Source organism: Chamaea fasciata, unplaced genomic scaffold, assembly GCF_029207755.1.
Source record: "Chamaea fasciata isolate MVZ Bird 193981 ecotype frontalis unplaced genomic scaffold, bChaFas1.0.hap1 SCAF_1, whole genome shotgun sequence".
Taxonomy (NCBI): domain Eukaryota; kingdom Metazoa; phylum Chordata; class Aves; order Passeriformes; family Sylviidae; genus Chamaea; species Chamaea fasciata.
In genome coordinates, this window is record NW_027094086.1 from 91,199,212 (window position 1) to 91,331,473 (window position 132,262).

At 41.4% G+C, this 132,262-nt stretch overlaps 1 long non-coding RNA gene across 1 annotated transcript; it reads left to right on the forward strand.

Annotated features, from left to right (window-relative positions):
* The first annotated feature begins 50,649 nt into the window (after positions 1 to 50,649).
* Positions 50,650 to 116,348, forward strand: LOC136293302 (uncharacterized). Its single transcript, XR_010722163.1, has 3 exons — positions 50,650 to 50,677; positions 110,972 to 111,040; positions 115,703 to 116,348. It is a non-coding gene; the product is annotated as an uncharacterized lncRNA (long non-coding RNA).
* The last annotated feature ends 15,914 nt before the right edge of the window (positions 116,349 to 132,262 follow it).

Below are 132,262 nucleotides of genomic sequence, written 5' to 3' on the forward strand. Positions count from 1 at the left end.
TTATTACATAATTCATTTTCTTATTAACTCAGTCAGTGAGTAATATATTCCTTGTTCCATTTTTTTCTGACACTCGGTTTCAGTTTATTTTATGCTACCATCAGATTTCCAGAATGCCCCAGATTTTGGCACTGACAGGACTTAAATAAACTGAAACAGTTGTCCTGGGAAAGTTGGAGGTTTTGACAGCTGCATGAGGGATCATGGGACTTCAGCCCATAAAATATCAGTGTAAGGGGAATTACAATGTTTTAAAAACCACTATCACTTGATAAGATTGTAAATAGCAACAGGAGCTGTATTTGAACAAATTCAGGCGAAACCCAAGTACCTTTGAATGTAAAAATGAAATTTTGATGGAATTTCTTAATCACCAGATTTACATGAATGAGGTGTGGATTGGTTTTTTTTTTTTTGTTATGAAATTTTTCATAACCTGTGTCCTATATACTGTCTGCCTAGCAGCGAATTTAATCTAAACTGTTTGTTCTGGATTCACTGATCAGAGAAGTAACCTGAAAAGATTCTGCCAGACTCACGCCCTTAAGATTCATCAGTCAGGTTGTAAATTTTATTGCATTTTTGAGGTTAAAAAGGCGGTAATTTTTTTCTAAACTGCATTCACCAAAGGTGTGTGCAAAAAGTTGATACTGTCAGGTCTCTTACATTTATTGAGCAAGGTGATTTTGCCCCCCACTAGACACACTTGGGGCCACATCATCTGTCTTTGCCCAGCAATTAATTTTACCTTGAACTACACAAAGAATACTGTTTCCTGCAATTTAGGCATCACTGAGCCATTCTCTCGGTATTTCTGCTCTTGTGTTAATTTTGTCGTTGCTTCCAAATTCCTGCTGAAATCCTGTGATTTCAGTGAAATCTGAAAATATAGGGAACTGATGGCACCATAAATTGGTTTCAATTAAAGAATGTGTGCCTGCTGAGCTGGGGTCCCTTGGAACAAATATCCCTCCTAAAATGGATAGATAGCAACACCTGTGATCCAGCTTTCAAATGAGGAAATCTTGTAAAAAAACCAGAGCAAATACTTTAATTTAACAACAAAAATATTAAACATCATCAACAACAATAGTAATAATAATAGTAATAATAATATCATGTCACTCCAGACACGAGAGGGTTTGAAAGGATAGCCATTAGGTCTAAATCTATGGTGGCAATTCAGATTCAAATAAGAATTAAATATCTGTTGAGGCCATAAAGCTTGAAACTTGTCACAGAAGAGGCATCTAAACTCTCTGAAAAGAAAGCAATCTCTATTTGAGAGCACACAGGCATTTCTAACGAGTAGGGTCTGATGAGTCAGCATTTCAGTTACTGAGTTAATGCAGCATTTGGCAGCTAAGCTAGAAAAAAAGAGTATAAAAAAGCCCTTTGGCATGAACTTTGCTTCTGAGATATATGCAGTGAGTGTATCTCTGAGGAGTGGGAAGGTTTTTGAAGTTATAACAGAGGCTGTTTTAATTTGGGGCAGGCTCATTAAGGAACATGGTTTAAAAACATAGATTTTGTTCCCTCTGGCTGTACACTGTGCTTCAGACTAAACTTGGCAAAGACAAAATACAATCCAAGAGAAGGTATCTGTATTGTAAGATAAAATGCTTCAAAGACTGCCTGCTTTGTGGCTGGCTCAGATCAGATAAGGGCTGCATCTGTCATACCCTCCTCGTGGTGTAAACCAGAGCTAGAGGTATTAAGGGGTATGCTAAGATGACGTGTCAAAATTTAATTTAAATCCTACTGCAGTCAAAAAGGCCAAATCTTTCAAAACATTAGATGTTTAGCAGCAGTTGGTGCCAATGGAGTTTTGTTGCCTGAAAGGGAAATGGTGAAAAATGACATAAAGTAGCAGTTAGCAGCTCTGTGTGTTGGTCCCACCTATTGTCACAGCTTCACTCAGGCAGGGACCCACCTTGGTCTCTGTAAAGGCTGAGCTGTATTTCTGCTTGCTCTTCTCACAGTTTCCACATGGAATGTTAAGGTTGGCTTTCAATATGCAACTTATGGAGGAAGGGCAATGTCTGCTTTTCAACTGAGACTGAAATGTTAGACTAAAACTTGGACTTCAGATCAGCAAGAATTAATACACGAGAGAGCAGCAAGTAACTGATGACACACTTATAGGAAATGGATTTAAAAAAAGGTAAATTGTTCTTTCCCTTAAGAGGATGCCAAACTTTCAGAGTAAAGTATTGACCAGCTATCCATTACAAATGATACACAGGTATTTCAGACAAAGGATTTTATTGTTACAATTAATCATTATTTATGTCATGACTGACCCTCTGAAGACCTACTGAAACCGGATCACTGATGAACCAGACCCAACAAATACTAAGAATTCATAGCTTAAATGCATAAGAGAGCCATGAGAAAGAGCTGTCTTATAAAAGCAGCACAGTGAGCTGCTGTGGAGAGAGCACCCAGCCTGAAAGCTGCAGCCGAGTCCTTGTGGCTGCCTCTGCCTGAGCAGTGTGATTGCTGCCCTGAGCTAAGACTTGATGAGGCTGCAGGACCCAGGTTAAGTTCTCAGCCCAGGACTGGGCTGGAAAACATGGTTGAGTGGCTTGGAAGTGGCACAGCAGCCTTTAGCATGGTGCTGTGTGTGTTTGTGCACCAGTAGCACATCCACTACTGCAGCCAGCCGGCCATGCAGGGCATCCCTCCTTCCCCTGGACTGTGTTTGCCTTCCCGTGTGCACGTGCAAAGAGCACCAACGGAGGAAAATCAAACTAATGAACAAACACTCAGAGTTGACCCTGAATGTTTGTGGTTGGTAGATTAAAACAAAGCTTATTGCAGGAGAGTTGCTCAGGATGACCCTTGGAATTTCACTTTTAAAGGTCAGATGGTGAAAATCACTGCTTTGCTGCTTGTAGGAAGGAGAGTTTAGCTGTAAGGTCACTTTGTTTTCACACTCTCGGAAATGTTACCTCCACCCTTCACAGGGAATGTAAATCAAGTAAAAAACCACCCAGCAGGGTTATCAGGGTAACACTAAATCAACACCAGCTGCAGCTGCTAGGGGTGAATGTAAAATTTACAGTGAGGCATATGTCTATTGCTACTGAGTGATTAGCAGTATTTTCAATTAAAACACGCAAAGACCGAGATGATTTTTATTTCAGTGGTCTAAATAAAAGCAAACTTTTAGGCCAAACTAATCCAGGTTTTTAATTCAGTGTTCATGGTGTCTCTAAATCAGGACCATATTGCAAGTTGGAAGAGAATAGGGAGGGGAGGAGGGCAAACTTTCCTTTCAGCAGTTTTAAAAAACTGCTGACTAAAATCTGCATCTATCACCTTGTTATTGAAAAGTATAAGTAAAAGGTGAGAGAAAATTGTGTCTGATATGGGATGTTTAGTTGACAGACAGCTCATTGTAACAGATGTGGCTCCTTTTAAATAGCACAGTAAATGAGATCCCAGAAAGACAAGGACAAAGGCTAGGAGAGAGCACTTAGTCTAATTAGACAGAGAAATCCATTTCCATTTTAACTGAATGCTTCTCTGAATGTGCAGAGATTTCCAAGTTATGAAGCACAAGCAAAGGATGGAGGCTACAGCTATCAGTTCATAATCTGCAAGGCATGGAATAATAATGGTCCTCATTTTTCAAGCACTGATCTTCAGTAGTTTGTTAGACCTGCACATCAACTCCTCACTAAAGCACCTGCAGATTAATGGCATGCTAGAAAGCTTTTCATCTGGTGTGTACACGGGGAGAAATTTTAAAGAAAACAAAGAACGGCTTTAAAATTTGTTCCATTATTAAAAAAAAAAAAAAACAAAAACCAAAAAAACCCCCAAAAAACCACAAAGGAAAGGACTGGTAGTCCAGATTTTTACTTATGCCAAACTTGAAGGAGAAACAAAAATTAAGACACAGAGAAAAAGACGCAGAATTGGTACTACGGTTTCTATAGCAATCAGCACTCCAGACTTGCCATGCCTTTCTGTGTGTGCTTTATGCTCGCCACAAGATATTTAAGGCAGAACCCCTTTCCTCTGACTTCAACTCTTTCATTGTGAGTTGTTCATGTATTACTACCCTTATAAATGTACATGAACCAGAGTTTTGCAGGATCCTCCTACAGTTAACTTGGGGGAGAGAGAGAGAAAGAGAGAGAGAGAGAGAGGCATCTCCAAAGTTTATTTTATCTTGTTCAGGGCATGTATCTGAGCCCGGCACCTCTGGAGGGTTAATCTATCTGAGGGTTAAACCTATTGCCCTGTACTGGCTGTAGAGGACAAATGCTTCAGGTTAGCAGATGTGCTTCCAGACAGAGTGTTAGGTTGCGATTTTATGAGATGTGATTTTGCACTTGTCTCCAGAAAACGCTGAAAAATTTTCAACAGAGGTCTGTGCACTTACTTATTTTTGATCTTTCTCTGTTCTACCTAAAAAGAACAGGGAGGAATCCAGAAAGGGAAGCTCAAGAAAATGGAGAACATGACTAACTTTGGTTGACTGTTTTTGAGTGAGCAGACAGCCAAAATGTAGAGCCTTGGACATTATGTGGAATAACCAGGTATCCAGTCGAGTAGTTTTGATGCAACATTTGTGTTTTTCTAAATAAGTAATTCAGCTTTCTTGGAACCTGGGGAATCAAATGAATGGAAAATGTTTCTCAGCCCTCACCTCTATACCTCTCCTGCCAGCATTTCCCTGACTTCCTTGAGAGCCTTTATTTGCAGTCCTGCTACAGTGCTTATGCAAATCTTGTTTTTGGTGGTGGTTTTGGATATCTTTTTCTGCACCCTACCAATAAGTAGCGTGTGCTAACAGGGCAATAGCAGTGAAGACAGTGCAATGTGATTTTCAGAGAGCCATGGGAACCCAAAGTCTATGGGTCATCTTCAGTCTGGCTGCTGTCATACTGAAGCCTGAGCTGCAGTGCATTTTCACTGCTCTTGTCCATACCAGCTGCATTGACCAGGAGGGATATGCTATCATTAGTGAAAGACTAACTAAAAAGTCTGGCAAGAGAGTGAAGTGAGGAGAAATAGCAAGTGATTGTTTTCTCCAAGGGAAAAAACCTGAATCTCCTTTTCCAGATTCAGCACCTCTTTAAAAGTGTAGGAGTAGGAGCATGGAATGATGAGCACTGCTCCTTCCCACGTCTCCAAATATAGGAACAATGTCTAGGATAGAAACATAATTTTAGGAAGGATTTGATACTTCTGAACTGTGCTCCTTGCCTGTAAAGGAAAGTTTCATTAATTTAAAAGGAAAAGCAAAACCTCTTGTCAGTATGACAACAGCAGCTTTCTAGATGGGCTGAGGAATAGTGCAGTGTCTTAGTAACGTATGAGCCAAACAAATACTGTTTCTTTGAGCCTGGGATCTGCCAGACTCTTGCCAGTGGTGTTTAACAGGCAAATTGCTTAACAATTACAGGATGGGTTCTGCAACTGGGATCTGTGCAGGTGCAGGCTCCTGGTTATAGGCCAGGCAGATTTTGCAATGCCACAGGCTAAAATTATTTCAAAAGGAAAACATGATGAAACTGTGTTTGCTTCCATGTGTGTGTGTGTACCCATAAGTTTATAAACGCACACACCTTTATGTGTGTGTGGGCATGTGTGAACACAGATACATGTGTGTTTGAACTCTTCATTGGCAGTATGTGGAGCTGCATAAAAATCTTCCCAGCATTGCTGGTGATGAATGAACCCCAGTGGACTGAGTTTAGTTTCATGACTCTGAAATGAAAAAAAGTCATCCTCAGCTCTGAAGATTAGCAGCACATAAAATTATGAAATAATGGATGTTAGAAACTCAGCAATTTTATTTAATTTTTTTTTTTTTGTGTTTTCAAATGGCATGGGGTAATGTGGGCACAATAGTGCCTTGCAAGAACAAGCTGGGCCAAGATACCAATCTCAGCTGGATTTCTTAGTGAGTGGGGCCAGGTAGTTAAGCACATAGGGCAGTGTTTTCCAGACTTAGGAGCTTGTGGACTTCATTTGTTTACAAAGCCACAGAATAGGAAATGTACAGAGTTATTTATCTATGATTTTGATCAGAGACAGCCTTAAGTGAGATACTAAGAGAATTAGCTGTGGAATAGATTAGAATTAGCTGTGGAATAGATTTTGGTGACAGATGTCCTGTGCTCTGCTGTTATGTAAAAAGTTACCTTACCTTCTCTGTCAGCTGCGATATCTGGCTATAATTAGAAGAAGTAATATCTGTCAAATAATTGGTTATGCACATTTTGATTAATTTCCTGAGACAACTCCACTCCTGTGCCACTTCTCAATCTCCCTGTGATTTTTAATTTTCTCATTTGGGGAGAACTTTCAGTTAATTAGATTCCAAAATCTTGCGAACAGCTCTGTAAATATACGTGGTAAGATTTATTTCTTTATATTGGTGAGATCCTGGTATATGTGTTGTATGACTATATAATATATATATATATAATATATAAGCAATGCATGGTAATCTTAAGAAATGTCCTCTAAGTTATACAGCACATTTCTATGGAAAATGGAAAAGAAAAACTATGGTAGAAATTTTTCCATTAAAGTTTAGTTATGCTATGAAGAGGGACTATAAGAGTCTAGGAGTGCTGTAAGCCTGCTTTGCTGGTTGGTCATGCTTCAACCAGTTAAGATTGTGAAAGATGTTTTTGGTGAGATGAAATGTTTTGAAATGTGAGGCTTGTTCATCCCATAGTGGATTTGTTTAATGCCTTTAATTTTTTTTAGAAAAGGAGTTATCCTGAAGATTTCCTAGAATCTTGAATTCGGTATATCTGTCAGACAGCAATGATTAACTTCTTCAAAATGCAAAATCATAACGAGCAAGAGGAGAACACATGCTTTAAGAAAAAGTGTTGTCCCAGGCACGGGACCAGCTGAAAGACGGGGAAAAGTTGTGGAGAAAACCAAGGAGATCAGTTCCCAGTCTTCCGCAGGGGTACTGCTTCGATAGCATCTGTGTGCTGCATTGGCAGGCGAGCTGCCCGAGGGGCTGCAGTCATCTCCAGCGGATCCACAGGTGCTGGAGCGCGGGGCTGGCTGCGGATTCATGCCAGGCGCCCCGTGCCGTGCTGGCTGCGCTGCCCCGGGCTCCGCTCGGGCAGGGGAGCGGGTGGCAGCAGCCACAGCGCCAGCCCCGGCCCTCCCACCAGCGACAGGCACCGGCACGCTGCGATGGCGCTAGCCCGAGGAGCCTCCAGGCTCAGGGCAGGGCTTGGGATGGAGAGGTGCTTTTCCGTGGCTTTGTATAGATAAGAAAGCATTAAACATCCAGTACTTGTCTGGAATAAGGGTAACTGGAGAAAGAGCGGGTTTTTATCTTCTTCTTCTTTCAGCACTCGGTTTTCGGCACACAGTAGTAACTGCAGCCCACCCCAAATGTGCTGTTATATTGAAGCAATAGTGCAATATCTTTATGGAGCATATACTGCTGATTATCTCTCCTTATAAAATTTTTGAATGAGATCCACCTGCATTTTGGCAAAGATGCAGGTCAAACATCTTAAGCTCATGATGAATTCCTGGGCCTTTTAAAACACTTTGGAGACTTTTACTGATTTGAAAGGTGCTAAGATTTTTCCATAATATGGTGTAAAAAGACTTGACTTTGATACCGCCTTTTGATATTAAGCTTCTTCTCAATCCAATCTCTACTTATTTTCTATGTGAGTTCACCCTCCTCTATGGAGAAGGCAGAGTTTTTACTCCAGAGCTGACCTGGGGATGGAGTCACTGTGACCAAATCTTGCTGGGTATAGGGATTTCCCTCCTGACCTGCAAGTTGCTCAGGAGATGGAGTCTCCAGAGGAACCCTGGGACTCATAGGGCAAGGCAGGGGAGGCTAAGCGTCCTTTGTTCTTCCTGGGGTGATGAGCAGGATGCACACCTGTGCACAGGAGGGAACTGCACTGGGATGCTCCCTCCTTGCTGGAAGATGTGGCAGGCATTGCACTCAGCCGTCCTCTTCCTAGCTCCATCTTGCTTTGAGGAGCATAGATCTGTGGTGTCGCTGTTTTTAGTCACTTTACAGTACCCGAGGCAGAGCACCAAGGGTGAGATACATCCCACCTTACTCCTCTAGACCTTTTGGCAAGGCCACTCCAATTGAGTGTGAAGAAAGTGGACTGGACAGTGCCTCCTGCTGTGCTGTGACAGATAGTGCCATGAAGTGGATGTGATGTGGTTGTTAGGCTGTAATTCAGGTCATACTGAGCAGTATTGATTGGTGTTGGTTCAGCGCTTGCCATGTATTTTATCAATTTACCTTTGTGACTGTATTCCTGCTCTGCTTCTTTTACTTCTAATTCTCTTTGCCTCCAGTTTTTGTAACTCCTAATCTTCCTGTGTTTGATTTCTAGTAGTATTTCTTTAGTCCTCTGTTACAGGAAAGCTTTTTTAGTGAAGCTATACTTTCCTTCCTTTGCTTCCTTTCCCTTTGTTTGCTTTTTAAAATCTTTTTTTTCAAGAAATCCACCTGCTCTTCTTGATACATCAATTCCATTAAGAGATTCAGCTTCTAAAATATTTTGCCCTCAGCAGAAGAAACAAGTATAAATGCAGGTGTTTTGCAATAAAGCTCAGGGGTGCAGAAACTGGTTTTATAGCAGATCTTGTCAAATAGGATTTACAGAACCCGATAACATAATACAGTTCGATAACATAATGCCTTCGGGAACAGTTCTCCTGGCCATCTGTGGAACTGCACGGTTACACCAGCTGAAGATCTGGTAGCCTGTTTTCAAGATGTTGTTTGTAAATATGCACTGAAAACCTGAAAGAATAATTGTAGCTAAGTGTATTTAGCTGGGTGCAATTCACTGCGGGTATTAATTTTGGACTTTCACTGAAAGCAAGGAAGACAATGTTGACTGCTGGGTTGTTTCAGCACTGGCTGGTACTAAAATAAGGTAGGGAGCTAAAATATCTTCCTAGAAATTTGCAGCTGCCTATATAGCAAAATCAGGGTTGAAACTAAAGAGTTCCTGACTCACAGCAGTGCTCAGAACAAGGAATGTGCTACCTGTGTGTCACATACCTTTAACACACAGATCTGCCACATCAAGGTTGTAAGAAATGCAACACAGGAAAAAAAGAGCAAGTTTGTGCCAGTCAAAAAAGTAAAAGATAAATAATACACAGTTAAGCCACAATGTGCACAAAATTTACCTTCAGTGAGGGGATGCAGAGCATCAGAAAGAAGGCTATAGGATTTTTAAACCATTTTTTTAGTTGCAAGAGATATAAAATGTCCAGTAGTAATTGTGAATCCCCACAGATAACAATTAGAATAATTTAAAGATCTCAGATTTATATTCCTGGCTGAAGTTCAGAGTTATCAATTAGAAAATGCTTTCTAGGATCTTATTACAGCCTTTGTGTAGGAGGAAATTTGAAACTCACAGCCCAGAAGAGTGGTGGTTGATAGCAAAAGGGGGAAAGGAATGTCAAAATATGTATTATGGAACTGTGATAAAGTACCATCTTTTTGGAAATCTCTCCTTGTGAATAGTGCACAAGTGCCTGTTCTCCATCCTCTTTCATCCAATGTTCTCTTTAATGACCTGGGTCATGGAACACTTAGCAAGCCCAAAGCTAAAACAAATCTGAGAAAGACTGCAAGCAAACAGGAAAAGAGTTAGAATTAAAAGCAATTCTGAAAAACTGAAGTTTTTTCCTAAATATAAGATGAAATTCCACAGTGCCTGGGGGGCAACAAAAAAGTTATTAATAAATAAAGGGTGAGAAACTGTTGGTTTCTTCCAGGAAAGAACTCAGAGAGATGTTGGACCACAAGCCAAACAGATGTGAACAATGTCAGCCTGCTGTGAAGAGGAGAAAGTCCACCCTGTGACATGTAAACAACCAATACATGAAATGATGCTTCCACTGCTAAAGTTATTTCATGTCCAGTGTCTGGCACTGTGCCTCACAAAAGCCATTGATCACTTGGAGAGGATGAAGTGAAGATTAAGTTATTTAAAAACATGATCTAAATACATAGCCTGAGAGGAAAAAAAGGCAAAGATTTGGGTTACTGACTCTAAGGGAGAGCAGATTGGTGGAGGAAATGGGACAGGATAACAGTTTTCAGGTGGAAAGAGAGGGGAATGATCCGTTCTCTACATCTGTAGCAGCAAAGCAAGAAGCATTGGTCAGAAGCTGCAGAGAGAAGGACCTGGGAGAGAAAGCAAGAGAAAATATGAGGATAGCAAGGAACTGGACAAGAACATCTGTGGAGATAGGGATCTGTCCTCCTTGGTGAGGTGTTTTTCAGAGCAGGGGAGACAAGCAACCACTAGGAATGGCCTTGAGATACAGCTTATCCTACCCTGGGACACCTCAAGGTGTTTTCCAGCTCTGTCTCCTGTGATTCCACAATGTCTGTTTTGGTGAAAGGTGCAGGAATGATGCCACTTTTGCAGAAAGTGTGGGACAGTGAGAGGATAAACTTGTCACGCACCACCATATCTGTGTTGATGCTCGTGAGTGTTTATCCACTGACAGCCAGCAAATACATCACCCCCACACTTACCTTAGAACTGTAGAACTGCACTTTAGTGTTGTGCTTTGTGGTGATTGAAAAAAAAATTATGGCATCACAAGGATGCCCTCAAGCCCGTTAGCAACTCCCACAGCTTTCTTGCACACACATTAGTCTTGCATTCTTCTGAGGAGCCTTTGTTGTAGTGCTGCTTTTCCCCTCAGTCTCTCTGAGTAGGTAAGAATATTTGTTCTGCACATCATCCAGGCTCCCTGTCACTGGTCTTTTGGTAGATGTTGTGGTGCCAGCAGAAAGAAGTGCTTTAGATAATGGGGTATGTACTGGGAAACAAGCATTGCTGATGACACTCCTATGGAAAGAGGCAGCTTGAACGCATTTTGAAAAGCTATGGGAATTCAATTTCATGGACACAGGCTGTTCTCTGCCAGGGTATCTTACTCCTCCAGGATGGTCCTGGTCATCTTTCTTTTGCGAATATGGATGGAACCTCACTTGTCAGGAAATTCCCCTAAAGCAGCAGCTGCTGTTGAAGAGAATCACTGCCATGAGAGCAGTGATTCTCCAAGCTCAATCCAACAGTCAACATGACTTCACTTAAAGAAAGGTAGCCCTGAAGAGATTCTCTAGCTCCAAGACCAATACACAGTGATACTAATGCATTACCCAAGCTACCCCAGTTTCAACAGATCGACAGCAACTTTCCAGCCTGTATGGCTGTTCCCAGACTATCTGACCCAGATGAAGCCAAAAACTAACAGACAAAAGAAGATGAAGCCCCTTTGGTCTAAGCTCTGAATGCAGTGTGTCTGGTGTTCATCTCAACATGGCACAGGGGGGATTCAAAGTGCCTTTTCAAGTGTGTCTCTCCATCTTGTACTAATACTAGAAGGAAAAAAACCACATGCATTTTAGAAATTGCCTCTCACTCAATATGGCAGTATTTGACTGTGTTTGTGAAACCACTTCAGAATTATACTTAAACAAAAGGATAAAAAAATTCCTCCTTCAATAGTGCCTGAACAGATTGGTCTGTCTGATATTGTTCCAGTATGAGGGCAGTGAGAGAAGTATTTTCACGAAAAATCACTTACCAGGAAAGATGGTCCACTTTCTTAAAACTGTCATAATTCATATATTTTATATATATTCTTTTTATTATTTCCCAGTGCATTAGAAACAAACTAGCCATTGCCATTAACATCTTTGAGATTTTAAAGTTATGGTCACCCTAGGGGTTTCTTCTAACTTTTTTTAAAGTTTGTTTTAATACACTTCATTTATTGAAAAAATTTTCTCACTTGTGTTATCTTGTAGTGTCACATAACTTCAGATGTTTGACCAGTTTTGGAGTCCAACCCGAATGTTTTTTTCAGTTTAGATCTTTGTGTGTCTCAATGATATAAAAATTAAAGTTGGAAATATGGTGAAGACTTAGGGTGACTTATAGCAAAGCTGATGTTATTAAATATAAAGAATGATATGAAGAATGATGTTGAATGTATGTACCTTGGTGTTCCTTTGGGATCCTCTGCCTCCCAAATTTTGCAGCTCAGCTTTTTTACTACCCCAGAAGCTTCAGGGCCTCCCTGAGGAGGCCAGAAAGATGCAACCAGTTTCAATACATCCTGTAAGAGCCACAAAGTCTGGAGAGTCTCTGGAGGTGCAGGATAGCTGAAGAGGGTCTGGCCAGGGAGACTGATCTCTGAGAGAGTATCTTTTAAGACTGTTGAGCGGCAGACAGAGAAAATCTGTCAGATGATATTGAGAAAGAAATTTGTATGCACCAGGGAGATAAAACAGCTCCTAAGAGGGAAGAAAGAATGAAAGATGCAGGAAAAGTGTTTTCCAGAGCAAGGAGGAAAAGAGGATGTTGGGGTAAGAGAAGAGAAAAATAACCTCAGTGGTTTTATTTCTGGGGCAGTAATCTTGGAGCTGGAGTCTCACGATATTTTAAGTAAATTGTTTTGAAATTGTTTATTGTTGCAAAATTGCTTCTATTCAGCTTGAAAATCAGGGATGGTGGATAGCCAAAGACCATTTCTATCAACTATCATGTTTGATCACTGGCCACCCACGTAGTGAAAAGTAAATGAGGGAAATTCTACACCTTTTTACTTTTTAGATTTTTTTTTTTTTTCCCAAGAGCCACAAATGGCAGAAGAGTACATGCCTTCAGTCTTAAAAACTGAGGGAAAGTTCCCAAGGGCAAACCATGGAGTGACTCCAGGAATGACCACACTGCTGGATGAGGAGACAAAGCGGCCTGTAATGGTACAGTCCAGCAGAGCTGTGCTCCATTCTTTGAGCCCCCCACACCACCTCCCCACACCAGCAGCTGATAACCTCGAGTGGTCATGCAACAAGGATTGGGGTTTGCCCATTTTTTCATTCATATTAATTTTTTTTTTAAATGAACCTTTCCAGCATTGATAAATTTTATTCAGTCTTCTACAATGTGAACAGAGTGTGAAATTCTACATTGCTGCACAGTGGAAGGGGAATAGCACTGTCTTGTAATGTACTTATTTGTCTCCATGAGGGATTGCTGCCAAGCTTCTGTGAATACACTTTTTTTGGCTGCCCTTAAATGAGCAAGAATGCTGAAAATTTATTCCCACAATACCCAAAACCTTTTTTCTAATATTTTCTGACATTAAAACACACACAGAAAAACATGTATACACATGTGCAAAACTTTACCAGAATTAAAAACAGGGTTTATTTTTTTTTTTTTTTTGTGATCACAGCATCTCCTTTCCTAAAGCCTCAGAAAAATGCATGGAGATAGTTAAATTATAAGTTTACTCATATGTTTGGGATTTTTTATATCTCTGTAATGCTAAAATTGTTGTCCTTCTGACAGACAAAAATCAAACAGGAGCAATATGATGCATACCCTCTGCAGCTTTATCAAGACTGTTTCTGAGATGGAGGAAAAAAGAAGGGAGAATGGTTAAGTCCAGCATTTAAGAAGTAGGCTAAAGTTCACATTCCATAACTGCAGTAGTTTTTTATTAAAAGAAAAGCAAATAAAAATGACTGATTAAATGTTCCTTGCATCTTTATAAATCTGCTGCTCTCCAAAGAAGGCCAGGCACTTGCTTGGAGTGTGTACACATGAGTAAGTGAGTGTGTGCATGTTATATCTATTTCTATGAGCAGGACATATTTCTAGCAGTGGCAGGTAGTAGAAATGATGAGTACAAGATGGGAAAAGGCTTTGGTGATAAATGATCAAATTTTCAGAAACATCTCACCTCATTTGATTTGTTCATAAAATCCATTACAAGAATAAATAGTATTTTCCTACCTCAGGCATTCTGCGGTTTTTGGTCACAGGATGATGGTTTTCTGCTGTATCTGAAGTTGGAGATTTGATGATTTTTTGTTAAATAGTATGTCATCAGAAAAAAATACCTGCATTTTTTTTGAAAAAACATTGTGGCATTGGGAAGGTGACAGCATCATCAAACAGTCAGCAGCAGTGTATAGGTAAGGAATTTTTGTGAAGAACTTTCTAGCTAGAGCAATCTATTTAATAGCCAGGACTGGGAGAACAAGGGTGAAAGAGCCAAAGGAGTGATTGTGGTGATATAAACGTTTCTGCTGTCATTTTTCTTCCTCAGAAAATGAGAGCTTCTTAAATAGCCAGCACTGTCCATTTCCATCAGCTTTGGTGGGGTGGTGGTGGAGGACTCACAAGGAAAAATCTCTGAGGCTTGCAGAGTCAGAATCAATGTGCAGTTTCCTGCAAATATTGCTTTACAATTTAATCCCAGAAAGTATTATCTGCTGCTACTACTGTTTTTGGCTACTCTTTTTTTTTCAGTAGCATTCAACCCTTGTGAAGCAATAAAGAAAACATGTTTTTATTCTTTTTGCTGGCCTCCAATGGAAGGTGCTTTTGAGAGTCCACCTTTCTGCGTGGGCTTGTGGGGAATTTGGTGAGGATTTCTGTCCTTACATATAGCATATTATCGAATATAGCAGCACTTCTGGGTTCCTGAGCCTGAGGACAGGTTTTCTTAGGATGAAACTAGTGCACATTAGTCTCTGCAAGGAAAACCCAGGCCCAGTGAGAGCAGAGTACACCATGATCCCTTAGAAACCCCAGACTTTGTGGCAGATAGCTAAGCAGGTAATGTAGGTGCAACCATAGTGAATGACATTTGCATTAATTGCAAATGTTAATGATTAGGCTACAGAGACTCAAAAATAATTTGGCTTGTTAATGTATGTAAGGCTTTTCATAGCTGGGAGCCTTTATCAGAGGCTAATATACAGTTTTTATGATATTGCTGTAGGGCAGTTTTTGTGGGTCTTGCATCACTCAGGTGCTATGGCTTTTCCTTCTCAGTCTTAGTAAAATCAGAAATTAGCAACCTTTCCAGAGCTCTGACACGAGAATTTTCATACAGCACAACTGGTGCAAAGGTTCCTGCAAAATCTTCAGACAGTTGTGCTTGTGTGCTTCTCCCCCTCCCAGGGCCAACAGGGAAAGGGGGATTCTCAGCTGTGCTCCATCCATGGATTCTCAGAGAGGCTCTCTGCCATGCTGTGGCTCAGAGGGTCTCCCTGCAGATGGTGCAGCATTCTGTATGACAATGTGCCCCTTGAAGTCATGTTGGTGTTCAGACTAGTCTCTCCCACCTGAGACTGCACCAGGGGCAATAGGCAGGGGCCAGACTCTACCTCCCTCCCACAAGAATTCTGTGCAAACCTGGCCTCTGCAAAGACACCATGTCCTGTGACCTGTGCCTGCTGCTAGAAACCATGCTGTGGTTGCAAAACTTCCTCCCCATCTGGCTACTTATGGTGTCATGTCCTTGAAATGGTGAGAACTGCCTAGCATGCTGCACCCCTGTCTCAGCTCTGAACTCTGTATTTCTGCACCCCATTAGGTACATTGAATATTTTGCAGTGCTTACATTCCTGGAGGATTGTGCATGCTGGTCGAAAATGTGCAAATTTCTTTGCCTGGCAAACTCTTGTTGTGGCACCAAGAGATTTTTCCCCCAGCAGGCTCTGACTGGATGTTTTGCTGCTGGTACTGATCACCCTCTTCTCCCCTGGCAATCATAGGTTAGCCCTCCCAATATTTTCTGATCAACTCCTCTACCTTACATTAAAAATTCTTCTACAATTTCACAGTGTCTTCATATTCTCGTGTACTTTAAAACAAAATTATCTTCTGATTGTTTTCCAATTTGCAATGAAGCATTGTTCTAAACCTTTTCCACTTACAGGTTTCCAGAGAGTTTAATCTCTATTGCAGGTTTTACTGCTTCATTATGCTCGTAGATTCTTGTTTAATTCTTCTGATGACTAAAACCATATGCTATGTGATTGTCACTGAGATGGGGAGTCTGAGAGAGGTTAAAAGTGCACTTTAAAATTACAATTTTTCACAGGTTGCATTGGGAAAAAACACTATTGATCTTCTGTCAGCCATTTGGGTCTTTTATGTGTAGTTCTGTTTAAAATGCCTTCAAGGAAGTCCTTTGAGAATGAAATTTTAGGTCATGAAAAATGGAAAGGCTGAGAACTCAAAAAATTAAAATCCTTTGTTTCTTAAGAGTGCAGCAGGTCTCTTGCACCAGGCTGGTAGCAATGTAGATTTCCTTCTGCCCTCCCACTGAGGTACTGAACTGGACGGAACTGTGCACTGCTCTGGGGACATCATGCCAAAGGTGGGTCAAGCCCTGTCCTCTGTGGTGAGCCTACAAGAAGGAGTAGTGAGGACTGGTCAGGCACAACTGGGCTGCAGGGTCAAGCTGTTCAGTAGCCTGTACTACCCAGGTTATTTGGAGGAGGCAGCAGCAAAGTCCTCAAACAAGTCCTGCCTTTGAAGTTTCTCAAGCTTGGCCCAGGGTAGGTATTCTGGCTGTTCCCACATATCCCTTATGGGTGACAGGCAAAAGTACAGTCCTGGAAGCCTGAACTCTGCTGCTGCGGCTGTTTGGGCATTGTGCTATTGTCTAGATTAAAAATAATCAGCTGCAGTCTCAGCTGTCTGAGTTAAATACTTCAAATTTTTTGCAAGTGAGTTGACTTGAAGTATTTGGACACCATGGTCTCCATACTGAAAAGCTGAACTTCCCTCTTCTCCTTTCTTAACTTACTTTTTTGGCAGTAGATTGCAGAAAACACATCTGCTACCCTTGGCAACTAAAGACACCTTCGTTTTCAGATAGATTCTGTGTAAAGACCAAACAAAACATATATTAAAGATGCTTGGCTTAGATCTAGTAGAAAATTTGCTTTCTAAGCTTCTTTCTTCTCCTCTGGTTTGTGCAGGTGTAAGGGCACTTCTGCAGCTATGTACAACTTTCCATTGACATAGTATTTTCCTATCTAATTGGGGTCTAGTGGCCACTGTCCAGCTGACCCTCCTTCTGAGGGCACATAGACTGAAAAAAGACAATCTGAGGGACCACTGCTGCTGTGGCTGCTCTTTGCCACAGAAACAGAAGGGAATGAAACCCCATTCCACCTCAACCTCCATGGAGCTGTCAGGCTTTGTGTGCACTTCCTCATTTCACCAAATGTGATAGCCACACTGAGCAAATAATTGCCATGAGTTGATTGCTTCATAAATTTTGTCCATCCTCCCCCTTCAGGTTTTGATCTTCTTGTAAGTAAGCTGGGATTTTGTCAGCTGTCCCTAGTACCCCTTGAAGGATTCTTTGTCTGCAGAGCTCCTGGGCGCCTGTCAGGCTGGTGGAGACAGAGGTTGTATGGTATGTTTCTGTCCTGCTGGTGGACTTTTACAATCCTTTTTCTGGGATAAATATTTGGGTTTGCAGTTTTGAAAATGGCGTACCACAAATATTTGCCTAAAATTTGCCAGTGCAGGGAATGTTTCTTCAGCAAACACATTTACCAGCATGCTTTCAGTAAGTAAACACCACTGAGGTGTGAACACAGTGAAAGGGAATTAATTTTTAATGCAAATCATTATTAATATAAAATAATTTGGAGAAGGCCAGAATCAACTTTTTTTCTTGTTTTGGGGAACACTCATCAGTCCAGATGCAGACACACCCTGTGCAAGCCTGTACATTTTGGGGGTGGGGCTGAAAAGAGGAGTGTGCTTTTGGAGCCCAAGATGCAGTGACATGTGCCCCCCATTTGAAGAGCTGAATGGGGTACCTGTGTGTGCTGTGGACCAGCCCACTGAACTTGTCCAGGCCTGAATGATGAATCATGGCACCGAGAAGGTCCTTGCAGCACTCCTGGTGACCAGCCTTTTTTGTGGGGTGAAGGTAAGGTGTGAAATGGATGCTCTTGCTGCACTGAGCTTCAGTAGAGATGGTGCTTGTAGAAGAAGAGAATACAGGTGACCTCACCCCTGATAAGTAACAGCGATGGCTAAGCCATAAGCGGAATAAACCAGGACCCTTTTCATGCTGTGGTAAACAAGAAGTCTGTGCATTGGCTCATTTTTATCCTCTAATAAGAGTGCTTCTGCAACAGGCGCTCAGTGGAGTTGGGAACCAAAGAGCTGGTGGGACTCAGCCTATGGTGATATAGCTCAGGAAAAGCAGGCAAGCTGAAGAAAGAGATGCCTGGTCTTCTTTCTGCTGAGGTGGCAACTTCTGTCCAGGCTAGTAAGTGAAACCACTTGTGTTTTGAGCTGCCTTTTTGGTGTACCTCCCTGTTGAAGTTCTCTCCAATTTGGTGGTAGGACACCTTATCCTGTGATCAGTTTTCCATTATAGGTTCTCATGCCCTCTTTGGTGCAGAAGTGCTGCCCTGGAGTTGGTTCTCTGAGATGTGGCAAGTTTGGAAGGAGAAAACAGGCTGTGGTGACATCTGCTCTCTGCCTTTGTCCCCCTAGCTGGGCTCAGCCTGTGGTGGAACACACTGACTTTCTGTGCCCTCACCATGCCTGGGACTGGTGGAAGGAGACTTTGCCTGAAGGACTGGTGTTGGCAGTCTGTAGCAAGTCCATGGCTTGAAAATTATGGATTCCCACTCCAGTAGTAGAGCAAATTTTCAAGCTGTAGAGAAGTGATGGCTTGGAAGAGGGGAGATGTCATTGTTCTTATTAGCACCAGTAGTTTTAGACCAAAACCCCTGTTCTCACTCTCTATGAGAGTCTTCAGATTTTCAGTCAAGAAATGTGTGACTCAAGTTTGGGTAAAACATTTATCGTTAGGCTGAGCAAGACCCTTTCATGGCCTGGGACACAAGCAAGAAATCTTATTTTCATTCTAGGGCTCTCAGAAGGCTGTCAGGGCTTCTGAATATAATCAAACCCCTGTCTTATTAAAGGTTCTTTTCTTCATCAGTACTCTGTCCACTAGCAAGGTGTGAGGCTCAATCACGGATGCCAGAGCAGACTGAAGGATTCTTGTAGAGAAGCTAATTATGTTTTGCTTTTTTTTTTTTTTTTCTTTCTTCTTTCACTGCAGAAAGACAGAATAGTTGTGAATAATTTGGGAAATGGGAGGGGTGAGGAGAACCCAGAATTCATTAATATTCATTCTTAGCAACAAGTACACAGGAAAGATGACAAGGAGCTAGCTGCCCAGAAACCTATGCACCTTGGTGCTAGATAGAAAATTGAATTTAATTATAGTTACCTTTAGTTCAGCACCTAATGAGCATGTTTGAAATAATGGAGGGTTGCTGTATAATAGATCCAGGACTCAAACAGAAAATGCAAACCTTCCCTCCTTCTTCCCTGTTCTGTTGAATTTAAAATAATTCTGCCAAGACCCAAGAGACAAAGTAGATTTCTATTCTTGTTTTTTAAGTGATTACCACAGAAAATCATCCAGAAAAAAAAAAATCAAATAATATGGTCAGTAGGGGGGAACAAGCACATTTTAATGGGGAGTAAAAGAATGGAGACTTATTCCATTCTCACTTTGCCTAGTGAGCACTGCTAGGGTCTTGAGGTCTTTGTTTTTTCTTTTTTTCCTCTCATATCATGCTGTTTTATCTATTCTCTGATAGCTCTTAGGGTTTTTTTTTTTTTATCCTCTATCTTATTTTCTGGGAGACTACTATCCGTGGAGTTTACTACCTTGTTGCTAGGGGAGAAAGAAGCTGAGGAGATTTCTTTCACACACATTTCCTAGGGTTGCTTCAGAATGTTGGTTCTCACAAGCAACTTTAAAACCACAGACCCAAATCCTTCTCTGTATCACACAGACACAGGCGGTGATAGAAGCTAGTGGAGATCCTCCACACAAATTTATGTGAGTTTAGAGGAAAGCAGAATGTGGTCTGTACTTGGCTAATGCTTTGCCTTGCTGAAATGAGAGTTGAACAAAGCATTGGAAGGTGCTTTTAGCCTTACAGCAAGGACCGGATGTTTGTAGCACAAGCCCAGCTGAAATTACTTTCATTTTGGTGGCCAAGGTAGGAAAGTGTCATGAATTATCCCTTATATTTTTAATGCAGGCTGAAATTCAGCTTTTCACAGTCCAGTCATGAGCTGTAGTTAATGACCTAGCAAAAGAGCATTTATCTTTAATGCAAAACTACATCCAATGTGACCAAACCTTAAAAGGTTCACCTGGAGGTGAAACCATGCAAGCTAGCAGGATGGAGGATAGCTGGCATGGGTACCAAGCTATGAAATGATGGTCACAACCTGGCCCTGAATCTCTCAAGTTTAGCCCAGGTCTCAGCTACTATTTTTTTTTATTGAGAAAGGGCCATGTTTTTTCTGTCCCAGCTCTGTTCCAAGATGAATTTGGTAAATCTTGGGTGAAACAGAAAATCACACGATTTCCCATTTGGTCTCTCTCCTCTTTGGCTCTTTGTTTGGAGAGACTGTGCTAATGGTTCATGTCGCTTAAATATCCCTACGCTCCTAGCAGACAGATGACATTGGTGCTTGAGAGATTCTTGAGATAAATCTCATATGGACACATGGTATTTTCTACACCACACATTTTCTCCTTCCTGCTTCTTTAGCATGCTTTTGGTGATTTGTTTGTTTGCATGAATTACTCTCAGCTTCAGAACACATTAGTATCTTTTATTTCATATTTCCTTAATTGGGGATTTTTTTTTCTGCTCCTGCTCTTTTTGGATTCATATTGCTTTATTAGCAACATTACAGTCTATTTTGGGTGATTTAGAACAGAACAGATAGAAATGCATAGATATTATTCCCTGGCAAATAAGCAAGCCTAGATATGCCTCAAACACATTTTGAAACATTTTAAACCCTTATTAACAAGCAATTTGAGAAGCTGACTACTGGGCAAACATAAATCCCTAAATCCTTCTTTTCCTTTATTTTGATCAGCATTGCTTTGTCTTTCCCCTGCTTTTCTTGTCAGCTTATTTCTAAGGGGCGGTAGGTGCTTCCATGCTTTAAAAAATCCTGTTATTTTGCTTGTTTAGACACCTGCATACCACAGCAAATTTTTACCTCAGTTGCCACTTATTTTTTGACTGAAAACAGTCTTTAATTATGATCAAGACAGAAACCTTCTATGTGCATCTGTCTTTCAAGGCACAATAGATGCCTTGGCTGGATGCTGCTGCTACTGTGCTATCTTCTGTTTATTAGAGTCCAGCTCCTCACTAAGCTGTCAGCTGAGCAGAGGAGATGCAGAGTGACAGGCATTTCTGAGTACACTTCATGGATGTGCCAGAGCCCCAAAATGAGTCATGAGGTGTGACGGGCATCCACAATTTTTCACCTATATGTGGAGCTTGAAAAGCTGCAAGATGGTTTTCTTTAGGCAAAATAGCTGCTAGCCCCAGAGCTGTGGTCCAGGCACTGCAGGTCCTGTCTTTTCAGTGCTGCAGGGAAGGAGATGCTGTTGTGCAGGCTGGAAATGGCACAACCCAGTCAGGAGATAGTTACAGGAAAATTTCCTTTGGCTTCCTGGTCTCTCGTGTAACTGTCATGGCCACTGTGATACCTTGCGATGTGTAGTGGGCATCACTGCATTTTGCCTGGGGAATGAGAAGGGATGTCCTTTGCCTGCTCTCTGGATTGGCAGCAAACATGGTCTGAGCAAGTGTCGGGAAAGGGAAAAATACAAAGTCTGTGCAAATATGAGTGGATTTTTTTTTTTCTATACTCCCTTTGCATAGACTCCCTTGGGGAAAAGGGAGTCAATGAACTAGCACGTCTCCTGAGGGACTGCAGCCATATTTCCAGTAAAAAAAATTTTGATTTCCAATGAAATGCATGTCAGAAATATTTTGCTTTCAGTGGAGTGTGTTGCAAAAATATTTTTTATTTTTTTTTTTTTCCCAGTGAAGGTACAGCAATTTTGTGGGGGAATAAATAGGCTTAGCTCTATTAGTAATACTATTTTCTGTCAAGGAGCTAATTCATCTTAATGGAAAAATTATAATCAAGCGTGGGAAAAGAAGCACTTTTCTAGGCAGCGATCCTGTCACCTGTAGAGAAGAGATTTGGGATCTGGAGTGGTTTGCTTCTATTTTGAGCTTTAATGCTAATATTTTCAGGCTCCTCAAGTCAGCCTCATGCTGTGCGGGCATGCACAGCTGGAGCATTATGAAAAATAAATAAAAAGATATTTCTAATAGAATAGCCAGAGTTGGTAGAAGTGACTTCACCTGCTCTGCTGAGAGGTTTTTGAAGCGAGGCTCCCCTGTGGCAACAGACATGCACCCATCCTTGCCATCATCTGTATGACTTCGTACATTTCCTTTGAAATACAATTCCTTTGTGTCAGCTCTATCTTTATCAATCAGGGTGGCATGATAAAGTGCGAGCATTTTGAGATGATAAAGAATTTAGATTGCGGCTACCACTGATACCCGCTGGCTGATCCTGAACTGCTGTGTAGGAGCCTGTGGGAGGATGCAGGGAGATGTCCCTGCAACAGCATAGATGGAGTATCAGATTGCACCAAGCATGAGAATAACTGTATGTACAGAATGTATCCAACCCTCAGGCACATATCCATATGTTTGGATGCTGGTGGGTGTTTTTTAAAGTTACTGTTTTAAAGATATCCACACAGGTGGCTAGCAAGCATTTGTTAGATGGCACAGCATGAATGTTGAAGCAATCTGACTGCTCGTGGGTGAGGAATAAAAGGAGAAGCAGTGCTGGGTGTCCAGGATTTTCTGGATAATGGTTATTTGCCTTAAGAAAGAAAGGACTAATTTTTTTTCCAGTTAGTTTTGGGAGAATGCAGAGGGTTGTGCAGAGGCTGACAGCAGCCTTGTTTCAGAGAAAACAAAAACCCATCAGGTAGAGGCACTTTAGAAAAACAAACCCTGTTTTGGTGATGTGATTTTTTTTTTAAATGATATCTCATGCCTGTGTGCAAAGTAGGGGTTTTTTTTAGTCCTTCAAGGGAAATAATAATAATAAAAAGAGCTCCAGGTGTGTGTGGGGGAAGGCAGGGTTTCAGTTTTGAGGTGGGTTTGTTTTATTTTTTTTGATGATGGAGGGATATGCTGAGGCCAGAACGTGCCATTGTAGAACAACTCTGTGATGAGCCACAGGCTCACCAGAGGCAGAGTTCTGTACCACTTCCTGATAGGATGATAAGAGATTTCACCTATGCTGAGCCAGCTTCTCTGGGTTCGCGTTCTTCCCTTCATATCACACTCATGGGAGCATCCTCTCCAGGAAGACTGGCTTGTTGTATGGGCAGTCACTTAGAGGACAGCAGCTGTTGCTGGGCATGTTCAAAAGCAGCTGAAAGGATATTGAAGCCACTTTCAATCCACAACTGTCTCTAGGCCTAAGTTTGCCCAATGCAGAGACAGCAATAAGCACCGAGGGAAGCTGGGTCACTAGCTGTAAAGGAGGTTTCCCAAGGACATATTGTTTTGAGGAACCTTTTCTTCTAAAGCAGTAAAAGCAGCTACTGAACTGAAGGAAACACATCCTTAACTTCTGAGCAGTTGCTGAGAATAAAAGGGCTGTCAGAAAAAAACCCAGCCTAATTCATTTTCCACCTCTTATCCAGAAGCTCCTGAAGCCATGTAGGAAACAGAATTGCTTCAGACCATCCCATGACTTCTCCAACATGTCTCCAATGTGAACGCTCTCATCACAACTTTTTGTGGCATCTACGGGATTTGTGCCAGTGCTCACTGAGGAAAAAAATCCCAAAGTAGATTTGCTGCCTCATTAGCTGTGAGTCTGTAAGGACATGAGTGACGTATGAGAGAAGTTAATTAAAAGAGCTATTGTTGCGAGATTGGAATGAATGCTCGTGGTCGTACAGGGTGGGAGTACGACTCAGGTAATATTCATATTGAACTATAACAGGAATATATAGCTGTCTGTGCCAAGTAGCAGCAGAACCACCCGTATGCTGATGAAGCTGGAAAAACAGAACAGGATCAAGACTTTGACTCAAAATGCCAACATGGATCCCTCACCAATCTGGCCTGCACCAAGCATAGATGTGTATTGTGAAGGGAGAGCTGTAGAGACCCTAATATTTAAACCTGAAGCTCTTGGTAAGTCAGTGTGGTCAGCACTTGTCTGTGGAGACAGCAATTGTCTATCACAATTTGCTTCAAATATAATTGAAAGTCAATGAAAATTAGAGCAGCCACACTGATATTATCTGACTGAAAAACTGACTAACTGACTGCAAAAGAGGTTAAAATACTGCAAAAAGTCATCACAAACACCTGGCTTTCTGTTGAAAAGCTGTGGCACTCCATGGGAAATCTTGGAAATGACTGAGTGATGCTCCTGGTCCTTTGTCTGTCAACTCTTCATGGCTGCTGTCTGCGTCCCATGTGGACTGTGCAAGCCAAAGATGGTGGCCCTTGAAGCAACTATTTCCAAACTTACAACCTCAGGCTGTTGAACTGTAGTGTATGTGGTTGGTCTTTAAAAATCCTTACTGAAACCACCCCTTATGCAAACACACACACACACACACACACACACACACACACACACACACACACACACACACACACACATTCACCTGCGCGCATCATGGACTGTGTGCACCATTTTTCCATCCTACGTTTTTGGCCATTTTGGGAATACCTTCCCTTGTGGGCTCTAGCTCATTCTATCCTTTTGCCATCTCTGAGCAGTGCTTACACTGTATTGTGCTGAGAAGCCCCTTAAATCTTCCCATGCCCCCTCATGTGCGCATGCAGGCAGTCCGGCATTATCCAGCTCTGTGGTGAGGATGTTCACATCTCTTCTCATTAGTGCTGTGCAATGTAAAAGGCTTGCCTTGAGTTTCTTGAAGACGGCAGTAACGAAGCTCTGAAGAAATAGTCAGGGGAACGGAGCTAATTAAAATGCAGCAGGGTGTAGAAGTAAAGGTAGCAGCAGCTCGCTATGCCATGTCTCTGGCAATCAGCAGTCCCTAGTTTACCCACACTAATTGACAGGAGACGCAGTGCTACTGAGTGTGCACACAGCCAGCGTTAATGGAGTCAGCACACGCTGCTCTTCCTGCCTGACTTGTCTCATTATCGACCTTGAACTGGCAAAGGTCAGTTGATGGTGCTGCTTTCATCAAGATGACAGGTGTCTGAAGATCTTCCCTTTGTAGTATAATAATTTGGCAGTTGTCTTATCCTGTACGTGAATTAGTGATCTGATCCCGAAGAGATGACAGATAAAAAAAGACTGGTTTGCCATGGTGTGGAGCTGGGCTGTTGTGTGTTTAAAAAAAACAGCAAAAAAACAGGTACCAAAAGTCCTGGAGGAAGGAAACAAAAGTATATTGCATAATTCCCCCTGGAGAAGATAGTGCCTGAAGAAGCAAATAGGCAAATTTTCACAAGTGGAAATGCAGTCAGTCCACTGTTAAAAATCAGCAGCTTATTTGAGCTGATGATGAGCACCAGGTGCACCGCTGGCACTTGGCAAATATCTAATAATAATAATAACAATAGCTGGAGCACCTGACACCTGCAGTAAGCCGTGAGTGACAGTGTTCTTGGGGAGATGTCTCATCTGAAGGCAACATTGTCTCCAGGAGATGCGTCATTATAACATGCTGCACCCCGGCTGCATCTCACACGCCCTCCTTTCTTTATTCTATTAAAGATGGTCTCGGCAAAGACACTGAAGACCAATAGAAATGCTTCTGCCATCTTCCCCTTCAAATCTACAAAACCAGCATTTTTGAGCATTTTAAATGAAAACCAGTGCTTTGGTTTTCTGAGAGATGATCTGCAGTCTCCTGTTTCTGTAGCTTCTCTGGTTAGTAGGTTGCTGAAGCCTGAGCTTGCATCTCCTTTCCTTTCCCACCACCAGTTGTGCAAGATGTGTGTAAAATACTGTGTGCTGCCATAACATTTGGCAACTTTCTTGTGGGTACAAATGGGGTAAATCAGGGCCTAGACCTGGGAGGAGTCTATATTCCCCAGCAGAGCAGATAGAAAAGTTCTCCTTGCTGAAGAGCTGAGGGAAAAATCTTTGTGGCAGCTGACTTATTGACAGCACTGGACTGCGTTTTTCTTGGCTGAGGCAGGGAGGATGAAAGTGAGTGTGAGCCCAGACATGCAAAGCAACACCTGCAATGGGACCCGTTCAAAGAGATTCCTGCTCCCTCATCCCAGCGTTGCGGCTTTAGCCCTACTTGCTGATTCATGGGAAGCTCTCTTGTCTTGCTCTGGCCTCACTAAGGGCAGGAGGAGGTGCTGGTCCCCAACCTGCTGCACATTTCTTGAGGAAGATCACAGAATCATAGAAAGGCCAGGGACAGGTCCACCTTACACTAGACCAAGTCACTCAAATCTCCATTCAGCCTGTCCTTGAATGTGGATGGGGCATCCACAGCTTTTCTGGTTCCCCTGTGCTAGTGCCTCATCATCCTCACAGTAAAAAATTTCTTCCTAATATCTAATCTAAACCTCCTGTCTTCCTGTTTGAAGCCATTCCCCCTTTTCCTATCACTACATACCTTTGTAAATAGACTCACCTTCTTTCTTGCAGGCTCCCTTAAGGCACCGGAAGATCACGATTACTTCACCCTGAAGCCTTCTCTTTTCCAGGCTGAATAAACCCAATTCTCTGAGCCTTTCCTCCTGGGAAAGGTGTTGCATCCATCTGATCATCTTGGTGGCCTCTTCTGGACTTGCTCCTACTTGTCCACATCCTTCCTATGCTGGGGGCCCCAGAGCTGGATGCAGCCCTGCATGTGCTGCAGGAGTAGAGGAGCAGAATCCCGTCCCTTGCCCTAATGGTCATGCTTCTTTGAATGCACCCCAGGCTATGATTGGCTTGTGGGGTTATTGCAACCCTCACCAGAGCTGGGGAGTGGAGAGCAAACCAAGGAGTGCTTTTTTTTCCTTACCTGCAGTTTCCCAGGATATTTTTAAAATATCCTTCTCTGAAACTGAATGCTCTTTGCTAGTATAATTACCAGAATACTTCATTTATCTGTGATTATAAGAAACTGAAGTATTATCTAGGGAAGAAAATACTCCGTAACTTGAAAACAATTTATAGCAGCTCTCTTTTTAAAGATGTATGAAAATAAAATGCTGGGTGATGTGATGTCTGTATGGCTGAAGTTCAGCTGTAAAAGTAGAAGACCAGGAGATTTTTAGCAGGGCAAGCCCGAGGGCACCAATGAAATCATTCTTTAAATAGAAGAATATTTTTGCTATTGAGCCTTCCCAGCCTGACAGGTTTTTTCAGCTGCCACTGTGGTGACTGTCAGGGGATGATGCTGCTCTCTGTCTTCCCAGTACCTGGTGCTGCAAGAGCCTCAGTCCCATCCCCCTCCCCCTCCCCCCCCCTCCCCTGGCATTCAGAGGGACTGTTTGCACTACCCTCAGCACTGCACTCACTCTACCATGTCAGATTGCACTTTCCTTTGGGGGCATGAGAGCAAATCTCCACCTTTGTGCCAGGTTGTGAAAGCAATTGTAAAATAAATGTTAAATGAAAAAAAAAAAAAAAAAGAAAAAAGAAGGAAGTGTTGCCTAAGTGCATACTGAGATCAATAAAATATGCAAGAATGGACTCCTGCTGTTCAGGGCTGCAGCAGTCTCTAACCTAGAGCAGGGAGTCCTGGAGGAGCACGTCAGGGCTGCTCTAAGTGACAGCTGATAGGAATCCTACATTAATGCAACAGGTAGGGCTCATATGTTTGCACCCAGAGGTCTCATGTTCAGGTGCCAGCTATGAGGGTACTCTCAGGAGGCTTCTGTCTGAAAAGCCAGTGATTAAAAAAAGAAACAGTAATAAAGAAAATTCTAGCAAATATGGTTTTATGTCTGGGTTAAATTCTTCCAGCAATGGGTCATTTCTTGTTTTGCAGAAGAGGTTCTATCCCCTTTTCTTCCCAACAAGGAGATAATCAATTACAGACCTGGTGAAAAATGAAGGCAGTGACCATTTTTCTTCTGCTGGGAACAGAGAGATGCTTCCATACAAATCAAAGACAAATGAGATGAATTTATGAATCATTTCTTTCTATAAAGAAAACCTCAGCTTATACTGCTGAAACCAATAACAACATGGTGGGTTTTTATAATTTCTCTCTTCTACCAATAAAAAGGGAGCACTAATATGCATGTGAGTAATATATTATGAAAACTATGACAAATATATTGTGTTTACCTGTTAGATCAACCTCTGTTCCTGCTATCTCCCTGGTTCTCTCTTTCATTACAGAAAATAAGAAAGAAAAAAAAAAAAAAAAAGTACAGGAATAATCATCACACTATTATAGCTGCTTCCTTGTCATCTTTGTTGGGAAGGATCGCCTAGGTCCCAAACCTTGATACTCTGTGAATGGCATGTTCCAGAATTAAGACACCACTAGAAATTTCTAAGGATGAAAGTATTTGATTTAAAGCAAAGGAATATAGGAATATTTGTGGCTCACAGGAGTCTTTGTGTTAAAAACATTTGTGTCAGTGATTTGAAATCTGAAGTGTTTTGTCCTTGTCCTTCCTCTGTATGTTTATATGCTGGAAGGGAAACCAGGACTGAAAAGCAAAGTGGCCTCTGATATGACAGCTTTCCTAAAGGGTGTCAGGAGAGGTGTTCTGAGAGATCTGGTGCCAGTTTGTCTTGTTTGAGGAGGAAGGAACAGGACCTACAAACATTAAAACAATTTGTGCAAAAGGAACCAGAGATTTTGGGAGACAGAAATGCAGCAGCTCTCCCACTGAGGTCAAATACTTTGAGGATGCAGTTTGGATGGTGGTCCCACTTTCACCAGCAGTTAAGGCTTTTTGTTTTACAGCTTTTTGTTTTAGCACCAGCTTGCACAACTTCAATGAAGTGCTTTACTGTGAAAGCCTGTCACCTCTATCTCACAGGTACTGTAATGTGGCCAGGTGTGATCTGCCACTACCATGTTATTAATGGCATTATTAACTGGTTACATCCAGGAAATTATGTTTGTCCCAGTGCACTGCCTTGGGAAGTGAATCAATCTCTATCTTTAGACCCCTTCAGAAAGCCAGTTATCCCGGCTCCAGAAGTATGATTCTTTTTTCAGCTCTTTCCGATACTCTTCCCAAGAAGATCTGGAGTGCCTACTTTATTTTGCACTCATTTGGAGCAGCATGGAAGCCTGTCTGAATTTTCACACTGTCCTTCAAAGGAAGCGGCTGTGTCTTCACACTCTCCTGTTAGGAAAAAAAAAATTCTCTTGCCTTTAAGTCACAGCTTGAAAATTCTTGTATCTTCAGAGATATCATCAATATTTCTCAATAATTTGATTCATATAATTTTTGATTCCAGAACTGGAAATGCCTAAGTCTTGAAAAACAATTCCTTTTCTGATCTGGAAACATCTTAGAAGAAAATATGCTGAGAGAAGGACAATGAGTACCATTCTTTTATCTTGTTTGTTTCGTGTCAAGTCTTCTATTAATCGTCATCAATACAGTATAGCAGAAATATTTACTACAGCAGAAGACTATGAATTTAGTGGAAAATGTCTTTCTAAAATTTTATGCCTCACTTTACTCTGCGATTTTTCTCCGATATGCACATTCTCTATCACATTGCTACGTCATAGGAAGGCCAAGGAATGCGTAAGGAAAAGAAAAGAAATAAAAAGAGAGAGATGAAGCAACCTGCAATGCTCTTCAGTGGTGTTTGTGCTGTTTGGATCTGTGCATAGGCCCAGGAACATTGGCACTGGTAGCCTGGTGAGTGAGTGCTCAACAGTTACAGGGGAAATTTACAGCACAGCCATGATGAAGACCAGGCTGCAGCAGAGGGTTTGGTGAGGAAACACCACTGGTGTTTTCCCTAAGTGTGTTGTTTTTTGGTAATCCCTCACACTTCACGAGAGAGAGGGGAATGTTGATGTTAGAAGAGAATGGATTTGCCTGACCCAGTGCAAACCTGAATTCACTAGATGCCGACACAACTTTGCAAATCGGAATACTTCAGGTATTCTTATCTTCAGATAAGAGTTAGAAGGAGACTTTCTTTTTTTTATTTGTCCACTGCTGCCTAAAACCTAATACCAAGAAAGTAATTTCAGCAATTGATTTTTTTATAATTCCTACACAAGCGTTTTTTTGTGGTCTGGATTTTCTTCTGCATTTCCCATTTTCGTGGGTCTTGGTCTGTTATATAATGGCAAAATCAAGCTAAGGAAAAAGGCAATGTTTCTGTGTTCTGCATTTGAATAAAATTAAGGTCATGGCAGAAAAGCAGATGAGACTTAGGGAACACATAGATCATCTGAAAATATTGAGAGAAGTCATCACTGCAAATGTTTGAAGCATGAAAAGTCATAGAATATTTTTATATGGGTGGCTTATTTGTCTTCCAGATTCCAGATTTCTGGTTCTTGTGTCTAGCCTTTTTGCTTATGACAAAATCTTTTTTGCTTTGGATATGTATAGTGATCCATCTGGCTGAACCAAAGCCAAATGAAGTCAACAGGACTATGTATTTCCATTAATTTCAATCTGTAAAAGGCTATATTTATATCATATTCAAAAGTTTGGAATCTGATCTTCTGTATTAGCAATGCAAAAAAAAAAAGTGCTTCTGTGCCTATATTCCACTTATTCTTCAAGAAACTCTTTTAGTTGTATTATTATTCAGGAAAAAAAAAGGAGATCTCTGCTCTTTGGTGTAAGATGCTTTTTATGAGATCACTGCTACGCCTGGGTGTCAAGAAAACTGCAGGCATATTTTCTGTTATAGAAGCTTAAAGAAATAGAAATAAGCATTAAAAAATGATCTGACTGGATTAGTTAATTACAAGGAATGTCAATAATTTTCTCCAACATACAGCTTGATGTAATCTCTCAGATCCAAAGAGGATCATGGAGTTTCAGAATAAGATAGTTTTTGGGTTTGCCCCATTCTTCCCATGCTTGCTGGTAGAACTAAATGCAGAAGGATAGAAAGAGTGGGAGGGGGAAAGTCACCTCTGGGAAGCACTTTTTGGCAAAGTGTGAAGTGCCAGGAAAATGTACTTGTAAGATTAAATCCTGAAGGATTTGCACCCCTAATCTATCTAAATTACAGAGGAACGTTCAGACTGTGAGGGAGCTAATTGTGTCTCAGCCTATGAATTTCTCATGTTCCCACTGCTACCAGTAATCACATATGCAGACAGTAGTTTTATTATGACTACAGTTGATCCTCTGTTCATATCTGGGCTTTGTCATTCATTTGCAAAATAGCAGCCTGAGGCATCCTCCATGCTTTACTGTAAAATGCTTGAAATGAGTACCCTTTTTTCCATTCAAGAAGGAAAACAGGCAAAGAGGAGGAGAAGAAATGGAACGAGATGTTCAGTTTCTCTCCATTACCATTTGTAGTTAGAAGTTTGGCTCTTCCCCTATTTAGCAAAAGGAGAGCTACCATGAAGGGAAAGAAGAGATACTTGTTCAGTCTGGTCTATGTCCTATGAAAATATGTGACTGGATTAACTCTTCCTGATTATAGTCTATGCAGAGATACAGCTACTTGCCTTTCTAACCAGTCAGACTGGCCACAGTTCCTACAGAAATACATCTTCTGCCCTGTCATAATTATGGGAAATTAGTCACTAAACACTAAAAATATTACAGCTTAGAAACCCCTTATTAAAAAGGCTACCTATTCCAAAATGGCAATTTCTTTGTCATTGTGACAGACACCACATGGCTGCTTCCTCTAACAAAACTAACACCATGACTTGACCTTTTGGACCACGCTGACTTAGCAAAGCTAGGTACCCCCTCACTAGCTATGGTGTGATGTTACCTCTGTGGATTTTAGCATGTGCCTGCTTAGATTTTCATTTCTTTGTGTCCATCAGGGCTTCTCTTACAGCAACCCAGTGGAAAACAAGTCGTGTCACAAGAGTTTATTTCCTGAAGGTCTTCGTGAAATCAGTGAGAACTGAAGGTAAACTTGTGCCTTCAATATCCAGTCATAAGGAGCTGCTATTTAGCACCCAGTTCTGCCATCCTGATCCCTGTGTTATCTTCCTTTGCTAAGCCTTCTCATTAATTCCTGAGAGCCTAGTCTAATATGCACTCAGTGCAAGTAATGATGGCAGAGCTAACTTAAGACAGAAGATGACTGCAAATGAAGGAGTAAGAGAGACTGAGATAGAAAAATAGAGAAGAAATTGAGTTTTGCTGTGGGCATTGGTGCAGTCACTCTATTGCAGTAAAGAAAACCCCGGGGTCTCACCACTGTGCTTAAGCAAGACCCCAGAGATGAGAATTAACTATTTAGTGGGGGTGGCTGTGAGCAGCAAACCCCATCCCATTTGATCTTTATTGTCTGTATGGGATATTTCAGGCAGAGAAGCCAAAGAGAGCAGGTTCTGCTGGTGGTGCTTCAGTGCCCAGGTGAAGGGTAACCCAGATATTCCAGGCAGATTGGATGTGTGTGGGGCTGAACTTTGAGCTCTTGGTCTCCTGCTTGCCCGAACTCCCTGGGCTGCTGAAGGCTTATTGTCTCTGATCTGTCAGGATCCTTGCTGAAAGCTGTTTCTCCTTCTGCTGCTGAAGCACTGCCACACAGAGGGATCATCAAGACATGTCCTGAGGCGAGTGAGATATTGCTGGGGAAGGCCTTGGATTTCAATCTCATTCCTGTGTTATGAATGCAACTTATTTTCTGCAGAAGATTTTGGAAAGTAGATCAGGCTGTTCTTTAAAAAGAGCTATTACAAGGCTAAAATAATTCCAGCAAAGAAGATTGTAACATCACTCAGTGAAAAGGGATCCTTACCAGACTCTCAATTGCAACCTGCAGCTTCACTAAAAGCAATGGAGCAGTGTAGGCATAAGAAATGAACAGTGCTGTCCATTTAACTTCTGAGGCTGGCAGGAGCTGAGGCAAAGATTTACAGTTGTTGATATAAAGTGTCAAAGATTTGGATTAGACCCCTTGCTTTTTTTTTTCCACTGGGATGCTTCGGAAGCTGGTCGTGACTTTTCTATGCTCAGTGATACTTTACCCAAAAAAGACCAAAGATCCAGCCAATGTCAGAGCAGCTGTGAGCTGCATGGAGCCAGACAGAAATTCTCCCCCTTTATCTTAACCTTTATCCATTTGGGGACTTTCCTCTTTGAAGAGGAATATCTTGCTATTCCACTTGCTATATGCTGATAAAGCTATGAATTGACTCGTTTGCTCTGAATTTTCAACAGTTCTGTTCTTTTAAAGATCATCTTTCTTCTTTCCCTTCTGCTCCTGCTTCCCCCAAAGTCCCCTAGCCATGATGAAATAGCATTGGGCATGACCCAGGGAGAGAGGAGCGGTGTTGAAGTGTCTGTGCTTTGTGGCTTTCCTGTTCTTTCATTTGGCATTGAACTATCCATGCAAGAAGGGAATTAAAATTATGTGAACTTCTTTTTCCTCCTCAAAGTTTCCCTTCCTGAACTCCTCAGAACAACTTTAGGTCTTTGCTCGAATAATCTCCCTCAGGACAAAGCCTATGGGTTGTGTAAGACCGAGCATTGCAGAACTGCAGCATGCGTTGAAAATCATCCTAGCACACACTTGGGGGCAGTTGTGTTTTTCTGTGATTCAGTCAAGCAGCTCTCTAAATTACAAATCCTTATCTTTGATTCTAATGGCTAGCAGGATGGCTAACGTGACAATTTGGGTGATAGTTACCAATTGTGTCCCTCTGTGGAAGCTGGATAGTTACCATCCCTGTGTACCTGCAAGAGCAATTGCCTTTGCTTTTTTCCCTGCAATGTTCATGAACTGCTGTCAGATACAGGGAAACACGCTCATTGTAAAAGCCAAACGTGCAAACAGTTTGAGTGTAGTAAAAGTGCTTATGATTTTGTACAAGCCGAAAACAAAATCAGCCTGTGACTTAGAACGAATTTTAATACAAAGCATACATGTTTGCTAATAGCATAAACTGAAAGCCATCAAAGAAAAAAAAAATAAACAAAGGACTAAAAGAAACTCAGAAGAGGCAAAGAGAACAAAATTTGTCTCCTTGTACTCCACAAGCCTCACTCTTGCTGCCGATAACCTTGCTGCCTTGGCAGGACGATGCTGGGAGCTGCTGTCTGACGGGGTACCCCTGGCTGCCCCCTCTTCCTGGGCATGGTGGCAACCTGCTGGGTGCTGTGTTCTGCCCTCCTCAGTGGTGGCAACGGAAGGAAACTTTACAGAGAGAGGCTGGCTTTAGTCAAGAGCTGATCCTGTCTGCCTGCTCGCCTGCCACCATATCAGCTGGTGCTTTGTGTGGAGAAGAACTACCCCGGGTGTGGTAGGAAATATCCTGCAGGCTGTTTCTATGTTGCATCACACCTCCTCCTACTTTTTTGAATTCAGCAGAGGGGCAGGGGTTATAAACTGGCAAAAAGCATTGGCCCCTTGTGTCTGTGCCTAGTCTGCTCAAGTTAATTCATTTTTTGGCTCATTACATTTTCTGCCCCATTGCTAATTGCCTCTTGGGCTCTACTCATTGCCAGGGTTTTCTGACCATCAAAACATTACTAAACAAATGAACTAAATAAAATAAGCCTTCTTTAAGAGCCTTCCACCAGCCCTCCCCTTGTGTTAATATTCCAACGGCGCCCAACAGGTAGGCGTCTGCACTCATGTTATCTGTATTAATTAGACTGTAATACCCTTGGCACAAGACAAGGACAGGGAGGCAAGAGAGTCTCTCCTGCAGCTCTCTGATAATTTATACCAACTGAAAGCTTGCTGCAATGTCTTTCTCTAGTGCCACATGTACCAATAGTGATGCATAAATAAGATTAATTTCTATTAGGCGTTTTCCCTTCCTTCCAACTAATTAGCCCCTTCTCCATAATATCTGAGCTCTTCACAATGTTTAATGAGCATTTTGCAGCAAATTCCTGAGGCAGAAGTACTTTTATCCCCAGACAGATCGGCTGGGTCACTCATGGCTGTAGAAGTTTCTGAAACATGAACTTCAACTTTCTCAAGGTCTAGATTAGTACTCAAACCACTGAACTCTCCTGCCTAGCAACTATGTCTAGTAGTTGTTTACTGCTAAGTGACTTTTCAGCTGTCAGGTTTTATACCTGAAGGATTTGGGCATGTTCAGCGTAAGATACAAGTATGCAATCTGTCCTTTGTATTGGGTTTCCCATCATTGCCGCATCAGCATTTCTTGAAATCAGAGGGAACAGGAGGGTAAACACGGCTGACTCGAGGGATAAGCTTGCCATGTCTTTCATTATGGCTGATTATTAATATAATCAGTTTAGTAGCAAAAGTACTACAGCGAATTACTTAACCTTGGGCCTTGCTTGACCAGGCTCTGAAGGATCTTCATTCCATGTTCATGTTGCTGTAACAGCAGGGCAGGTTTCACCATGCAGCCAGTAATACTGTGGTAACAAAAGAAGCACCAAAAGTGGGTTTGCTCATTACTGCCTGAATCCATGTTGTCAGCCAAGGGCTGCATCCTACACTGATAAGCATCTTCTCTTAGCAAGATAGCTTAGCAACAGGAGTTGTCCCTGCTGCTCACCTCACTCCCCTCCTCACAGTCACCCTGGTGGCCTGTCTCCTGCAGCCCCTGCAGAGCCGTATCCCTCTTCCTCAGCAGCAGGAGCAGCTGGTAGCTTCAGGCATGCCTTTGGCAACACCCATCTTATGCCTCTTGTGGTGCCAGGAAGAATGTGGCACCTACAGCCTGCATCACACTTTTTGAAGCACCTGCAGCTGCGCATCCAGAGTGGGAGTGAGGGATGGTGCTGGGGCCCTGTCCCAAGAGCTGAGGATGGGTGGGCAGGCTTCAGGGGGAGGGCAGCTCACCAGAGCTGAGGTGCACTGGAGCCTTGAGGCTCTGCACAGGAGGCCCAAGGTTCAGCCTTGGATGTGGGTTTCTTCAGAGTAGGGCTTTGTGTCCCTGCTGTACTGTTAGCATTGTGTTTTGAGCCACTTTGGGAACTTGCACACTTGCCAAGGTCTTTGCTTTACCACATTCTTTTGGTTAATAGAAATATTTAGCTGAAGCATGAAGGCATTGTATTTCCAAAAGGAAAACACACAGAAAAAGGTCCGATCGTTTTTTTTTTTTTCTTTGGGCCTGATTGTCTCTGCTTGTTTATGGCTGCCACTAATTTGCTCGTTTGCTTGCTGGAAAATAGCTAATTAAAACCCACTTCAGCTAACAAGCTGACTGGGACCATGCAAATGTCACTCTCTGCTGTCTGCTATTTTCGTTTATACTTTACATTATTAGTGTTGTTTTTCCTCCCTCCATAGTAATAAACGCGAGGATAGATTTAGTACCCTCTTCACAGGTGTGTGCTTGTACATCAGCACATCATCCCGAGAAAAGTGCTGCTGTTTTACTGCACTTCAGTACTTTGAGTGTTATTACCCCTGACAGTTAATGGTTTCAGACTACACTGCTTGTTAGCACTAGATTCTGAACAGCTTCATCTATCTTTTTGTTTTTACACTGACTGGTCACATTAAGTATATGTGTCTGAGCTATTAGTCCCGTCTGTTCATTGCATGCATTTCATTTGCTGCGTTTTTTCGCTAAAATTAGTATGTATTGTCATCCATATACTTCAACACATCGACTTTTGTTATAATTATGCTGTCATCATTTTGCTTCCACACACTTGCTAATTTATTGTAGCTAAATTAGACCTAATATTAGCAATTTTGCAGCTGTTCCCATAGACCACGCTCAGCCATATATTTGTACATTGTTTGGTAATTGGATTTGAGGGCTCAGGAACGGACGATGGCACTCTTTAGAAACAAGGGAAAGATTTGAGGAAATGGGAGAAAAATATAAAGCACAAGCCCCAGAAGAGGCTTCAGGGGTAAATTTCCAGAGCCTAGCTTAAAAGGTTTTCACAAGGCCAAACAAATCAGAGAGTTAGTGTACCAGATCACAAAGTGTCCAAATGGCTTGTCGCATTCAGGCAGGGGATTAGTTATTCCCCCCAAACATGCTTTCTATTTGAACCAAGACTGGACCAAGAAAAATCCCTGGGGACTTATGCAGGGTCTTGGGAAAAAAATGGTTTTTACTGTAGTATGTTAGAAATCTCCAGGAAAGGTTCTCTGCATCAGGGTAGGCTTCTCTCAGAAGATTTCTTTTAATTCAACCATTAAAAGGCAAAAAAGGAGAAAGAAAAATGGTTTTGTTTAGAATGTGAGCTCTCCATCCCTGAGTTTTGACACAGCCACCTCTTGTTGTTATCCAGGCTCATTTCAGATATCAGTGCAAGCAGACAATAAAAGGGAAAATTGAAAAAAACCCCACCACCAACAAAAAAGAGTGCAAATGAAGAAAGCAGAATAGAGCTGTACAGCTCTTACTTATCCTTTCTGGGCATGAGTTCTTTTATTGCCAAGGGGGATGCAACTCTGGCAAAAGAAATTATGAGTGCCCAGCATTGAATCTTACATGGTCCTTTTGTATAAAACTATCTGACATGATAGGAAACAAAACTGTGAGGGAGACTGTTCAGACTGACGCTATAGAATCAGTTGAATTCCCAATCCGGCAGAAGATGTAGATGAAACTTAATCACTGAAGAGCATACCCTTAACCAAAATGGAGCTAAATCCTGTCTGCTCAGGATTCATCCACCTGCTTAATAAGAATATTATAACAAGATGCAGTGCTGCTGGCAGATGCACATGCAAGTTTAAAAATAAGACAGTGAAATTAACAACAAAAAAGAGAAGGGTATTTGATCAGCTCTCATCTATAACACAGAGTTCTTTCCAACTCACTACAAGCTGTTGCAGCAGGCTGCATTCTGCTCTGCTTCTCCCTTGGCCAGGGCTTAATTTCTGTTTGGAGAAGAATAGAGCAAAGTGACCTGCCAAAAAGTAAGACAGAATAGGCCAAGTCATGTATGAATCCAGGCCCTACAAATGTCTTGTGTAGGAAAGGAAATTGAAGGCAAAAAGCCAGGCCATTTAACACATTTTTAAATGATTTAAACTCATACAAAATATTTAAAATAACCAACCCAATTTAAAACAACTCACTCCCCCCAAAAGCCCACTCATTAATAACCAAATGATTGCCAGATTATGTTCTCTTGTACTGACAAAGCCTTCATTATGCTTTCTTTCTTCCAAAATGTCAGGAAAATATATAGATAAGTCTTGCAGAAGCCTGCACAGTTACTGGACGCAGTGATGGAGAAGTTGGTCTCTCGTCAGTTGTTTCCAGTCGATGCTGTGACCATGATCAGCATATCCTGTCGGGAACAGGGAAGTATCTGTTTTGCTCATTTGCTCTGCTTTGGGTTTTCCTGGGGTTAAATTTTTTTTATTTTTTCATTTCATGGTAAACTTTCCTCTAGCCAGTCGCCTCTTAGACTCCTTGACGTAGACACCCAACTAGGTCAACTTGTTGTTTGTGTTTGTTGTCAGCACATGTTGCAGGTCTCTCGTTTTGGTGTTGTTTCTCACTGTCTTTTTATTTTCACTCAGTGTGAGGTTGTCTCTCAAGTGGAGGTAGACAGTTGCAGTGATTCTCAGTTTTGATGAATATTGCTGAGCAGAGTAGAAATATGCATGCAAAGAGTGCTTGCAGCAGCAAATGGATATGATATATTGTATCATATCATACATTTCAAGGTGAGCTTAAAAAGAGGGGGCTTGCACATACACTTTTTTTTTTTTTTTTTTTTTTTTTTTTACTACTTTACTGTACCATGTATTCTATCAAGCTGCTAAAGACCTACTAAAAGGGTACAAAATGAAGCCATTAGCAGAAACTTGTTTAAGATCTCCACACACATATGTGCTCTTCAGGTAGCTGGCTGGGCAGTGCTGCGAGGCTCTTACTTGGACGTTGGAGCAATAAATGTCATGTCAGGGGCCAACTGTCTGTAATCACAGTTAGCAGGTTGAACAGACTTGTGAAAATATTTTCTTTATGTGAAGGGAGACACTGCACACTTTGCCACAGCAGAAGTTGCTAAATCTAATGCAATATGACAAGTCCTTTGGCAGCAAAAGCCACATTTAATAGACATGCTGCCTGTGAAATGGGAAAGAAACAAAAGCAGTTTTTCTGCAGAAATGTCACCTCTTGTTTTTTGTAGTATCTCACCTTGTCCTGCTACCACACCCCTTTTTTTTTTTTTTTTTTTTTTTTTTCCCTGGGTGACATTGCCATGCATCATGGTCTCCTTCCACACCACCCAGCCATCTTCTCCTTCAGGTGCCCCGGACCTGGCCTTTCCCATTCACATCCCTGCTAGCAATGTCCACTTTACATTTAGAAATCCAGCTCATGAGGGGAATCTTGCTCTGCTGGGAGGAACCCTGGGGGGGGGAGGGGGGGTCCTGGAGGAGGATCTGGAACACCCCACAAGCTCCTCAGGGCTGCAGCAGAAAGGAATCCCTGTCACCTCACAAAGCACCACGAGCAGGGTACATGACCCACAAGCAACTGTCAGTGATAGACTCACGCTGCAAAGTGTCTGCAGCACCTTATGGAGCTGGTGTTGAGATTTGAGAAGGTGAACCAATGCTGCTTGTATTGTGCAAACCGGAGTGGTGTGCATATGCACCCTCTGATGCTTTCCAGACTCACCCTCCACCACCCTGCCCACTGGAATGCCGCCAGACTTGGACCTCTCGGTGTACAGAAGTGTGAGAGTGTTTTGCACTCACTTTGCACTGATGTAAATGTTTACATGAGGTGTGAGGCAGTAGAGAAACAGGCTTCTGAGGGCTTCCTACAAGATGGCAAATAATTAATGATAGTGTGCAATACAAATGCAATATCAGGAACAGTGAAATCAAGGCTTTTGCTTGCCAGGCATTTGTCTGTCACTTGAGTAATAATCTGCCAGCATAAAAAGGATATTCCCATGCAAAAGCTTCCAGCATCACCCAGGGTAATTTTGCATTGGCCTTCCACAGAATCCAAAGTCAATCTTTTCAGCCAGCACATCTTCAGTACTGAGACATGTGCAAGGAAAGGATGAAAGGAGCCGATTAAGGAATGGGGTTCTGAGATTTCCCCTTCCTAAGAATTATTGCCAAGCTTGATGAAAACTGGCAGCAATACTTGAGGGCCTACAGGGAAGTACAGTGATAGTCCACTTGCCATCCACTTTGGTTTTTTTCCTCTGCAGGACTTCTCTTCCCCTGACCAAGATGCTTTTGGGTAGATACAGTGGTTCTCAGTAATTTTCTGATCTTTTTCCATTGAATGACTGAGGTTGAGATCTTCAAGAAAACCAACCAAAAGCCATGAATAAGTGGAACATTTTAAAGTTACTGCTCCCTTTCACAGTCCTTTTCAGCACTTTGGCTTCTTAGTAACATGATGCCATTAGGAGAATAGGAACAAAGCATGTGTGAGGGCCTATATAAAGAGTGGGAAGTCAAGAAATACCCTGCATCGGGATGCCAGGCCCACATTTCTTATTCTTGACTCATTCCCTAGCACATACACACAAAAGGATGCAGTGGTAGTGATTGGAAAAGCAAGCCTAGCACCCCCTGAGCTGTAGATCGTTTCCAAGTTGCCCTGAATGTGACTGATAGACAAGCTGATTTAGTGGTGAGGGTGTATATGCTGCATTTCTTTAAAGCTGCAGCAGGGAAAAGCAAGGAACCAGTTAGAAGAGACTCCAGACACAAGCATTATAGATAAGAAAATGAACAGATTTATAGTTGAGGTAACGGTGTTTTACTTAAGAGAGTGATTTAAGCATACTAAGGAATAAAATTGCAAGAGATGTACATGCATCCCTCAAGTTTTACCAGAGGTCAGCCTTTGCTGTCTCTTTTAAAATCAGTCTACCTTTCTGGCTTCTGCTTTTCTCTCCAAGAGTTCATCAGACTTTCAGGTTCATTTGATGTAGGATCTCAGCACACTGGTCCCCCACAGCCCTGCAACTATGCCAACATCTTTGGAGTTCAGTTGAAGGCTAGAGATCTACTGAGCCTGAGACTGACACAAGGCAAGGTGGGTGTCAAGGTCTTCCTAGTGCAAGTTGAATCCAGGAAATGCTGGAAGAAGTGAGTTTGAGGTGATTCATATTTAAATCCCATGAGCCTGCCTCATAGCATTATTTTCACCACCATGGCCTCTTACAGCAGCATTTAAGCCTATCCTCTTAGCTGGAGCTGCATGTTAGAAATGCCATTTTCCAAGTCGCTTTGAATGTACATATAGGTTTACAGCCTGTGCTGCAGAGGAAGTATTTTTTTGCTGACCCTGCTTTGCTTCTTAAACCTTAAGTGGACCCTGAAAATATTTCATGTGCTGCACTGGCTAAACCAGTAGCACTAATGTTGCCATCCTATATTTTAAAGAGCTGCAACCATACTGTTTTACCACAGAACTGACATTTGGTTTTGGATATAAACTCAGTACATAAATGTATAACAAATAGTTTAGTGATATTAGGGCAGTAACTTTTCTTTTTTCTGAACAAACTACCCAAATGACTGAACCAGTGTAGTTAATTAGAATCGATCTCACTTTTTAGCACCAGGAAGTGCATAATGGAAGATAAGATTGATTGTAACATTGGATCACTTCATTTAAAGACTGCTAATAGGCTAAAATGACAGAACCAATCTAAAATTATAATTTCAGAATCAATATAATTTTTATAACGTTGTCAAATCTAAAAAATTAATCTAAATTTATGCTGTGAAAGTAGCAAATCCTTCCTAGCTATTATAATGAAATGAACCAACATTTTATTATATTACTTCTTTAAATAGAAAAAAGGCTTCTTTCTTGGCATAGCACTGCAGCAAGCTAGATAACCAGGCTTTCACTTTGGGAGGTATATGCTCATTTCCTGCTTAGGGCAAGAGTAGAAATAGATTTTAACCTTACCTCTTCCCATCGTGGACCCATTTTCCCACATTATTAAACCGCCACAAAAATGTGAAAGCAGGCTTCTTTTCAGAGGAAAAGATCAGAATGGGGAGGAGAGTAGCGTTTCATGAGGGAAATTCAAGTTTTCTACAAAGCTGTGGGGAAGCATGTGCCTATCAGTTCGCTGTTGCTCGCCCTGCACTCTCAGAAGAAATGCAGACTCAACTTCTCCAGAAGAAAGAAAGGAACTGTGGGGGTGGCTTGAAGAAAAAGATTTTCCTTTCCATACAAACTTATTCTGTGTGTAAGGCCTGATGGAAAGCACCATGCCAGTCTAGATGATACCAAGGATTTTGGTGTGTTCTGCCCCTGCTGAAGCCAGAAAATGCTGCTACATGGCTTCAGAGCACACTGATGTTTCTTTGGATGTCAAGTGTTCAGGTTGATATCTCTTTTTTTTTTTTTTCTCCCAGTAATAGGTTTTCTGCAGAACTTGCAATGACTCATTTAGTGTAGGTTCATAACTACTCTTGTGTTCTGAGCCATAATGACGTTGAGTGGGCAGAAGTGGTCCCCAGGTGCTTCTAGGGGCAGAGCTCACCCACGGCTGTGGATCATTCCATTCACTTGACTTCCTCTGCAGCAGCAGATGTCTCAGGAGCTTTAGCAGCTACATGATAAAGCAGCCCTGTCCACCACAGATGAGGGCTATTTGTACCTTTGAGCCCCTCCTGGAGCTCCTTATATTCCTGCTATGGGGAGCAGGAAGTACTTCTTGGGAATACGGGAGCCACTGCTCTTCAATAACCTGTGACTGATGAGTCTAATCACACTCAGGGTAGTGCCTCACTATGTTTTATTTCTGTTTGCTTTTTGACTGATGTTGATGTGGTTGGCAATAGCCTTATATTCAGCTCTTTTTGCTGTGCTGTCCTAGGATGAGGCTGTTCTTTACAGCAGTGATATCCCTATAGAACCTTCCTCCTGCTCAGAGTGAAGGCCAAGCTAAGGACAGTGTTTCCTTCTGAAAGCACAAATGCTGTTGAACTTCTCCCAGCACTGGCTATCATCCCTTGAATCCACAGGTGTGAGGGCCATGGTCTCAATGAAATCCAGGGAGCCTTGGCATAGATGCCAGTCAGGCCAGGCCTGTGACTTGACAGCTCTGCCTTTAGCAGAGGGAAGGAAGATGTTCTGGAGAACTTGGTTGGAATACCACCATCCCTATTTCTCCAAAGAAGCTGAAGAAACCCCTTTTTGCAAAAAGGGACTGAGTCTGGAAAAGTAGGGCAGGGCGTCCTTGCAGACAAGACATTTCCCTTGTTTCTGGGCACAAAAGCAGAGGCGATGTGCAAACCCCATCCTGAATTCATTTTGCAGCGACAGGAGGTAAGGCTGTGTGTTGGAGGGACAACCTGCACACAGGAGCTGACCCTGGGGTGGCAGCAATAATTGCAAGAAAGAGCAAGAGAACACATGTATGGAGACCCCAAAGAGCACTTTGGAGAGCTTTGTGTTTCTTTGAGGTTTAATGTATTATAATTTGATTCAGCACAAGCCAGTCTGGGAATAAAAGAGAAATGCAGAAAGACTAATGATTTGAGGTGCAGGGGGAAGTGGAAAGAAAACAGCACTTTTAAGTGCATTTTTTCCCTTTTATGCAAGATCTGACTGAGGCCAGGCAGAGAGAGCAAAAAGCTTCTGTGAGTTAACACAAAAGTAGAACAGTACTTGAAAGAGACTTTATTTGCTCCTTAGAGTCTTCTTTTGATTTTTAATATCTCTGAGACTTGTCAGGGAGAAAACAGAAAAAGACATTAGATTCTGGGTCTTGAGCAAAGCTCAGGGACTTGAGACTTCCACAAAATGAAAGAAATTGCATCCTGGAAAAGTTAATGACCTTACCCTAAGTGCTGCGCTACGTCAAACAGAAGCAAACTGGTCCATCCGCTGTGGAATTCTCTTGTACGGGCTGGAGAAGTGCTTTAGGCTGATCTCATCATACCCCCAAATTTCCAGATGAACAGTTTTGGCTGGATTGAGAAGGATAGGGAGTTGGGGAGAAGCCTGGCACCATACCAGAGCTGCTGCCTCCATTAACTCCGGCAGGCAGGAGCTGTCCCAGTGGTAAGAACACACAGATTACATTGGCTTTCCCAAACCTGCTTTCATACTGCCTGCTTGGGGCCACACTCTGCATTCGCCAGTCTTTGTGTCCAGACTCTGTTAGGGAAAGACGAAAGTCCCGAAGCTGCTTAAGCTTGTGAGCCAAGAAACCATGCTTGGTTTTCACTCAAAGTCAATTTGATTCTGTTATTTGAGACGGTTTTAGCAACACAAAAGAAATAACTTCAGTTTCGTTGGGTATCTGTCTGCTTTCTGAGAGTTTCATACATTTGTGTCATTTGCCTGCCTGCCTATCATTTCAACCAGAAGAAAATAATGCTAACAGTAAAGATGCCATAAAAAATAGAGCCTGAGGTAAATTTTGCCAAAAGCCAATTAGAGATTTGAAAAACAGTTGCCTTTTTCAGGCCAACTCAAAGCTTATAAAATTGAGCTTCTGGTGGTTCCAAAAGAGTGTGGAGATGGAAGTGACTATGAAACATCCAGCAGATGCAGCCAGAGAGATGGCAACTAGCTGGGACAGTCTCCTGGGAGAGCATCAAGGTCTGCAGGAAGCTCAGAAAGCTCAGTGGCTGCTAGGGACATAAAATGTCTGTCTCTTTGTGAAGTGGGTCCCTGACATGGTCAGTCTGTCAGTCTTGGTCAGCACCACACGTTTGTTTGAAAGCAGCCAGTGACCACTGCAGAGTATTTAAAGGATGTCTGTTTTCCAAACGAAGTGGAGTTTCACAGTGATGGCTTCACAAAGACTAAGTTGCACTGCTCCAGCCTAGGGACTGCAAAAATGTTGGCACAGGCCTTGATTTGACTCAAGCATGGGAAAGCTTGGGTTTTCATAATCATGCATGGAATTCACTTGTGATAAAACATAAAAGCAGCTTGCATTTCTAGGTCAAAAGTGACTAGAGCAAGTTGTGAATTCGCCCATATTTATTGCCCGATTTAGGATAAGGAAGTGACTGCCATGAAAGGAATGCACAGGGAATAACTTGGGAGGGTTAGATATTTTTAAGCCGATGGTTTCTGCTGAGTGTAAGGCCTATGGCCATTACTTAATCCACAGGAGTGCCACCATTTGTCCCAGCAAGGACTCCCACACATATCCTGTTTTCCACATTTCTGCAAGAACATCTGTTTGCAGTTCCTCTAACAGATTTTGAAAATACTTTTAAAAGTCACTCATGGTGGGACTTTCCATCATGACCTAAAACCTGGGATTGCCCATTCCAGGAGAAGACTAAGTGGCTTTGACCATTCAGAGAACTTTGATATATCCGCTTAAACTTGCCTTTCTGAAGGTGGAAACTGATGTAGAGATGAGGGAGAAATGGCCCGTTGATAATAGTGGAGGAAAAGTAAGGACTTTTGAGATATTGGGAAAAATAGAACATCTTCTACAGCAGTTCTACCAGAGGGAGAAAACATGAAAGATGATGGTCTTCTCCAGCCCACCCAAACTGCTGCTGGTGGGATTTGGACTTCTCATCCCCTGCTGCTCACTCACAGATGTGTATTTTAAGAATACCAAGAAATCAGGTAAAAGTTTAAACCACTCGTTGTGATTATATTTTTTTCCTGAACAAATGTCCATGTTTTCCTTTAAAATATGAGTATATATGCACTGGAAGAAGAAAGCAGGTTTGTCAACTGTTGACAGAAGACAGCAGCAGTCTTCCTCCTTCTTTGTGCCAATGCACCAACTCTAGCTAGGAATGATCCAGGGTTAAAAAGCATCATGCTCCCAAAGCTGTTATAGTGTACAGATGATGCAACCAGCACTTCTCTGTTGCATCTGTGGAAGAAAAGGGTTTGCTCTCTAGACTGCTCACTTCAGAGAAAAAGGCCCACACACTTCAAGTTCCTGCATTCAGTGAGGAGTCCTCAAGCACTGGTCCCTCCAGTCTGACTGCCAGGCTGAACAATAGTGGCAAGGTAAGAGCTGGCCCTCTGCCCATGCCTCTGAATCAGAGGTTCTTAACATCTGCTTTACAGTTGGCCTCTGATGCAAGAGAAATGGTTTCAGGATTCTATGAAGCCCCTAAACAAGAGTGCTCATGGCCAGAAGTCTGCTCTTACATAGTATTTAATTTGTGGGAAAAAAATACTTTTGAAAACTCAAAACTTCTGCATGTGTGTATGTTTTATTTTCCACTTCTTATCCAAACTAGAAAAAGAGCTTCTTTCACCCTGAATAGCAGCTTGGGGTGTTCACTAGAGCTAGCAACGTAAGTCTCACTCTTACAAGCTGGAAATGTGTGTCTGAAACACCAAGTGTCTGGTTATTCTCAAGCAGATATTCCCCCTTCTTTTCTGTGTATCCTTGAAAACAGTTCTGCAGTTCTGAATATTTTGAAATGGTAGGAGAGTGTCTAGTTGTCACGCATGAAAACTTTTACAAGGTGCAGGTTCTGCTGCAGAAGAATCCCATCTTCTTTTTGGATGCATATTTTTTTTTTTTAAAACTCCACATGGTTTTTTGGGGATGGCTAAGCTGTTCTCCCACAGCTCTTGTTTTGATAGTTTGAAATCTATTTGTAATCTTCAAAGAGATAACATGTTTCCCGAGGGCCTTCATTAACCGTAAGAACACAAAAAGTGGCTGGGCATGAAGGTCAAGTGCATTCCCTCTGAAAGAGAGACATATTTTTAATAGTACCAGTGACTAGTAGAGACCTTCACTGGTACAGATGACTTTCCTAAATCTTGAAATTGTCTGTCACAGTCTAAGTACCTAGCAGGAAGATATACTGTAGTCAATCTGATGTGAGCATAATAATGCAAAAACTCTTTGTTCTGTTACACCCAGAAGATGTGATCAGAGACCTCTGCAGCCCCCAGCCTTGCCCTTGGGGAGGCGGCATCTGTCTGCATGCACACCTGGCAGGAAAAGCTAGGGGTGCTCTGCTGATGCCCTGCAATGATGATCCATGGACGTGGGGTGTACCTGAGGCTGTGGGGCCACGTCTGCATGGCCTCCCGTGCATCAGCTGGGCTCTGTGCTGGTGTGCACACTGAGGAGCAGCACAGCAGCTGTACTCTATAGCACTAGATGATCAAACACACACCTTAAAACTTACACAGCGATGCAAATACATGGTATGTACTTCACAGGTAGATCTTGAACTATTATTTTTTCTCTCTGTGTTTTCTCCTCTGAATGATACCCCAAAGAGCTTTTTTATCTGGATCATAAGGAAGTGGAAGGGGAGGATAAAACTAGAAGGATATTCCTGGGCTGGTAAGGTGATAGCTTTTTCCTCTCATCACATTCATAAACATGTCCAGGAAAGAGTTAAGCTATCCTGAAAATACTGCCAGGGAGAGGGACTAGAGGAATCTAAATGCTGTTTAAGAAGGCAGGGGGTAATTAGGGCAGTTGGGTTTTAATTATAACTGAAGTCAGTCCTTGCAAGGCCCCCCCACCATAGCCAGGTTAATGGTCAGCACTGTATGCTGAGTCAGCAAAATGCTTGTGCTGGCTTTCACTAGGGGCTCCTGTCGGCTGAGGGCAGCTCCTTTTGCTGGATGTGCCCAACTTCCCTCTGAAGCCAGAATGATTAAAAGAGAAAAGCAATCTGCAGCTTTAATCAAGCTTGCAGGAACACACCTTCCGGATTTTGTGAGACGAGGTATTTGTTACCTCCTGTCCTCTGGCATGGTAGCAGTTTAATGAAAGGCTGCATATTTTTCTGTTAGCAGCTCAACCACTTAATTCTTAAGTTCCTTCAGAGCTCTCAGATGTATGCCATCTGGTCATGGTGACTTGTTGCTCTTTAATTTGTGAATTTGTTCCAGCACTTCCAGTTTTGACACCTCAATCTCTGACAGAGTCTCATCTTCATTACTTGAAAAGAATAGCTCAGAGGGCTGTCTCTCTCTCCCTCTCTCTCTCTCACATGCATCGTCTTGTAGCTCCAATTTCATTAATACAATTTCAGCTTACAGCAGAATTTATAGCTTTCCCAAACAGGCCATCTCTCCACCTCCTACCCATACTGCAGTATTTTACTGTGCTATATTCTTATTAAACAAAAGCAGCTCTGAAAAGTACATGGAACCCATGCACTCAGGTAACCAGTACCTTTGCTGTCTTTTAAAAAGGCCTGAAAGTGGGCTCAAAGAAATATCTGTCCTATCCACCAAAGAAATGTTATTAGCTCCCAGAAAACAGGGAATCAAACAGCCTTTTAAAACACATCTAGGATGCATCTTCATGGCCCAATGGTATTTATTTATGTATCATAAATAATATCTATTATTTACGGTCTATTTGCATTTCAGGTTTTCAGGGAAGTTGAGTCCCCACTGTAAGAGGCACTCAACAAGCACATGGTTAGAGGCAGTTCCTCTTCTGGGGAATTTACGAATAGGGAAGACAAATGGCTAAGAACAGACAGCATGCAAAGAAGCTGTCAAAGATGGATGTCTTTGTATTTACATATTTAATGAATTTTCCTTTCATACATGGTGTCCTTCACCTTCCCTCCCCAGTGTTTCTCCAGGCACATACCCTCACCTAGAATCACCAGGACTTCCTAATATATTTTGTTTCCATCCTTTCCCTACTGCAGGAGGATATGACAGTAAAAACCGTGGTAATGTAGCAAGGCAGCTTTACCATGCCAGCCATTTTTTCCTCTTCCTGGTAGACTGAAGTGGTTTTCCAGAGGTGTCTGAGCTTGTGGGGTTCAGGGCAGGAGAACCACCTGGCTTGCCACCTCCGTTTTCACAAAACACAGGTGGCATAGCACCTGCATTGTCCTAGCAGCAGAGGCCACTCCTGGAAAAACTCCTTTGCTTTCAAAGCACAGAGCAGCCCTGGCTTCTCCACCACACCCCCTCCATACTTTCAAAATACAGGAAACTTTTCAGCAGTGCCATCTGCAATCTTTGGAAATGGGCTGTCTGGAAGAAGGGATTATGGATGGGCACGGAAAGAGCAGAAACTCAAAACCTCTCTTCACCACTTCATTAGATCCAGGAGATGACAGAAAGCACGTTCCCCTTCTGACAAAGCTGGAGGGTCTCTAGTGACATTTATGTCACTGGAAAGGCATATAATACGTACACAGTGGTTTAATTTTATCTTAATGAAACAATATACGTATAAAACTATCCATTAAATATAAAACAGTGAAGTAATTTGCAAATTTTCCTACAGCATAATAAATTAAGCATGGAGAGCACTAAGGAATGCAATTTGCAGTCATTTATAATGCAGTGTTTTATGTTAATAATTCAAAATCACATGCTATTTGGAGACACTTCTAATTAATGTATTTATGAAATTGTGAACTGTGACTGTTTTGGTTCCATTTAGCTAAACATTTCAACAGAATGCACTTGCTGTTGTTTTGTGTTTGCTTAATGGCACCAGCAAGCATCAAATGTACAACTGGGGAAAGTTGGGGGTGGCATCTGATGCGGCTTTTTTTATGGGTATGTGTTTTTGTCTGTGCACTGTATACATGCATGTGATTACACTCCTGATCTCACTGAGGAGACGAAAGTTCTGCAGTAATTTGAGGAGGAAATAAGGAAAGTTTTATGGATGAATAATTAATCGCAAGGAAAGTTCAGTACCTTCCTGAAGAATTGCTAAAATATTCAATACTTTTCACATAGCAGATCTTTATACATTGCTGTTTCTCCTGACTGATTAATTATGACTAATACAGCTTGTAAATTTGTATTCACATTTTTATTTTGATGTCCTTCAAGTTTTTTTTCATCATACTAAGCATTTATCAGGCTGATTCTATATTGCAACACTATGAGAAATGATTCCCCAGAAGGTTTGTCTCCTGAGAGGAGCCTTGCAGGGAGTTGGGAGTATTTTGAAATTTCAAGTACATTGTAAAAAAAAAAACTCCATCCATATCAGATTTTTAGGGAATTATCACATGTCAAGGCCCTGATTCTGAAAGTGGCTTGAAATGAATGTGCTTCTAGGCATATGCAGAACCAGATGCTAATAGCACTCTGTTGTAGCTCTGCACAGGAAAGTGAAGGGAAAGCTCTTGAAATAATTTTCTATGAACTATCTGTTTCTCACAAGCAAAACAGGGGGGGAAAAAAGGAAGAAAGAGACCTGAAACTCCTCAAACCCAGTGTAAGGACGTCCAAGGTACTATATGTGGTCCCTTCCACCTTCTAAAATGATGATGAAAATTCAGTGGGATGCTGAATCAAAATCTTCATGTTTCCTGGTAATTTCAAAGCTCACTTGCAGAGCAGTAACTCCCTGTTGAATGTTTTATTTCACAATTGTGCTTTTTGTATGGTTTCTGCACTTTTTCTTTCTTTCTTTCTTCTGTTCTTTCATATGTTTTTTTTGTTTGTTTGGGTTTTTTTTTTTTTTTTTTTTAATTCTCAGGACAGTATGTATATGGCTGGGAAAATATTTAAAAAGTTCTCATGGCCTTTAGCTGTGGTCTTGGAAATCGACCAATGTAATCATTAGACTGAGAATTAAAGCTGTATTTGACCACTTTGTGTGATTTATATTTTAAACAATGTAGGAACTGCTATGATTAAGGAGGCAATATGGGAGTCTAGGACCTAGCACCCTATTACTTGTCATCATCCAAGTTGCTTTATTGAGTCTCTTTATTTCCTTGGTATCAAGTAACAAATATTGGCAACACATTATATTAGCTGAATAATAGTCTTTAATAAACTCCTTTTTTCCTAAAATGAAAAATATCACTATATCCATTTCATATTGTCCTTTTTGTCCAGTTTGAATGCGTTCTGTAAAAGTTCATGTATTTAAATATTTGTCTACTTCTGTTTTTAGTCCCAGACTAAATGGAATTGTCAGGAACTCGTCAACATAAAGACTGGGATTTGGGTCATATTTTAGGTGAGTCACTGTATTTAAATGTCCTTTCTTGCTGGATTTTTAAGTAGAACTTGTTTTTCACTAATTGAAATGGATTTGTAGGAGATTCCATAAATGAGGGGCAAACCTTTTAATGAAAATTTTTATCCCAACTATATACTTGTTAAAAAAAAAAATTATACCTGTCACAGGGTCCTAAGATATTAGACCTGTGATGCATCAACACAAGATATAAGATGATGTAGTGTATCGGGAAATATACTGTGAGATAGGGGACTTTTTTAACTAACAAATTATTACCTTTTTGACAGCAGTGGTGGGGGTCTGGATACATCACCCAGCTCCATTTTGAGCCATATGATCCCAGGTTTACATCTGAATCTGAGTTTTATGGTTTGTGCCCATCTCTAAAATTAATTTACAGAATCAGAGAAGGAGATTTCCTTTCCTATTTGTTTTTTTTTTTTCTTCTGATTTGAATGGAAAATTTCACATTATTTTGAGGCATGGTGAGTGCTTACTGCCCTGTATTTGAACATTCAAAACATTATGGAGGGCTTGTTTTAAAAATCTTTTCTCCAGTGGTGGGAAAATGAAAAAACTTGGGAACATGTGCATTTTTCTTTTTTTCTTTTAATTATTTTGGCATGGTTTACAAGACTAGATCTACAGCTGCCTGTGGTTACATGCTGTTCATTAAAGGTGTTGTAAAACAGAGCAAACCCAAAATACAGATTCTACCTGCTCTGCTCAAAGCAATATTGCAATTTTTGATGGCAAGTTTGTCTGAAAGCTATGGTTTTCTTTTTCAACCTATAGAGGCATAAATCCAGAGTAACTATATCAAAATCCATTCAGTAACCAAGTCTGGGTGTGATTAGTTTCACAATTTATAAATATCATGATGCTTTCTCTCATGTCTTATTATCAGAGGGTAGAAATCTTTGGAGTGCCTGAAGGCACTTCAGGTACTTCAGCACATATCAAACAAGAGTCAAATTCACCACCATGTTCTGAAAAGAATAACAAACACAAGCACGTTTGACTTGGACGTCTTATGGAACGCCACCACCGTAGCATGTGAAGATTATCTTTCCTATGAACATTGGTGACCTTAAATGTAATTATTAAATTCAGCAGATGAGCTGCCATCCCTTGGCATTCTAATTATCTTAAAGGATTTTTATTTGGTGATTTATGTAGAATTCATCAATCAGAGTTATTTCTGTAGAAACAGTGCTCTATTTCTGGTGAGCCTCCTTCTCAGTTTGACGTGATTTTTCAAAACAGAAGACTGTTTCTAAAAAGGTCTTCAAAGATGTCAAACTAATGGGTTTTGAAGAGAAGCAAAGAAAGACAGGAAAACAAAGACTGGCAGAGCTTTTTATAAAGGAAGAAATAGCATATTTCTACTTCTTTTTAAGCTATGTCTACTAACCTGATGTCCTGGGGATAACTGTACCTATTTATCAAACTGAAAATGGATCCTGGCTAAGGTATATACACCATTTATTTTTTCATATAAAACTTTACCTGTAAAGTCCTTGTCTGTCCTCTTTCCCCTTGGGCTGTAAGAGGACATGCCTGTCCTTACTTGCAGTTCTACCCAGAGCTATGGTTTGGATAGGCAAGATAGTTGTTAGGAAGGATAAACATACTCTGAGGATGGAGAATGCAAAAAAAGAGTGAGAAATACCACAAATCTCCTTGATTGGCACAGAGAACTCTTTGGTGCAGGACAACTCCTGTGGAGGCTGAAGCTTTGGCGTTCTGAAATGGTTAGAGACTCTAGAAGGAGCTGAAGGTCTTGGTCTCTTTGGTTGCAGAAGCTCGTTAAAACCCTACATATAGGAAGAAATGTAGGACTTTTTGGTACATTGCAATCACAAAAGGATGAATTATCCAATTAGCAAACGGAAATTCAGCACCTGCTGCAGTGGCAGCATGGTAAGAGGTAAAGGATTTTGCCACACAGCTTAGTCCAGCTCCCACTGAGGTCCTTGGGAACTGAATTCAGCCTTTCCAAGTTAAAGCAAAGGAACTTTTCTAAGCTGTTAAGAATACTTTTATTTCCATGAACAAAGCTACTGGGTAAGATGTAACCACACAAAAAACCCCAAAAATCACACATACAGTCATTACCAGCAGTGCATGGAGTTGTCTAGCAGCAGTAAACAAGAAAAAATCCACACGTCCTCTGCTGAAAGGGTAAGCATTTGTCTCAGCCATGTTTGTGTCCCCGTTGCATCTGCCTGCCACATACATTGTGTGAAGGCTCTTGACTAGACCAAATGTTTTGGGAAAACAGATTTCAAGAGTCACATTTCTAATATTCTTGGGCAGAGATGCCGAGAAATCTGAGAAGGAGTTTTAGGGGCCAAATTTCTGAAGTGTAACTCCAGATAAGCCACACCAAACATGCTGATACCTGGCCTGCAGTTACTCCTACCAAAGAGCACAGGAGGAACTTAAGAAGATCCATGTTATGGAGGCCACACCACTTGGAGAGGAAATTTCAAGTCAAATAACATTTTCCATATACTATATAACCACCACTGCAGAAAACAGCAGCTTTGGAACCATTAAGAAAACTGAAAAATGGGGGGAAGTCTCCCCCCATAGATGACCTGCTCTGGGTGATGTCTCCAGCTCTTTCCCCTTTGCTTGGTTAAAGAGAACTTGGAATGCCTGTTTTTAAAAGCACCTGTGTCCCACTCTCCTACTTGTGATTTCATGGTGTTTGAGTCAAACTTAGGTGAGATATGCCAGGAATTAACAGCAGTGTTCCCCAACACTTCTGCTACCTGAATTCAAGGGGCAGGGGAAAAGGTTTCTGGTGTTGGCACTTAGGCAATGTAGAGGTTTAACAGCCACTGGAGACCCAAGTGAGATAATGGAGTAATCTTGGGCAATCCTAAAGTACTGGGAGGAAACAGGCTGGACAGAAAAGAGAAAAAACCAAACCCCAAACGACCGACTTTCCTCTCTCTAACACATTTACACTGCCAGGTCCTCCTCTGATGCAAGGGTGTTGTGAAATATAGCTCACTTGCTAAACGATGTTTTGATGTGTTGTTTGGGACACAGGGAAAGAGAAATGGACTGCATTCAATCTCTATTAAAGCAGAGGGATGTCTTCTGCAGAATTTATTTTCAGGAGCTTTGCACTAACTTCATTTTCTTATTAGCTGAAATTGCTAGTGAGACAGTTTTAGCAAAGATGCTAAATGCCTTTGTGGAAAAGATGAGTCTGTGCTCAATGAATTGACTGCTGTTGTGTCAGCTTGTACAGAACAGATCTTTACTATGGGATTTGGGGATCTGGGATTAGGTCCTAGTGATAATTCACGTGGGAAAAATGTTATATTTAATTACAGAAAGGCAATTAGATAGGAAGATTTTAAGAAAATGTTACAGGTAGTTAGACTTGCAGGAAAAAAACCAGGAATTTATAACCCACCAAAAAAAAAAATCTGATATTAGTGTTAGTGATTGTTGAAAATCGAGGAAAAATAAAAAAGGTGGGGGCAGGGGGAAGAAATTGAGCATTTTTTTTAAATTAAAAGTCCAAAAGAATATTCTCTGAAAAGTACTTTTGTGGCATTTTTTATAATATCAAGAAACCATGAAACAGGCTGAGAGATAAATTAAACAGAACCAAACCACACTTGGTCCCCAGAACCACATGTTTTCTGACCATGGTATGGTGAAGCTGAAGATGGGGAACATTATGCTCCCACTTTTCCTATAAGGGACTAGTTTCCCATTTGAGCTAAAATTCCCACAGTGTTGAAGGGCATCCCTGGAGGCATGGGTTCTTGGGAGGCAATGTGCCACTAAAAGGCAGTTTGGTTTAAGCTGGAAGTGCTGCACAATGAAAGGCACAGGTCCTGTTTTATCCTAAGTGTTACCAAGCCACCATATTGATACTCTTCAGGATGTTCAGCCATAATTTTAAGGAACTTGGTAGCGCAGTTTTAACTCTCGTGGAGAAATCTTTTCTCCCCACTCACTGTTGTACATGTGTAATGTATTGCACAGCCTAAGCAAAACTATCTTTAGAGGATCACTTATTTGAAAGACTTGAGGACTCTGTGTAGAGAGCCTGGAAATCCAACAGACTACACTGTTTGTGCTGAAGAAAGTCCAGAGTTAAATCCTATCTTATTCAGCAGCCTGATCTCTAACCCCTCCTCCTCCTCAGAGGTGAAGCATGAACTGTGACTAGAACAGGGGGGCAAATCATTACTGGCAGAAACTGCAAATTTCAGGTCAGCACCACTTCAGATTGCCCTCAATCCATTTGGGGAGTCTGGGATGAGGTTAATTTGGAGGGTGGAGAAACTAGCCTCCTGGAGAAAAACTTGCCATGTCCTGTGCTCCCTTTCCTAGGGTGAGCTAGAAAGACAAGAACTGCACAGGATGCTGAGATGTGTCTAAAGGAAATGTTGGCATTGATCAAGCTGTCACACCAAAGTGTGTGGAAAGCTGGACTTGGGGCTGCCCAACTGAATTTGTTAAACCAAGAGAGTAACTTTCAACAGCTCCACAAAAACACAGGGTTCATGTGTGTTTGTACATACATACACACACAGAATCTATGAGATCATGTTCCATCTGTTTACCTGTCTGTGCATCCCTCCAATAACTTTTGCTCATTTCAAATGAATTTGACATGGGAGTAAGAGTTCCTAGGTATTTTTGATTTTTGCCAGTTTATTTGTTAGATGTGCATCAAACATGGAGCTACACAGAACATGATAGCTGGACATGTTGTGATGGCTCATTTGCAAGATTGTGCTGCTGCTGTTCACTCATGTTACCCTCACTTTCCCATTTCTTACTGCTTTTAAAAGCAGCATGAAGAGCCGGAGCAGCTGCTGCCAGGAAAGGAAGCTGCAGGAGCCGGAGGGACACATGTGAGGGAGTGCAAAAACACAGGCTTTCACTGCTGATGACCTTGACTTCTAGCACATCCCATGATTAGAGTAACTGCTTCTAGAGCTGGAAGACATGGGCGCTGAAACTATGCATCCTATTTAGGACTCAGGGAAAGGAAAAAAATCTGTCCAGCTTAATAAACTTAGTGAAAAAAATCACTGAATTTCCACTTACAGTTACTGCAACCTTATGAGGGCAAATTGCTTTTAGAAATTATTTTATTCCTTAACAAAAAGAGCTCCATAGTTATTACAGGGAAACAGATCAGTATTTGTTCAGTCTTCCATTCTCCTCTCTGCTGTTTCACACACTCTTGAAAGTGTCATTACTGACAGAGCATTGCACTGGAAGTGCAGTCTTTTGTCTTATAAGTCATCATAGAAACATCATATTACGGTTAGAGTTGGAAAGGACCTTAAAGATCCAAGCCCCCTGCCATGGGATGCCCCCCACGAGATCAGGTTGCTCAGGGTGCAATAACAGAATGGTTTACCTTGGTGGTTTCCTCTCCAACAACCTCCTAGTCAACCTCCTAGATTTCTTTAGGTGACTGGGGCTGTTTCCATTAGCTATTCAGTAGCATTAGCAGCTGTGCATAAAACTTTTTGACTTCTTAGGAAATCTTACTCAGGTGGTGAAAGATATTGCCAAAAAATGGAGAATTAAAGTAAATAAAATTAGGTCCTCAAAAGGTCCTGTCTACCCTTCTGCAGTAGTGTCCTTCACAGAAGCTTTGTTGTTTGAGGCAGCTGTATACAAACTGAGTTGGAAAACTACTAAATAAAAAAGGCAGGTATTGACTCTTCCACTTACCACGTTATCAGGTGACTGTGGTAGCAGGGAACTGGAGAAGAATTGTACCCGAGGAATGATCTTGGGACTTGCTTGTCTCTGAGGCCAGCATGTAAAATTCCACATGTCATTTCACAGGATGCTCCCCTGTTGTCACAATTTTTCCTTCTCTCCTCGTCTACCTTCTATCTGTTCATGCCACCTTTTCATTTATTTTCTCTGTTTTTCTCCAGCCTATTTTTTTGTTCCCATTTTCACCACTGGGATGAGAATCTGATACCTGCCTATTTGAAAATTTGCTCCATGATATTTGAATGCACTAGGAATTAAAAAAAGCAAGTATTTCCATTTCTTGGTGCTTTCAATTTGGCTTCTTTCTTCACTTCCCCAAGGACAATGAATGCTAAATGCAGTATAGCCAAACTTAGATATTTAGGTTCGCTAAAAAACAATCAGAAATTGCCTATATAGCTTCTTCCTAATGGAAATATCTCTGAGGGAAGGATATCGGGGAATGATGGTTTTTAATGTGGTAGATATGTAACATGTACAAAACAAAGTACTGATTCTATTTGTCTTCTTGATTTCAGAAAAGTACAATACCTGCATGCTATTTTACAGCGTTCTGTGAATATCCATGAATACTGATTTTTTTTTTTCCGGAGGAAATATGTAAAATCATGAAAGTGACCATCAGCTAGCGTCTGCTCCAAGCTGAATTGTGCAGTTTAGGAAACAAGGGGAAAAGAAATTTATTTCCAACTAGAATTTGATTGTGAAATAAATAGGAAGCTACTTCCTAGCATGTCTGTGAACTAAAAGGAAGAGGAAAAACTTAACATGCATCAAGAAACATGTATCTATTTTTAAAGCCCTTAATAACATTTTCAAAACTTAGACTCTGTTGCCATTTCCCAGAGCTGTATAGAATCACACTGATCACAATTGGGTACTGGGGGTGTTTTTGTTTCAGTGAAAAAATTACGGCAAGGTATTTTCCTTTGGCATTCCTGGTTTTTTTTCCTAATCGCTCTGTACTGACTCATCAGTATGAATTTTTATGCACTGTGTTTTTAGGCTTTAACCAGCTGCAAAACTTTAGATAGTAACTGTGGTATAGAGGAGCTACATCTCTCCTTCAGGTGCATGTGCTCTGTCTGCAGTGCTTGCAGGGATGCTCTGGGGCATTGTGCTGCTCAGCCTCCATTCTTTCACCCTGCTTTCCTTTGGAAGGAAGTTTTGGGGCATAACCAGAGAAAGAACTGTGATACCCTCCAAAATGCTGGTGACCACTTCTGGGAAATGTGGTGGGTCATACCTGTCCCACAGCAGAGATGCAGCTATTTAAGTGGAGTATGTTCAGAGATAGTGCACTGACACCAGCTGATCCCAGTTAAGGATGCTGAAATGCCTATAGCTTTTTGCTGCTAAAACGCTGAACTAGGAGGAGACAAGAACAAGGCATTCTCCTAGATAGAATTCCTGCTGTCTCATCCATAATTCTCTCTGAAGGAAAAAGTGAAAAAGTCCCCACTAAAAATTATAAAAAAACAGCTTTTGCAAAATGACATATAGCTTGGACCATGAGGAGGGTAACTGAATGAGAGATTGAACTGTGTTCATTATCCACAGCGTAAAACAAGCCTGGTGTCTTTTGCTTTGCTTTAGTGAGGAAAGGTTAGAGCTCAGTCTCGTGGCACACTGTACTCTTTTCAACTGCCTCCAGCTGAGCAGAGTATTATGAATAGAGACTCTTATCCTGTGAGCAATTATATATGGGTTGAAAGTAGGTGTTAGGCTCTAATGGTCTTACAAAAAACTTTTCTCAGTGTTCTATGTTTATAACAGCTATTTTATAATAAGAATATTCTATATGAGGACAAGGTATAACCCCTTTTTGATACACACAAAACTGTTTTCAAGAATTCATTTAAAATAATGCATAGGCTTTTTCAGAATAAAAGCTTTGGCTTCTACCTGACTATACCTATTTTTGAAAGGGATAGGGGCTTTTTTTTCTCCCTACTGTTCTTTTCCTTTGGCTTTTATTTAGTTTGCTTTATTCAGACCCTAGGTCAAAGAATTTTTACATTTAATATATGTATCCTGATGGGGGCTCTGAGCACATTTTTGAATCTGGGAATTTAGAAGGGCACATCTATTTGATTTGTGGAGATGTACGCCTGCAAAGTCTCAGCCTGGATCTTTCAAACCTGCGGGCCTTACGCTTGTGATCACACACATTTGCTAATTTGTGCATGTACCTATTGTTCCCTTTGATTTCAGAAGCTGAGGGAATTTAATGTCTGAATGCAGAGCTCGGGACTGAACTGGAGGAACCCAGGCTTTGTGAATGCTGCTCTTGGTTCACACAAAATTATCAAATGGCAAAATGCAAGTGCCCCATTTTTTTATTCCCTGATGCAGGTGTCACAGTAACACAGTGATATCCTTCCCTTTTTTTGCAGCAGCATCCCTACCATGCCTTTGAAAGAGATGAAGTCTTTCAGATCTGTGAGTTGTGTCTTTATAATGCCCAGGGAGCAATTGCTCCTGTTCTTCAACCGAAAGCAAAACAAATTCCCCCATGTAATTAAGGCTGAACACACAGCCATTGTTGCCACCCCTTCTGTGTTATAATATTATAATGCAAGATGTCACTGTGTGCTTAATAGTGTTTCTCAAGCACAAACAGTAGGGTGGCCCAGCTCGTCCTCCTCTCAGCACAGAAAGGCGAGGTTGTAGGCACCTCTCACTGGCTATAACTGCGTTATGCCATGTGGTGTAAAACAGCTTCTGCCAGCAATGCTGCTTTGTCTCACAGAGAAGCTATTTTTTAAGAGATTTGATAAATTGTCTTGTCACACTTGGATTAAACTATTGATTTACCAACACCCTTTGTATGTTGACCCAGGAAAACACAGTGGATGCTATTTAGAATATTACAAACCCTCTGCCATATGCATGTTGTCTAGCCTACACTTCAACCCTATCACCTTTCAGCAGATTGCTTCAGACAAGAGATCTCACGGGCAGGGAATCTGCAATGCATATAAGCTTACTTGCTCATTTAATACAAGAGAGTCCTAGACACTGACCTTGTCTATAGCTTCCAGCTTGGCAGGGCTGTAACACCACAAAGACCTGCAAATCCCTTTTTAACAAGGCTACCTGAACCAAATGGCCCAGGTCCAACTAGATAAAAACATGAAGATGTCCAGCAGATCTGTTGCCTACATTGCTCACTGGAAAATTGTCTGAAGCTGCTGTACTGGTGTCTGCTTATGTGGTTCAGTATCAAATCCTGCCATAATGGCATGTCTGCTGTCCGTTCCTAAACGTTTCAACACATTTTCTAGGGGAGAGTTTCTACCCTAAGAAGATGTGTGTCTTCCTGTATTCCCCTCAGGTTGTTTCTGCATCACTTTCCATGAGTCTAGCAAAGAACAGAGGGAACCTAGATATGGAAGCACACATGGTGAGGATTGTCAGCACCTGGGTGCTGTGTGGCATGCTGATGTCCTGCAGGAATTCGGTGCCTCATAACAGAGATCTTCACTTAGCCAAGATCAATATTTCTAGTGTAAGAAGAGCTCATCCCATTGTTGGTAATATTTCTAGGCTCTTTCATTGTTTCCATAACGGTTGTATGAGCTGTTTCATAAAAGTGCTATTGTATGTCTAGTGCCAGAAAGGAATATTAAATTGGGAAAAAAAAAAAAAAGAAGACTTGTTTTGGCCCCAGTAGAAAACACATAATGATAAAGCTTAAACCACAGTTCAGCAAAACTGTGTCAATTAGGTGTTACCAAAGACCATCCCCACTTCTGGATTACCCAGATCAGAAACTTTAAAGGTAGTGTCAGAAATAATTTCATGAACAAGAAGGTTTTCTCTTTTTCCTGCCTAGGAATAGCTTGTGTGTCACAAATTATATCAGGTTTTCTCTCACCTGTGATAAAGGAGGAATGACATGGTGAACTATAGAGTTGGTTTTAAAGCAGTAGGTGAGTAGCAATTGGCAAAACTGCCAGCCTATTGTCTATCATATACTTATTTTAATACTTATGGGACCAGTGACTCCTGCACTGGCTAGAATATCCCATATAATTCTTTTGTGCTGGCTCATGGATAATGCCACTCAGCTTCTATGAGGTTAGGTCAAATTATGTCATACAGTATGATGTGACCTGCCCTGGTACACTGTGCAATGTAACAACCTTTCAGCTTCTAAATAGAAACTCTTGAACCTGGATATATTGTGGCATTCTTATTCAAAGACTTGGAGTATCTGTTGACAGAGCAGTTAGTTGATTATGAACAGTTCACATAAAAATTATAAAGTGCAAAAACTCATCATGCACAATGGCCACAGTTAAAACTGTCCCCCTTTTGTTTGCTTTACCTTCTGATAAAATAAAAACCAAACAACTGAAGTCCCTGCAGAATCATGGAACTCTAAGCCATATAAACTCCTCTTAAACCGCCCTCTGAAGCTCACAGAAGATGTGCATCAATAGGCATATCAAAGGGAGAGTTTGATCCAGACAAAAGTCCTTGCCTGTCTGAGCCTGATAGCTCCAGGGACTGACAGCAAGAGCTACTCAGCTGCACTTATCTCGAAGGCTGGAGGGGGCAGGTGGCAGGTGTAAAGACAAAGGTGGTGTCCTTCCTACGGCAGACTGAAAAATTCAGGGTTATCACTGACATCTTGAGCAGTGATGAGCAAGGGACAGAAAGTGAGGGTGAGAGTGGGAAATATGACACCTGTGTTCACAGGAAGCCCCTGGCAGGCAGGAACGGTGGAGTATACAGTTGCTGTAATCACTTCTGCTGCCGACAAAAAAACCAAAACAAAACAACACAACAACAACAAAAAAACCCCCAACACTGTGTGCATCCCAACAAAAGCATCGAGATACAAAGTAGAAGAGGAGAGGTTTCATTTGCAAATCCTGTTTCTCAGTTATTTTGTAATTTACCACATGACCAGATTGTGGCCTTTAGGCACAAGAAATGAAACTCAAGGGTGAAAATCACCAACCTGTGACCATGTGATATTAGAAACAGTGCCCAGAACTTACATCAAACATTACCAAAAGAGAAATAAAATCAGTCAATCAAACTGTGACTGAGCAACAAGAAGATAGGTCTCACACTATAGAAGGGACTTACACGTCTCCTTTGTCCACAATTGTCTCCAAGCAGGCTCTTCTCTGGCTTCAGCCTTGCAAATTCTTTTCCTGCACAGATATCCTATTCACAAGGACAGATGGGGAGAGTACCAGTAATACAAAACACTATCTGCTAAGTTTTCTGGAAGCTAATGCAGAAGGATAGTCAGAAGAGAAGTCTAATTAAAAGAGCTGCTTGCTGGCATGTAGATTTTGAGGTCCTTGCTGATCCCTATTTAGGCAAAAAATAAGATTTTTCCAATTGTAAGGAGACAAACTGTATCTCATGGAGAAGCCTGCTTTTTGTCTGGATTTCATTCTCTGCTGTAAAGAATAGGGCAGGGTGAATGATTTGATCTCTGCAGGCTGACAGCCAAATAAGAAAAACTCCACCAAATTTTGAATATCCAGGTTATAATTCCCAGAAATATTTGTGAAGTTTTCTGGTAGTGATAATCTCTGTCTCTGACTGAATAGATCACATAAATATTCTTTGCAACGGAGAATGCTATCTGGAGAAACAGGATTCCTTATCTCAAAATATTCTTTAGTCAGGCATTGAAAATATTTTCTGAAAGATCATAAACCCTTTCTTCAAGCTCATCTCAAGTGTACTTTTCCACCAACCCTGTTCTTTTCTGGTTTAAAAGTTCCAATAGGTAATATTGGTTGCTCATGAACCTTTCCCTCCCTAAACAGTTTACAGATTCTAATTAGTATAAGTTCTTTTTTCTTCTTTTCCTTCTATATAATTTCTAGTGTTATTCAAAATAATTGCTTCTTACCATTGATACCCTTTGTCTCCTCATGTCAAGCTTTTGTTACTGATTACGACTGAGCATTGGTTATGAGTCTTGGTGCATGCATTTTGCACCTGTATTCTCTTTCACAATCTTATAGAACTTGATGTGAAAATAAAGACCAGATAGCTTCATAGTGTTTTACCTCTTGTCACTCTGTGTGAGTGATGGGATCAACATCTACTATTCAAGTGGCATCAACATTATTCTGACAAATGTTATTGACAAATGGACTCTGCCACAAAGCCATTCCGGGTCATGCTCACACACAAGTTGTGACTGGTTTTGAACTCAAGCCTTTGTTATTTGAGTGATTCAACAGCAGTAAAATTGTCACTAAAAAAATAAAGGGAGGGGATGACTTGGGGGGGAGGGAGAGAGAGAAAGAGGGAGAGGTGCTATTTGTTCATGATCATTATAAAAATCTAAATTTTACCAGTTCTCTTAAGGATGATTTGGCTCAGGCAGATGTAAACACCCCAAAGAAGTTATGTGAAGATCCCACACTCCAGGCCTGCTGCTGCTGCATTTATTCTGTCACCCACCACTACAGTAATCAGATCTTGAGGTACAGGTTAATGAGATAATTAGCCAAACACAATCAAACTTGTACGCTGCATGGAAATGGATGGCTGCTGTCTCGCAGACACTTGTTGTACAGCACCAGGGCAAGCTGCCTTTCTTTTCAATGGGCAATAAAGCAGGAAATCAAGTAGATGTGGGTTGTTCTGCCTGCTCAGGGTGGTGAGGGCAGCTTCACTGGTACTGGATTTTAAAGAGCAAATAATATCAATTAGCAATTGTGTCTGGAAGAGTGTTGGCAGGGAGGTCTTCCGCTCATCGCTCTCCTGAGGCAGGCCAAGCACTCAAGTCTCAACAGCTTCCATTTGAGGACTTTCCTAGGGAACACTGTTGCCAAGAGAAGGACTGCCTACTAAATTGTCCTCTTACTGAGGACCCTGAAGACTCTTCATTTTTGGTAATTTTATGATAGAACTGAAATAGGAAATTTCAACAGCCCATGGAGCTTGCTCATAGACTTCCTTCATAGCTCATGGCTTAAATGGATCTGACCCATGACTTGTCTCCTGAGATTAAGAGGGTACAGGCATATGTTCAGACCTAAACAATTTCAGGAATCTTTTCAGAAGAAAAGACTTTAGCTTTTAATTTGGATTTTTAGGACTGTTATAAATGCTTTTCATTCAGGGATCTTTTTCTAGATCAGGCTTTAATGATACAACTGAACTAATATTCTTATAAAAGTGTTGGCAGAAGCTTGGTTCACCCAACATTGATTGATGAGGAAGCCCACAGAGCAATTTTTAACTAATGCCAGAAACATATTTTGTGGTAGATTTAGGAATGCCATCCCAGTCTTCAGCCTTTTATTACTCACTCAAGAGGCCATCTTCTGCAAAGTCAGTGATTCATGCAGAGTGATTTGAAAGGAATGTGTTTGAATGAGCTTCCTGTGTATTTGTCACAGTTTATGACTTTTTAATAACAAATCATTATTACTCTGAATTTTTTAAGCCCAAAGTCCTCCATAAATCTTTTCAAACGCATCTCTATTTATAATCTAGGGAGGAACCTGTTCACTGTTTTTGTTCATTCCACTGTTGTTGATTCATGGACTATTATTAGACAGGTTACAAAAGAGTTAAGATGGTGTAGGAGAGCGGATTTTGTCCACAAACTGGTGACTTTTATTTCTTTTTCAGTTACAGCAGAGGGTCTACTCTGTTTATACCATAGGCTTCATGACTGAGCAGAGAGACCTACTCTGGAGAGTGCAGACTTCCATCCAGGAGAACCAAGTCTGACATGCAGCAGATATTGCAGGGCATTCACCTGTAAATCAAGTGGAAGAGAGTACACTCACTGACAACAGGCTCTGCAGAGTTACTGCAATCCATTTTTTCCTATTGTTTCCCTATTATTTACCTGCATTTAGAAAGAGTAGTAGTCAATTAAGATAGAAATAATGTAAAGGGCATGCAGGTAAACACCTTGAAGTGTCACAAGTCATTTTGAGCTCACAACATATATTTGGACTTTTCTTTCTTGTAAAATTTCCAGAGCATTCAGTTTCAAGCTCAGTAATATCATGAATATGTGAGGGTATATAGACAGAAGGGATGAAGCAAATTCTTTTTTAAATTGCTGGGAAACTTATAAAAATATTTAAAAATAATGATTGTGTTTACTTCTTGTAATAGACTGTGATTTCTATTCGGTGGGCACATTGGAGACTTGGGGCTGAAAGCTGTTTTTTTCTTAACTGGTTCAGCCCTTCCTAAATGTGACCAGCATGGATCCTGAACGTACAAGATACTGATGAATCTACAGGAGGCAAAGACATTTATCATCTCATAGAAAGTGCTCATTGTCTAGTAGCATGAGGCCATGATGTTTGTACAGTCTTCTAAATTGGTGAAAGCATTAATTACACTGAATAATGGTAACCCTGGTAATCTTGGCAGGCATCTGAAACCTTGGATAATTATAGCTTCTGCTAGACAAATTTTAGTTCTCTGAATTTGATTTTAGGGGACAGAAACAATTTTTAGATAATCCAGCGCCTGAGAAATCAGGATGTGAAGAACTGGAATTTTACCTGTGTGGAAATGACTGATAGACAAGTAAAAGACTATAACCACCTCTAATGAGATCATAAATTTCTCCTAACTCAGAGGAGATGGAAAGCATTGAAAAATCAGTGCAAAAGCCAACCAAACAGACTCACAAAACATACTTTTAGCAATGGAAGACAAGATAATGGACATGGAATTAAAAGAAAAAAACAGAATCAGTCTTGATGGAGATTGGAAAATCTACATGTCAGCAAAAATAAACTTGTTACTTAATAAGGTTAATAATAGATAAAGTCCCCTAAAGATAAATTGTTATCACATTTGACGACCATTTTATTAAAATGTTAATGGCCTCAGGCAAAAGCAAACTGTTTCCTTAATCTGCCAGAAGAACTGCTTTCTCAGGAATTATATACACCAGAGAACTTGGGATCTGAGCTAACTGTAACAAGCATGTTTGAAAATTGGAGCATCCAGAGCTTGTGAAATTGTGGCTAAAAGGGAATGGATCTCACATGTCTCAAAACGGCTGTGCCCTTTTCTGCCAAACACAACTTTCACTCACATTTTCAAATGCAAAATCCGTTGGACTCAACTGCTGCAGTCAAAACAGCTGAGATGTCAGTGACTGAAGGGAGGATTTTTTTATTTCTCGTATTCCATACTAACTGTGAAAAAGGTGTAGCTTAATAAGTGCAACGGCTGTAATAGCAACAGCCAGAAAATTTGTTTTCATCAGCACCTCTATGCACGGCAAAACTGTGAAGGAGCCTGGCAAGTATGCTAAGCATTCAGTGAATTGTGATAGATTGCAGTATGGTTTGTCTGGGATGAGAATATCAACAAAAAATCATTCACAAGATTTGACGAAAACTCAGCCCGTACAGAGAGACTTCTTGCTACAAGCACAGTATCAGCTCGCAACAAAATGGAGCTGATGAAATTGAGTTCACATCCTATCTTTCCTTGTGTCATATGAAATGCATTTCCCTCAAAGCCCATGGACTTCCTTGGACATCTGAGCAAAGAGAAAGAAAAGGTAAAGCAGAAAACATCTGTGATGCTGAATGCTGCATTTCTTTTCAATGTATCCCAATGGCAAAGATACAAAGACATTAATGAAAGCTACACTATAAATGCATGCCTTATGCCCAAATCTCCTCTGCCAAAGTTTGCTTGAAATAAAACGGAATGAGTAAGACTAAACCAAGTTAGCACAGTCAAAGCTTTTTCCACCTTGGAGGAGGGAGGTATATCCTAGTTCCAGCAAGGGGGATGCAGCTCCACCACTGAAGCTGGATTGTCTGTGTGTGCAGCAGGCACTCAGACATGACAGCTTCTGGTTTGGGGAAAGATATTACCAAACCTTATTTCCTTCTTCTCTCTTTTACCTGAGGGCCCTGGCAATGATGGCTTAAGTTTTGCTGAAAACTTCTGGGGCTGGGGGCAAGTGTGCTGGGAACAGTCCTGTACTGGGCCACAGCCAAGAGGGACTCTGGGAAGAGAAATAAAAGGCTTCACCCTCACCGAGATGGGATGGCCTGTGGGTGAGGTGTTTATACATCATCTGTGTTCCCCAGCAAGATTAGACAAGGGGTTATACCCTCTTATTTTCAGGCTTTTAACCAATCTTTGTATGTATAACCTCTATGCAGGTTTTAACATGGGTTCTCTAGTTCTACTCAAAGTTCAACTCTTTAAAGTGAACCTTTTTTCTGTCCCTTGCCTCTACAATAGAAAAGGCAAGGGTTTCATGGATGTGGATCTGATCATTGGTCTTTTGGGGAGGTACTTATTGTGCTTTTCATGGAATTTCCTTGCCAGTTGGATCAGAGTGGGGGCACGGATATTTTGGTGCAGATATAGAAGAAGGTCTCTAAGTCTATTTTTCTCTTTTTCACCTGTATGCAAACAATTATTCTCCTTTAGTTCCTGTTTTCTAGGCCAGCTATTAACCTTCCTCTAGAGAAACTACAATTTTCCTGGCCCAATTTATTTAGCTACCTTCTTACACCAGCAGTTCATTTAGTAATTTCCTTCCACAATAGACACCAGTCTACCTCAAAAACTAGGAGATGGTTGAGTATTAATCACTAGTTATTCCCCCACATTCTGTCATTCAGCCTTGGTATATCACAAATGCGTGCAGCAGTCTCACCTGTGAGATTACTTTTCCTTGATACAAAAATTACCACCTCATTAGTGTAGTTAAGAAACCAACAGGGCAAAAAAAGGTAGTGTGTGCAAGTATTTCTGCATAGTGATATGAGCTGCAGAGCACGTTTCCACCTGCAATGATGGCACTTAATGCACCTGAGGTTTGTGCTGTGCTTGGGAGAAGTGAAGTTCAGGATATCTACCCATGGACTAAGCTGTGGTATGCTCAGCTGTGCCTGGCTTGGCCATGATGCACCAAGGTTTTTTGGTCTATGCTAAAGCCCTGCTCATGCTCTCTCCCACTTGGAGATGCACTTGAGTCCATCTCTGAGCTTCAGAAAGTACCGAGCTTTGGCAACAGGCCCACTGTGTGCTGTGGTGATGGGGCAAAAATCTGTGCATTTGCTTTCTTTCACCACTGTTCCCTCTGTTTTTTTCCCTCAGAGCAGCCATGAATGCACATTGCCTGTTGGGCATGTTCCCCTTGCAGAAATGCATGGCAGGCTGCCCTGTACATGGGAGATTCGGGGACAGCAGGTGAGTGGTAGCATTGTCTTAGACAGAAACCACATAAGTTTCCACTTTTTCAGACCCCTGTAGACATAGCCATTTGCTCTGAAGTAAGAAACAAAGGCCATGACACCAAAGGAAGCAAGCATTGCACAGATTTTAACAGATAGTGCCACATTTCTAGTGGGGGAAAAGTCTTTCATCACCTTTTCCTTCTTTTAACCTGGTACGTAATGTTGCAAGAAATTCAGACGTGGCACAGTTTGGTGCTAAGCAGAGAAGAGGGAATAGATAAACTACTCTGTGATCTCATCAGACTGGAGCACTTCTGCATTGTACTTTGGAGGAATGTAGTGCAGTGACACAGTCCCCAGGTTGGCGCTTCTTTCTCTGTCTGCTGGGCAGACATAAAATGCGCACACGGGATCTGTTTGCTTTTGCAAGAGCTGTAATCGTTCAAAAGCAAGATCTGCAAAGGGTGTGGGGTGGCAGATGCCTGGGGACCTCCCCACCTACTCTGCACTGGGGCTGATGTGTGTTGGGCTGGCCTGCCTGGGAAGCAGGGATGCAGCGAGGCAGGTGTGCTCTCCAGGTTGGAGTCAGCAGTCTCCCATGGCTGTCAGAGGGGTGGCAGAGCGCTATCCATGTGGCAGGGCTGGCCTGCCAGCTCTCCCCAAAGATGACAATCTCTTGCCTGGGAGTGCCAATTGCAGGCTGACACAGCCAGATCCCTTGTTGAGCTTGGGAAGAGCACAGTGTCTGTGCAGCCACACAGCTGTCAGACCTGAGCGTGCTCAGGCACGGCCAGATGAAGTTCCAGTGAGCGACCGCTCTGCGCCCAGCCCGCAGTGTCCAGAAAGGCTTCGTGATGGAAATTAACAGCTTCCATTATGGCACTCTAACGACCCCATGTAGACGAGCCCTCAGAGGCCATATTAACCTGAGTTTAGGCCATAAATTGAACTCTCTGGCAAAGGTACTCCCTAACTAAATGCTGAAAATCTCTGTGACAAGCAGTAACAGTGCATATAAAATAAAATAACAGCAGGACTGGGGAATAGCAATGGCACATCTTTCCTTCCAAATTGAATTGTTCACTTCACTGTGAGAAGAAATAATTATCATGTTTATTGCATTTGGCTCAATTAGGCTGGAATCTTAGGCCAGGAACCTTTCTTTTTACATTTCTGTAAATGTTGTCCATGTATGGCTGTGTCAGCATTGATTTTGCTGTCATAAAGGTACCATTGCCTGAATTGGAACATGCAAACCTGAACTAATTCTTAAAGTGTCTATTTTTCTAGTTTTAATCAGCCAAAATTTCTAGTAAACTGAAAGAGGACCAAGCAAGCTTCCTGTATTATTTCTGTAGAGTTTTGCTCTTGAGTGTGGTAGAGACAGAAGGATGGTTTGAAACTGTTTCCTTTTACACGTGGTATATATTTAACTCATGGAACTTATTGCAGCAAGATGGATTAGGCCCACATGCACTGAAAGGTTACAAAATGTGCACATCAAGTTACACATATCAGCATAAGACTGGAATATAGCATAACAAGACCAGAGGAGAAGACAGTGAAGCTTTTAGTAGACTCCAGCATGATAAACTGAAGATAAATACCTGACACGGAGGGCACAGGCACAGTTTAGTCAGCAGTGAGTCTTCTTGGGACTGTGTGCAGCAGCCTCCTACTACTTTGCATAGCAGGAATGCATGCATGAGCTGTACATTTATACCCTAGTCTAGAAACTGATTTACATCCACTTCCTTTGATTATATGCAATTTCCCTTTTCTATATGAAGAGACAGAGGAGCACAGAGATCATAGAGACAGAGAAGCATAGAGTTTATACATGTTTTAACAATACGAGGTGAAAAGTGAAGGGACAACACGTATCTTTAGCAGTAGAAAAAAATCTGGTAAAAGGCAAACTACCTGAGTTAAGAGAGATCAGCTCTTTGATAGAGAAGTTTGTCATGGCTAGATTAAGGATAAAATCATAGGTGCTGCTTTTCAAAATTTTCATTAGGATGCTTGATATCAGGAAATGTTTCATATCTCATCAAGGATTGGAACAAAATCACAGCTCAAAATGTATGTAGTACAAGTTTTGGAATGGAAAAATAGTCTAGAGAGAGATGGGTTTGTCTGACTAGTGAATGCATGAAGGAAAGACACATAAATAAAAGTTTGATATGCCACTCTGAGAAATTGAGGTGAGCCAGAATGCATGACAGAGGAAGGGCATGTAAGGAAAACTATTATGTTTCAAATTCATCAGAGCTGTGGAATAAAATGACCATGATGCCTGACTGTTAGCTCAGTTTGTCTTAATGTCCAAATGGTTAGAAGGGAGATAAATGTAGCACTGAAGAGCTGTATAGGAAAGAGAGTGTTTGGAGTTTCCTCCTCACTTCATGCTAAAACCCACAAAATTCTTTATGATATCATAGCACATAGATGTCAAGTCTAGCCTGAACCATACAGGAAAAGGCCAGTCCAGACGTTGTTTAAGCTCTTCCATCTGGCTGATTTGCCTGAATAGAACCTTCAAGAAATTTAAAGTCTCTTGAATCTGCTGAAAATAAAATAAAATAAAATAAAATAAAATAAAATAAAATAAAATAAAATAGCATTACCAAATCCCACTTGCCCCTGCTGATGCACTAATTTCAGTGTCCAAGTTCACTTTGGATGGCCCCAGAACCCAATGGTTTTCCCTGCATCGTCATGTGGGATTGCACATTGTGCCCAACTTGAGCCATAAGAATTGCTCAGAGCTGCCTGTCTTTGTGCTGGTATGGAAGCATGGCTAAGTGGGGACTGACTGCCTCAAAAAGTGAGCAGAAGACTTGCCATGGCACTGGATTGTTCTGTAGCACAGAGTTGGGTAAAGTTTTAGAGGCAGAGCAATTCCGTGCCATCCTCAGTGCCGGCATGTAGGGAGTTCTTGGCAGCTCAGATGGTGGGTCATAAATTCTCCTTCACTAGTTTGGGGGCTTGATTATTCTTTTGTGCTCTGCTGGAAACATTACTTATGAGAATTGGGGCATTTTAATTTGGCTGTGCTACCACTTTATTAATATTTGAACATCTTACTCTTTTCTGTCTTGGCACAATGGGATCCACAAGCAGAGGCTAAAAGAGAAAATGCTCCCCTCCCTGGCACTGGATTCCTGCCCTTTTATTTTTAATTACTTTGAATTATATCTGGAACTTTTTATACCATTCTGAGAATACAAATTAAGTTTTGACTGTAAGATAGAATACTGTGGAAAGCAAGCAAATGTGGCCTTATGTGCTCATCTAGAGACTGCATCAAAAAAGCAAGGGGCAGACACTTGCCAATCTATCCATTATATCCTGGCATAACAATGATCCATTAGGCTGAGCAAGGCCTATGTGAACTGTATGCACATTTGGCTTAACCCACTCAGTTTATTTAGCCTCTGGTGTGCTTTGGATTAAAGCAGGTAGTCATTAGAGAATAGTATTTCTTTCACAAATGCTGTTTTCCATCATCTGAGAGAAGTGACAGAGCTTTTCAAAAGCCTTTGGTATTTGAGGACAAATGCTTGCTTCTAGTTAATGTTCATCCGAGACTCAAAAGGATTTAACTGTTAGTGTTTCTAAAAGCAGAAGTTGATCCTGAGGCTAAAAGAAGACCAGAATCATGGAAGATTGTGCACCTTTAGCTGGGATTTAGCATTTGTCTGCAATGTGTTTCACTTCCCAGGCAGCTTGCTACAAAAGGCTGAACCCACAAAGCTCAACTCGCTGACATTTCTGAAGCATACCTTGAAACCCCAAAGTAAAACTTGTCTAATGCAGCAGGATAATTCTGTACTGTGGCTTTCCAGGAGGATTCAGTCAACAAGTCAGGAGTTAGAAGGAAAATGCACTACAGAGTATTCAACTATTATCTGATTATCACATGGAGGGGGGACCTGATTCTTAGTAGCACTGTACCATTCTTACACCGATTGTATAAAGAACTTTAAAACAGCTGTTTCAGGCCCATTTCAGTCCTTTTCAGGCATTCAGACTCCAGACCACTTTTTAGGAGAAGAGGGAACTTACTTCATGTGCCAGGGTAACAGCATTTATTTTCTTCAAATCACATTGGTGTATTTTTAGCAGATTTACTGGGAAAACTCTTACTCATTACTGTATAGTCATTTAAATACAACATGTGTCTTTCAGTCAACAACAACAAACCCCCCCCCTGTGGAATAACCCCTGAATCTAATTAAAATCAATGAAAATCATCATATTTTTCATTTTTCACACAAGTTCATGACCCTAAGCTTGAGACGATGATTTGTTCAGATGGACTTTGCTGTTTTAGACAGTTGAATAATAATTTCATAATGTGTCAAATTCAGTCCAGATACAGTTCTGTTATCCAGAACTGCTAGTTCTGTTGCTATCCAACACGTATAAAGCTTCACAGATTTATTTAGAAGACTCCAATTTGCTTTAGTATTTAATCTGAGTTTTAGTCCCTTGCCATGGCCCAAACCCACCCACTTTTGAAATTATATACTTTGTGGATTCAGACATATAAATAATAACACCTAATAAAATCAGAAATTAATTTAAAGCAACTGTTTCCCAGGACATAGCTGATTTCATACTTTTTTATCCTTCCATTTTTGGAGGACAAGGTCTATAGACTGTTTACAGTATAGTTTACTTTGGGAGGATAAAGGCAAAGTAAGTGTTCCTCGAGCCATGGCTGGCCTGTACTCAACATTGTCACAATTCAGTATTATTCCTTCCCCCTTTCAGCTGGACTGGACCCTGGTGCTTTGCTTCCTGATCGTAACAAACAGCTAGGTCCAGGCTCTGTCTCCATCCCTGAGGAATTATATATTATGCATGATTGTATTTAAACAGGCTCTTTAAAACTCACTGGTTCATAGGATCAGAGCTTAAATGGAACAGGCCCAATGGATGTTATTAAGATATTATTTCATATTGATTTGGTAAAAGGTATTCATTCAATATTCTTGTTTCAAATATGAAGATATTTATTGATATAAAAAAGAGGCAGACATAAGAAAGAATATACGTTAACATTAAAAAAGAGGTTTAACAAAAGGAGCAATTTTCAGAAATTTGGAGGTTTCCCTATTTCTCCAAAACACAGAGTCAAACTACATTCTACTGGGCATAGGATGAATCTTTTCCATAGGCTTTCAGAAGCACCAGACTTACAGCAAGTGGCAGCAGTTGCTGGAGAAGTAGGGGACGTGTAACCTGAACGAACCTGCACAAAGACCACATCTCTTAAACAGAGACACCTTGGGAAAGTTTGGGGTTTTGTTTGTTTTACGAAACAATTTAAAAGTGTGTAGACGGGTCTGTGAGTAACAACAGGTTGGAAATTAAGTGAGCTGCACCAGCGGCAGCCTTCCACCACAAATGGTGGGAGAGGTGGGGCAGAGAAGGGAATGCTCCCATCAGCACCTCAGGTAGTCTCAGCTACTGCCCTTAATAAAGTCTGTGTGAGACCTCACGTGGCAAAGGGCAATGACAACTACAACAGAATCCAGGAGCAAAGAAGCTGGTGCAGAAGACAAAATATATGCCTGTTCTCTTGGGAATGTCCTGGCTGACTTCAGCCCGTTTGTGGAGCAGAAGGTACTGGCAGAGGGCACGTCTTCCTGCCCTGTGTTTGCACAGCCTATGTGGTCTGTCTATCTGTCTCTGTCTCTCCCAAATCAGTGAAAAGGTTCAATACTCAGGTAGAGGGGATGAATTCAGGGTGCCATGCTCCCATTTCCTGCAGGGCTAAAAGGCATATTGAGATGCTCTGTCTGCTGTGGTATATCTAAGATAAATAAAGGGAATGGTAGATATATCACCTGGCTGCTTCTGCTATTTCTTATCCCTCAATATTTAGAAATGGATGGGAGTCTGTCTAGCTAACAGATCTGCGTGAACTAACAGGTTGGTTTTGTACACATTCCCCGAGCTGAGAGACCTTTGTTTCTTCTTTCCCAGTTTGCTTCCAGCTATCCACCTAACCTCACCTCTGTATCCTCCCAGTGAGATCAGCCCTACAGCATTCGAGGCTGGGATCCAGCAGTCAGTCTCAGCTAAGCAGAATTTGTAGGCAGTGCTGTTGTGCTTTATTTCCTCTGCTGTGCACTGAACAGAAAGGGAACCAGACCCCTGTTACCATCAGGAGAGACAACCTCTCAGTCTTCTCAACCTGCCCAGTCCCCTCAGAGGGACGGGAATGGGGCTGATGAAAGGCAATGTCATCATTCCTGCCATGTCAGCAACACTTCATATATCAGAGGCAGCTGACGGATCGCCAAGGAGAGTAGTAACTTTATTAACCACTTCTCTCATGTTGAGCAGCTTTAGTAGAAATCTGAATAACTGCCCCGTCCCCTGGGTTTATTGGACGTGGTTTGTTTTTGCAAGTGGGAAAACAATTGTGAGTTTCATGCCTGGATGAGCTAACATGTTTACAGAAACACTGCTGACACAGCAGAAACAGGATACAATATGTGTCAAATATTGCTTGGGCTGCAGGCAAAAAAAAACTGGAGCTGAAAGGCAGTGCTTAGCACAGGGCTCCTCGTGCCAGAGGCAGCTGCTGGGTACGTGTGAGGGAGAGGGAAAGGGAGCAGGTCTCAGTGTCCCAATCCCTTGTAGCCAAGCAGTTCCCAGAGTAAGGAAAAGTTTTCCAAAGTTGATATTACTCTTCTGATAATGAATAATACCTATTCTCATCAATCAATTTGTTTAAAGAGGAACTTGAGTGGTACAGAGACCTCAGCTTCACCCTCAGTATCTGACTCAAAGCCATTTGAAGCCCATGGGAGACTTTTCACTGACTTTGATGTGAGGCTCATTTCTTATTTTGGATTGTTAGGAGATAGATTTTCACAGCCTAATTTCTGCATCAGAATGTCTGCACAGCAAGGAGAGAGGGAGATTTGCTTTTTCTGACACAAAATATCGCCGACCACAGAAAGATGGCCACTTAAGATGATTGGCTTAAAAGACCTATCCTATAATGGCTGCACAATTATAAGCCTGCAGGGAAAATTTCTGGGCTCTTGTATGAAAAAAGAGCAAAGAAGAACACAAAAAAGGTTTTACTGAGTTACATTGCCAGGGTTTCAGCTACCAGTTCTGCTGGAAAGCCAATAAGGGTGTTTAACAAAAGATACTTCCAGCATCAAGCCCATACACAAAACGGGTGGTTGTGCAAGAGCAGGGCAGGAGGCAGAATGGGAAAGAAGGGGGTGTGATACCTGCTGAAAGCAAGAATTGCCACAGCAAGTCACCAGACCAATAAGGAGAAGAGACTTTCTGGACCGAGAAGGGCGGGTCTGATGCTCTTTAAATAAATGAAGATTTAAAAAAATTAAAAGAAAGGGAAAGAGAGATAGTGAAATCAGCTGCCAAGAAGTGCTGGGGCCAGAAAAAGCAACAAAGCCCTATTTTTAATGTAACTTTTTTATTCTGCCAGTAAAAAATCAAAAGATAAAATAGGCTAGAGAAAGGAAGCAATTGGGAATGGCTGAAGAGGATTCCCAGCTGTGCTTGCAATCAGTGCAATTCATGACTCACAACATGCTGGCCACATCACTTCCCAGGAGCAACATATTCTCATGAACAAGCAAAACAAGTGGGAGACTATCCTTAAAGGCTTTTTTGATCATTCATGGCTTAGTTATGAAGTTGCCCGTGAAGCAGCCTGCTGGCTTTGAGGGTCAGGGTAATTTGAGGATTGGTCAGCTTTCCTTTTCTTTCCACTTCAGCTGCTTCCCCTTCCACCAGCTCCTGGCAGCACGGCTGAGAGCATCCATTCTTTTCCTTCTTCTGACCAAAATGAAGAGGTGGAAGTGGAACTGCTTTACCAGCTTTTGAGCAGCCTTGTCCTTCTAGTTCACCACAAGGTCCTTCTACTACCCTACGAAGAGTGAGAACAGCATCTGAAAATAATACTTTTAAGTTTATGTGAAACCAAATGTCTCAGAATTGTCTGCCTATACATAGATCTTGCTAGTTCTCATCTGGTTGGTACATAAACCATCAGATTTAAGTGATAACACATCAGGTCCCTCCAAATTTTAGCTTCAATTTGACTGAATCAGACTGCTGCTTTTACTAATATTTTTCTAAAATAAAATTGTCTATTTGCTCTATCACACAGTGAAATGTTTTGCAATATGTATAATTAACACATAACTATGATGCTGAAGTAAAAAAAAAACCAAACTCAAAAACATTTAGCACTGCAGTGAACTTGAGGTTTTTTTCATGATTGGTGTTTATTTACTTATTTTCATGGTTGAATAATTTTTTTTCCCATTTTTGAAGTCATATCACTAATGTAAGGGTACAGATCTCATTTATAATAGTTGTGGATATCACACATTTACTGTTAGTGTTGGAATCCAGCTAAAGTTCCAACCTCCTGGGCAGTGCCTTTCCTGTCATCAGCTTTCTTACCTGACTGTGACATCTCTCCTGTGTTGGAGTTCTGTGTGCAGAGGGTACAGCTGCACCCATATGCAGCAAACAAACCCTTTTGCTCAGAGAACGACAACCTTTTCAGATTGATCAGTTCTCTGAATCTGAATTCCAAATCAAGATTTTGAGATTTTCAAGGAATCAGTGCTGTGAAAATAGCAAATAAAAAACATCCAAATGTTTTGTTTCTACTTGATTGAGATGCTGAATCTTATTTTTAAGTATTTATTATATAAATGATATATTATTTTTAAGTAGAAATATTTATATCCTCTAATATCAAGATATCAGAAGTGAAGAGATGCTTGATAAAAGGATATTTTTAATTAATAAGGAAAATAACACAAGCTATACAGTAACACAGGGTGAAAAATAATCTCCAAATGAAATATTTTTGTATTCTTGGAATAATGTGTTCCATCATAATTGAAAAAAAATACACAAAAATATTAATGGATTTTGTATGGATTTTTTTAAACAAAATACATTCTCTGATGGAAAAGCATGTCTGATGTCCTTCTAAACAGATCTCTTTTAAGTGCATCTTAGAAGAATGCAACTGATGAGCTTCAATGGAGAGAGAGTGAACTTCTATAAGAAAAACAAAATTTCAGCTGTAAGGACATAAAGTTCATAGGCAAGCCATGTCTCAGTAATATCATGGTAAACTAGGTGACAAAATGTGTTGATTATTTAATGTACTATAGCTGAACCTCATCCTTTAAATAGATATCATAAAAATATTAAACTAATGGGCCTGTTGGGTCCAGGGGGTTTCTGCTCTGAAATGAATTTGATGAGATGTGTGTGAAGGAGATTGCAAAGCCTTATATTTACCTTATATTGCAGTAATTAATAAAGTGTCTAGAAACAATTATAAAACCATTTTTATTTGTTCAGAATCACTGTTAACTTCTGCTTAAAGCTGGGGCCAAGAAGTCTCCAGTAGTTCTGCCCTCTTTTGAGACATTGCCTTTGGGGCTGTCCTGGACTTCATCTCAGATTTCTAGTGAGTGAAGTCTTAAAGCTGAATTTTAGATGAAAATAAGTGTGTGAAACCCATATGTTTTCTTCTCTTTTCAGTTAGTGTCTACTTTTTAAGGAAGCAGATCATTTTCAATTCATAGGAAATTTAAAGTTTAACAAATCAGTCAACAGACCATTAGCTTTAGCATTAGATTTAAAGTGAGGTCCTAAAACTGGGAACCAGGGGCATCCAATAGCACTGGTTTAGCCTTGCAAAGGCCAGTTTCACTATAAACAAGTCACATCTTCAAGATGTTGACCTTCTCTTGACAGAATCCTCCATCCCTCCTAGCAAGTAAAAGGCCAGGGTCTGAACAAAATAACAACAACAAAAACACCAATAGTTTTCCTGTTGCCAAGAGATTTCATAAAAAAAAATCCATGAAGTATTGACACATCTATTGCTTCTTCTCTCTGAAATTCTTGCTAGACAAGATTTGACTGATTTTGTTTAGTCCAGCTGGCAGAGGTTCCAGGATTGGCTACCTGAAATAACTCTCACAGCATCATTTATCCCTTCACACTTTGAAAATCTAGGGAAACTGCAAATTACAGTATTAAAATGCTGTGCCAGAAGAGAAACAAGGAAATAACATTTCAATTTTCAGCATGAGAAAGAGGATGTTTCAACCTAGCAATATTTATGAGCTGGTAAAAAGCTGCTCATACCACAGTGGTGTATGTTCCTTAAATGTCAAGTCCCAATCAATAACCTCACTGAAAATTGATCCTGTTTGGCACAGTGTAGGAGAATTGGATGCTCTCTAGGCTATTGGTTGAAAGGCAAGAAACAGCAAGCAACTGATGAGAAGCTATCAATAAAACCTCAGTATTGTTTTGAGTTCAATTTCAAGTAATTGCCAGACATCTGAGATTGAGTCTGACAGACATAAGAGGGCTAATATTGGTTCCTGGTAATGAAAAAGTAGGTTTCTTGTTCAAAATAGCACAATGGGGCCTAATAGTGAAATGGCTTCCCCTTTGAAAAACAAGTTGCTGTATGAGTGTAGGAATCAGTGAAGCCTGTGTTTTTATGGATTTGTGCCCTGTGTCCTTACAGTCTTCTCCTGTGGAAACTCCTTTGTCCCTCCCTCTTCCCCTCAGTTGCCCCAGCTCCAGCTTCTCTTTCATATCCCCTGTTCACTGCTTAAAGCAACATGTGTCTCCTATTTGTTATTCCAGCATTCACCAAAAATTCCATAGCAGGGATGGGTTCCCCCTCCCCCCTTTTTTTTTCCTTCTCTTGCTTCATAATAGAAATTATGCTGTCACAAAATATGCCACGTCAAATGTGTTTCAAGTGAGTTCTCTGTAAAAGTGCCAGTCCTCTTCACAAAATTGGGGCTTCCTTGACACCCTAAGTTAGAGCAAAGGTCTAAATGTACATTTTGCCTCTCCACTGTAGGCAGGTTAAATGCACATGGGGAATTATAGTAGCAAAATTGAGAAAGGGTTGTTTGTTAAGTTGCTCTTAATATAATTATCTGTGATCATGTGTTGGAACGCCCTTTTTACATTATTTAACACACTCAGCAAAATAACTTGTCACAAGGTTCTTCAGTGGTGCATAATTCAGGAAAAAAGTCCTTAAAAGAAATGTCTTCCCCCTTCTCATGCTGCTAGCTAGGAGCTTGCTAGAATACAAACTTCTGGCAGAAACTGAGCGTATAATAACACCAAAATCATTGAAGGAAATTACAGTCTTCAGGAGGCTATTACTTCCCACATATCACTCCACAACAATTTTTGAGCTGAGTTCTCTTGTACTTTGATCCTGTAGTATTCTGGGAGGAGAACTCACAGGCATGGTGCTAACAGGCACTTGAGGTTCAGTGTAAGGCTCAATCCCAAGTCTGATTTAGGATTTAGTGTTAAGATTGCCAAAAAGAGGGGCTGAAAGTGCTGAGGCAGTGCCCTCACTACAGTTACATCCTGACCACCAAGTCAATTCTCAGTGACATTTTTAAAAATTTCCTTGGCCAAATCCTCATGAGACAGGTAATAATGTAAAATTAAAGATGCATTTGGAATCTGTTGAGGTGGGTTATTTTTTCAATTCTGCCCTCTTTGGGAGGATTCTTCTTAGCTTTATTCTATTACTTGCCCTCTGCCCTGGCTATGAGCTAGCATAGACTCCTGGAGAGCACACACACTGATTATAGTGAGGGATCGTGATTTAAAAAGTGCACACTGAGTCTCTAGCAAGAAATGGTTCATTTGCAGGTGAATTTTACTACCCTTTACTGAGTATTCAGGATTTTTTTTAGAAAGCTTCACCATGGAACAGGAAACCAAGACTAACTGGACATACCTGATGATTAGTCTCATCTGTAGGGCTGATGCTACAGCTGACTTGATACTGCAGCAATGTGATTTATGTTTCCAAATCATCTCTCTTTCTGCAGGTTTCTGCATATGTCTTTCTCCCACTGCCAGAATTCCTGATCTAGTTTCTCTTCTTCAAAAGTAAACAGGCCTCATTTTCAGTTCTTTGGAGAAAAACTATTCCCTTGCTTCCACATCTGCTATGAGACTTTTTATACTTGGATAGTTTTTTCCTTGGATATTTTTTGTTATGGCCAAGACATTCTATTGTGTCAAAAGACAGAGGGCAGGAATCATACAACGGGTGAAAATTCAATCTCTACCTTCTCTCTGACAAATCAAGCTTTACTGTTTGAGTAGCTAAGCTTTCTTCTTCATCTCTCTGCTGAGGTGTTGAATGTGCTGAAGTCAAGCCCAGGTCTAAGTGTGAAGATGTGCAAATCTCAGTATAAGTACTGCACAAAATTTCCTTTGAGCTTTCAGCAAGAAGTCCTGTTAGATGTGAGTTCTTAATGAGGTATCCTAGTGATATCCTAGTGATAACCTTGCAACTGAAGCTGCATAACTGCTTCTTTGGCACTGTCATTACATTTCCTTTTGCCTGTTGGAGTTCACCTCTTCTGATGGGGTCAGGAGTGGGAGATTCTGCTATAGCTCTTGATGTGCTTTTTTTTTTTCTTCTTTTCTTTCTACTTGCATGAGCTTGACATTTGGAGATTCTAGTTCTAATCTTTCTCTTGACATGAATGTGGATAGATGTGGTTATTTGCCTGTGGAAATTACTGTGCTAAAATTCATGGTTACATTTAAGGTCAACTGACATATCCTGAAATCACACCTGCCTCAAGCCGGTTCCTTCATGAACATGCTGTGCTAAAACATATAAAATTGTGCGGCCTGAAGCCTTTTAAAACCTTTTTATAGCAAAGGGTGGCTTGATCAAGGGAAGGTTTGTGATGTAAAAATAACTCCAAATGTGACAGAAAAACAGATTTTCTTTGTGAAAGATTCTCAGTGCCTGTGATATGCAGAGGAGAACTGGATAGAAAAGGGCCACTCAGTGCCTGCCTCATAACAACCCAGTTAGGTGTACTCTTGCCTTTGGGTTCAGGTCACTCTCTGTGCCCTATGTAAGATCAGGAGGCTGCACTACAATGGGAATTAGCCTAATAGAAATAGAAAGCTTTATCTAGCCAGGAAAGGGCCAATTCCAGGCTGAGATGTAGCGTGTTTCAGAGAGGATCAAGATGACCCTTGCTTCTCGGCAGTGGTATCTGCCTCCGCTCTGTGCCAACACAACTGATCTCCATGGAGGAACAAGCTGTGTGAGTATCATTTGCGCACATTTCTTATAAGGACAATCTAAGTTGGATCCATTTGGGTGGTGTGAGTAGAGAGGGAATTTTGCATTTTAAATGCATATTTGAAAGAAATTCAAGTAATTTGAACAACATGGGTCTGAGAAAAAGGTTTTGGTGTCACTAGTCTATATTCCCAATATTGGTCACTTCAGGAAGTATTCTGATTTTAAAAAAATATTTATTTTTGGATGGAAATCAAGAGGGAAAAAAAAAAAAGAAGAAGAACCTAGTGGCTGCAAGAACCATCCTCCACTTTTGAACTCCATTAGTGGTTTGATTCTCACTCAGTTAAGTTTCACTCTTGAGATCTGGAGAAAAGCATTCTTCATTCTCAGCTCCACAGGGTGTGAGGGAGCTATGAAAAAATAAGTGTCTCTGTGGTGTGCTGTTTACTGAAGGCTGCCACTCTTCCTGTGGTTTATATGGTCTGCATAGATGTGATGGGAAAGATGGTACCATTAGTTTTCTTTCTTCATCAAAAATACTTGCAGAGGAGTTCTGGATACAGTCTACCCCCAAAGCATTTATTATTTCTTCAGAATAGGGGAATTTTGATGTACACTGAAAGCACAACAGACATTGACCTTTGAGCTACAGGGAAACTTGATCATGGCAAGGGCAATTCAGCCACTTGAGGCTCTGCTTCATGGGGTGCTTTCTAACGGGGTCCTGCAACCCCCTTACCATCATCACACTGCGAACACTTACAGTACTTATAAGAGTCTGTTCCCATGTATGTGTTGGTGAGGAGTCTCATCAGCAAAGCTCAAAGCAGACTGAGTGTAAAACTATCACCAAGATACCAGAGATGGCCCTTTTATTTGTTTTCGTTCAAACTGTGTTTCTTCTCTATTACTTTTTTTTTTTCACAGAGGGATCTCAAAGTGGATGAGTATAAGTAGGACTGAGGGAAAACATTCCTGCTTTTCTCTGTTCTAGAAGCACAGCCTGTACATATGCCAGACTAGCTTTCTATGGCAAGAGAATGGAAAAAAGAAAACTGTATTGAAGTTTATGTGTATTCATTTTTCTCCTTCAGGAATGCTTATCCCAAACCTTAGAGCTTCTATTTCCATGAAGCTAATCTATCCTGCTAATAGCCATGTGGAGCAACAAATTGCCTTCTTGCCCAAGTGGATAGAATGCATTCAATCTAATCACCATCCAGCTGAAGGGGTTCAAATTAATCTTGCCTGTCTGCTTTTTTTATTGCTCACTTTACCCCACTCCCTGTCCCCAGGAACACCCATTCCACCTGGATCGTCTTCTTTTACTTACACTTAAATGAAATGTTGGCATTTGCCCTGAAAATGGTGGGAAAATTTTAATGTTTCTTTTCCTCTGGAAACATCCAAACTGGTGTTGGAAAATTCTATGAACCAGCCTTTCCTGAGGATGCTCTGACACATTCACCATGGCATGTGTGACAGAAACCCTGGGAAGGGTGACGTCCTCCAAAGACAATTTTCTTTATTTCCTCCATATTCATAGACCTTCCCAGCAGGCATAAAGACCTTCCCAGAGACTCTGGACTAATAAAGGACACTGGGATGAGTCTGCTTATGATGGACAGTTAATTTCCTGTTTTCATCCTATCAGACTACCACAACCACATTTTCTAGTATCCGTGAAAAGAGAGATGAAGAAACCTTTGAACTTCCACTAGAGGTTATCTCCCGTGGGCAGGGCTTTCTGTTGTTTTAGGAGCAATCCTTCCCATGTGCAGGTGTCTGCGATGGGCAGCATGAAATACCCATCAGTCCAGCCAGATTTCTAACAATGCATTTCACCAAAAAAAGCAGAGCCTTGCATCTATGGCAATTTTCTTTGATCAACAGTTGTTAATCTCATTACTTTAAAGACTTGCCTTCTTGAGATTGGTGAGTCAGTAATTTGAGTATGCTTTGTAATCCAATCTAATAAAAGTCAATTATGAAAAATAAGAAATGAGAAAGGAAGCAAGCTTGCTAGGTTCATTTCTCTCTGGATTTGTCATGAGCTGATCTAGAGAAGGCAGATCCTTCTAGCCAGCTTTAAGTACAGTTGTGAATACAACTTGGGTTTTAGAAATTCAATCTCTGTCCGATTCCTACCATGTCATTTTGCACGTGAATCCTGATGAGCTGTCTTTTGGTCTAATTATTTGTTTCCTTTTTTAAGACGTTACTTTGCTTCAGAGATTTAAAAGTTTAGTTTAAAATAAGGCTTAATTTGTTAGATGGACAACAAAAATATATTTAAATAATCTCTTTGCTCTTTGTAAAAACCTTTTAAAAGATCCACAGGATTTACAGCGCAAAAGAAATATTACATTAGGACAACATATAAATATCTAGCTGCACAGGAAGTCAAGTGTGCTATAGCATTGATGACTATCCTTGAAGAATTTGGCTTTCAGTAATTCTCCATTTTATTTACTTGTCTCCAAAAGGGCACTTGCACGTAGAAATGAAAAGAAGAGTATGTACCATTCTTTCCTATTATTTGCAACATGGAATTAAGCAAATCTCACAAATGGATGTTTTCTCCAGATCAGACCCTGGGTGTTTCATTAATCCTGTAAGATGTTTTTTGTGGCCTTTTCTTCCTTGAGGAATTGCTGAACACAGTGCTCTGATATAAAGGTTTATGTTTAACACTGGGGCTATTTGCAAGGCTCTTTGTAGAAAGACATATAGTGTAGGATCAGTGATCATATATCATAGCCTCAGAATGTCAATAAAACTCAACCTTTTGTAGTGCACTGTTGTGAACATTTATGATCAGGCTGTAATAAGAGAAGGGAGATAATGTTAATGAAGCTGAAGGTATTTAGGATGGTGCCACCTACTTAGATGTGATGCAGGAGAGAATTTAATTCCAAAAGGAGACTGAACACAGAGCAGATTCAATATCTGACCTTCAGTTAAGGTACAGGTTTGGGGTAGAGAGGAGCTAAAAAAGGAGATGCAAATTTTGGAAGCAGATAAGCCCTAAACCTGGTCTCAGTGCAGCTTTCATTCTTGATGTAAATTTAACATCACAACATCCTAAGGACCTTACTCAGTTACCACAGTAGTGTTCACATTTTCAACTTCACAACTTTCGTATGTGTGACTTGGATATTAGTGTAGTATTGTAAACATACTGTACATACTGTAAAAATACTACATAATACTGTGCACTATTAAACTGCTGCCTTCCACATCAATAAACACCCAGCCTTCATCTGCAAGTGAAATCACAGCAGGACACTTTATCTTGGGAGAAGGCTCCTACCCTCGGTGCTGGAATGATACAGGTATACTCTTACTTGCTCTGAAATCCTGTTGGATGAGGCAGTCTTAATGTTACTTATCATCCCAGATGCTGTCAATCTGGAACTCCATGCACCTCCTGAGAAATAGTTTGAGAAGCAACCCTTTTGTTAAACCACAACAGTTTTTTTTCATGGGTATCATTGATAGTTGGGGTTTTTTAAATAGCAAAGACTAGATGCACCTGAGCTCCACCACTTTAGTTTTACTGATTTGTTTTTTGATGTGATAGTATGAACTACTGTGAACATAAAGAAACTTGGACACACAGCTGTGAGGAAAAATTCAAATTAGATTCAGTCAGAACTTGTTGCAAAAGTTTTAGTAAAACTGTGATGACTTTTTAGCTAAGAGAGATAATTTTTTTCACTTTCAAAAGAATGTAGTTGTAATGTCATTTAATTCACCTACTGGCAGCGTAAAAGAAAATTGAGCATTCAGAGGGAGGAAAGATGCAGTCTTAGCATGCTTCTAGCACACTAACATTAGTAACTTCCCTCTCCTGGACTTCAACTTCCATATCCTGGTGCACTGCTGAGGAACTATTAGGAATGATGGTGCATGCCACCAATGAGATGTGCTCACTGGTTTAATTCAGTAAACAAATGTGTTTTCATTCAGATGAAGAGGAGGCATAGCAAGGTTAAGGACCTTTTTTGGAATTATTTTATTAAATCCCAATGGTTGCTCTGACTTCTACCCTGTAAACTGCAGCTCATCAGTCTGTCAGTTGCCTCTGATCTAGGCTCATTTGAACTGAATTACAGAACTGTAATTCCCACCACTGTTTATGTCATATGGGCATGCTGGCCATATCTTACCCTTCCTAGGAAATATTAAATATTGCAAACCAAGAGATTATGGATGCTTTCTTTACAAGGACATCTGCTTTGCTTGTGTCTTCTTCAGAGAAAAATAAATACACAGATAATTGGTCTATATTGCCCTTATAATCAAATGTAGCTATTATGTCAATCTGGCATTTATTTTGCTTTATTATTTGGAGCTGGGGAGGGGAGTGTTTTTTGTTTGTTTGGGGTTTTGTTTATTTTTTGTTTGGGGTTTTTTTTTTTTATGTTTCTAAGACTAGGTTGTGGCAGAGTTTGTTTTATTGGCCTGTGCATGCAAAGAAAGAGAAAATGCTGCTGGCAGAGGGGCTGAAACTTGATGTCATTAACTCGCCTCTCCTGAAAAGGCAGATTCCCAAACCATGATTTGTCAGTATCAGTTGAGGCTTGCTGTTGGTAATGAGCACTGCCAGTGAGAGTGTCACCCACAAAAATCCAGCTCATATTCTGTCAGGTACAAATATGCTGGCCCTAAAGTGCATATGGTGAATTCCCACTCTGGCTGCTCAGCCTCTGTCTTGCCTCTTCTTCCCAGCTCTGGAAAGCAGACACATTCCTGTGTAATTTACAGATATAGTAGCTTGCATGACAGTAACAACACTTTGAATGCAAGATATACATGCATTTTGTCAGGGCCTTGTGCGTATAGCACAAAGGACATTGAGAGCTACATGTTGTGTTCATGGCAGCATGCAATATGATGAGTGTGCCCCCATCACATATGACCTCTTGATGGTGTCTAGGAAGCTTTATTTAAAAAGAAGACAAAAAGTTCAAGCTCTGGCTTAAAAAATGAAAGGAAACAAGTGACATTGTCTATAAGGTAAATGAGCCATATTTTTTTACTTACAAGCAGTGAATTAACTGCTAAATAAATGGATTGACACAATCAGAATGTAAATTGTAGGGAGGGGAAAGGAGAAGAAGGGAAATAATTTGGGGAACTTTAATGGTTCACAGTAGGTTAAACTCTTACCCTATGGCACACGGACAATAACCCCTTACAAAGCTTTCTTGTAGTAGTCAGTGGGGGTACCAGATTAGCATCTGAGTTTGAATCAGGCATGCATTCCTGCAATGAATCTCCTGACTGCCCCCACATCATGCTTTGGTTCTTACTGTGGAGTGGTCTTGCAGCACACAAACTGGATTCCATTTAGATGAAACTCAGTTGTAGCACGTGCTCTAGCAGTACACTTAGTGTGATCAAACTGTCCACAGTATTCATATCTTTGGGATCAAACTGAAGCTAGTTCAAATTAAACCCCACAGAAAGACCTATAGTACGGGTACAGAATTCTCAGCACCATTAATTCCACTCTGTGGATGCTGTTCTGGTTACAAAACTTGCCACTGAGCAGCCAAAGTGCTTGTTACCACCTTTTCTCTCTTTTCACTCTTCTCAGACTGCTGCTCAGGAAGTACAATTGAACTGAGCTATCTGAAATGTGTTCCAGCCAGAATGAACATAGCCTGAGCTAGTCCCTACAAATGTGCACACAGGAGCTGTTGCATAATGCATCCATGACAATCAGAGAGAGCTTAAAACCAGACAGTGCCAAAATGGAGAGCTGAATTGCCATCATAAGACCACAAATGTGTGAGGGGTTAAATCTGATGACATTTTTGTGATTACACTTTGCAGACTGGGTTGTCGAGGCTCACAGCAATCTTAAGATATAGTTTCCTGAGAAGAAAATTAGGCCAGAGCACACATCATGTCTCTGACTGTGGCAGGTAGAAGAGCAAGAATAAGGAATGTACATATTGGTTGTAGCTTCAGAAAATCTGGGACTCTTCCTGACCTGAAAATTTAATGCACATTATTACGTTTAACCCATCATGTACCTTTCTTCCATTAATTTGTATAATTTCTTTTTGAAATAATTTATGATTTTGGCCTTGCAAGCATCCTGGGTAATGTGTTCCACAATTTCATTATCCAGTGTGTAAAAAAATACTTCCTTTTGCTTTTAAGCCTGTTGCCTGTTAATTTCATTAGATATCTTTACTTCTTATAATAGAAGAAAGAGGGAATTGTTGTTCCTTGTTTACCTTTCCTAAGCAATCTTTAATTTCATAGACCTCTATTATAGCCTTTTCCAACCACATTTCTTCTGGTTTGAACAAGAAAATCCTATGCAATTAAAAAAAGCCCAAAACCCCAGACAAACAGCAATCCAACCACTCTTCATCTGCATTGTCATTTTTACTCAAAGTGAGATCTGAAGCAACTACTTTCATGTACTGTGCATTGCTTGGCTGCTTCTGGCTCTGCCAGACTAGAAGCTCTGCTCCAGGGTTGCTGTAAACATGCTCCAAGTCCTACCAGAAACAGAAGGGTCCAACCCACCACTGATTCTGCTGTCAGCTTTGGCCCCCCACGTGTGGGAAGGACATTCAGCCCAGGTGATTAAACTGTATCTGGCCTGAAATGATTTCCTTTCAGGAGCAGAGCTCTCAACAGCAATTGCTTTGATCTGTCAGTCCACCCTTCAGCAGTCAATTGCCTTCTAAAATGGACATGACCTTATTCTCCCTGTATGAAAGCTTTATCTAAACCCCACTCATCCCTGTTGCCTGCTCTGCACTTAGTCTAGTAATTCCTCTTCATGGTGGTGGGTGCAAAACAAAATATTTATACAATTTATACAATACATGTATTGATGTTTTCTCTTTTTTTGCCCTTGATTTCTTTCCTACCAATTACTAACAGTTTATATGCTGTTCTAGCAGATGATAGGCACTGAAGGGATGTGTTCAGAGCCTTTTCCACATGACACAACATGTCTTTCCTGAGAGGCCCAAGTTCAGCTGGAACACACTGTGTATATGCACACACATAGTCGCTGTTTCCTTCCCTGTGCATGGTATTCACAACTGCCAGAATCAAATTTACTTTGCCCTGTTATTTTCCAGCCACTCAATATCAGAAGATATATCCAAACTCTTTGCAGACAAATTGCATTTTTGCTGCCTTGAATTATTTAGTAGCATCAACATACTTCATTATTTACTGAGGCTTTCATCCTATTTTGTGAATATAGTTTCAGTACACATCACTGTGTGATTCCAGTAGACTTCCCTCCACCATGAAAACTGGTCATATATTTCTCTGCTTTCTGTCTTTTACCAAATTACCACCCCTCATGAGAAATTTATCTTTTGATGTAAGGATTCATAAAAAACCTTTTGGATATGCAAGTAAACTTGATCAATGACATTGTCCTTTTCTATCTGTTCACCCTTTGAAGACCTTCATAAATTTTGATGATGTGAGTTCCTTCCTGAAAAACTTTGTTGACCATATCATTATAACAAATTTATCTATATGTAAAATGATTACTTTCTTATTCACAGTTGCTGTGGAACTTGGACAATTTGCTTGTAACTTTTTTGACCAGCTCTCCTGCAGAGCTTGTTTTTCAATAGTGGCATCACTCCTGTCTTTTTTTGTACCTCTGACATGAAAACCAGTTTCATATGTTTGACTTTCTTCAGAAGTTTGGGTAACACCACATGAATGTTAGAATTTACTATTAATTTTGATGATGTATTTTAAAACCTCTTCTACTGACATTTTGATATTAAACAGTTGGTCAGACTCATTCCTTCAGTTTTCATGTGGAAATTCCCTAAGCTTTCCTGTAATGAAATCTGATACAAAAATTATTTGGGTTCTTGGGATTCTGGCTGAAGTCCCCTAGGTTTTGATTTGCAAAACTTCCTTAGATTCTTATTAATAGAAAAGCCTTATATCCCCACTAAAATGTTATGGATCATCAGGAGTTAAAGAAGTTGCAGAGGAAAGAGCCCTGTTAGTTCAATTGTTTATTCTCCTTGTCTGCTCTGAGATCACTGTGGGGACTATACTAGATAAAGTTATCTGTGGAAACTGGGCATTCTCTTATCTCTCCTACACCCATCAGTGAAATACCAAGATATCTAGGAGACATTTAAAAGTAGAGATAAGTTAATATTTTTTCTGCCTTTTACTTCTTTTGCCATTTCCTTTATAAAAATCTTGTTGGAACTTTTCTTACTGAGAGTATATGTGAATAATTAAAAAAACCCCCCCAGTATCTATACTCCCAGTCAAGAAGAATTAATTGACTTTTCTGGTTCCTTTGCATAAGACCATGGCTATCTACTCCCAGGACTCTCAAGAACTTTCGTTTTCAACTTCCTTCAAAGATTCTGGGCTGTGACTTCTCATGTTGTAGATGTTTAATCATGAATTACCAGCCAGCCGGAACAGCAGGAGTAGGAAAGTTCATACATACCCTGTGCTCCAGTTAGTCACTGTGGGAAATGCACAGGAGCTCCGCTGTTTCCGTCTAATGCTGGCAGAGAAATTACCAGCAGCTTATCACCCCAGCAAGTTTTAAGGTAAGCTTAGCAGCTAAGTGTTGATACTGGAATATTTGTCATCAGCACTCAGGGGAACCATTCACACCTCGGATTTGTATAAACTTTACATCTTAATGTGAAAAAACATATGCATCCAACACATATAAAGCTGCATTTGAATTCAAATGAGATTAAGAAGTGGTTCCCTGACAGTCTTTCTTTTAGACGTCTGTACCAATGCCTTGCTGATGATTTTTTTTTTCTGGTCCCTAGTGATACTGAATGCCATTTACTGTGAACAGCTGAACCTGCAATGACAAAAGCAAGAACCTTGGCTGCAACAGTACAGGTCACTTTTGGCAAATGTGAACAGCAATTCCCATACATTTTTGCCATCCTTGTTTCTTAGTGCTAAGTCCAACAAACGGCCCTTTGTGGAACTGATATGAATCAACGGAGACACATGTAAGTGGGAGATGACAATAACTGGAGAACCTTGATGACTAAGGAGCTGCTAGTTCAGGGACTCCCAAATAACAACCCAGCCATCTGGCCAGCCATTCAGCTGCCTGCTGTGAAGCCTCTGCATTTAAAAGTTGTGTTATCAACTTTACAATACAGAAACAACCACTTGAGCATCAGCTTGCAAAGAAGACAGGACTAAGGGATCCATTATTTAAATATAACCCTTTCAGTCAGTTAGGAGTAGAAGGGGGAAAAACAGGAACTCTACCTTATCACTCAACTTCCCCAACATCAAGAAATGAAGAGAGAGAGACAATTGGAATAGTTAATTCCAGTGCTTCATGTTGCTGAAGAAAAGTCAAATTGGTGGTGGTGTGTTCTTTTCATCTGTTCCCCACTACCTTCTCCTCCTTCCAGAGGAACTTCTAAAAGTATTGTTTCATGCAAAATGCAGACAAAATGAAAGGTACTGCCAAAGCCTACACCTTAAAAAAATAGACTACTGAGTGTTGTTTGCTTAGGTGATGAAATAGAAACAAATTGATGGGAATAAAACAACCTCTGGAAGTAGTTAGGTAAATCAAGATCTCTCTTGGTGTAAAGAACAGCCATATATGGTTTTGTGCTAAAATGGATGCTTTCCTCCTCAGTAAACTAACAGAGCAATTTGAGACAGATTTTTTTCTCTTGATAAGTTGGAACAGTTGACATGCATTTGCCAGAGAAAATAAATTTCTCCCAGCACCATCCTTACAAGCAAAAACTTTATTTACTGTTTAGAAAATTCACTGGACATTTGGTGAAGCTGCTGTAAGCAAGCAGCTCCTTCTGCTGTTGTGAATCCATGATCTGCTCAATGCAGATAATCCAAATTTCCTTCTTGCTGGCATTTAATTTTACTAATGCTTTAGATCTTCCTGGGTACACACCGTAAATGTTGTCAGACTGAATCAGTCCACCGAAGTAACTTTTCTTTTTATCCTGGGATTGAGGTACTACTTCATTGGTCATAAGCAGAATACTTGTAACGAGAGAATAACTAATACACAAGTATTGTAGGACTTGGCAAGTTTCAGGGAACTGTGTGATAGCATGCTGTGTGGAAAAACTGAGAGGTAGGAGACATGTGCATGTGATTTCAGTAATCCAGAAGGTATCATTAAACACAGAAAGAGAGAGGTGTGTATGCACATGCCTATTATCAAGTATCATTTATAACGGCCAAACAAAACCATAGCCATGAATGTGCACTCCTTGTTCTTGAGGAAAAAAAACCCACCTTTTTTTAGTCTCTTAAATCATTTGCATGATTTATGATTGCAACATATATACATTTACTGTGTATGTATTATGCTCCAGTGGAAAAGACAGGTCCCACATCAAGACTGAAGGTGAATCTCACTTCTGATTTCATACTCATGATCTATCAGTCAGCAGTAATTGTCAGTCATGACAATGAGGCATACAGTTCAAATTTGAAAATCCACAGGAGCTCTCAGGATGGCTGGGCTTTGAGCCTTATAGTTATGACTGCTCCATCACATTTCATTGAACCTTGTGGATGTTCCTTATCCATCCTTCCTGAAAGATGAGGGTCCCATTTTTGGTGGTATGCTGGCCAATTCTATGACAAGAAATGAATAAATCTGGTTATCTTCCCTTCTCTCCAGGTGAGATCTCTGCTGTTCTTTTTCCTTTGGAAACCTGTTTCTCATCCAGAGAAAAGTGAAGAGAGAGAGAGTGGGTGAACAGACACAGGGAAGCGTAGAGGCTTCACAGACATATTTTTTTCTTTTCTCAGCAAGGTATCATCTGTTCCTCAAAGTACTTTATTTTCTCTTTAGCTTGCTTGGAAACATGGTCCAGACAAGGATCAGATGGTTTTTGTCAGCTCCAGGATGGATTATTGAGTTGTGCCACGTCTGAAGCTGAATGTGAACATAACATGCAAGTTTTGGCTGTTATGAAGTTGGCTGTGCACTTGCTAAAGAGTTCAAGCCTGTGCTCACATCTCTCCCTTACTGATTCCCAAAGAGCTTCCAGAAGAATAAAAGGTTCAAGCCTTTGCTACGTAGGACACACCACTTTGTTTTAGAAGCTCTCCTTCTTCTGCTCAGCAGATTTCAAAGTCCAAGGTGAGGTGTGGGAGGCCTGGGAGTCCTTCACTCCTTGCCATTGGGCCCCAGCTATGTAGCAGAACACCCTCCAGAGAGATCAAGGGAATCGTGAGTCTGCCTGGCTGCATGAAGCACTGAAAAAACAGCTTTGAGGAGCAGCTTTTATTCTTGCAGATCAGAAAGTCCTTTTATTCCCATCATTCTTCAACCCCAAAAACAATTTTGACTTTCTAAATGCCAGAGTGCTAGATACCACAAAGACTACTGCTGTTGTGATTTTATGCTGATGGAGGTCTGTCAATGATGGGCAGCAAATATAAGACTGATCTAAATGTTGAACAGTGATACCAAGCCTCCTTATGTAATCTTCTTGTGCTTAAATTTGGTCTCCTGTGGAAACAGGCATTGTAGAGGCTCAAAAAAAGGATAGGGAATTGATATGCTTAAGGATGGGAAACCCTTTTACTCCTCACTTCAAAGCTTAAAGGAAAAACACAGAGAATAAAAGAGAGTCTTCAGAGTCTATCTTCTGGCCTAAGGCAATGGAACAACCCTATAATAGGCTCCTTTTTATTTTTTTCTCAGGCACTCTGGTAACAAAAATTACTTCTGTTCTGTCACAAGATCACATTTAGGGATGTGTCCTATAGGATACCACAATCTCAAGGCCTGACTCCGAGTGGCAATGGAAAACCACCTAGTGCCTCACAGAGTTATTAATTCAGCTTGTGTCACGCCCAGAAATAGCCAGATATAGAATGTGCCCTGGCAAATTACAGCCATGAGGAGCTTTGGCAAAAATGCTGCTTGACAACTGAGCTCTCTGTCCCAACAATTTCCCTGAAATTACCCATCGAAGATGAACAGACTTGCTTTTTCTTATATTACTACCAGGAGGATACTTATGAATCTCAGTGGCTGAGTGCTTCTTGGTCTTGTGAGTCAGTAGTAGCGACTGAGGACTGGGACACACAGCCAACAGAGTCAAACTACTGCAGCTCACTCAGTATTTTACCAGGTGTAACAGAACATTGTATGACCTGTTTAAATAGTGGTGCAAGCATGCCCGTGATTGAGACACACACATAGGAACTGCTTAAGAGCTGCCCTTGATGGGACCATGTTGTCATGCTGACAATTTGGGCCACCAGCTCCTCTTCCTGACGTGTCATGAACAACATTTGGGATGTCTGCTTCTCCTCCAGTGCTCGCTTTTCCTTCACAGATGCATAACGCCCTTGAAACAAGCAGTGTGTGGACGTTTGTGTGGGAGGGGGTGGGGAAGCATTTGGGATGAGTGGGACACCTTCATGGAGTACTGTATGTTAAATAACAGACTGAGAGAGGGAGTGATGAGTCTCTCAAGGAAGCATAAACACTATGTACTCATTAGAAGACTCATTATAAATAAAGTACAGGGAAGGTGCTCTGAGACAAAGCTTTTTCGTTGGTATTTATTAGGACAAAGAGCTCCTTTAACAGGGCAACTGAAAAGCACTCTGCTGCAATCATTAATAAGCATTACCACTTTTACTGACTTCTTGGGAACAGTTTTGCCCTTCTCACTTCATCTGCATTAAAGGGACAGGCTCTTTATTCCATATTTATTCTGGAAAGTAAAAACAAGGCCGAGACTAGGGGGAAGGAGTGAGAACCCCTAGAACTTTTACATGTCAGCCCAGTGGCAAAGTTTGGCTGATGGAGCGAACCACAGCAGGCTGCTGATAGATTTGGATAGGCTCTTCTGCCTGGATTTCCTCTATTTTGGGAGCTCCAACTGGGTACCTCAACCCACCACAGGAAAAATATAGCAAAAAAGGGGAGTAGGAGAGAAAGAGAGGATCTCACTCTCTCAAGTTTCACTATGTATTTTATCACTTCTGCCAGACTGGAACAGAGTTGTCTGTTTTAACTAAGCAATGTGCTTCTAGGTTTCAAACCTCAAGAATGGTTGTAATTTGGCACCTGAAAATGGTAGCCATTTTCTCTGTCAGGTTAAGATACCCTTCTTGAAGCTGTAGAACCTATCAGCCTGCTGGAATACAGCTGTGGTGAGTGTGATGGTTTGCTGTTTATACTTTTTAGGATTTTTTTTCTTCTCCACAGTGTAATTTTAAGGTCTGAAAACACTTTTTTTCTGAGATTTCTTTCTTGCTTGTTGTTGGGTTTTATCAGGCTGTGCTTGATAAATGTGCATGGAAGGCTGAGCACTGCAAAGAATTTGCAATTTTTTGCATTATGTGATCTTGAGCCAACACATGCGATGAGCATGTGGAAAGGGAGATATCAAAAAAAATTGTAAAGAGAAGGAAATTTTGTTATTTTCTTTTAAAAAAAAACCACACATGACTTTGAATTGGCTGGTTCTCCTATCTGCACAGGCACATGCATATAGCAGTCCTGCTTTTCAGAAAGAAATTAAACAGTCAACATTTTTTTTTGCTGAAGGCCAGTGCCTGCAATTGCAAATGTTGCATCCCATAGAGTGTGTTGCCCCTGCAGGACTGCACAGTCACCCCAGAAAGAGAGAACTAGACCCAAGCCAAATTGGATACATTGCTTCTGGGCCAGAGATACTTGCTTCGGACTGTCCCAAAACTTGGAAGGAGTGGACACATTACAGCCTCTGTCCAGAGAGGTCTGTGTCAGGCACTGCCTGAACACTGACAGACAAGCACTGCGCAGAATGTGAACTTCTGTGCACCACAGCTTTTTGGTCCTTGTTATTCCCCAACTTCTTTTCTACCAAGGCAAAGCACATCAGCTACCAATCAAACCCTTAAGAAGACTTTCTCTGCAGAAACTCTTGATTAGACTCTCTTGATCCTCTGTGTTTCTATTTCCTCTTTGCTTACTTTCTCCTTCTCTCCTCTACTTCTGCTTGTGCAGTTCAACACTGCAAGTCCTCACAGCCCCAGACGTATGGCAGTGCTGGGTGAGATCAGCAGTCCATCCTGCTCAGCACCTTGCTTCTGATGAGGGCCAGAACTAGAGAGTTTAAGAACATGAAAAATGTGGACAGAAGTAACATTTTTGCCTTTTCATGTAGCATTAGGTTTACTCTGCTGTTAATTTTCTCTATAGAGAAGCTTACTTAGAATGATGAAAGTAATCTAGACGAATTGTCTGGTCCATTATTTCTCATTCTTATTGCTGCCACACAAAATAAGTATGTCTTTCTAGGTTGTTTTTACTTTATATTTACTCAGGCAAAGTATTAACCATTTAGCTCCCCAAATAACTGTTTGTAGTGAAGGTTAATGAGAGAACTGTCAAAATCAGAATTTTGTGAGTTTTGCCTTTGTGAGAAACCTGCAGCCTTTTGGTCAAAGGTTTTTCTTTTAAATTCATGAACTGAAAGAGTGCATAACACCCTTAGAGCTTAGCTCACTTGAAATCAGGCTTATATCAATTTAGATTAGACAGACAAGGATCAATGCAAGGTGTCATCAATGTCAGCTAATGTTAAACTGAACTGAGAGTGAACACATTGTGCTTTACAGCCGTTTAATCACTGGTTCAAAAATGAAGTTAGATTGAACTCCTGTGACCATCTTGTAAAGAAAAGTCTTTGCTTTACCCCCGTGGGCTTTAGCTGAAACAACAGGACCAACAATGAGCGTTTCTTAGATTTCTCCTTGTGCATGGATTTCTTTCAAGATCTTTCTGTTTTACAGGGTAGAGACCCTGGGATGTTTTAAGAAGGGCACATGCAGGTGGTACGACACAGACTCATGTAGCATCACTTGCTTCAAGCAAAGTAGCTCAGGGACTGTATGACGTGATGGCTCCTGGAGGGATATATCCAACCTAAGGAAGCCAGGTTATATCTGACTTAAAAGGCACAGCTAGGTAGGACTGTGGGCTGTGTGGCATCCTAGAGGTACATGGCATGAGGAAATGTGGATGAGCATTTAACCCTATTCTTGCTCACCTCCCATTTTCTGCTGCGGACTGCTGAGGTCTGGGTGGGAACTGCAGGATACTTGCTGCCATTCCCTGTAGCACAGGCTGAACTCAAAGCCTCCTGGAGCAAGTGGAAAACCCCCTCAGAGCTTCTTCCCTAATTGAGACAGATTTCTGGAGGAGGTCTCTTTCTCTTCTGGATGCTACAGAGGGGGCTCGGTGTTTGGTTATTTTACAAAATATCTTTGAATTTTAATTAGAAGAACAAATCTAAAAAGAAAAATGCAAGAGAGGCTTGCCTCTCTCCTCAAAAGGTCCCCAAAAACTTTAAGCCATGGAAGAACTGGGGGAGCTTGAACTGTGCCTAATGTCCCAATTGCCTACAACAGTGTTACAATCAACACCATCCTCCTCCTAAACAAACCAAGTGGAAAAAATCCCCACAAAATCCAAACAACCTTCCTTATAGCAGGTCTGTGTTGGGAATTTAACTCCCTCGGAAATGAATCTGGACAACTTCCCAGATAATGCATCTAACCCTTTAATTCCAATCTCAAGGATGAAGCTGATCATAGAAAAACTGTAGAGGACTGGTGAGTTATTCTCAGTGTTTATCAGGGTAGCACCTGGAGGTGATCTGATCTTCCTGCCTCCTCAAAAAAATAAATCTGTCTTCCCTTGGCTAGCTCACAAATCTGCACTCAAACCCTTCTGTGCCAAACATGTGCAGGTGTACAGTATGTGTGTTACTACTGAGCCATCTGCAGCCTCCCCTGCACGGCAGTTGTTGTACTTTGGAGTTCCTTTCCCAACCAAATGGAAGTCCGCAGAACAGTTTCAATAGCACAAATTAAGAAGCTAATACTTTCTCACAGTGAGATCAGCTTTGTCTGAGCTCACGTTGCAGAAACAGATTTTTCTCTCATCCTGCTTGTCTCACTAAAGAAAATATATGACAGGCAAAGGAAGTGATAGTGAAGGATCCACCTTTATAACCCACACAGGGTATTTGCTGTACAGACACTCCCAGCGCAGGGAGACAAATGCTAAGATTAATTTTTACCTGAGGGTGTTTGATCAGCTGGTCAAAGCATCTTTATCTAACAGCACTGAGTATGTGTGTTCGCCCCAGACCTGGCCCCCACACCTGACCTCAAGATCACACTAAGCATCCACCATTAGATGCATGAGGCATTACTGCTTACCACTTCTCTGCCAAAACACACTGGCTTCTCCCCTATCCCTTAGCCCCCTCAGACTGTGACACACATGGCATTGCTGCGAGCAAACAATGCAGCTCCTGTGTTTGTAAGGGAAGGAAGGCTGCAATGTGTCCATGAAACCAGAAACATCACCCTTTTCAGTTCTTGTTCCAGTTGGTGCAACAGAAAACATCAACGTGCCCTCCTGTTTTCTGCAAACCTCAAGGAGCTGCCAGCCAACACGCTGAGCTGGTGAAATTGATGACTGACTAGATGAACAAAAGTGCACTTTGGAGACCTCCCCATAGTCTGTCATTCACTAATGTTGTCCTCCCCTTGACTTCTGTGGGCTTCCTGGGGAGCCAGCTGTTCCCTACACGTAGGTCAGCAGCTATGTGGTGTTTGTGAGTGTAGGCACAGCTGTGAGTGGTGAACCAGAAACAGGTGAAGAACTTGTCCTAGCGCCAGCAGGAGGTACTATGGATGACGTGTAATCTGGAGGCTTTCTGAAGCATCTAGGCACTTCTGCCTTAAGTGGGTTTGGGCCCCCAAAGCTATGTCCAGCAGACCATAAATAATGCATACTTTTTAAAAAAACCCCAGAAACAGTAATAAACTTTTAGCCCTACCGAGCCCTGCTTTTTCAGAAATGTCTTCCAAGAAAAGGCAAGTAGAAACTTTCCTCTGTTAATGGTTCTTCTGTGCTTCTAGCACCACTATTTAAGACAACCTCACTGCAGAAGCACACTTTGCCTGCACACACACATGTCCATGCCCACAAAAAGAGCTGGAAATAATCACTGTATGAACACATCAGTGTCTGACCACTTCTTAAAAGAAGTGTTAGCTGAACAAAGTGGATTTCTACTCCTCATAATTTCAAGAGTTTTTTTTTTTAATTTGCCTATTTTTCATGCCCCTGTTCTATGGTTCTGTATTTTAGAAGGAGGGACAAAACAATTGGCTAGATTATAAAATTTGATGACATGACAAATAAGTTTGGGACGTGGAACACTGTATCAGTGGGAGAAATATGTCAGCTCATATTTTTCTGAAGTACAAATGTTTACAATTTTAAAGTGAGCTGCACAGGAAAGATGTGCTTTCCCAAAGAGTCTAAAACTTACACCCCCAAAATTACTGAGATCTTCCTCTATGTGTGTTGCATAAAAAAATCTGGAGAGCATAATATTTAATGTAAGGAGTCAAGCTGTTTACATAGGTTTGAGTTGCATTGGAGCTCGTACTGCACTGGTAAAATACTGCCTGTATTTGCTGAAACAATAGAGGGATTTTCGGCCAATGCCTCTGCTGAGTGTGGAGGAATTAGGCCTTTGCTTCTTCCAGTGCCTACAAAGTACTGAGTGTCTGCATCTCTTATAAAGTCACCAATGTCTCCAATTCTAAGAAAGCCCTTAAAGTATCTTTGGTTCTAGTTTGTATTCTCTTTGGTTTTCTGTTTTCCTCCCACACTTCCCCTCCCAAGCTCCCTTTTGCATGTTAGTGCCAAAACAGAACAAGAAAAGGGAGAAAAGTGCCTCCAAACTGGCATTTAATTATTTCAGAATTTTTGTTTGTAAATACATTTTATAAGTTTTGGTGTGTGTTCCTTCTACTAGAAAGATTTACTAATCCCTCTAGAATGAAAATTATTCAAAAAATGTCAGTTCAAAGTTATTCTGAGGAGTAATTAGCAGCCTCAGCTAGCTCTTAGAAATATCTGTTTAGGCCAAATCCTTCTGCACAAAACTTTCTAGTGACTTATTGTGTCTGCAGTTCTGACCTTGGATAGATACACTGTTCACCGGTGGTCTCTACAGTCAAGTAGCCATTAATCTACTGCAAACATCAATATTTTTGTAAAATATTATCTCCCTACAAAAAAAAAAAAAAAAAGATTCTGGGACTTACAAAGGCCTAAACTTGGTTAAAATCACCACAACATTGTTTATGGCTTGATTACAGAGTTATTTCCTTGCAACAATCAGGTGTTATTCCCACAGAACTTCTTGGTTGTCCTTGGCTCTGCCTCAAAAGAAAACACACCCTCCATGAGGCAGAGATGCAGGAGTAAACATTTGGCAGGGGAACGTTTCTTTTCAACCTGCTCCCTCTGTGCACAGTCAAGGATTTTATTTTATCAAAGGTACTGTATTCCTTCCAATGAACCTGAACACTCTGCTGTCTCACTGACATCAATCTGGCAGTTTCCTTGTGAATGATATCAGTGTCATTCCCACCTAGAGGAACTGTCCGTAAAAGTGATCAGTGGCATCAGTTTCCAAACAGACTGAAGACAAAGGCTTGTCTCACTTATAAGGCATTTTCCAACATGACAGTTGTCAAAGTGCCTATTTCCAACTGTCTAGTGTGCACTTTGTTTTCATTTTTTAAGTGAACTCCAGTCAAAGCATTGATATGCATGCATACTGTATACAAAACTGCCTATGAAAAGGATCCTTTGCTTTGAGCCTCCCCGGGATTTATGGAAGCTGATATCAGTTTCATGTACAGAGGAAACCAGGCTGGGATCAAAAAATTTCATCCTTACCCAGGAAATTTCCACTTTTTAAATGCTGAGGATAGAAGATGGCCATTCTTCTTTTTTTCTTTTTTTCCAGGAGTGCACTGTAGTGATCTCCAAAAGGCAGGAATTCAGAGCTTAGCTACATTTGGGAAGCCAAAGCATTACTTTAATGGAAGAAGTGATCAAATTAGCCGAAGAAACCTAACTATGACAGATGCCACCTCGACTGAGCAGTTTACAATTTACTACCACAGAAGGAGCGCAGAGGAAGGTGAATGCTGACAAAAGAGCATTCTTTTCCAAGCTAACTGCTTTTGAGATGAATGTCAACTCCTTACTTTATAATGAGACATATCTATAAATCCTTTATGCAAGAGGTTAATAGGAGCTGGCAGTCTCTTGACTCGTGTGGTTCGTTCTGTGCTACAAGGGAAGAGCCATGGTCGGCCCGTCGACAGAAATGAGCCTAAGTGCCAGGAGTCAAAACTGGTATCCCCCACAGTGATTAGATGGCACATTTGATATATGCTAGAGCAGGACAACTGACAGATAGCTGTGTGGAGGTGGCAAGCCCTATATATATAGTAACTACTTCGGCTACTTAGAACTGAGCTATCCCAATAGCTGCATATGTTTTTTAAGAAGCCCTAAAAACCTACAGCCAACCACTGTAATGAATTCAGGGGGTAGTTTAATGGAAATCTCAAGAAGGAATGTAATTAGATGAAGTCAATTAGGCTGCTTGGGGATTTCTAGCTGCTGTTGTTGCTATCTGGGAACCCTAATAGGACGATTAGGATTAACTGAAATCAGCCTGATTGATTAGGGCATATAAACCTACATATGCCAAATTCCAGGGGGACGCTGTACTTGAGCTTGAATCCATCTGGAGCTATGAGTCAGGAGCATGAGTTTACTTTGCTGGCTTTGGAGAAAGTGACAGATCAAGACTCCATATACACAACAAGCAAAGCCAGGCGGTGACACAAAAAGGCTGCTAGGGAAGGGACTGATTTTATCTGTTATGGCGGTGTATGTGAAGGCCATCCAGTCTATCCTGAGGAAGTAAGACTACCACTAAGCAAATCTTTTCCTTTAAAAAAAAATACATGTGTATATCAAAATAAATCTATGTATCCTTTGTACAGCTTTTTAGGCACAAGTCCTTACTCAGTATGCCTGTGAAATTCCCAGGAAGTCAGAATTACATTATTACTTCCAGTTCTGTTAATTTCAGAGCCAAATTTGTAAACGTGAATTCAAAAGTGCTAGAGAAAACTGTCAGTGAGTACATTCTGATGCTTCTGTGTCATGGGTCGAGCACACAAACGCTTATTTGCATACATTTAAAATCCAGTCTATGCTGTGCAGGGAAACCCCACCTGCAACCTTCTTAGAGGACAGCTGAGTTATCTAGGCTGTATTTGTTGTAGAGAAAGATCCTTCTGGCCACTAAAGAGTTTCAGGAATAAAGGCTAGGGGAAAGAGGGGTGTTGAGGAGGAGGAGCAGAGAAGAGGAGAGGGGACAGACCAAATCTCTGTTATTCAAAAAAGCTGCTCTAAAGCAAGATAAAACAGTGCAGGCAGGAGCCTAAGGGATCTGATCCCAGTCATTACCACTCATGCGAGGGAGAGGATATGTCAAGGGTAGGGAACGTCTTGGGGGACCTGCAATATGGTAACTCACTTTCAGCTAAGTGGAGAACAACAGCTTTAGCTGTACAGTTTAATAACAGGCTAGGCCACTTTGTGCACCGGCAGGGCTGTTAATGCACAGTAGTCTGCCTTTCATTGTTAGGAGAGGAACCCCGCAGCTCCCATTTGACAGCCAGGAGTAAAATTATTTTGCCGCTAACATTTTTCTTTGGCATGAGGCAGTGGGGTTGTGCATTGCACTCATCCTGCCTGCAGCTCCCTGCACCTGCAGCTCCCTCCTCACAACACAGGAAGGTTCCCATGGGCTTGGAAGCAAGGGATTTTTTGCTTTCCTCCTGTGGCTCTCATGCTATTCAGCTCTATTTGGGTGGCATACCCGCCTGTGTACCATGGCTGCCAGCTGTGGAGTGCTGTGCAGCATCCTGGAGTGCCTGCAATGGTATTTTGAACAATTAGTAACCAGCCCGGCATGATCATATCCTAATGAATTACTGAACTGCTTTCTTCTGGTTGAATACTGGACTAAATGCTGAAAGAAAGTGGACACCTGCAGATTGTATTGGCCAAGACCTGTCAGTGAGAATTTGTCTGAGTTAGGACCACAGGACTTGCCTCAAACCTTCCCAAATCCGTCCCATATTGACCTTAATATTGTTAATTTCTCATACTGTTGTAGGAAGCATGCTTCACACAGCAATTCAAAGAAACAGAGGCCCCTATCATAACACCAAATGCCACAATCACTAAATGGCACTCTCCTTAGTTACCTGTTGACCCATGAAAATATTTCCATTAATGGGGCTTTATTAGGAAATGACAGGGAGATGAGGATTTTTCCCAGTACCCCCACCTTGCCCATATTATTAATAATCCAGCTCACATATTCACAAATCCAATGTAAATCTTCCAAGAGAAAGGTCATTAGAAAAAACAGATTACTCAGAGAAAAAATGTCTGATTTTATCCAATATTTTTTGTATCTCTTGCTCTAATTTTCAAAGTCTTTACCAATACTTCAATTTGAATGGTTATAAATATGCTACTAAACACTCTTGAATTAATTTTATTAAAAGTACTTGCTTCACTAAAAAACATTTTATAATATTTTCAGTAAAAACCTTAACAAAAATTTTGGTGAAAATTATGAAAAGAAATCTCCTTCCAATTCTGCTCAGTAGAACGATTTTGCTATCATCCCCCAACAAGTGAGAAATTTTTTCCCTTCTCATAAATGTTTCACATCTAGGGGTCTGACTAGGCAATAGGCGCAGTCATACAGGTGATTCTTGTAGTGAAACAGATCACCTCTGACAGAAGACACTAGTGTGTTTTGTATCCTACAGCAAACCAGTTATAACTGACTAGAGCATCTGCTAACAGAGATCTTTTTTGTGCTGCCTTTTTGGTGTGCTATAATGCTTTTCATAATCTATTTTTAATTTTTTTATTGTACCTGGTTTTCTGGAAGATTTCATCTGTACCAGAAATGGTTTGACTCTTCATTTTTCATTCTAGTTTAAAAAACTAAAATCACCATATTTCATACAGTTAATGCCATTTTTCTTCACAATGAATCCTAGTATCTGGAAATCCTGGATTAGGAAGAGAGACTGCAGCCAGCACTTGCTTCTGTCGCTAGACCATTTCACAGCTTCTTTCATATGCTGTAAGTTTTCACAAGATTCGATAGAAAGTCTGTGAGACTTGAGGGGAAAAATACAAGATTGTTTTTAACATGGTGGCATTTGACCAAACAGGAAGGAGGAGGAGGGGGAATGTGAAAGTCAAAAGTGTAATAGAGGCTGGAAATTCTTGAACAGATGTAGCAGGTGTAAACATGTTTCCTTATTTTGGTTCCTGGATTTAACATCCTCCTACAAGACTTCAGTGTGCTCAGAAAAAAAGGTTATATGTGCAGATGGTAAACTGCTAATATGCCCAGAAGGTTCAAACTCATCTGTGCTTGTGAAGACAGGGAGAATTTCCCATCATCTGATTCACAGGTGTTTGGAGCACTCCGAGTCAGAGGCAGGTTCGGCAGTGCCGAAGCACGGCAGTACTTTGCTTAAGCAAATGCCTTTGGTTGTGTGCTGGAAAGGTGCAGGCTCTTTTTCTTGTGATGTCCAAGTGGCTAAGAACATTAGGAGAGCTCTCTGGAGCAAGGAGGTGGGGAGAGACTTTTTGGCATGTGGTCCACACAGTCATTACAAATTGAGGCTCTGGGCTGTTGCTGTCCCTGGGCTGCTGCTCTCTCTTCCTGACACATTGCGCTGCCTCGGGTCACTGCCTCGCTGCTTGCCTGCCCATTGTAGTTTTGATCATACATTCCCTTTTGGCACAGGACGATTATTTTCTGCATTCTGCGAGGTCCTCTTCCCGTTTGTCCCTATTAGTCTGTGGCCAGCACAGGAGCGAAAAGAAGCAGGTGTCTTAAACGCTTGGCTGACACGCTAGAATGGGGACGCACCGGGGACAGCTCTGGCTGTGTGAGCAGCGCTCACAGCACGCTCTGACCGGCCATGCTCAGCACTGACAAGCAGCGAGGAAGCAGAAACCTGCCTCCGAAAGTCTTGCTTGTTATTAATAACAAACATACCTGTCAGGTTGTGCGGAGGGTATGACGATGACTCCACCACAAGGTGGGCAAAGAATGGGGGCACTGTCTCTGCAGGTTCGCCCTCAACCCAGCACTGCCCCACAGACCCTGTTCAGGCCACCCCACCTGTCTCCATCACCGTGTCCAGCTGAGGCCACCCCACCTCCATGTCAGCTGTCCCCATGCCCATGACGGCTGGCTCCTCGTCTCCAGCAGTAAATTGGTTGTGTCAGCTGAACAGCTGGCCTTGCGCACGACGGACAGCCTGCACCAGCATTCCTCCAAATGTGCTGCAGGGTCAAAAAGAGCCTGCCAGCCCCTCCCTGAGGAGCAGCTGGCTCAGTCTGAATCTAGGTGAGATGCAAGCTGTGCTGATGGAAAGAGGAGAAATAGTTGCCCACTACTTCCTCCTCCAGAACCCCGCTAATTTCACCAGGATCTTAAGTAAGTACCCAACCCATCTGCCAGACACATAGACTAGAAAGGAGTTGAACAGCAAGGTGGCAAACTTGTGGGTGACACAATGTTATTTATGGTAGCAAAAACGCGGCACATGACAAAAACATCATCTCATGATACTGAGTAATTGGGTGATAAAACAGAGGAAAGGCAACATAGATATGTGTACTGTAATGCCAGTGGGAAAAGCAGACTTTGCATACAGAGCTGAGGGTGCTGGAGTCACCATTAGCTCTCAGAGAAGAAATCCTTGAAGAGCTGTGAGATCTAGACATATTTATGAAAATGCCAGCTCTATTCTCAGCAGTGTTCAAAAAAAGTAAATCAAATTTTAGAATTGAGTATGGAAGAAACAAAGCTAAAAACACTGCTGCATCCTGATATAAATAAGCCTGATGTGCCAACACCCTGAAAATGCTGTTGTTCAAACCTACTAGCTCCAAAATGGTAACACTCGGGCCAGAGGAAGGTCCAGGCAGTGACATGGCTTCTGTACTGGGATTTCAAAATAGATTAAGAATACATATCTAAAAAATCAAAATGTGAGGGAGAACATGAGAGAAATCTGTAAAATCATGAATGGCACCGAGAAGGCAAATTGGGAATGATTGTAATTGACTCTCATACCACAAGAACTAGGAGCATCAGATGAAATCATTAGGTGGCCTGTTCAAAACAAACAAAATAAGGGCTCTTCTTTAAACCCTGTTTTGTTGGAGTGTGCCACTAATTGTCACAGGATTCTGCAATGTCAAAAATTGATATGGGTTCAAAAAGCAATTACACAAATTCATGGAAGCAAAAATCCATCAAGGGCTATTAAATTTAAAGATACCACATCTGTCTCAGGGAAGTCCCTGAGCCACAGCTTGCTGGAGTTTGGGACAGCATGCCAGGGAACTATCATTGTGTGCTTACCCCTCTCTTATGCTGTTCCCCAGGCATCAGCTGTTGTTTATGTTTGAGACAGGCTATTGGGCTGGATGGACTTGTCTCAAACCAGCATGGCTGTTCTTATGTTTGGATGCCAGGAAATTAATTTTTCCACATCCAGTCTGTCGGAAATGATGCCCTTTCTTTCATACAAGGACTTGGGTAGGGTAATTTGGGAATTTGTTAAATCTAGATTATTTTAATCACCTGTAATGGGACTTGAAGACTGAGGCAACACAGACATTGCCCTGAGCAGGATTGGTAGCACATTTCCAAAGCATGAGAAAAAGCAGGGTGTACAGGTTTCACTGCTCTTAGACTCCCTTCAAATGTTAATTCCAGACCAAGTGCCCACTCCTCAAAGCCTGAGTAGCCAGGGCTTCACTAATAACCAGAAATTCGTCAATCAGAAATCTCTGAGATACATTTGGAGGTCCCACTTCTGCGGGACTGGAGCAAACTGCAGAGGCTTATGACAGCCTAAACCCTCACCATCAGCCTGTGCCAGACAACTGAAGTTTCCCTCCTCACTTATTTATAATGTAGATACATTCTAAGATGAAGCCTAGACCTTTTTTTAGCTTTTCACCACCCACCAACGTGTCCAGCTGTGGCCCATTCCCTATGGTCAGCCACTCCATGATGCTGTTTAACACACGAACAAGGGATTGCAGATCCTTTTTTCCGTCGCGGCACACGTCTCCTTTGCAGGGCGCTGGCTGAGGTGAGCCTGGAGGGGCAGTGGCAACGCTTCCAGTGCTGGACGAGTCATCACAGTACTCACACCAGAAGATCCGCCTTTCTCGTCCATCATCTTCCACAGCCCCGATCCTGCAATCCTGCACTTCGCAGGCGCGCACAGCTCGCGCAGATCCGATTTTGCCTGCAGGAGGACGGTACTGATCAGTCTTCCGCGGGAAAGTCGTGCTGGGAGACAACGGGCCCCGTCCGGCTGGCAGCTATCTCTCTTCCAGAGCCTTCTGACTTTTAAGGGGGGATGCCCATGCAACGATTACTGGTAAATTCCGTAAAATAATACTAATACGCATAATAAAAAACAACAACAACAATAATGGGGGGGGGGGGTGGTTTGTTTTATTTTCTTTATTGTTATTACTACTACTCCAGCTGCCGAAGCAGGGAGGGCCGCGGCCCGGCCGGCCCATCCCCGGCGGTCTCCCGGCGCTGCCGCCCCCCGCCGCCTCCAGGGGGAGCCCGGCGGCCGCGCCTCCGCCGCCTGAGGGGCCGGGGGGCGGCGGGGGCCGCGCCGAGGAGGGCCGCAGGATCCCTCCCTTTACTCAAAAAAAAAAAACCAAAAAACAAAAAACCAAAACACCAAACCAACAAAAAAAAAACACCAAAAAAAAACCCCAAAACAAAAAAAAAACCCAAAACCCAACCACCCCACCGTCCCTGTTAAAAGAAAGAAAGAAAGAAAAAGAGCTCTTTCCTCAAGGCCTGAGGAGAAAGCTCCGCTTAATCTTCCTTGCCCCAAGCACCCATCCTTGCCCCAGGCACCCCTCATTGCCCCGAACGTCCCTCTTGCACCCAACAAGCCTTCGTTGCAAGCGATTTCAAGTATGCGCCAGAGCGGTTCTCACTCGGGGGGTTTTTGAGGGAAACTCGACGTGTTGAGGAGGCGTTGGTTGGTTGTCAGGGGGAGGAAGGGCGAGGCTAGGGAATGCGCGGAACGTTTCTCCCGCTGTCTGAGGTGGTGTGGGGTATCTTCCCCCGCACCCCATCACCGAAAAGCGATTACAGGCTCAGACATCGGATGCATTTTTTTATTATTATTTTTTTCCCCAGTCAGTTTTTGACACACCGTTGAGGGTAAATATTGTAGGGAGAATAAGTTGTTAAGTGGGAGTGCTGAGAATGGGCTGAGGAAGGACATGCATTTGTTCAAAGGAGTTCAGAGGGGGCCAGCAAGATGATCAGAGGGCTGGAGCACTTCTTTTGCGAGGAAAGGCTGGGAGAGCTGGTGTTGTTCAGCCTGGGAAAGAGAAGGCTCCAAGGAGACTTTGACAGCATCTTCCTTTATAATACCTTTATTGCACCTTTAGTACCTAAAGGGGGCCTGCAAGAAAGCTGGATAGGGACTGTTGACAACAGCATATAGAGATAGAACAAGGGGTAATAAGAATGGCTCTAAAGTGAAGGATGGTAGGCTTAGAATGGCTATTAGGAAGAAAATGTATGCTGTGAGGGTGGTGAGGCATAGGAACAGGTTGCTCAGAGAAGCTGTGGATGCCTCATCACTGGAAGTGTTCAAGGCCAGGTTGGATGGGGCTCTGAGCAACCTGGTGTAGTGTAAGGTGTCCCTGCCCATGCCAGAGGTTTTGGAATGATCTTTAAGGTCCCTTCCAACCCAAACCGTTCTATGATTCTATGCAATAAGAAGTAAAACTACAGAATGAGTATTATGAGATGATTAGGTTTGCTCAGTGTCTGATACATGGTATTGGGGCCTGTTTTACCACTGGTGAAGCTGGGGTGGTGACAGATGGGTTCCATGATCTTAGTGGTCTTTTCCAACCTTTACAGTTCTATAATTCTGTGATTTGCTGAAGGTCATGGAGGGAGCCCTGGCCGGTCCTTGCCTTGGAGCCAGCAGTTGTCTGATCCCTTTCCTCTGTTTTTGAGGGCTGAGCTTTTCTCATAAATGTATTGTCTGTGTGGTTTGTTGTGGGTAGAGCCTGGGTGTGCAAAAGACCATGCTGCCAGCAGCTCAGAAGTTATATAGCCAGGACAACTCCAGCAACAGAAATGAAAAGTGACTTAAAAGAAAGAATGTATTTTATTCTTAAATGACTACACACCAGAGCTTGGCTCTTGGGAGAATGGAATAAGTGGGGCTTCTTAAAAGAAGGTAATCTATCAATTTATGTTTTCGCAGAAGTCAGCTCTTAGTGCCAAATCTTGTGTTTGGCACATTCAAGGACAGGGAGATATTCTGGAAATGGGGATGGGAGGTACAGTTGCAGGACAGCTACAAATAAAGGCTCTAGTTCACTGTAGCCCAGGTGTTTCAATGCTCCTGCTTGTTTTTTTTTCCCATGGATGATAGACATCGCAAAGAGTCTGAAAGAGGCAAAACGTGCATACAGAGCAGCTCTGGAGTGGCATTATGAAAACTAAAGGCAAAGAGTCCCCTCCTCTAGCTATTTCACTTCCCTGCAAGAAACTTTAGTATGCAGATGTGACGGCTGTGATGACGTTTTGATCTGCCTGTGCTGATTCAGCCTGTTCCTGCATCTCACTGTTTCTGTCTTGATCTGGCATTGATTTCTCCCTCATCAAGGAGCACATCTTGCTGGCTGGAGGGCTGTTTGCTGGGAGATGCTCAGGCCCTGGCAGGGTGTGCAGCAAGACGTGTATACCATCCAGGCAGCTGGGCCCCTGCAAGGAGGCATCATCCACTAAATGTGGGAGTGCCTCAAACACGTGCAACTACTGATGAATTGGCAAACCAAAACAAGTTGTCTGGGACTGCCACTGGTGGTTTCTTGATTCAGCAGGCTGGATTATGTAACCTGGAGAGCAATATTCAGCTGAGGAGGGGCTGTATCTTCTATCCGAAAGATGATATTTTCCTAAAGGTGCTGATTTTATTAAGTGTATACCCTTGCCTTAACTCTGAGGAAAAGTAGTCCCTCCTGCAATGCTGCATTCTTTCTGGCATACCTTTACTCTTTTGTCACACAGCTCCAGCTCCAGCGACAGTGAAGAGATATGAACGTTCCCTACCTTTGGCAAAGGGAGCCAAGGATGATTGCGTTAGTGTTCTTTCATAACAGACTCCAATCATTGGCAGACAACTTACAATCAAGGTTTTCTTTCCATCCTCAGCCTCACTGCTGGTTTGAGTAGTGAATCATTAGGGTGATTGGATAACAGATTCATGCACAGTGCTGAAATTAAACTTGACCTGTCTAATCACATCACAAATAGCAATTGGAGGCTGGGGCGGGGGGGGGGGGTGGGGGGGGGGTTCAGCCATCAGCCACACAGATCTTAAAAAAAAGGTGTTGGCACTGGGGAAACAGTTGCATGTGGTAAGAGAAGGAAATATTAGCAGAAAAGGTGGGCAAAATATCAAGATACACAAGTGAGTTATTTTGTATCCAACTGGTGTTTTTGCTTTGGAAAATACTGTGGGGAAAAAAACTCTGGTGTGTTTGGCAACTGGAAAGCTGAAGATGAGTGCTTCATATCGGACTTCTGCAATTGGTTTGGCATAACTTTGTTAAAGGTTAACTGGCCATGGCTGCCCTTGTCAGTGTTTGTCAACTGTCACAACAGAGCCAAAAGAGAATTTCCCCTTCTTAATACAGATACAAATGTCCCTTCTCACACCCCTCTTGAGTGGTAAGTATACAAGGTCAAGCGACCAAGAAAAAACAAAGTGCAATGATTTAATAAAGCATCAGAATAAATCATAAAAATAACTTATACACTGCATAGGAGTGTAATAGAAACCGAAAAAGAAACAGTTTCTCAGCTTCTTCTAAAACTTACCCAAATTGTCTGGCCTGGAGTGTGATTGAACTGAACCATATTGGTGCTTTGGAAAGGAATTCATCAGGGGTCTATTATGAAAGTCTTTGTCTAGTAATTTAGGTGTAAAAAAAGTGAAAAAGCAAGTGAGAGTTGACCATATTGTGGTGTTTCTAGGGTGATACTTTCAATGTAAGTCATTAAAAAAAGGGAAGGTAGAATGAAATAGATAGGAGACTGCAAAATCTGTCCCAGTTTTATGATGGATAGTATCCCCAAAATACTGGTGAGCTAGCATAAGTGATTAATGCATAATAAAAACAGAATTTGACTTGGCATGTAATTCAAAAAGGAAGTATTTAGAATATAAGCTCTTATTTGTGGTACTGCAAAGGAACTTCAAACACAAAATTGTTTGGTAACAAGATCAGCAACATACCACTGAAAGTCTTTGTTTTCTTTGTAGCTGGGGGAAGTTCAGATTTTATATTTCACTGGAAACAGTTAAGGTGGTTTTTACTTTTTTAAAATTTATTTAGTAAAAAGCAGAAATTGTAGCCATTTTGAACATCTAATTCAGAGCTGAGAAGGATTTTTTAAAATTTCACTTTTTTATTTATATTTTTAAGTGTTCTTTTAAAAAATTATTAAGACTAATCAGTAACAGATAAAAATAATTGTATCCATTTAGTATAGCTGTCTTCTTTCTAGCACAGAGTGCTTCCTGTTTGTGTTTTAATTCTCAGGATGTCAATATTATTTCATTACAAAACAAACAGGAGATTTATGAGTATTGCAGTTGTATTGGTACCAGAGAGCAGGAGTGCTTATTGATATGCCAGTAAAATTAAACCATTTTTCAACTGCCCTATTACCACATAAGTAATAATATTGCACACAACACCAACTAGTTATGAATATGTGAAGACATAGTGTGAAAAGATCTGTATAAAACTTAGCCATTAATATAACATTTTAAACTAGCTTTAAAAATAACATTCAGATTTTTAAAATGTGTCAAGTATTTGCAATTAGAAATAGGAAATTTTGTGGAAAATTAACTATGTCTCCCCTCCTTGTCCTGAACTATACTGCCAGCAATCTTTGATTAAAAGAGATCTCAGTTCTTGTCATGCCTGGTTTTCAAAAGGATTGGGTGTTCTGCCTGATTTTTTAGACTTCTCCCCTAAGCAGTGCCCAGCTGAAAAGTGGCTGAATGGGTGCTATGTCCCATCCATCCATCCCAGCAAACAGGTTTCCGTATCCATACTTACAGGTGCACCTGTGGAAGAAGGTTGAGGAAAAAACATGTGCCTAGCACAGATTTCAGACTTCTGGATAACAGGTAAGTCTCAGTGAGCCCTAGGAAAGAATAACTGGATTGCTCTTAATTGATTACCTCTTCTGCCTCCCCAAGTTCAAACACTGTCATGAAGAACCAGAAAATCAGACCCTACCTGTGCCAACAATTTTTACTTGATCACTTTCTGTCTTTGGTTATTTTAAAGGGAAAAAAAAAAATTCAAAGTTTAAAACAATGACTACAGTGACTTCCAGAGACAGTGTATGCAGCCTTTAAATTACACTTTTTTTTTTTTTTTAAATTGTGACTGAAGCAAATATTAATCTTTGCGTGGCCAGTTTACACCCACAGGCTGACATTAGGCTTGCTTGCCTGGTTACTTTTCACTGACCTCCTTTAGAAGTAAGCCATAGAGCAGGAATCTGCCAACCAAAAGTAGGAAAAAAAGCCTCAATGTAATGACACATTACTGGAGATAGAAGATATGCAGGGGTGCACGTCTTGGATGAAGAAAAACTACATTGCTGGCAAGCTACATTTAGCAAAGACTTATTTCATCTGCCAGTGATTATTTAGAGTACATGCTCACTTTTCCTATTGATACACACAGATACAGGCTAAACAGAGCTTCATTCACCAGGGTCTCTGAGTAGTGCCATGATGCAAATGTTAAAGAGTAGCAACAAGGCTCTAATGACAACTGGTTTCCCATTTGCTGGATACAGATATCCAGACATTCTATTCCCAGTGAACACACTGGGCACAAGACAGAGCAAATTATGAGCCTAGATTTGTTAGGTGTGTCATGAAAGAGGGTAACACACTGAAGAAAATGAATTTCAAGTGCAACCAATAAAACCAATCTCCTTATGAAAGTATTTTAAATAGATTTGATGCTAGCAAGATGAGAAATCACAGAAATCAAAAGCTAGACATTGCAGAATGAAACCTGCTGCAGACAGAGGAACTGTAATTTTGTAGGCAACACTGAATTCAGTTCCAGGAAAAATGCACATGAAACATAGCTGTCTTGACAACCCCATTCAACGGGCTACTCAAGATGGAAGCTGTGTGAACGAAAAGCCTTCTGAAACCATAAAAGCAGTACTCAGGAGCTAAGGTGAAAAAGCTCTAAAATTATGGGAAGGTGTCACAACCTGTCAATTTATTAGCAGATGCTTCTAAATCAGTATTAAGAACAAAATATCAAACCCTTCAAAAGTGGCATGATGGAACTGTTCTGAGAGAGGCGAGAAAATATGTGCCATGGGACTGGGGTTTTCCAGGACTTTTGCTAAATGGTCTTTGGAAGAATGTAGACAACAAAGCAGGACACAAGCAGCTGATGTCAGTTTTTCAAAACAGTAATAATTTTAAGCATATGGCACTGGAGAAAGATTTCACTTTTAGTCAGGAATAATAGTTAAGCAAAAGAACAGGGTGCTCATTTTGCTCTACCTCACTTTTTGTTTAGAAAGTGTGAAATGCTATCATCAAGTCAGACATTTCTTTTCCCACTGGGGTGTGTTAATATTCTACTCCCAAAGATAGACATTGCTATAGCTAGGAACTACAGACAGTCTATTCAGTGTAACCTAATGTTCAGGGGTCACAGCCTTTGATTGAGGAGGCTTTTGGCCTGTGGGGTTAAACAAGGCATGGCTTTAACTAAGTGTTGAGAGGACTGATTTTCATCAAAAAGCAGCTTGTGATCAGCAAGAGCAAAACTAAGAAAATGTCACTGAATAAAAACCTGGAACTAGATTACTCCTAACAAAGCTGAGGGTAGGATTGCTTTTGTGGGAGAATGACAAGTCCCGGGTCAGTGTCCTGATAATAACTGCTGCAAACATTAGTTTAGCTTCAAATGGTGTTCATCATAGAAAGGGAGGAGGGTGAAAGGATGAAGGAAGGAATAAACCACTTATCTGGCCTCTTTAAATATGGTGGAGCTTTAAACTAATCCTGACAGCTTATTTGCTGGTGACACAAAGGAGATCCTGACCTGATACATGAATTTTGTTAGTCACGTACTACCAGTCAGGTTAGGATAGGGGGAAACTGCCCGCCAAGGTACCTGGCAGCCTTAAGCCAGGTGCCAAAACCAGAACAAAATAGTTACAGAGTAAGGATGCAGGCAGGATGCAGGACACAGGCAGGAGGGTGCAGTGAGCTGTTCCGAACCTCACTGTGGGGTTGCTGCACTAGCCCAGAGCCACAGATCTATTACAGCTTGCACTGGAAAGAACAAGGATGTACACGTAGGATGCACAGCAGGATGCTGGGTAGGAAAGAACAGAATCCGACTGAACCTTCCTCCCTCATAGCCAGTGGTCTCAGGTAGAGGAAGGGGGTAGGGATATTAATTACCTCAAATGCTCTGTCCTCCAAAAATGTATGACTAAGCAGGCCAGTGAGTACTGTGGGGCTGGAGGGGTCTTGTTGCTTCTGCTTACTCTGTTCTACTTTACTGAGATGCCTCAGTCTGTGCTGAAGCCCATGTGTTTTCCCTCTCTAGAAAGTGCCCTGAACCCTCCACTGAGGAGTTAGTCTCATGCTCTCTGACTCTGTGCATGTAAAAGCATTGTGAGCAAAGTGGAACACATCCAAAAGGAGAGATTGAGGCAAAATGGCCTCATAAGGTAATCTCCTTACATTTAGATCATGTTTCTGAGGTTGTTGCTCAGTGCTTTAAGTCCAGTTCCAGTGCTCCCTCTATACCATAAAATACATCTCAGCTGGACTTGTATTGCAAGTGCTGACAATGGTTTTGCACTGGTTCCAAAAATGTTGATGGGTTATCTTCAACACCCGGCTTTATGCTGACTGAGACTGACTGTTGTCTTGTAGCCAGAAAAAGGTCAGTGTAAGGATACAGGCAGCATAAAGACCAGTCACATAGCAGGTTCAAGAGAAATAAGCTTCAGTGCTCCCCTCTGGCCTGGATCAAGCTAGGACATGTACCAATTTGTACAAATCCAGGATTGATCCACAGGTTCAGGGCTGAGTGACGAGTTCTCAAATCCTTGTTCTGAGAGTATGACAGAAAATAATTATTGTAGAGTGGACTGTTAAAGATACTTGCTTGAGAGGGGAGATCTTTTCCTAAGACTCTGATCTAGTGACTATCAATTTATTGAAAATGCAAGAAATTAATAACCTGTAAACCTGAGAATGCCTAATGTCTCTTTTGGCAGTCTTATTGTGACAGTCTTTCGAGAACTTTTTGAACTGTTTCCTTCAAAGTTTTAAAGTGAGAGTTAATTACTCTGCCTCCCCCCTGCCCTCCAGCCCTATTTTCCTACTGTTCAGAATACCTGTGTTCAGACGATATGACTATTCCAAACTCCATTTTCTGATGAGAGCTCAGCAGAATCATTCACTTTAGTTTACATACAATATACCCACAACAGGATGCTTCATGCAAAGAGATGTTTACCCTCTTCAGTGCTTGGAGAAAACTCATCCCCTTTCTCAAAGGCTAAACCAAATATATGTTTCAAAGGCTAAACCAAATATATACTGTTCACTGTCTATTAATTAAGAAACAATGGTCTCAGCAAATAACATTTCCTAGGGATTAAAGACTGGCTGCATGAGTGGATAGCCTGAGATTTTTAATTAAAGGTGCAAGCTCCCTCTGCTGCAGTATATGAAATTCCATTTAAATGAGGTTCTATTGAATTCAGAGGTTTTTCATAGCATGAAGTTCACCAGTGCTGACAGGACCATGCTCACCCCAGTTTAATGGTTGGAAACACAGTGTAGAAAGACAACTTTTGACTGTGTCATCTGTGCCAAACTATTATGTTACTGCTGTAAATGTGGCCAAAGACATAATTTGTGGTGCTGGGACCTTCAGAAAATTATAGCTGGTTCATCTGTGGTAGTGAAGGAGTTGTTTCCAAAGTTATAGGTCTATGAGGTCATACCAGAGGATCTTTCTCATTCAGAATCTACAATAAACCCTGCCACAGACCATCACCTACATAATTATGAAGGTGGGAAGTTGGTAGGACATGGGTTTATGGAAGAAAATATAAAAAGAAAGTATATGAAAACTAGAGATGGGTCATGCCTGCGAACAACTAGAAGCAGTTTCTTTATGTGTTGAATGGGTCGTGTTAACAGTCCTGGCATAAACATGAGATAAATTAAAACTGCTGGTGTCTCTTTCCTTAAAAACAAAAGAAAATGCAACTATTATGAGTTTTTGCTGTTCAAAATCAAAGACCTTTCCCTGTCTGAGTGGTGATTATGCTATATGCAAGCTTTGTTCCAATCAAAGAGCCTCAAGGGACAGCAGCAGAGCTACTGCCAGAGGCAGTGGCTGTGCATCTCAGTCAGGCCTGGACATGAGACCTGTTGGTCACAGCAGCATAGATGGGTCTAACCCAGAGCAGGAATGCTGAAAATACCTCTGTTGGCCATAAAAATGTTCCAACAGCTTAATCCCACACCTGTCTTTTGTTGCTGAGCTATGGCATTATTTCTGTCTTTAGTTTGTCTGAAAAAAATCATGCATTATCTCCCTCTAGTACTCATTAGCAAAAGAAAAGCAGGATTGGGCCCTAAATTTATGGAAATTAAATGCTGTCAAATCTGTTTAACTCCTGTAGGACTTTTTCACAACTTTATTATAGTTGCATCAGAGGCTGTTTTGTTAGGAAATAGTAACATGTTTTCTGCTCCCCCACCTTATAGCACTACTGTGGAGAAACTGATCTGACAGGGAGCAAAAATACACTGTTGGAAATAAATTCAGTGTTATGCTGAAAGTCAGCCATGAAACCTCGTGGAAGATGGTGGGTGAGAAAGCTTCCTTTCCCTAGGAAAAGAACTGCCTTCTTTTTGGGACATCCTCGTTGAGACTCCAGGGGCTGCACCATAACATTCCGCACCCTACTTACCGTGGCACACATGCCTACAGTGCTGAACTGTGGGGGCTGAGACACTTCTCCAGGATCCAACTGCAAAGGCTGGGGACAAGGTGGCATATGATGAAATGGAGCAACTCAGAAAGTGACAGCAGAAACATCAAAGAAGCAGACATAGCAAGTAGCAAGGACACGCCAGAGCAAGCAAGGAAAACCCTTGTAGCCTGACCTTGAGAGAAACCTAAGGGAGAGATAACTGGAGTTGTGGCTCAAAAGAAGCTTGAAAATGTGGAAAGAGAAAACACTGACTATTGTTTTGACTCCCACTGTGCCCAGAGTAACGGGACATTGTGTACAGTCTTTCTAAACAAACAGGTGCACATTAAAAAGCTCAATTCACTCCCGTATCCGTTTGTTCTCCAAACAGAAACAACCTCTAGGGACCCTTAATATTGGTCAACTACCGGGGTCAAAAAGGGTAACAAGAAGTATTTTAATAAAGGGAACTTTCTCCTCAGATCTGATTTTGCCTTTTCTTGTCTCTAGTAAAAGATTTTAGTCCTTGTCAGTGGTGGTATTGTCATTAACATTGTCATAGCAACTGATAAACAAGGAGAAAGCGATGTGCAACAACTTTTTTTTTTTTAAAGGCAGTCCAAATGTCTTACTAACAAGTAATTTGGTGACAGAATTTAGCAAAGCAACTGCACAGTAAATGGGTTTATCTTTAAACATAATGCTCTTTTCCATTTTAACTGAGCATAAAATCGTATCTTTAAAGGATTGGCAAAAAAGCGGGGCTTTATGCCTCTTGAGTAGTTCCATGTGACATATGGTCTTTCCAAGCAATAGTTTTATCGGCTGTGCACAGTAGCAGCAGATTTGAGCTAATGTTCCTGTGAAAACAAGTGAGGGTTTATCCAAAAACTGAAGAAGGGGAGGAGAAAGGCACCTTTGCCCTGCTGTACAGAAAAAACAAATCGTGTCTTACGTCAAACTTACGACATCCCTCTATAAATATAGCAGCTAGTGGTAGTGACTAACTTCAGCACATGCACTGGGTGGGTTGAAGAGGACTCCATGACCTGTTTGATTCCCTACCCACCAGTAATATTCCCAGGAGTGTTTCAGCCCTGTGTCACCCTGAAGGCTTGGATGGAGCAGAGTGGTTCTTAGGAACAGATGGGGCATCAGTGCCCAGAGGGGCTTAGCTCCAACTTTTCCTATGTAGGAAAAGTTTCCATTTCCCCACATAGATGCTTGTAATCAGCATCAGGCACTGGCAAACAGCATGGCTTACTTGTTGTTAGATGGATCTCATGGGGTACTGAAGAGCACCCTGTCTCCATGCTCTCCAGCATTCTGCTTCACTCTGGGATTACGGTTGGGGATTCACTTAGCAGCTGGGCAGCAGTGCAGGACAGGATGAGCCTTATATACAAGTACATAAGCCCTGTGTTTGTTTTACCACATAACTCTAAATATTGGCCTAAAATTATTTTTGAGCTTGCTGCTGCCTCAATTGAGGACCACTGCCCTAGAAACAGGGGGAAAATGGAGCTCCTGAAAGTGGCTTTTCTTGTCTAAGATTCTCTTGGGATCATGGCACCATGCAGAGTTGCTAACCCTGGGATAGGAATACTGGACCTTATATATGGCATGCTTACAAAGGACACTGTGGTACACACGCTACAGACAAACTACTATGCAACAAAGAAAGGCTTTGTGCTGACTCAACGGAACTAGGTAACAAATGCAGCTTTAAAAATGACTCTTTCTCAATAAAGGGTAATCAGTTCTTCCCTTTTCTCATTGTGTGAGATACTCTATAGACTTTATTCATTAGAGAGCACTCTGCAAAGTTGAAGTAAGAAATGGGAAAAATAAGGATGGCAATAGAGTTGTAAATTCAGCTTGTATGTCAAGGAAATTACAATAAACTGATACACTTTCTGTAAAAAAACTGACGGTGCCATTCCTAGAATAAAAACAACAAACGTTCAGTATGCCAGTACCTTCAAGGTATAGACAAAGATGGGGCTGTCACAGAATCACAGAATGGCTGAGGTGGGAAAGGACCTCTGGAGATAATCTACTCCAACTCCCCTTCTCAAAGCAGTGTAAACTAGAACTCAGTCCTCTGGGCTCTGACCACTGAGGCTTTCAATGTTTCCAAGGAGGAAAACTCCACATCCTCTCTAGGCAAATTATTCAACCATTCAATTACCTTCACGGTAAAAATGTGACTGGTCTCCAGCTTGACACACCAGTCATATCACAAGCCTTTGAGCCTGGAAGTTTTGCCAGTTTACAGACCACCTGTAAATTGACAGTACACTGTCTGTTTACTTACTATGTAGTTCATCAGTTTGCTGAATGTTATGCAAATGGTGTTATGGGAGACAATGCTGAGCATCCTGCCAAAGTTGAGAGAAATCACATCCTTTGTTCTCCCCTAATATGCCAAACCTGTCACCTCATCACTGAAGTTTATCAGTTTGGCCAAGCATGCAATAACTGCAGTGTGGACCTTGCTGGCTTGATAGGAGAGAGCTGAATAACGTCTAAGGAATCATTTATTTAATGGTGTCTGGATTCCTGATAACAAAAAGTCCCTGAGCAAGCTATGCAGAGTTTCCCTATGTCCCTTTGTGTGTCCCCCCAGTCTATTACATCACTCTTGGTTTGCATGTCATTCACCTGGTTTATTATAATCTTGACCTAATGTTCAAAACTTAGCCAATCTGACTGGCCATTTATTCATGTAACATGCTTTGGTTCCCTCATTAGTTCTTAGAATGAAGTTTCAAGTACATCTTGAAAGTCAGAATTGGCTTTCAGCAAGTATTGATAGGCCGTGAAAAATCATTGTATTCCAAGTGTGTCACTACTTTTTCCATGAAAATTTGGGGAAAGTTAGACATAGGCTGAAGACATTAAGGTAAAGTGAGAGCTAATGTCACCCCAAAAATACTGGCATTTTAATGGAGGACAGTTAAGAATAATAGTTGTTTTGCTGTTCTTAGAGTCAAATTTGTCAAGATATTGTGTAAATCTTGGGGACACTCTGATAGCCTTTCATGTTTATTCCATTATTGGGTTCTCAGCTTCGGGGTTCCTGGTGGAAGAAGAGCCCTGGTAACAGAAAATTACTAGTGGACCCCAGTCTCATGAGGTGCCTTGCTTTGTGCCAGTGTAGTGGGCCTTGCTGGAGTGGGCAGAAAAGCTGGACTTATGGACAGGATTTAGGCTACTGCTGTTCTTGCTTTTCCAACCTTTTCTTGAACAGAACAGATTCTTTAGGCTGAATTAAGCAGGGAGGAGTAGAAACATCTTCCGCATCTCCTTTGATTCTTGATATCTTCGCAGCAGCTGTCATCTTTAGTTTGTTCATCGATCATTCAGTTGAGCAAGAGCAAGAAGATGAAGGACCATTCACCCCTTGATGCTGTTAACAAGCCTGTCAGGCTTTGACAACTTAAATGAGAGACATTTCATAAAATTATGAGTGAAATTTTAAATGTCTCATTGAGGCATACCAAAAAATCCTTTGCTGTCAAATGAACACTTGCAGTAAGTTGGGTTTTTTCCCTGACTCAGCACTCTGCTCACGTCAGACCCATCAGGTTTTTGGAAACGTCTCCTTTTTATAGGGGGCATGCTCAGAAGCATTAACACAAGCATTAGCACTCAATTTACCTGCTAACATTACTGTTGCACATCAGTACTGTCATTTACATTCATGCAGCAGAAGGGCAGGATAGTTTAATGAAAACTCTTTAAAATGGACTAAGCTTCTCTGTTTCCCTATCAAATACCACTGGCTGATTTAAACTGACAGTATTTCACAACAAGTTCAATTTTTTTCTCCCCTGCCATTGCCTGAATGGTCCACATGGTTTTAAGGTGATGCTTTAGTACCATAAGAAGAAATAGGTGTGGTTTTAATGACTTTTTCTGTGTCCTGACTGCACACACATTGCAAAGAGTATCTATTTGGTCCTTGACCCAAACAAAAGCCCTGTGCAGTGGCTGGGGCCACCAGGGCACTTAAGAATACCTGTGGCCCAGATCTGTGGCACAATAGCTGCACAAGTCCTAAAATCTTCCATTCTTGAGGAAGTCTATCACCCAAAGCACAGGGCCAGAAATTTGTCTGTCTGCCTTCCACTGGGACACACATCCTGGCAGCCTCTATGACAACTTCCCATCTTTTGCTCTTCAAGGTACAGAAAAGTGGGGTTGTTTCTTTCCATACAGGTTTCAGCTAAGAAGTGCATAAGCAGCCTTTTCTCAGTTGACTCAAATCCCATTTGAACAGAAAATTTTGTTTCACAAAGTCCAATATGTGCGGTACCAGGAGAATCTATTATATTATATGAATAACAGTTATTGTAAGCTTGCTTCAAACGGAATAGGTGTCTGTTTTTGAGCCAGTAGCCAAAACCAGAAGCAGCCATGCAATTTATAGCTAACTAGGTAATCCATCAACACTTAGTCTACAGCTTGGAAAAATATTTTGAGTACCAGCTTAACTGGAAGTATATGGATATATACATTGATTTCAGTAGAGCAAACACATGTGCCTAGACTTATATGTGACTGGAGCTATATAAGATTAAATGCATCACTGAAAGAGTGTCATTAGGAAAAACTCTAAATTTTAGCTGAATGAATTTGTCCAGAGATAAATTTAAGACCAGCTCCAGGCTCGCTCTGTTTCTTTTTTGGTGTGGTATAACGTAAGCAGGATCTATTACTCTGCAATATTCATGGCATACCTTCACACATAGGTGATAACACATTCCCAGCATACTATAAAATTTAAAATTGATCTTTTTCACTGCTGGGATGTTTGGGGTTTTTTTACCCAGTTTTACAACCCAGAATCTTCTAGAAATAATAGCACTGATCCTGTGTATCCAGTCTAAATGAGGAAGCGGAACTTACACAATTGCCAAATTTCTTTGCTTTTCTCTGCTGCCTGTACTTTTTCCCATGCTCAGGAGTGAATATACTTTCTGTCAGAATTTCAGCATATTTTCCTGTCATACATTCTCCTGCTTTGAGCTCTTTTGTTCTAATACTCTTGACATTTAAGCTGGGCACTTTAAAGGTTCTTTCTCTTTACTTTATTCTATGATTTATTGATTACTTCTACCTTCTGTTTCCCTAAGCCTATTTCCTTTCAAGTTTTCTCACCCTTCTGACTTGTTATTTCATCCTTTGATACAAATAATACTTCACAGTCCAAGTTTTAAAGCCACAACCACGGCACAATTTTTTCTCCCATTGACTTGGCATAGCAGCATTTTTTTACACAAGGAGCCCCAAAGACATTGTTAATGATTACAGGGGTCATTGTAACTGATTAATGTGTCACAGCTACACATTTACAAAGGGCCTGCTGAGCTGCACTGTCCTTTGCAAGTGGTTCCTGAAGAAGTCATGGGCGCTACTCACAGATCAAGGGACTGCTCCGTGTGGGAAAGTGACACTCTGCACCGGGACAAAAGTCGGCATTGTATGGGGAGAAGCCCCCTTCCCAAAGGCTGGGTAGTGCTGGCTGTGTGAGTCTGGTTTTCTGTCTGAAAACCGGAACAGTAGGAGATGCTGGATGAGGAGGCTAGCCAGCAGTTAAGGATTATTGCTCCTACATATTACAGTGCACATTCTGTGCTAATTGCTACCTGGTGGGAGCCACGCAGTTGGTGACAGAGCATGGATGTGTGTGTGCTCCCATCCGCATTTCTGCAAGGCATGGTTTTGTCCTGGTATTGCTCCTATGAAAGGAGGCTTCCATTCACCAGAAAGACCAGTTCTAGCACAAGAAACACAGCAGGAGCTGTATTAGGTGTGGGTCTCAGTGTGAGTCTTGGACTGAAGTTACCTAATTTGGCTGCATCCCCAGTTCCCTGCCATGACGTTGGCATAATATTTGTGTCCGTCTTGGCATCTTCCAGTGTCTCAAGTGATACAAATAGTTTTGGAATCATCAGATGGGAGAGCCTAGAATGAAGCAAGGCATTACTACCTGTGCAAGGCTTTGAACAGCCTTCCTTTTCTGTCTCCTGCTCTGTTATGGCAAAAGACTAGAAAGGACCCATGTCTTTCTCACGTCTGTGTTCCCGTCTTGGACTGAGTGATGCACTGAGCCCTTTAATTTCCCCTCAGTGCCCAAAGTACTGCAATGATTTGCTGCTGTACATATGCAACAGGAAAGCACAGTAATTCACCTGGATCCAACTAGGAGTTAGTATATTAGGCATTAAGGGGTAGATTGCCCAAGGTGACAGCCAGATTCTGTGCAGTAGAGTGCTGTGTTCAGGGGGGCACTTTTGCCCACCTCCAGCTCAGATACAAGGGGGTTGTGAAGCAGACTGTAACAAACACTTGCATATAAAACATACTCTAGTCAATTAGCTAGTGATTTTTCTGTCAGCTACGATTCTGAGCAAATGAAGAGGTATCAAAGATGCAAAAATTTATTGAACTCAGCTGAACAAGTACCTCCTGCTTGGGTTCTAAAGTAAATAAAGACCTTTTACAAGAAAAAAAAAGTGCATTTTTTTTACAGTTTACTGTTTCAATAGAGATGAAAAATTAAATTGCCAATAAAATTTTATGAGAAAAGAGATTCTTGTTAGAAATTTTATCTCAGAGTATTGATTTTGCTACTGTGAAGAAAATTTCCCTCTAAAAGTTAATAAATAAAAGCAAACAAGGATATGCTTTTAATTGCTTTAATTTAAAATTTTAATTCTAACATATGCAGTATTGTTAAGATCATATTTTTAAAGAAGTATGTAACTTGCTGGTTTTCCTACATTTAAATGTCAGTTAGAAAATTTTAAATGATGAAAAGTTGGTCTTAGGTAAGTCTGTGAACACAACTCCTTATTAATCTCTGAATATAGATGACTGAATCCTTGGCCTCTAGTTTGTCTGGTCAGAATGCACATACAAGGAGGATGTTACTCTGGTTCATTTTACATGCAGCACACCAAAGGGCAATGTTGTCCTAGAGGCTTAAACTGTGTTTTACTTTATGCTAAAAATTCGGCCCAAATGATACAGCCAAGACTGAGAGATTAATAAATGATAATAACAATGCTTTTATTAACACAAAAAAATTGGAAGGGATGCTTCTGGTAAGAAAATGGATTTTACCAAAACCAACTATTAGCACGAAATACTTATGTTGTGGTTTTGTACATTTGTATGTATGTATCCACATAAGCACATGTATATTATACACATGCACTTGCCTTTCCTTTAGGCAACCACACAGTGACATTTTCCAAGGAATAAGAAGCTGAATGAGCAACTAAGACAAAGCTGTGTTTTTTTTTTTTTTTCTTTTTCAGCAGTAGAAATAATGTTAATCAACTATGTGGCTAGAAGTTTTTGGAGAGGGCCTTCAGCAATTTCCCATTAATTTTCTCGTTTAAGAATCTTCACAAAGGACAACAAAAAAAAAATAATCGTCAAGATATTTCAAGATAACATATTTTTCTTTTAAGGGAGGAATTTTAGCTTTTTTTTTTTAATAGAAGCTGTTGGTTTTTTTCTTCTGGGTTGCCTGGAGAATTGCCTCAAAGCAACCAGAGGTATGTTCCCCTTCCGTAGGGCTTTAAAATGATTCGTGGGACCCCCAGTGTTCTGCCAGCTCCAGAGGCACAGGACAAGTGAGGGATTCTGGGTTGGAACCCTGTGTGTCAGAGTGATGCCCTTACATGGGTTTTAACGTGGTTATCCTCAGATGAATTAGAGTGAGGCAAGCTCAGGAGCTGACAAGTCCAGTTAAATCTCCAAATGAATGACCTGGTAGTTTGTGTGTCTCCTTATTTCCTATTTAGTTTTGTTTTGGGAGTGGCTACTGTCTTGTGCTGCTGTGGCTTTGTTTTCTAATCTCACAGATTTCTGCCAGCTGCTGGATACTCAGAAGACAGTCACTTGAGCTCTTTCCTGTAAGCCATGTCCCTGAGTAGGTTCTCACACGCAGAAAAGAAATTCAGGGCAACAAAGAGATATCAGTGAAAAGGTTCTTTTAGAGTAAAAATTTGGTGGAGATTAAATTAGGGCAAAAGTTCAAATGAGAATGAGCCACTGCCAAGCAAGCAAGAATCTTGGCAAAAAACAAGGAAAAGAAAGATTGGTTTAAAAGGCAAGTAACCATGGCAAGGCAACAGCTCAATGCTAGAATCTGGTTAAGAACTAATATCACACAGAGCTGTGATTGTTTATTCAAGGCTAGCCCATGGGAGAACAGTTGTCTCCAATGAGTGTTCTCACAGCTTGGATCCAAAATTATAACTGCATTTTTTTTAAGCATCCAGCACTTCAACACTACCCATTTACTGTTAGACAAAAGAAAAAGAAAGTACAAAGTTTTTTTCTTCGTGTCCCTTGTGTGTTTAAGGCAGAGCTTTACATATGGAAAGGCATTTCATGTCAGCTGTTGAACCAGTAACATGCTATTCTGCAGCAGTTGCCAATGGAAACTGTTGATACATTTTCAGTGCCTCTCCCAAGTTTCAGAAGAAACTGGAAGCAGTGTATGGTTTAGAGATGTTTTGTTTGTGTGGGTTTTTGGAGGGTGAGAGAAGAGGTCTTGCACCCTCGAGCTGCATTACTGCAGTTATGACACAAAACAGCTAATGGAGTGTGGGAGCTAACAGCTGTGGAATTAAGTTTAGGCGTGAAATAAAAATAATGGCAGCTTTGATACAACTAATAATTTACTAAAGATGTTTTGTGGCTATCAGCAAACTCACAACATATGCACACATCCATACACCTGCTTAAGCTGTGCACCTGTTGTCCTACAGATAAATCAAAAGGGAAAAATGAAAGCTTCCAATGTTCTGCTATAAATAAAAGATGATTAATACCATTATAGTGACAAACAGGTATTGGCAGCACACAGAAAGAATGGAAGATTGTCATCTAATTTGTGCTTTTGTTTCAACATCTAGATGAGCTTGGAATACATATACAGTGCTAGAGGGCACAGCTGCAGCCCAGCAGATGAGAAAGAGAGAGTAGGTCAAATTCATCTCTCACTGTAAGTCAAAAGTAGCTCAACCAAAGCATGAATTATCATGGAAATGAACACCATCTGATTTTTCTACAGTCTGGAGGATTTTGTCACTTACACAAATTTATTGCTCAGAGCTTCTTGGCCTAAGCTACGACACAGTGGTCAGCACTGGGTCTGCAGGTCCTGGCACTTCTGGGAACCTGACTTTGCGGCTATTCTTCAGAGACCTATAGGTCTGCGTGGAAGGTCTCTTTTTGGAATTATTATGCACATCCTTAAAAAGATCTTTCAGGCTAAGACCTAAATTCCCACATTTGCACTTTGTGGAATCATTTACACATCTGCAGAGGGCAGCTTTGAATATTGCTGGAGTCTTTGGTTTCTTCAAGTCAACAGGGCACATGGAAATTGCTGTGTAGACAGCTTCAAAGCTCCTGTTTACCCACAGACTAATTAAAATTTAGGCAATAGAAGCACAATTTCTTTGAACTTTTCTACTTCAGAGCTGGCTACACCGGCTGTCAAGGTGATTAAAAATATTTTTTTCTTAAAGGAGAGGGTTGGATTTTAGAGGGTAAAGCTAAACTCTTCCCCTCCCTTGTCTCTGTCCCATCCTTCTCCTCCACCTCCCCACCCCATGCCCTTGGATGCATGGCAGTCCCCACCACCAAGGCAGCTAACTGCCTGTGGAATTTCATCTCCTAGACTGTCAGGTAGTCTGAGAATGGCAGTTGTGCAAATCACTCTGTATGGGCACCATTCCTTGATTTATAAGGCAGGGCATCTGTTCTAAGATACAATTTATTTTGGTGTGTTAATGGCATCTGAAGTGCGTTTTGCCCATTCTTGAATAAATGTAGCATATATGAGGGGCAGAGAGACAGAGAATTCTGTGTCTGATATGGCTGCATTTTCCCTGTGCCTTCACAGTTCCGAGGAGCGTCTCCCAAAACTCACAGCTGCCATTGTATCAAGCCAAACTGCTACAGCACATTAGAGAGAAATGCACAGTCTTCTATTCATTTCTTTTCTTCACCTGTCATCTAAGTATAATCACTCAGAACAGGAGCCCCTCCTCAGTCTTTCTGTGTGGAAAAATCATAATCTTGTCCTTCTGTGGTGTTCTGCATCCCACCTGCACTGCGCTAACCTCCCAATGTCAGACTCTGTACCCCTGGCACATCAGTGGAGCTGCACAGGAAGAGCAGAATTTGGCACCTTGGTTTTATCTGTTTAAGAGCTCAGAGGTCTGCAGGAGCACAGAGGCTTTACATTTATTTTTATTATTATGTATACTTTGCTGGGAGCAGAACAGGAGTGCCCACATTTGATGCCAGGCTCTTGTGCAGGGCAAAATCTGCTTTTAGATTCTTTCTGTATATCTCTAATCTGTGATAAAGATCTCTGTAGTGTCTTTCATATGCACAGACTGAGCCAAGGGGCGCTGGGTCCCTCTCTGCACTGATACATCCCTGCTATAAACAGGCGCTTGCATGGAAATCAAGAGGCAACCCAAAGCATATGTGAAAGTGAACTTGGCCCACTTTTTGTGCATAACTTAAGTCTGCTAAACAGGAATATATGTTCCACTTTTGTGTTATTGTTTTTTCCATGGTAGACAGTGAGAGCCTTTGGATTCTACGGTATGGAGTTAGGACACAGTGTCATTCTTCCTTGATGATTTTTTCCTTCTTCACCATTGTCAGGAATTCACCATCCAAATGAATCATGTTATGTGAGCAAATATTGCCTTAGTTTGAATTAATTTATTTTTGTTGCAATCACCTTTGAATGTTACTATAGTAATATCTCTGGTTTTCCCTGTCAAGGAACTGTCACAGACAATTTCATAAACCTTTTATACAGCTACAGGGCAAAGAAAACAATGCATATATTTTACTGTTATGCTTGCCTGTAAATAATAAGGATATTTTAAATGCACATAATTGCATCATAAGGAAAGAATACAAAGATGCCAGAATAAAACAGGTTAAAAATGAGAAAATGTTGAAATTAAAGTCAATATTGTCTCCCTTGCTCAACCTTTGCCCAAAACTCTACCTCATCCCATTCATGCCTTTTTCTCTGGGCATGAGCAGTTCTAGAAATTGTAACTGAAAAAGAAAATTCCCTAGCTTTGTGCTCCATTGACAGCACACTATCCTTCACATTGACAGCACACTATCCTTCATCCACTGTAAGGAAGGACTAGGTTGTATTGCTGGCTGGAACATGCCAAGTCACCAGATAGCAAGACCATATAATTTGGTCTCTAGGGATGAGAGGATGAAGCATCCTCATTGGAAGGTTCTGAAAGTGGGATTCTTCAGATACTTCAGTTGCTAAGCTTCAAAAAGTCTTCTCCAGACATAGACATATGGTGATTTTCATTTTATATATGCATATATATGTATACAATTTGCCACATTTGAGAAAAATGTCCATGAAAATGGCAAACAAGCATATGCACAGTAACATCCTGAAAGCAGATACTCAGTTTCAAGCAGCACAGTGTTAGGGCATCTGAATGAAGGCTGTATACTCTTTTGCTTTTCCAGACAAATAACTTTCTTTGACTTCAATCTCAGCTTCATAGAAAACCCAAAAACCCGAAATAATTTGATTGTGTTTCTCCCATATCCTTAGCTTTACATGGACAACAGGGGAAAAAAATTCAGTTTAATGATTTAACAATTAAATGTGTAAACAACTTAACCTGGCAAAGTTCTGAGAACATAAGAGCAATGGAAAGATATCCAGGGTAGAAACTGGGACTTGTGTGTTCTTTAAGGCACAGAGGGAAACTGGGACCTGTGTGTCCACTGATCTTTATGTACATCTGTCTCCTGTAACTCACAACATTCCATAGTGAACGGTTTGCCTGGCACTCCCATGTGTGTGGCTTGGTACATCATCTTATGTTGCTTATCCAAGCGTGGCTTTTTCTGAAATTTAAGAGTTGGTTCAAAGCACCTGAGAAGGGGTTGATTTGTGAGCTCTTCCCCATAGATTGATATGTGTTCCATCAGCAGACGTAGACCCAAAGAGACAATTCAACATCCTGCAGTGTCTGGCAGGAATTCGTCTCTCTTCTCATCTCTGCCTGCCTTGAGCTTCCTGCTGCCAGTTCTCATTGTAAGAATGGAATTGCCAATACTCAAGATGTCAGAGGGTGCAGGAGAAGCTTCTGGCTGCTGCTGTGTGAGCAAAACCAGCCAAGTGTCTGAGTTTGTGTTTAAACAACAGGATCAGACCAAAAAAAATAAAGTAGGCAAAGGTTTTCTCTGAGCCTCAGATGAACTAGGGAACCATCCGCACTCCTGGAAGAGTGGAGTCTAAGAGGAGCCTCAGTAGGCATAATGAAGTCCAGGCCTGCCCTGGAAAAGTGACCGCTTTTTCCAGTGAGGATTTGTCCACTGAAACAATTTATTGTCTCTTTAAAAGAGGTTGAAAACACAGACCAACTAGGAGAAGACACAGTATTCCCCATGTTGAGGGAGGTTACCATGGCAGAGTCCCACTGCTAGAGTCACAATTTTCTGCTGCTGTACCATATGCTTCCCAGAGAGACCTGTTATTTAAGTTTCCTTATATATCTCCCAGAAAAGGGTGCTGTTAGATAACAAAAATCTGTCAATTTCTTTATGGCTAGATCAGTGGTAGACCAAAGACAAGGATTATTGCATGTATGGATGTTTTTTTCAGGGTCATGAACCAGCCCACACAGATTAATTTTGTATTTTTGGCTTCTTGTGGTTACCATTTTATCAGTCACTGTAAACAGGCAGCAGACTCTCGCTTCAGCTGTGAAGAATGAAGCATTTTAGATGATGAAATGGCATTGGGAACTTGACATAGCTGTGGGATAAGATCTTTAAAAAAGTACATGCCTTTACCTTATGCAAACAAATGTCCGTAGCTGGCTTGGGGCAAAAGGTGAAGGAAGGGCTGGTATGAAAACACTGCTGCAGGAAAACTGCCAGGGGAGTTTGCAAGTACTAACTGGAGTCTATAGAGTAGAGGGAGGATAAAACATCGATGGTATGTGATGGCATATTGCACAAAAGGAAAAGAAATGAGATGAGGCAATAGTGAAGAAGAGAAGTTGAAAGAAAAGAGAACTATTGGAGAAGGGAGTAAAGAACAGCAGGCAGCAGAAGCATGGAGTTTAGTAAAAAGTATAGACTCTCTAGTAGAGGAGGGAAATATTTTAACACTATAGGAGGATAAATTTGCAGGCAAATTCTGTTTATTTTCTTGGCCTAAAGTAAGCCCTCACAGAACAAGCAAAGCTCTCTCTGGTAGCATCTCTTATGCCAGTTCACTGAACTTTCAGCGTGCTGCCAGCATGCTGCCCTCCCTGTGGTGCAGGAGGAGGGTGATTGGAAGCATTTTGCCAAAGTCCCTTTCGATGGGACAAAATTCTGGCACCTAGGGCCAAGAGTCCAGTCTGAAGCACTTTGTACACTTGAACAGTTTAACCTCAACTTCCTTTTTTAACAAAAATGTGTTTGCAAAGAGGAATCCATTGTCCAGAATTTCACTTAGCAGCTCTGAACTGAGGCCATATTCAAGCTGTCTGCAGAGATGTATTTGCAGAGGTTTCATCACTAGCAAACTGTACTCGGTAGGTTCACAACGTAAAATCTAGACTTATTATTTCCCATCTGTTTTGCCTTTTAGCATTTGTCCACCATACACTGACACTTCAAGCTGGCTTGCTGTGATTAGCTTAGTGTGGCAGAGAGATTGCTCACATCATCAGTCAGAGCTCATGCTCATAGTCCTGGGCTGAAGCTGAAAGTCAAATCCACGTGAAACCCTTGAACTGTTATGACAGCCTAATGCCCACTGGAAAATTCTTTCATTTTGTTTTCTTTTTCTATTAGAAAGTTTTTGACGAACAAGGTCTAGGAACAAGAATGAGGTGTGGGGGCGAGGAAGCAGCTGTAGCAAGGGGAAGAGGAGGCAAGTTATTTCATATACAAATGTGCTGTGCATATGTCATGGCTCACCAGGATGTGAATCTACAGTGGAAATTAGAGAGCAAAGGGAAAAGCAAGAATAGTTTTTTTCATTTGGGGTCACACTGACTTTCCTTATAAAGTCTTTTTGGTCTTGGCTTCCCACATCGATGGGACTGGTCAAGGCATTTTTAATTAAGTAATGGTTCCACTGGAAGTTGTTTAGCAATGAGAGGGCTGGCTGGATTATGTGGGCAGTGGTTGCTTGGTCAGGCCACCAGCTGAAATATGCTCAGCCCTGTACAGTAGCAGTTCTTATCAGACGTTGCTTGCTGTGGTGCCTTTTAATTGGGAGATTTTGGCTCAGTTTTCCTTGGCCACAGATCCTTATCACAGAAAGGAAGGAAAGAAGGACGAATTCTCATTTAAGAATTTCCATGGAAATTGCTGCAGAGACCATGAAAGAAGAGACATGAAGGAGAAAATCATTCAAAGTGGACAATGTGCCATTCAAAAGAAGTCAAGCCCGTAACAAACCTGTCACAGATAGGAGAGAACTTCCTGTGCAGGATCATTGGGCACCTTCTGGTGAAGAGGTAGAAAAGGCCTGACTTTAATTTTGTATTACTGCCTGACTGCCATGGGAGTTCTTTTGAGCTGTAAGAAATCATGATAACAAAGTGCAGTGATCATATCACTTTAATATATACAACCAGCAAGAATGTAGAGTTATGAGACAAATATGTAGAAAAACCCCACCCATCTCCCTCAGAGAAAGTTGCACGTAGAGACCTATAGCAAAATGACATTTCCAGAATGATACCAGCTCACCTTTATAAGAAAAAGATATTATTTAGGTGGCTGGTTCCTTCCTCCTCCTCCCCCCATCACTAAATACTGTTTGTATTTAGCATAAAGCTCCTTTAATCAGTGGGATAATCTTGGTTCCACAAATGAATATTTCCATTCAGTTTATAGATCCAGAATCAAGTCCTGAATTTCCTTGGGTCCAGGTAATTTAAGGATTTTTAATTTAGTAGTTTCCACTGTATGAAGAATTGGTGATGTTTTTTCCACTTCAGTAAATGAAAGGGGCTGTTGCCAAAATCCCTGCTACTTTGTGAAGGTGGAAAACCTGATGGTTTCTTAAGGTGTATTAAGAAGATACAGACCTTTGAAATGTAAGCTACAAGAAAACAAATTAACACATAAGGCACATTCCATGTGAAAGACAAGGGAGGTGTTATGAGATGGATAAGACTGTTGGACTGTGGTGCCTCAATAAGAAATCAAGGCCACTGCAGGCACTCTCACAGATCAGATAGGGCTGCTTCTACCCTTATTTTGAGCCACAAATGCCAACCAAAGGCCATATGAACATCTGTGGCTGCTTGTTTAAGGGAACAGGGCTGCAAATTAAGTTGTCGTATTAGTGATTTTCACCACACAACCAGGCCACTGTATGCCTAGGTACACTACTCTCTGCCTCAGCTCCCTGTTGCAACAGGGCATTAGAGGCTTAATTTATTCACCTTTTATATCATCTCTGAGATCACAGAATCACAGAAGGAAGGACCTCTGGAGATCATCTTGCTCAAAGAGGGCCAGAGCTCAGATGCTCAGATGTTGGACACTATACAGTAAGCTAAACTGGTTCTAGCTAATCACTATTTTCAAATAGGAAATAATTTCAGTTTTGAGGCTCATTGTTCTTGAAACGCAGATGGACACATGCCATTCCCTCCCCCTCCCACCTCCTCTCAGACCCAAAACTGGTATTGAAGCTGGCAACTGTCTTTACAGCTTTTTTTGTTCTTCATTCATGAACAATACAGCTAAAAGTGAGAGAGAAAAGATGCGAAGACAGTAAATATTACATTTAATCTGATGAACCATCTCTACCTTTGCATTTTAAAGTACGCTGGAACAGTTTAATTAGAATGGGGTTAATCCTTGAGCCCAGAGGCCAAAAGGTAACTCACTCCCCACTCACTCTATCCCCATCCACTGAGGAGAGGCACTGCAGATGCTAAGGGTGCAGGGTGCCCAGGAAGAGGCCCCCAAGCTCTGTCCCATCCCAAATGGTGCCCACCTGCCATGGCAGCCAGCTCTCCTGGGCCGTGCTGAGCTCCATCCAACAGGGGAGGAAGCTGGCGTTGTGGCAGCTTGGGCAGAAGCACTCATGCTCCTCATCGTACTATCCAGGATACCCATATGCCACAAACCCTGCTTTCCATGGAAGCTCAGTGAGGTGAGGAACCACATCAGCTCGTGAAGAAACCTACTCCAGGCTCTGACAGACTCTCTCGACCTGTGGGCTGCAAGGTGGAGGCTGGGCTGGCGGGACCATTGTGGCTCTGTGCCTTGTCCTCATGCTGGC